Source organism: Acomys minous (genome assembly GCF_964271855.1).
Source record: "Acomys minous genome assembly, chromosome: 5".
Taxonomy (NCBI): Eukaryota; Metazoa; Chordata; class Mammalia; order Rodentia; family Muridae; genus Acomys; species Acomys minous.
In genome coordinates this window covers 36,881,641-36,986,891 of record NC_140494.1, presented here as the reverse complement: position 1 = coordinate 36,986,891, position 105,251 = coordinate 36,881,641, and the positions used below count along the sequence as shown (strand labels likewise).

Here is a 105,251-nt window from a genome sequence, read left to right as displayed (position 1 = left end):
CCCAGCGTGAATGTTGGGGACCAAACTCGAGTCCTCTGCAAGAGCAGGAAGCACTGTTGACCACTGAGCCATCTCTCAAGCCCCGTTACCTTTTATTGGATTTAGAGGCTGTGTTGAACCCAGGGTGATCTCATCTCAAGGTCCCTAACCAATTACATCTGTAAGGACTGTCTGGAATTGCGGTTTGGAGGATGTGAACTCTGAGAGGGTGCTCTCCAACCCACCACTGAACCCTAAACAAGGAAGCAGGATCTTTTGCTCTGGTTGTTAGAAGCCCCAAGATAACAGCCTAGTGGGGTGGTGACACAGTACCCCAGCATGCACAAGCTGACCTGTAAGCCTCAGACCTTTGCTGATGGCTGTCCCAACTCAGCCCTCATGTCCCCACTAGGGACATGAAGGGGAGGGAAAAGGCAGTGTCTACTGCATGTGACCTCTTTTGTCAGAAAAGCAATAATTTTAGGAGAAAACCTACATTTTTTTTCTTAAATTGTGTTGATGTACTGACCATAATTATAACCATTTTTCCAGGGCCCTAGATCACTTCCCCCAGCTCTCTCCAGGGCAGGAACTACCATCAGGGGCTCACTTCTGTCTCCATGAGAGGGAGACGCTGGTCCCTCTGTGTAAAAGCCCAGAGATTCTCAGTGGAGAAAGCGGAAGTGTGCCCTGAATGCAGAGGAGGGTGCTGGGGCAGAGGAAGGAAAGAAGAAGAAGGGTGCCCAGGCAGATGCCAGAGGATATATCCCAGACAGAGGCCTGGGGAGGGTGACGACCTCAGTGCTGGAGCCCCCATGTGCTGACAGGCATGGGGACTAGGTGTCATGATGTGGCCGTGCGGAGGCCCTTTTAAAGGCTTATTCTTTGGAGAAGCAGGGAGGGCCTCCCTTCTCTGAGAAGAAGGAGAGGGGAGAGTGGGAAGAAGTGGGCATGGGAGTGGGATTGGAAGGAGAGAAGGGACGGACTGGGATCAAGCTGTAAAGTGATTGCTTTTTATAAAGTGTGTTTAAAAAAGAAAGAAAGAAAGAAAGAAAGAAACCCTGAAACCCTGTCTCAAAAAAACAAAAAAAAAAAAAGAAAGAAAGAAAGAAAGAAAAGAAAAGAAACCAGAAAAAAATTACCAAAAAAAATGTGGAGACAGTCTGACTGTATTAAAAGAGCCTTACAGGCTGAGGTATGAAGCGAAGAACAGAAGCAAGGGGCACTGATGTGCCTGTCAGTAGAAGTAGAAAATAATAGGTGCCGTTTTTAGGGTCAGTAAAAAAAAAAAAGTCCTCAGTAAAAAAAAAAAGTCCACTGTAGGAAGTAATCTCAAGCTGGAATGGGATGTCATACTGAGAGCTTGTTTCTGACACAGCCCTGTGCGTGTGGGTCCAAAATGGGCGGTAGTGTAGGCAGGAAGACTCCACCAGCCATCCAGGCATTTGACTATTCAGAGGTCTGGGAGAAGGAGAAGGGACTTCAGCTCTGCCTTGTCATCCAGGGGCCTAGGGCGTGGGAAAGGGGGCTGTGCATCACTCTGATATATACGTGTGGGAAGAGGAGCTCAGCTGTACCTAGTCAGACAAGGATTTAGTTGCAAGGTGCAGGGCTCAGCTGAGACAGAAAGGCAGGCGCTCTCTGGGCACTGGGCAGAGGCTCAGCGTTGTTAAAGTACTCAGTGTTAACAGTGAGTCCTTTAAGTTTGTACTGTATGCATTCCTTCTAGTGTGCATTTTCTGTAAATAAGCAAAGACACTAGGCTAGGGCAACTTGACTCCATAATTAGATATTGAACTTTCTTGTTACCGAGCTGCCTTGAGCAAAAAGCCTGTCCCTTTAACAGGCAGCAGAATCACGCCCGTGCCGGCATCAGCCATTTTGGATATACCATGGACACCTTGAAACAACTACAGATGACTGCCCAGGCTCTTGGAGGCACAGACCCAACCAAGCTGTTTCCGTCTGTACCAGGCTTGTGATGACAAGCCTCCTTGAACCATTCTTACCTTGCAGAGAGGAAAAATGTGTCCTAGAAGACAGAAGACAAGATTTGTAGCAAGGCCGTGATTGGTCGAAAACACAAGCCCTAATAACCATGATTGGTCCAAAGCAAATGGCTGGTTATTGATCCAGACACTCCCTTTTCAGGCTCTGTAAGATGACAGCTTAGGCTCCCAGTGACTTGGCTGGTAGCAGGCGGTCCCCCTCATGGTGTTGTGACATCAGATCCAGCGAAGGCTAGCCTGGCCTGCTTTCAGTAGTTCTCACTGACTGAGCTGCTGGCAGGAAGAGTCAGCAGAGGGTGGCAGCTGTGGTGAGGACGGCGATGGGTGAGGGACCAAGGGTGCCGACTGACAGCTGGCCTTGCTGTGTCTGCAGTCGGCGGAGGTGGCTACCATCCAGCGGCCTGGGATTTCCCCACAGTCAGATTTCCCCCGAGCCTGAACCTACACAGTGGTATTAGCAGTGCTATGGAGGTCCACTGACCCACTGGATCCCCACCTCTTATAGGAAGAGATGATTGTGCTTGACCGATCGCACCTGCACCTGACACCCACCCATCTGGGTCCCATCTGGGTTTTCTATCTGGGTGCCTCAGCCCCTGAGAAGCGGCAGGTGCCCCAGCTACATCTTGGCTCTGGTCTGTTTTCTGCCAGAGACAACGAACGTTGAGTCCTGGCAGCAGCCACTGACAACCGAAGAAGGACCGAAGAGTTCAAGAGCAATCAGGAGGACAACAGGAAATAGAAAGACAATGACAGAGCAGGTTATAAATAGCTAGAGAAGAGAGCTTCCAGTCCTGGTCACCAGAAGACCTCCAGACAACTGCCAGATCTTCAACTCCATGCGGCTCAGACCCATGGCTGTGAACTCTAACCCTGCCAAGGCCCAAGGCCCAAGGGTCCCAGTACCTGAGGCTGGCATTGAAATGGGAATGTGGTACTTGCTTCCTGCCTGCTGCTGCTCCAACTGGGCACTGTCAAACACCGAAGGAAACAAATGCTGCTAGGAACATTTACTCTTTGAGGTTTAACCTTTCCCAGCCCTGTGTACTCAGCCAATAAAATGTCCCTTTTACTTTTTGGAAGTAACTAGGCTCTACAGTGCAGAGGACAGTGTAAAGGTAAAACAGAAACATCCATGTTTTTCCATATATCTTCCACATCTCTTTTCTTTCCCTCCTGGTTGTAGTCTGAGGGGACAAGAAGATCGCCGAGTGCTAAAGTTGCACTCAATGGGCTGCCTTGGACTCTTCGTGCACCTGAATCAGCCAAGTTGGCTGTATTTCCTGGCTGAGGTCACATCTCAGGGCAGTCCAGAGCCACACCTCACCACCTCAGGTGCCAGGAGTCAATAAGTAAAGGCTCTACACAGGAAGCCTAGGAGAATAAACCCAGCTTGCCCACCCCAGGAAAAATGTGCATTATAGGAAACCAGGCCATAACCAGGGCAAACAGCCCCTGGTGCTGCAGTGGAGAGCAGGGCCAGTGGGGCCAGTTTCCCAACTGCCATCCCTGTGCCTGGTAGCACAGCCTCGGGGAGCCTGATAGACCTCTGATGTCACACCCCACACCTTTGGGAAATGGTGAATGACTCTGGTCACTTACACTTAGGATTATATGAAAATTAAAGGGATTCACGTTGCGGCTGGCTCTCAAGAGTGACCACTCCCAGTCCCTCCCCACAGGCAACTCCTATTCCTCTGTTATTCCGTAAGAAGCTGGGATTTCCTCCAAGCTTTCCAGGCTTCTCTGGGCCTCTTGTGTTAAGTGAGACAGAAAGTCAACAGATAGGGCCTGTGTCCCGCCTCTCACTCTCAGGTCAGGCTAGCTCCCTCCCCCAGCTGCAAAGTGCAGCTCTCCCATTTCACAGTTCCACATTCTCTGCCCACCCTTTTGGCTGGCCTGGAATTTGCTATGTAGCCCACACCGGCCTCAAACTTGTGACAGCCTCCTGAGTGTGGCTACAGGTGGGAGCTGCCACACTCGGCTGAGCTATTAGCTCTTATCCAAGGGGAGGCGGGAGTATTAGGGAAGCCTCCAGAAGGAAGCCACCTTGAGCACCCATGTCACAGACCATGCTTGCTCACCCCTCAGTAACAGGTCAGGCCTGGAGAATTCTGAGTCAGAACTCCAGTACACTGTGTGAAAAGGAGCAGGCTGGTGGCCATGCCAGGCCCTAGGAAGACTGTGGAGTGTCTGTGGGGACATGTCGCACAGGCAGCATACATCTTGGAAGAGAGCCACCTGGTCTCGTGGAGGAGCTGGGCAGAGAGGACAGTTTCTGGGATGTGGGTTTAGCGATGGCTGGAGGCCCCGTTTTCCTGATTTGGGGTACATCAGGAAGTGAAGGGAATGGCCCCCACTTGGGAGGCACCCTGAGCTAGTTGACATGTCGGCTAGTATTGAGCACCACTGTCTGACCAGGCCTGGCTGGGAGCACACACAGGAAGACCCACAGTTAGTGAGTGGCACCGGGTGAGCTGTATGCTGAAGTGTGTGTAGACCAGGAGAACAATCAGAGTACCAAGTGGGCATGGGGTCTGTACCTTTGTCTTCACGAATTCGCTGTGTGGCATTTCAACCTCCTAAAGTTTCTGAGCTGTCCAAGGCATGTGTTAGAACTTTTCAAGATTCTATTCGGTAAAATATGTGGGTCCCACTACACTGGAGAACTGGCTTAGCCCCACTAAGGCCTAAATATAGCGAGTTTACAGACCTGCGGATTCTTTCCTCATGACAGCAAGGCCTGGCACGCATGCACTGGCTGCCCGGGAGGCACCCCCTCTCCCTCCAACACACACACCCCTGCCCGCCCTCCCAACTCCAGACACAGACAGACCAAGGCTGGGCTCAAAGCCTTGCCTGCCAGGGCATTCCAGGGGACGCTGCAATGCCACCAAAGCTTGGCCATGACTCACACTCTGACTAGATCATGCATGGGCTGCCTGGTGCCAGCAAGGCTCTTTCCTTTGTTTTTTGTTTGTTTGTTTGTTTTGTTTTGTTTTGTTTTTCTTCTGAATGTCACCTACTTTTCGAACTTTAGTCATCAAACTGATAGTGGCCAGAGCTCCACTCCCACACTATTTTGTGGATAAGGTGGCAGGTGAGAGAATACAAAACAGGCAGACTGAATATGTGTGGTGCCCCATCCCAAGGGATCCACGTTTTGAAAGATTTATTTATTTATTATGTATACAAGCACTCTATCTGCATGCCAGAAGAGGGCATCAGATCCCAGTATAGATGGCTGTGAGCCACCATGTAGGTGCTGGGAATTGAACTCAGGACCTTTGGAAGAAGAGCCAGTACTCTTAACCACTGAGCCATCTCACCAGCCCCAAGGGATCCAAGTTTTGAAGAGCAGCCAGTTTTGTTCATTTCAGGGCCTCCCTCATAGACACTTTGTTGGGAAAATGGCATTTTACCTCCAGCAGAGAAATGACATGAGATGGTGCTCGGGCAAACACCCATGAGAGAGCAGTGGCATCTGCTGCTGCCACTTCTATGCCATGAGTTGGCAGAGTTTGGTTCAGCTTTGAGAGGCATGAGCACCTTTAGGAGTGTGGCAACCCCACAGAGGAGCCCTGGGCCTCGCCTGGGTGTGGGATCTGCGCTGCAGCCGTGTTCTAAGATCTTGATTGCTCAGGCAGGTGGCCAGGATGACAAGTTCTGCAAAAAAGGACTGTAGTTCGTTGTGGCTACCAGGGGCCATGCACTCTGCACTGGAGGAGGACATGGGCTGGGGCATGGAGCAGCACCTGGTGCAGCAGGAGCTCCTTGCCTGTCTAGAGGGTGTTTGGCGTGTTTGAGGGAGCATACCTGGCTCAAGGCACACTTCAATATCCCTGTACTCTGTTGCTAAGGGTTTCTAAATGTGAATGCCTTCGTAAATTGACTTTTGCTCGTTTCTGCTATAAAGAGCAATCCCCAGGTCTTTGTGACTGACCAGAAAGCGTGACTTAGAATAGTGGCTTTTCTCTCTGGTTCTACTCCGCATCCTTCCATTCAGTCAGGAGGCTGGATTAGCAGCCTTCCTCAGTCTCATGGTAGTGACGGTCAAGAGAAGGCCCTGCAGATGCCACAGGGATGAGGTGGTGTCACCTCAAATCACGTCTCATGGGTGGCAGCAGCCTCAGGGAAGCACTGTGACCCCCACGATGGGGGCATGTAGGATGTGATCCTCCAGCAGAGACCAAAGAGGAGCATCAGGATCCTGCACAGGTGGTGTGTCCCTGTGGTGGGCTGTCTCTCCACTGACCCAACCCACAAATAGTGCTCCAAGTTTCTGCTTGCCTGACTCTTCTTGTCTCAATCTGGCTGACTTTAAAAACAGCCATTAACAAGTCTGTGGCTTTTTTTTTTTTTATCATAAACTAATGGATGTTCTGACCACATGTTGTCTGGAAACAAGAAAAACGGTCAAGAGTCAAGGTCTCACCTTGTCTTTGTGGGGTTATCTGATCTTACATAAATTCATCTTTCTGTGACTTACTCTTCAGGCAACAAATTCACATGGTGTTTCACCATACGGTGGGTATTGGTTATCTAGCAAGCAAGGGAAGCAACCCACCCTTGCAACACTTTATATCAGCAGGTCAAATGAGGACTCAAACCTGACACCACCAGTGCAGCCTGCATCTGCAAGCTCACGCAAGGCAAATCCAACAGACCGAGTGTTCAAGGCTGTGCCGAGTGCCCCTACTGCCTATAATGTGGGCAGCAAAGAGACCACGAGCCAACTCAGAGACACGGACACCAGGATCTTATCAAATTCTTTGTAGCAAGAGTTCCTAAAGATTGGAAGTTGAGAAATTCTCAGTTGACAAAGATGGTCATTTGCATCATGCAAGGGTCCTGTATCCTTTCAGGGTAGGTATGTGCTAGCACAGCCCCTTCCCCACTGTCCGTGGTCCAGCATCTGACTACAGCCCTTTCTAGAATCTCTTTGTTGAGGTCCTACCCCCTCCTCCTTTGTGGATCCCTCAACAGTGTCTGAGCATGCCATCATTTCTCTGGTACACACCATGCCCACCCTGAACCTCTTCAACCTATGGCTGGATCCTGCTTCCACACTGTAGGACGTGGGTATCGCCTTCCCTATCTGTGAGCTGCTTGTCTTCCTTGGTCCTGCTCAAACCTAATGTCTGGCTAGCTGTCCACTGGGAAGCCATCTTCCGGCCCGTGCCTAGTTATCTGTGAGTTTACTCACTTCCACTTCTACACTGGTCCCCTGTGCCTGGCGACAGAGCAGGAACACTGCCAACCCTGTTCCTGCATATTCCGACTCAATCAAGAGGCTGGAGGACACTAGCCAAGCATCCCTGTGGACTACAATCAGAAGTTCCCTGAGAAAGTGGCATCTTGAAAGAAATCCTAGAATCAATCCTGCAGACTGAGTGACAGAGTAGAACATCACGATTGTGCAAAGATGGAAGACTGCCGTCATCTTTAGTTCCCTTCACAGCCACTTCATGAGAACATCTCTCTGACCAGACATCTGAGGTCAGGGAAGATGTGGGAAAGATTAAGCTTTGTCACAAACATCTATGCATGTCAGGTAAAACTTGGGCATGCTTTACCCAGTCGTGCCCAAATCACCACCTTCCATCAACGCAGAATTGAAGAGTGAATGTCATCAGATAACATGTGAAAAACAGCGCAAAAAGTCTGTAGCCTTGTCTGCACCAGTGGGTGTGCTAGCTATGGTTTTCTCTTGCTCTATGACTACAGGTGTTCGTGTGACCCCCTCCCAAGAAAGAACATGCCATTTGGAGCGGCCAAAAGCCATCTTCCTAGGCTGTGGCTCAGAACGAGCAACCTCTGAGTCCTTGGGAGTGGGAGTTGTGTTTAGTGTCAACAACTGATTGAATGAAGTGGCATCTAAGATCCTCCATTCCTGGCTCTCGGGCTCCAGACCAGCCTTGTTAAGAGTGCTCACCCACTTTAGAGGCAGCCGATACTCAGGGCCACTTCAATGGGCAAGCCAAAGGAAGACCCCATTTTCTGGAAGCTTCCCTCATCTTTTATCTTCCCAAGTACAGCCCAATCCTTCTGGATGCAACTCCATCTGAGACACCTTTGTAAGGGCCTCCTGGCTACATGCCCCTAAAGAATGGCGACAGAGATCACTGGTCACCATGACGGTGGCTGACACCACTTGAAAATGAGTGCTACAACCCTAGTTGCTGCCTTGAATGATAGTAATTTATTCTCTTATTGCCCAAAAACAAATTATCTAACAACCGCAACACTCAATGTTTCACTTTCTTACAGAATACCTTACACGTGCACTACCAGGCTTTGTGATAGCAAGAACCTTGCCTCTGGGACACCGAGCACTTTCAGCAGCTCACTGCTGGGGCCTGAACTCAATTAACACACATTCCTTCGTTTTGGATTTGCCTGTGTACTTCTCTATGTATTTGTCATTCAGTGTCGTGGGGGCGGGGCGTCGTGGGGGTGGGGCGTCGTGGGGCGGGGTGTCCTCCTGAGATGGCAACAGCCATCCTCAGGACTTGTCTCAGAGCAGATAGTTCCCTAGATTCTAGAGAAAAACTAGGGGAAAGCCCTCAAGTAGAGCAAGAGAGGCAGCACTCATTTGAAAAGGCTGACGCTGTGGAGCAGGAGACCCTGCAAGCTATTGAATGCATGCTCACTGGAAGTACGGCCGGCAGGCTCAGAGCCAGCCCACCATGAGGTGGAGGCCAGCCTGCAAGAGGAGCAGGTGTTTACTCACTCATGAAATGATCATCCATTAGCGAGTGCACGTCAGTAAGTGGGACTGGGTTGCTTATGAGGAAAGACAAATGCATGGGTTTCAAGCTTTCAAGGAAACAGTAAGAGGATGCATTTAATTTGCACTGTCTCCAGCTCCGTCTGCAAGGCCATTTCAAATTCACTTCCGTGTTTTGCAGCAGGAGATGTATGTGCTTTTCCGTGCCAATGTGTTTGCTGGTTTTACCATCGAGTTACAGAGAGTTACCTTGCCTGAGCTTTTGGTTTTGTTTTGGGTTTCTCCCTATAAAAGCTATTTCTTTTCAGGAAGTGCTCTCAGCATATTTCAGAGATGTGGGTCCTGGCACATGTCTTCCAGATGGCACAGGCTGTTGCAGAGAGCAGAGAGCCATCCTCACCACCTACACCTAATTTCTAAAGAGGAGTCTGTGCGCTTGGACTGCTGGAGGAAACGTACACGCAAATGTTGTGACAAGCCGGTAGCTAATGAAGGCTTGACGAGTGACAGTCTAAACAATGAAGAAGTCTTGGGGTGGCTCTCAGATTATTTCAGAGAGAAAGCCCATCCCAAAAGCATCTCGTTTGCAAAGCTCCCAGGGGATGCAGCACGCTGCCCCAGGAGAGAGGCATCCGGAATGCAAGCTTTGAGAATATCTTCGAGTGATGGTTGCCAACACTAGCACATTATTTATTTCCCACTGGTTAATATTTTTAAACTCTAGACAGGATTAAATTTGAATCGTGACTGCTCTAAATTCCTCTGATGTCTAAAATCCAGTATAATTCTATGGGAGGAAAAAAATATGATCAACTTGAACCTATTTCTGGGGGAAGAGTCTTTTCACTTTGTATAGTTCTTTTGCCTTTTGCTTTGTGGTTTTCTTGGTTTTGCTAGAGAATTGAGGATAAATGTGCATATGGGTCTCGGCCTGTGGGTCTGAACTGTCAAGGTTTCATGGGTTAGAATCATGAGCCAAATGACATCAAAGCCACATGCTCCCAAGGCAAGTTGAGTGTATCGGTGAGGTCTACTGCAGTGTGACCTGTGTATTCAGAGGCTGAGTCAAGAGGAAGCCTTTGAGGGAAGAATGGAGATTATACAAGACACTTGGAGATAATCCTTGACTGCAAGGGGCAGTCGCAAAGGTCCAATGTGGAGCCTGAAGTTTGTTGACTGGCATCTTTGCCCAAGTGTTTTCTGGGTAAGGCTTAGGGACCTGTCTGCTAGGCTGTGCATCTGGCCTGGGCTGTTATGATAGTAAATGTCATGAAGATCCCCTTTCACAAGCTCCTAGTTTTATTTGTTTTCTGGTTGGTTCTACACAAGGTATCCATTTTGTTGCTGACAACTTTCATGTACTTTAAGAATGAGGACTAACCGAAGGGGACGGGGTTGGGGGTGGGGCAACCGTGGAACTACCTTTCCTGATTCTGAGTCATACTCAGCATCTCCTTTTTTTTTTTTTTTGTCTCATATTTAAAACTTGGATACATTTCATTTTTACCTGGACAGAAAACAAGTATTAAAAATCTTATTTTTCTTAATAACCAGCCCTTTGTCCTGACATTTCTCTTGTGATTGAGGCTATGATGTAATGAATCTGCCAAACATGGGAGTGAGTTGCTAAGGTTTCTGTCCTGCCCCGGTGACTTGCTTATTCACTTAATGACCAGAAAAATACATTTTAAATCAATATATTGGTATGTTTGGTAACTGGAAAAACCTCAGAGTTGAACATTACCTTTTAAAATTATACTTTCCAGCAGGTGTGTTAATCCAAGTAGAGCACATAATTTAATTTTATGATAATCAGTATTAAGTTGATCTACATTAATATTAATTCTACTTTATGTCACTATTGTTAATTATAAGTCCAGAAAGGAGACGGTTGTTTTGCTGGAGATGTTGGGAGAAACAGATACAAGAGTCTCGTTTTGTACGGTGGCAACCTTGGCTCTCTTGGGCAAGCTTGATGCTTGAATGTGGGAAAGGTAATGGAATTTGTTTTGTCCTGGCTGACCTGTGACGATAGATTCGGGTACAGATCAGGCTCTGGATCTCATGCTGGGCACATTATTGTTGCACAAGGTTCCTGGCCATGATAACTCGTCGGTTGCATCAAATGAACTCTGACTCACTTGGTTGGTGGCTTTGTGGACGCCTCAGGTGGGCTCAACAGAAGACGAAGTTACGAGATGTGTGCTATTTGTGGTGGCGCTTGGCCTCCCTGTGGGTAATCGGGAGGCTTCGTTGGACTGAAGGAGAAAAGCTGTGTGGTTTCGTGTCCAGATGAAGAGACAGTGGGTTTGGCACGGAGGCCAGGAGATGGATCCTTTTCACACCTTATTTGGCACTGCTGGATTGTCACCTCTCAGAGAAGAGCAGATTAAGCCTGTTGGTCCTCTGTTTTGCATGCCTGAAGAAGCACTTCAGAGGGTGAGTGTCCAGCCTGGGCCAGTGAGCTAGAGTCAGAGATGGCAAAGATGCTAAGTATGTAGTGTGCAGTCCAAACACTGCTGTACTTAAAGTGACTATTGTTAATATTTACCGTGTTAATGGTAAGTTACTTAATTAACACGGGTGGTTCTGCAGCTTTTAGTAGAATCACTGCCATGTTAGAAAGTTGTGAGCTTCGGAGCCTTTGATTGGTTACCAGACATGAGTCTGGAGTTCGTTACTTAAAATGACTGTTGTTAATATTTACCATGTTAATGGTAAGTTACTTAATTAACACGGATGGTTCCGAAGCTTTTAGTAGAATCACTGCCATGGTAGAAAGTTGTGAGCTTCGGAGCATTTGATTGGTTACCAGACACGAGTCTGGAGTTCGTCACCAGGTAGTTTTCGTGGGTCGATTCCCTTGTGCTGCTTTGCAGGTGGGTAATAAACCACTCTCCTGCTTTGTGACCTATAATGCCTGTCCTTTTTGTCTAAAATTCCCCAATCAGTGATGAGGCCACCAGTGATAACGGAGTGGACAGTCTCCCCTCTCGGCCTTGATGCACGCACTCCACCTCCGTTCATCGATGCATGTTTTATCCTGATTTCTAATAACCTATTTGATTATTAAGAAAGTGGCATTCTCAGCCCCGTTCTAAAAACACTTTTTAAATGTAGACATGAGTATCAAATATTTGTTGTGCCTATTGACATTTCCTGCATCATTTTATCATTGACCTATTTATTGACTCAAGAATTATAGAACAGGGCCAACAACATGGCTCAGTGGGTAAAGTCAGCTGTTGCTGTTTCTCACTGTAGAGCTGCGTAAGAGTGATCACTAACAACCACACACGACAGAGTCAAAATGAGGCTCCTTAAACCTTCTCTGCCAATGAAATTAGTCCAACACTCTTCAATTTAGTCTCAGCCAGATTTTTTTTTAAAAATATTTATTTATTTATTTATTTTGTGTACAGGGCACCAAATCTCATTATAATGGTTGTGAGCCACCATGTGGTTGCTGGGAAATGAACTCATGTCCTTTAGAAGAGCAGTCAGTGCTCTTAACCTCTGAGCCATCTCTCCAGCCCCCTCAGCCAGATTTTTAAGGGCAAAAAGCAGCCATGTTCTTTACCAAATTATCACACGGGTCTCTAGCCCAACTGCTAATATATTTCCTGTGGAATCTATTGAGCTGTGTCTCCCAGTAGTGCACCTTATTCTCAGCACTGTTGTCCTCCAGGCTCCTACTGGGATCACCCACTAAGACCCACTTGCAGCATCCAACCACTTTCCTGGTCCAAAGTCCCAAGGTCTTCTCCATTCCTCCAGAAATCAGCACGGTCGGGCCTGTCATGGCAATGGCCCGCTCCTGGGACCAACTTCGGTCTTAGTTACCTTTCTATTGCCATGACAAAACATCATGACCACAGCAACTTGTAACAGAAGATGTTCAGTTTGGTGCCCACAGTTGCAGAGGGGGTAGAGTCTGTGACCATCACGTTGGGGTGCATAGCGTCAGGCAGGCAGGCATGGTGCTAGACCACTAGCTGAGAGCTCACATCCTCATCCACAAATAGAAGGCAGAGAGAGCTAACTGGGAATGTCCTGGGCTCCTTTTGTTTTGGTGTAGTTTTCTTTTTGTTTGTTTTGTTGGTTTGGTTTTGTTTTTTGTTTCTTTTGAGGTAAGGTTTTTTTTGTTTGTTTGTTTTTGTTTTTTTCTCTGTAGCCTTGGTTTTCTTGGATTTGCTTTGTTTTCCAAGAAAGGGTTTCTCTGTGTAGCCTTGACTGTCCTGGACTGGCTTTGTAGACCAGGCTGGCCTCAAACTCACAGAGATCCAACCGCCTCTGCCTCCCAAGCACTGGGATTAAAGGCGTGTGCCCCACCCCACCCCCCACTGCCTGACTGATATGTTGGGTGTTTATTAAACCCTCAGATCACACCCCTAGTGAAATATCTTCTTCAACAAAGCCACACCTCCTAATCCTTCCCACATAGCTCCACCAACTGGGGCCCAAGCATTCAAATATATGAGCCTATTCAGGAGGGGGTGTTCTCACTCCGACCACCAGTATCTACATACCGACAGTAAAAAAGAAGGATGTGAAGTTTAAAATGTCTAACATACACACACACACACACACACACACACACACACACACACACACATACACACAAGTCTAACACTAAATGGGTCACACAGCAAAACTAAAGTCCTGAATCTGGAAAAGGGACTGATGGGTGGTGGGGGCATGATAGGGATGTGTGGGAGACAAGAATAACCAGAAAGCTTATATACATGCATACAATTGTCAGGGTATGGCTGAGTCAAGGCTCAGTGGTTGGAAATAAATACTGCTCTTAAAGAGGCCCAGAGTTTGGCTTGCAGCACCCAGCACCCCTGTCAGCTGGCTGATGGCTGTCTGTGGCTCCTGCTTCAGGGAGATGTGACTCCTCTGGTCTCCCTGGACACCTGCACCCACATTCACATACACATAACTAAAAATAAACCATAAAAAAAATGTGTGCAAGGTGCCCTACCCCCAAGAACGACAGGCAACTAAGGAATTCTGAGAGCGGGAGAAATAGTCTTCCCTAAGGAAGAGCAGCATCAATTGATTACCCAGTACCAGCCAGCCAGCCCTGAAAACGTACATACAAGTAACATTGTACAGACTGAGAAGGTTGCACTTATGTATGTAGGAGTGTATATGGGTATACATATATGCATATAACAACAGTTAGTGGAAAAAGAGGCCATGATTTGAAAGGGAGCAAGGAGGGAGGGGTGTGTTGGAGATTCTGGAGGGAGAAAGGGGAAAGGATTAATCTCAAAGAATAAATGAAAATTAAAGCTGAGTATCTGAATATCTTATCTGTTGTTGTTGCATAATACTCAGACAAAAGCAATTTAAAGGAGAAAATGCTGACGTCAGCTCCAAGTCCCAGGTTACAGCCAGGAAGCAGAACAGTAAAGGAATGCGTGCTGGTGCCACCCTTGTTCTCCTTTTAAAAATTCTAGGAGCCTAGCTGGGCACGGTGGCACACACCTGTAATCCCAGCACTCGGGAGGCAGAAGCAAGCAGATCATTTTGAGTTTGAGGACAGCCTGGTCTACAAAAGGAGTCCAGGACAGCCAAGGCTACATAGAGAAGAAACCCTGTCTGAAAACACTCTCCTAAAAAAAATCCAGGGCCCCCTTCGCAGGAATGCTACTCAGTGGGTAGGTGGCTCCCATGTAGACACGCCAGCCTCATCCAGACAGCTCCTCACTGATGGTTTTGGGGTGTTTCCAGTTGACAGTACCGGTCATGGCAGTGTGCATAATCTTTACACTGAACAGGGCAAACCAGGAGAGGCATGCCATCTTCATGGGTTAGGACACATTCTCCCCAACTGACTTGTGGCTTCAAGCCACTCCTAAGTAAGTCGACCATGGTCGTTCTTGCAGAAACTGACAAGCTGATTCTAACATGTACACAGAAATGCAAAGACATTAAGTTGATAGAATCTTAAACTGAGAACAAAGCTGGAAAGCTTTGGTCCCTCACATCGTCAGCCTTTTAGAGTCAGCTCTTTCGAGGTGTATACATTGTAGGTAGCACACATGGGTTTTGCATGCTATGGGTGTCATGTTTTAAAAACTGTGGTTGATTTTTTAAGCCCCTGTAGTTTGGATTTCTTCTGTGTTCTCTCTCTCTCTCTCTCTCTCTCTCTCTCTCTCTCTCTCTCTCTCTCTTTCTCTCTCTCTCCCATTTTTTGAGACAAGGTTTCTCTGTGTAGCTTTGGCTGGCCCAGACTCACTTTGTAGACCAGGCTGGCCTTAAACTCATAGAGATCAGCCTGCCTCTGCCTCCCTGAGCACTGGGATTACTGAGCATGTGCTACCATGCCTGGCTTTTTTTTTTCAGATTAAAAAAAAAGTATGCATATAGTGTTCTGCCTGTGTGTATATATGCATGCCAGAAGAAGACACCAGATCTCATAGATGGTATGAGCCACCATGTGGTTGCTGGGAATTGAACTCGGGACATCTGCAAGCGCAAGCAGTGTTCTTAACCCCTGAGCCATCTCTCCCGCATCAGAATTTCCTCTATGCTTTACTCCTCCTTTCCTCTATTTTTTCTTCTTGGTGCCCTATAGGAACATTATATAGTCTCTATCCTTTTGAAGTTAATGTCTTGGATTTTAATTCTAGAACTATTGTATTGGTATTTTAATTAATCACTTTATTTATTGAGTACATGCATGCAGTGCCTGGTGTGGCCAGAAGAGGGCAGAAGATCACCTGCCATGGATGTTGGCAATGGAACTCCAGTCCTCTGCCAGACCAGTACTTGCTCTCAGCAACAAACTGTCGCTACCGTCCCTACATTAATATTTTATTATGAGCTTAAGAGCTAGTCTTTTGAAGTGTGTTGCCTTCTTTTGATACCCACCAGTGGGCCATCTCACCCACCCTTGACAGTCTGGGCACACCCCCACTGATTTCAGTCCAGTTTCTCTCTGGTCACTAAACACCAACTTACTTTTACTGGATCTTAATCACAAGGCTGAGAATCAGGAATTTTTGTAAGTGACAGATCTTTTTTGAGAACAAATTAGTTCTTTGTGTGTCTGTATGTGATTTCAGTCTCTGCTTCCTCCCTCAGGGTGTCCAGCACGCAGGGCTGGGATAAAGCGAACCGATGAGTCCGCAAAAATCCCTGCCTGGATGGTAGTGTGGGGGTGGGGCGTGGGCCTGGGGAGGTGCTTCTCCGAGGTTTTCAGTTACAGCTCTTCTGGGTGATAGCAGCCTGGGGACTGCTTCTTCCCTTTGGAGCGTCCAGGCACCAGCATCGGGCAGGCTAGCCGAGCAGGCGGGTCCAAGGGTCCTAGTCCAATGGCGAATACCCAGAGAGAAAGAGAGACAGCCATCTCCCAAACAGCTCTTCAAGTGTTACAGCCGTTTAACTCGGAGCTCTCCCAGCGACACAGCAACTCTTAGACAACTCTTAGGTTGTAGGTCTTATTCGGAATGGACAAGGGTTATACGAAGCTGGGGTGGGAAGGGACTTTGAGGGTGGCTGAGATGGTGGCAATACTTTATTTACACGGAGAGGAATTCCAAGTGCCAGGCTATGTGGCCCCGGGGCATGAGGCACAGACCAGGAAGGGAGCGGTCGTTATTCCCGTCGGCCTCAAGATTAAGCTTCCTAGGGTTTGAACATGTCTCCAACCTCGCTCTAGCTCCCTGCCTATTTGCCTGGTGGCACGGTCCACGTGCCCCACATTTGTGAGTGTGAACATGTGGTCTGTGTACATGTGTGGGTGTGGGTGCATACGAGTGCACATTCACAGAGGCCGGAGAAAGCCACCAGTATTCGCCTCTACCACTCGGAGCTTTGTCCTTGAGACAAAGTCTCTCACTAAAGCCGGAACTAGGCTGACAGTCAACGAGCTCCCACACTCCTCCTGAAGAGCCAGGATCACAGATATGCACATAGCCATAGCTGGCCTTTTACACAGATGCTGGGGGTTTGAACTTGTGTCTTCATGCTTGCTCAGTGAGTAATTTCCCCCCTAACCCAGTCCTTTGCATTTTAACCATCTGCCGACTACTTTTGTCTGTGACCTTAAGCATTTTCAAGCACCAGCTTTTGATTTATGGCTCTGCTATTCAGAGACCGTCCCTATGCCATTCATGCCAGTGACTTAAAAAAAAAAAAAAAAGCTCTAGTCTTCACTATGCAACGACAAAAGTGGTGATGATCGTTTGGGCTGATTTGCTCTGTGAACGTTGAATAAATGTAAGACGCTGCTGTAGAACAAATGTGTATAACGACAGAGCAAGTAGCCAAAAAAAAAAAAAAAATGCTCAGACGGCTTTTGGAATAAAGTCACATATATGTAGAATCCATATGCAAAGAGGTGAGAAGGAAGGATGACCTTTATCAGGATGGAAATGGCAGACGAGGCCTCTGACAAGCATGAGGAAGAGCTCACTTGTACTGAAATGAGAGTGGGTGGCAGCTGCCAGCCCAGGAGTCCACCCTGCAGAAACAGCACGACGCTGACATCATAGAAGTGCGGCCACCTGGTGTGGCGCCACTTCTGTGAGATGAGTAAGTGTGAAGGTGTTGAGAACTGAAAGACATGACACATTCACCCACGCAGAGGAATTCCACAGACACCCTTTTAAAAGGAGGCCCGTTGTCGTTGTCATCGTTGTCACTAGCGATGGGGCTGTCAGCGGTTGATAGCTGCCGGGGATGATGGCTCTTTGGAGGTCTGGCCCCTGCTGGGTTGCCTAGGCCCCAGTGGATGACCTCACACCGTTTACATACAGGCAACACCAGCTGAACTCAATGGGTTGTTAAAAATAATAAAAGAAAGCATGGAGTTGGGAGGAGGAACTGTTGGGGGGCGGGGCCTGAGGGGAGTTAGAATGTCAGCTGAGAGGTGGGAATTATTAAGATACATTGTATAGATATACAATCTGTGCAAAAGTTTCAAAGAATAAATGAAAATGTTTTTTAAAGTGTTGCTATGCTAGGGATTGACTCCAGCAATTTCAAAATAGCATCAAACAACCAAGTTTGTGTGGTTCCATTTGGCCAGAAAAACAAATACACACATTGGCATAGTCACCCCCTATAAAGCAATTGCCATTTTAATTTCTTGTGGCAGGCACAAAAAGGTGCCACAAATGTACTGGTGTGACATCGTGTAAATTTGTCACCTGACAGTTCTGGAGGAGAAGTTCAAAATTGGTTTCATTGGCTCACATCTAGAAGTCCGTGGGGCTGTAGAGAGAACCATATTTCTTATTTCTCAGATTCTAGTGTGTGAACATTCCAAGCAAATGCCCTTGGCTTGTAGCCCCTCCTAGCTCCTCAGAAGGCATCCCCCTGTCGCCCCCATCATCTGCTGCCTCAGGTCAGCTTCTCAGATGCTGGCCTGGATTCCTCCATCTTAAAAGGATGTTTGTGATGTCATCGGGCCACCTGAGCACATCAGGGTAATATGCCCTGACGTGACCCTGACTCCTGTCTGCTAAGTCCCTTTGGCCACGGATCCATGTTTTCAGATTGTCGAACGAGAGTATTATCTAGTTGACCGCAGTTGGGAAAACACAGAAAGGAAAGGGGACAGGAAAAAAATAGTGCTGTGGCTGCAGGGGCAGAGCAGTCTCCTGGGTTTTCCCAGCCATAACACAGACGGCTCTTGTTGGCTTCTCAGGAGCCGGCAAATGAGGAAAAGCCAAATCCACTGAGTCTGTGGTGTGTGCAGCTGTGACATGTGAAACTGTGAGAAGGTATGTGCAGACAGGAATGTTTGTATGACTTTGTCAGCACAGGTGTGTGAATGTGTGTGTGTGTGTGTGTGTGTGTGTGTGTGTGTGTGTGTCCGTCCATCCATTGGAGTAGTATATGCAGAGAAGGAAATACTTTTCTTTAAGAAATATCTCAGTTTTTGAAACACTAAACCAGAAGTGATGAGGGAAATGTGACTCAATGCATGGTGTTAAACATAAGCAGCTTCCCCGCTGAGGCCCTGCTGGTCCATGCCCCACATCCTTCATGACTCTAGAAAGAGGCATCCCCATTCACAGACACCAACGGTGAGGATGGGGGTTAAGGACTCTTCCCACAATGCCAGCTTTGGACAGTCTGATCCCAAAGTCAGTCTCTTGCCCATAAGCAGCCCTGACCCCTTGTAGACTGCTCTTTCTTGGCTCTGGGACCAGCCTTGCCACTGTCACAAAAGCCCTCCCCAGGGCTGGCTAGAGAGCTGGCCAGTGTCTAAGAGAATTCTCATCTGAGGTGATGGGCATTTAAAATTTAACAGACACGTGCTGACTCTGTCTCTAATTGCAGGTATTAGATGTACAATCTATTTTAAAACAAATTCACATACAGTAATAATTCTTTCTAGCTTGGATTCTTTTGAACCTAGCTTGCTGAAATTCTCAGTAGCATCAGGAGTGCTGTTGCATTTGTTCTTTTAATTTTTTTATTTTTGTTTTCGAGATTATAGTATAATCATTTCCTCCCACCAAACTATCCCATATACCCCTCCTGTCCGCCTTCAAATTTATGGCCTCTTTTCCCCACTAATTGTTATTGCATGTGTGTGTGTGTGTGTGTGTGTGTGTGTGTGTGTATGTGTGTGTGTGTGTATGTGTGTGTGTGTGTGTACTCTATATGTGTATTCCTAAATATAACCTGTTCTGTTCATATAATGTTATTTGTATGTATGCTTTCAGGATAGCTTCCCTCAGTTGCCTATGGTTCTTTGTTCTTTGACCCAGCACCTGCAGAGGCCTGGTGCTGTCCATGGTGTTAAACCCTCCCTCGGGCTGCGGAGAGCCCTGCTTCTCTGAATGATTCTAGGCAACTAACTGCACGGAGCAATTTATAGCTTTTAATTCAGATTCTCCGAAAGGAGGAGGAGGAGACAGTGGCAGCCACTGTCCTAGAAGAAATATGACTCTGTGCTGGCATGAATGTTGGCTGACCTTGAGTCAGCTTTTGGGATGCCCAGAGCCTGGGGAGGGCTGCCGGCCCAGGACAGCCTGGGAAGGTGTGGACAGTTCTGGCCTTATGCAGAAATGTTTGTGTCTACATAGGGTGGTCCAGCTGCTGTTTGTCATGCTGTAGTCACTTTTTTCCTGCCCGCCCCTATCGCTTTGCACACTAAAGGTACTTAGTTATCTTTACAAGCACTCCAGAAGCACAGGAAAGCGAAGCGAGGGGAGACAGCTGGGGCTTCAGCTGGGTGATTTTGGTCAGTGCTCTTCCTGGGTCCTCCCTGTGTGGACTTAGTGTGGCATTGGTCTGTCTCCCAGCTGGCTGCCGTGTGTCAGGAGCCATCTGCAGAGCAGGCATGGGGGCTCATCTTCCTTGGGGGTGAGGAAGACAGAAATACACACACATACACACACACACACATACACTCACACACACACACATACACACACATACACACATACACACACACATACACACATACACACACACACACATACACACATACACACACACATACACACACGTACACACACACATACACACACACACACACACACACACACACACACACACACAGGAAACATGCTGTAGCGGCCATGCACTTCCACAGCTTGTTGTATCCCAGAGCCCACCTAAACCCTTGCAGCACCCACCTGGTAATTAAGCACTCACTTAACAGCATGAACAGCACCAGGTCCAGGGACAGAAGCTTGGGGTACATGGGACTCTAACCAGCACACTCAGATGTTGCCTCTGTTGTCCTGGGATGTCCCCAGTGTAGAGCATCCTCACAGACATAGATGAATGACACTCGGTGACTTTTCCTTTCCCTGGGAAACATCATCCCAGTGTGCTTCAAGCTGCTAAGCACCCAGGACATTATTCCGAGGGTGAGCCTGTGAGAGTCCACGGCATTCCCTTGTTCCACCCTCTGCCTGTTGCAGACCTGAAACACCTGTTGTGGGTGATGGTAGCGTTCTCCTCTCAGGCACGTGCTAAACTCTCAATGTGACTGTGACTGGAGGGAGGACCTCTTAGGGGTAATCAAGTGTGGTCCTGGTGTCAGCTGAGAGCTCACATGACAGGACAGATGTACTTTATAACAAGAGGAAAAGCAGTGGCCTCTGTTTGTCTCTGCGCACAGAGAGGTGTGTAAAAGCACAGAGAGAAGAAAGCTTTCTGCGAGGCAGGCAGAGCAACTGAAGACCCTCTTCCCATAACCATTCGCTGCAAACCACCCTGACTGAATTATTGCTTTTGCTGTCTTAGTTTAGATGGAATTAAAAAAATTCAAAGACAGCCACATGTCCCTTTCTGTTGTACCAGTGCACATACCAGCACTGGGAGCAATACACATTGTCTTCCAGTTGCTGGCTATGTGTACGCCAATTACTACTGCAAGGCATTGGGCGAGTCCACGGCCAGCGGGACCCACCGTGGGATGTAGGCCAATCCACATTTTCTGTTTCCACAGCACAAAACAGTAGCACTATTATTTCCAGAGAGTAGCCTCACTTCGAAGCCGCTGTCCAGTTCTCAGAAGGCTGAGCGTTACTCTTGACCCTCTCTATACATCTGTCCTGCAAAATGCATGCTGACCCTGCAGGGGAAAAGACTCACAGAGTGCCGTGTGTGACCACTTTGCAAGAGCCTTATCTGTGTAGCTTCTCAATGGCAGCGTTCTCTCTTGGGCTTTGTACTACACGGAGCATGTCTCCCTAGCTCATTCTCACACACTCAGATCCTGGCAGTGTTCCTGGCACAGAGGGGAACAGGGACACTTTCTCAATGAACAAACCAGGGCAAGTAGAAGAAAAGAAATGCATTAGTACTAAGCCTAGTTGAGACCAGCAATCTATTTGGCCTTAAGCAGTGTCCATTAACAAGTTTTGCTTTCTTCCTTGGTCTCCCCAGTGGGTGACAATGTGGTAGGACCAGCTGCCCAACTATTCGGAATCCCAAAGCTTTTGTGACCAATGCTTATCATTTTTTATTTGCTTGCTTATCTGCACCTTTAATAGCTACGGTCAGCTCCCATGAAAAGTCTAAAAAGCTTTGCAATGCACGAGTGTCCTCACACAGATACTGACTCTCTTCTCAGGGTTAGTGACCTCTGATCCTGCGGGCCAGCACGCTTGACATTTGATGCATTCACAGAAGCCAGTGGATCTCTGTGAGTTCAAGGCTGGCCTTGTCTACCTAGAGGGTTCCAGTCTAGTCAGCGGCATAGCAAGAACCCATCTCAAAATAAGATTGACATTTAAAACTTGTTTTTCTGGGCTCAGAGGGTAAACAGCCTTGTGACACAAACCTGATGATATGAGTTCAAGCCCCCAGTCTGTGGTGGAAGGAAGGAAATGACTTCCAAAAGCCAATGTCTGACTGTGACAAGAGATGTCCTGCGGCAATTACACATCACACTTACATGTGTATGTAGTAATACAATTTAAACTTGTTTTCTTGGCTGAGCGTGGTGTCACGTTCTTGTTATCCCAGCTGCTTTGGAGGCTGAGGTAGAAAAGTTGTGAATTCTAGACAGCCTGGACTACATAGCAAGACCCAAGACCCAGTCTCAAAAAAAAAAAAAAACAAAAACAACAACAACAACAAAAAACCCATACATATATGCATAAATAAATAAAAAAGCAAAACTTTTCTTTCTTCTTCCTTTCTCTCTTTCTCTTTTGGGCTGGGGTATGGGTAGACACTCATTTGCCACTGCATACGTATGATGTCAGAGGAACACATGCAGGAGTTTGTTCTTTCCTTCTGTGTGTGGGTCCTGGGGCTGGAATTCAGGGTGTCAGGCTCAGAGGCAAGGATCTTCACCCACTGAGCAGTCTCACGGGCCCTTGGAGCTGGTTTTCTCTAGATGTTTATGTATTAGTTTTTCTGTGAATCTAAGTTCTGAAGTCCTGTGGATAAGTAGGAGCTCAGGTCTTTCGGGTGGGTGTTTTGTCTATGTGTGACACTGTATATCATATGCATGCAGTACCGGCAGGGGCCAGAAGAGGGTGCCAGACCCTCTTGGAACTGGAGTTACAGATGGTTGTTTGCTGTCATGTAGAGGTACTAGTAACTGAATCCCAGGTCCTCTGCAAGAGCAGCAAGTTTTCTTAACCACTGAGTCATTTGCCAGCTCCTTGGTCAATTTTTTACTGTTTATTTAGTTTCTTTGGAAATTGCTATGTTGTCTTCCAAAGTGGTCATACCATTTTGACTTCCTAGGAAGATCTTTCAGCCCTGTGTTCTAATAGCATTTGGTTTGTTAGTATTGTGGGGCTTAGGCATTCGAAGAAAAAGTATCATGGGAGCCTGTTTTTCCAGTTTGCAGCCTCCCTGATGACGAACCACGTGGAGCTCTTTATATATGTGTTGCTCAATTGTGTATATTTCTCCCATTGAGCCTATTGGAGGTGTTTCTGATTCAAGTCGAAAAAGGAACACTTATAATTACAGGAGAAATATGTTTCTGGATGATTTGGGCCAGACAGACATTCCTCTAGCCCATCTTTCAAAGCTGATCAGAAGAGAGCCTCATGCCAAATGTTTCCTTTGTAGATGCTTTCAAATTAGGCAGCACAACCAGTGCTAAGAACAGTAAGGAGTAATCGAAGCTCTCACAGAGTAGCTGAGTGCAGCAGGGAGTCTCCAAGCCACGTGGAGCCTTTGACAATACAGTGTGTTTTGCACTGGGGCAGCAATCAGCCACACTAGGTCCGAAGAGAGACACTAATTAATTTAAGATTTTTTATCCAGTTCTTCCTCCCATGTGTATATTTTAGACTGGATTGGCTAGATTTTAAGAAAGCAAATAAAGCATTATCTCACTGATATACTGGGGTGTTTTTTTTTTCATACTGTTAAGCCAGAGAAGTATAGGAAACTGTGTATTCACAAAGGTGGAAGGAGTCGCATACATCTTAAGGTCCGCACCTTCAGGGAGAGTTGAAAAGAGCAAGCTCCAAGCTCACCTTTGTCTCCATGACAAGGCCAGGGTTGATGACTACAGTAGGCATGGCCCCAGACACAAACAGCATGCACAGGCCAAGAGCGGCAGTGTCCAGCTCGACCATGGCTCAAGCCGTGCGAGTCCCTAGATAGGCATGGCATTGCCTACTTAAAGGAGTATATGCAGAAGAAGGAAGCAATCCTAGAGAGCTGTGCAGGCAGAGTCTGGTGGGCAGGGGCCAGCGCAAAACTAGCCTTCATGTTTAAAGGATGCAAGTGTTTTCCTCCACTGATATACATACATACATATATATATGTAATTATTATGCATAATTTGGATAAAAAGTCTAGTATTTAAATTACACTTTAACTTTGTTTACTCTGGAGATAAAGATTTCATTTAACTCTTATCCAAAATGATACAAAAGACTAACCTCTAATAACAACATTCACGATGTTTATATCTGAAGTACTGGTGCTTCTTGAATAACGTGAATCTATAATGCCCTGCAATGCTTTTGGGTGGGACTAAGACATTAAACAATATTTGTGTTTTGCTTATTTTAAAAAAGGACAAAAGTATGGTGACTCTTTCCAGAGTCCCGTTTTAACCATTTAGATATCATGGAGTATATGACATCATGGATGTAAGGATAGTTCATGGAGTAGAAATGGCTGTAAATGCAGGGTGAGCGCACATAGAGACAATCTAGGCTTTTAAATGTAAAACTGGTTATTGAAAAATACATATTTTCTTCATCTGTTACTCTCACTCCATTAAGCCAAACTGTTCTTGATTATTTAAATTTAGGTCTAATAGTTCCTATTTATATCAGACACAGAGGAAAAAAGCAAAACAGTCAGATACTAGTCACAATGGCAAATGGCTTTATTAAGACTCAGTTTTTCTTCTTTCCATCCTTCTTCTTTCCTTTCTTCCATTTTGTTGAGACAGGGTCTCTCAGTGTGGTCCTGGCTGGCTGTCCTGTCCTCACTATGTAAAGCAGGCTGGCCTCAAACTCACAGAGATCCACCTGCCTCCACCTCCCGAGTTTCTTTTTTAATGGCCCCTACGTGCTATTCCTCTCTCCTGAAGACACCCAGCCAAGCACTCCACCTAATCTACATCAGATCATAAGAGCGAGCTTCCTGCATATAAAGGCCCTTATAATACTTAATAAATAATATATGACCTCTGCATGCACACAAATGTGAGGCTTGGCCAATATGGGAACCAAGCTGTGGGTGAGAGGTGGATTGACTGACTAAAACTACAATGATGCGCACAGTTGGAATGCTGCAGGTCCAGAGGCTTATCCTGGCTAGCTTTAGCCCCCAGAACAGCCAGCATTCCTTGCCCACCTCTGTGTCAGAACTAATATCCCATGGCTGATAGACAAAAATCTTTTGAAATCTATTAACTTAGCAGACCACTTGCGTCCACCAGTTCAAAAGCTTAATTAAAAATGTCAATAAAATAAAAAGAATGCCATCAGATTGCATCTTAGGTTATGGAGCAGGTTCCCCTGCCTTGCTCTTACCAACTCTCTGAGGTACCTTACACTTGCCCTTTTATGACTTTTTTTGTTCTGTAAAACCATACATTTTAATGAAACTACTTCCACATTGGAACATGGAAATTTGAGGTAACCCAAATCTATGCTCCTGAGCTACAGTCAACTCAAAATGGCTCCAGAATAAACTATGTCTTATTCCCTTTAAGATAAGAGCTGAGGGTTTTGTTGTTGTTGTTGTTGTTTGTTCCTTTGTTTTTGTGTCAACAGAATGAAAGGTGTGTGCTGTCCATGAGAGGCAGTGGCCAGTCATCAGAGGGCTTACCCAGGCTCAGCAATTGAAACTTTACTCATGGAGTAAACTTTACTCAGGAGACTCATGCCTTGCAGGCTGGCCAGGGCCCCAGGAGGTGCCTGCTGCAGATAGTGTCCCCAGATGAGGTGTCTATCCCCATTTCCAGTCCCTATGTCAGTTCTGTTCTGCTCTGTCATCCCAAAAGTGCCCTTCTATTGGAAAAGGGAAGTCCAGAGATGGAACTAGGGTGGCAGAGTGACCTTACCAGATGTGAAGTGTCTCCAGAACCAATGCCCTGTATTAAAAGTCCCCAGCTTGGAAACTTTCTGGCATGATTTTGGCTTCTTGGTCTCTTGCGTGTTACTTCATCCGATCAGGGTCTGTCTGTGGTCCACATGTGGCTGGTCTATGATGAGGCTCACTGTGGGATGTGCATGTGCATGCATGGTGAGTGCTCACACTGTATATGGAAGGTGAGTGCTCAAACAGTGTGGGTGAGCGCACATGCATAGTGAGTGAGTGCTCACTGTGGGACAAACAGATGCATGGTGGAGTGCTCACTCACTGTGGGACAGAAACATGCATGGTGAGTGCTCACTCACTGTGGGACAGACACATGCATGGTGACTGCTCACTCACTGTGGGACAGACACATGCATGGTGAGTGCTCACTCACTGTGGGACAGACACATGCATGGTGAGTGCTCACTCACTGTGGGACAAACAGATGCATGGTGAGTACTCACTCACTGTGGGACAGACACATGCATGGTGAGTGCTCACTCACTGTGGGACAAACAGATGCATGGTGAGTGCTCACTCACTGTGGGACAGACACATGCATGGTGAGTGCTCACTCACCGTGGAACAGACACATGCATGGTGAGTACTCACTCACCGTGGGACAGACAGATGCATGGTGAGTGCTCACTCACTGTGAGACAGACACATGCATGGTGAGTGCCCACTCACTGTGGGACAGACACATGCATGGTGAGTGCTCACACTGTATATGGAAGGTGAGTGCTCAAATAGTGTGGGTGAGCACACATGTATATTGAGTGCTCACTGTGGGACAAACAGACACATGCATGATGAGTGCACACTCACTGTGGGACAAACAGACACATGCATAGTGAGTGCTCACACTGTATATGGAAGGTGAGTGCTCAAGCACTTCGGGTGAGCACACACGCGTAGTGAGTGCTGTGGGACAGACAGACACGTGCATGGTGCCTGCTCATTCACTGTGGGACAAACAGACACATGCATGGTGAATGCACACTCATTGCAGATATATGTGCCACTAGCCATGGAGAGCCTTACTTTAAGGAGGCAGGTGCAGGCTGTAAAATGCCTCACTGGGTTTGGATGTTGACGAGGACACCTGATGCCCGTGTCTTCCTGCTGAGAGTGGTAGGTGCAGGGCTGCATGGCAGGGAGAGATGGGCAGCTCCCTGTGAGTTTGAGTTTTGCAGGGAAGGGGGCTGAGGTCTGTACTCAGGTGGTTTCAGTGAGCTGTGGGGAGGTAGCAGCTGAAGCCTCTGTCAGGAAGGTGGTCAGTCATGACCAGGTCAAGCCACAGGGGCTTAGCACTGGGCTCTGCTGTACCAGGCATGACAAGAAATGAAGATTTTCTAAAGAGACATTCTGGGTCTGTCTGTCCAACCATCCAACTATTGAAACACAGAGGATCACAAAGGACAATACATCCCTTCTCCCCTACCCCCAGCCCAGGAATCCCATTCTGGGAGAAGGGAAAGGTGTCAACCACAGGAAAGACTTGTCTCCCAATAAAGAATTTCCACAGGATTTTAAAAAATATATTTATTTATCATGCATGGGTATTTGTCTGTCTGTCTGTTCCACATACACGCAGTGCCAACAGAGGCCAGAAGAGGGTGCTGGAGCTCCTGAAACCGTGTTACAGTCCGTTGGCAGGTACAATAAGGGAGCTGAGAACTGAACTCAGGGCCTCTGAGAGCAACGTGGTGCTCTTACCTGCTGAGTCTTCTCCCCAGCTCCCCACACAGCTTATCAGATTGCCTTACAAGACGAGTGAAACCCAGATAACAGTGGGTCAGTGGAGAGCAGAGCCACACAGGAACAGCCTTAGTTAAACTTTGGTTTCACTTCAGGACCCCAAAGATGGACTTGGGGGAGAGGAGGCGCTTACTGGATCTCTGCCTCTCTTCCTGATGTGGCCATATTCCAAAGTGGTGAATTTTTTTTTCTGCTTTCCACTTCTAATTTGGTCTTTCTTGTCTTATGATGGATGGATGAATGGATGGACAGAGCCCAGCTGGGCCACCAGAAGCTCTTTACCTAGCTGAGAAAAGCAGCGAAGAGGCCAGTCTTGAACAAGGTGGAAGAAGGTAAAGACTGACTCCTGAAGCTGCCCTGACCTCCATATGTGCATCAAGGTATGTGCTTACCCACGGCCACACAAACAGGAGTGCTCAGAACTCAGAAAATATACAGAAAATAAACAATTTAAAGTCTCATTGAAATTTGGCGATTCTTTGCACAAAATCTTTATTAGGCAGCTCATTTGAAACATATGTCCACTGGCCACTGTGTTAAAGACAAGTGTTCCAGAGTCCATGTCCCACAGATGACCCATGGCTGATGCTCTATTCCTTGAAGCCACATGCAAAAAGTGACATTTCCTCTTGATCTCTAGTTACTTGGCCTCTAGAATCATCCTCTTTCTGAAGCACATGGTGACTTTGTGTCACAGATCATTTAAAAAAAAATGCAGGGCCAGGTGTGGTAGCTCATGCCTTTAATCCCAGCACTCAAGGGGCAGAGGCAGGTGGATCTTTGTGAGTTAGAGCTCAGCCTGGTCTATAAAATGAGTCTAGGACAGCCAGGGCTACACCGAAAAACCATGTCTCATAAGAAAAAAAAAAAACCCAACCAACTAAACAAACAAAAAAACCAAAACTAAAACCAACCAACCAGACAAACAAAAAAAAGCAAAGCACAGAAGTGATTTTGGGGGACCATCAACTCTCTCCCAGACTGTCCAGCATTGTGATGTAAAAGCCATTATGGAACACAGGCTCCCAAAAGCAACATGTTATTTTATTCCCAGACAGTGCCTTGTACTGTAGCCTAGGTTAGTATGGGGCCCACTACATAGCTCCACCTGGCCTTGAACTCAAAGAGATCCTTCCTCATCACACCAGTCTGAGGAGTTTTGCTTCTAGGATAGTAGCATAGTTGCTGCCCTTGACTTTCCCTTCAGAACAAGTCTGCAGCTGATTTCTGGGCTCTGTTTGTCAGAGACAGGGATGCACGTAACATGGTCTTCTATGTGTCAGCATCTAGGAAGGCCTCACTGGGCTGTACTCTACAGGACAGGACCTTCCCACGCCACAGAGCACACATATCTGGGTGGCTCCTCACCTACTGCCTCATCCTACAGGTGCTAAAGGATGATGCGCCCCCTTAAGCCCTTTTACAGAATTTGCCATGGGTAAGATGTGGTAATTTCATATGCTGAGCTTACCTCTGTGCCTACCCATTCTGGAAGGCACATCTAAAAACAAAACGCAAGTCTTAATACTTCCCCCCCCCAAAAAAAATAGTAAGAAAAAGAACCTGTAAAAATAATAAAAAGAGGGCTGGAGAGAAGGCTCAGCAGTTAAGAGGACAGTGGTTGGGTCTGCAGCAGCCACGTGGCAGCTCACAGCCATCTGTGACCCCAGTTCCAGGTCTCACCCCATTTCCTGGCCTCCTTGGGCACTGCTCACACGGGGCACACAGACATGCATCTGGACAAAATACATATACATAAAATACAAACAAATCTTTAAAAAATAATAAGAGAAAACATGATTTAAGGAAGATTTCAGTGTGGTGTATAGTAAAAAATTATGAACTAATTTATTATCGGCAAAATCCACTTATTTGGTAAAGATGACTAAAACGAGTAACCACCATTTAAAAGCTCAAAGGCAAAACAAAAACAAAAACAAACAAACAAACAAAAACCCCCAAAACTGATGAGGACCAGATATGTGTGTCTACCAAGAAAACACCATAGTAATATTCTTATCAGAGCAGATTTTAAGTCATCAAGTGGTCAACTGGAGGATGATATTTAAGTTGGTCAGAGGTACAGCCTCAAGGCAGGACACCGCCTCATAGGCGGTGAGACTCTCATTAGAAATACAAGGAGAATGAGATGTGGGAGATAAATCAACTTACAGAGAAATTAAAATATTTGAAGTAACAATCACAGAACCGCCAGGTGTAGTGGCGCACGCCTTTAATCCCAGCACTTGGGAGGCAGAGGCAGAGGCAGGTGGATGGCTGTGAGTTCGAGGCCAGCCTGGTCGCATTATTCTTGACTTACTGCTGTGAGGGTGGCATGCACATGCCACGGTGTGTGGGGGGAAGTGTGCCAAGGGACAACTTTGGAGCCGATGCTCCTTTCATCTCTATATGGTACTGAACTCAGGTGGCCCGGTCTGTGCAGCTAGCGCATTTACTCATTGAGCCATCTTGCTTTCCCAAGAAGCAAGTGATTTTCAAAAGGGGGAAAGAAAATGTCCCATGGGCTAAGGCAGAAAGGAAACCATCAATCACACAATGAAATAAAAGAAAACTCAAAAGCCATCTGTGCCCAAGGCACACGGGAATCTGGAGGCTCTTCAGTGGCTTTCCCCAGATTCTTGCTGACATAAGCAGAAATGACAACAGAGTAATGTGGCTTTAACATGGTGAAGCCACGGACACCCATAGGTTCATTTTATACCAGTTAAAGACTTGTTGGGACAGATTTTATTTGAATATCTAAAACAATCTTAATTAAAGCCATAAGAGGGTCTTATGACTTATGCAACCTCACCTAGGGTATTAAAGGGCCACCTGCCATTGGGAAAGAGGTGGGTGGGCTTCCGGGGTTGACTGCCCGTCCCAACCAGCCCCGAAGACAAACAATACAACTGGACTTAAAACTGTAGTTTTATTAATTTCCTTAATGATCATGGTTCACACAAGTAAGTTGGAGTTTTAGGGAACGAGAGTGTAATGTTAGGAGAGGATTCCTCTTAAGTTAATTTCTCACTTAGCATGCAGTGGCGAGCAAGCACCAAGCCTGTGAGCCGCTCAGTTCCTTATAAACAAAGAGGCATCACAGGGCTAATGTGTGCTGTGGCTCAGTGACAGGGCATCAGCCTAGCAACCCCGAGTCCTGGGTTCCCTTCCAGCCCCATGGCCTCCAACGGAGGGCAAGTTCACGGCAAGCTTCCTCAGGGTCTCAGCTGAGGACCTCTTTCCATGTACACCCCAGGCAGGCCGCAGTGGTTTTAAGAGGAGAGCTACATCTAGTGCTTTAGGTTTTCAAGTTAGCTGGTCAGAGAAGGGGAAAGGAAATGACTGACAGCAAATTTCCCCTTTAAACATTGCTTTTTGTTAAAATGAAACAGTCACACCGTACAGTTTTCTGTGTCCATTGTAGGCATTCTGCAAACCAGAGGCACAGAGAATAGTTTGTGTACGGGAGCAAAGGGCAGAGGAAGGCCTGCTGGGAAGGCCAGCTCAAAAGAGGGCAGGGAAGGGGAGTGGTGGGCACATGGGGGTGAGCTCAAGGAAGGCAGGTGGAGGGGGCAGTGACAGTCAGTGGTACGTGCAGAAAAGGCGGGTGGTGGGCACCGTGCATGTACCATGTGTGCGCAGAGGTCTCATGCGGCATCTTTAGTGAGAACAGAGAGCACACAGGCCTATCACTTCCATTCCTTCAGTCTGGCCCCTGAGGACGATGGGGACGTAGTTAAGTGCACTCGCTCACTGTCCCAGAGCCGAGCTGCTCTGTCCAATGGGGATGGCTCTTCACCAGTGGCCCTTGGACTGGACCGAGCCCCAGTGGGGTAGTGTTCTGGTTGAGAACTCTCTCCCAAGCTGATGCTTGGGTGGGCGGTGTCTTTTATGACTGTGGTCACTTCCTCGGAGTGTTAGCCAATTCCTATTTGCTTTTTATTTAGCTGTTTTCAAACAAGGTCTCCTTTAGGCCAGGCTAGCCCTGAGCTTTCCACATCATGAGCCATGGTTGGTCCTTGGGTACATTCACAGTAAGAAATTTGGTCTTGATATCTTGGTTTTCTTTCTATGACAGGCCTTGTGACCTCACAACCCTGTGAGTTCAGGGCCAGCCTGGTGTACACTGAAACCTTGTCTAAAAACAAAACAAAACAAAACAAAACAAAAACCCCGAACAAACAAACACAAAACTCTAAAGAGGTACATTTGAAGCCAGGGGCATCATTAGCCACAATGACCCAGGGCTCCCCATTTCTGACCCTGAAGGCAGCATAGCCCCTAACTGCACAGTTTAAGGCCAGCTTACTCCTTTATCAGGGGACAAAAGCCACTATAGCCCTTCCTGAGAACAATGGGACTGCACGGGGATTAAGGAGAGGAATCCATTCCTAAATCAGGAGGAAGCTCAGTGTGGAGGCAGTGCACTGACAACACGCTAAAGCACAAACGGGATTAGTATTTTTCTTGATTTGGGGTAATCTTCAAACTTCTCATGGTACCACCTAAAATGAGAGAGAAAAAAGGCTTAAAACCAATTCATTTGCCATTTAAGCATCTGAAAAGAAGTGATTACGCAAGAAATACCAACCATTTTTTTTTACATTTTAAAAGTGTGTGTATGTGTGTGTATGTGTGTGTGTATGTGTGTGTGTGTATGTGTGTGTGTATGTGTGTGTGTATGTGTCTGTGTGTGTATGTGTGTGTGTATGTGTGTGTGTGTGTATGTGTGTGTGTGTGTGTGTGTGTGTGTGTGTGTGTGTACGCACATACTATAACAAGTGTGAGGAGGTCAGAAGACAACTTTCTGAGAATTGGTTCTCTCTTTCCACCACGTAGGTACCAGGCATTGAACTGAGATCCACAGGCTTGCTGGTAAATGCCTTAGCCTATGGAGCCATCTTGTCAGCCCTAAGTTTTGTTTTGTTTTTAAACAATAGGGACCCTGTCATTTATGTACAATTTTCCCCGTATTTAAATAATTTCTAATATCTTAAGTGTGCCTCGGAAGTGGATAATTCACCTTTCCTTTTGGAAGGAAGTTGCTGGCGCGTACTTAAAACACAATTGGGAATGTCTGCAATTCAGCCCTTCAGTTGAAACAAATGATATTTTCAATTTGATACAGTTATATCAACACAGGCAGGCAGCCGGGGAAGCTGACAACTAAATAGGCAGGATAAGAGTGGAAACTGAGGGGCCTAGCTGTGCCGTAGGCCTGTAGCTGCAGCCACTGGAGAGGCTGGGTTGGAGGACGGCTTGAGCCCAGGGGCCCGAGGCCAGCCTGAGTGTCAGTGCATGAAACCCCATCTCCAAAAAGTCATTTTTTTTCCTTTAGGAGATTTAGAAATAGTCTGTAAAGAAGCTTCCATAGGTGCGAAAGAGGCTAAGCAGTTTAAAGATGACAAAGGAACTTAATTATTTGTTAGTGTAGCAGAAATATAAGACAGTGAATGAAAAGGGAAGCAATGCTGTGGTGCTCACCGTCTTTAGGGGAATCTAACTGTAGTCCACAAATACAGAAATGATAACAACATACGGGGCTGACTGCCAGAGTCACTGTCACATGCTGCCTATGCAAGAGGAAAACGACTAGAGCTGGCCAGGGCCTATGCATCCCCTGTCCCCAGAGGTTGAAAATGGTTAACCCTGCAAACACGGTACCCATTATACAATGGGACTGTGGTGAAGCACCACAGACCTCCTAAGGGCTCTGCCACTCAGCACAGCTCCTTCTTTAAGATGCCCTGGGGGTACAGCTCTTCTAGAAGCTGCTACAGAAGACAACAGTTGTCTCTGGAGGGCAAGGGCGGAGCACTCAGCGAAGTATAAGTCAGCCAAGATGAGAGTCCCGTGATGTGTCACACTGCTGGAGGATGATGAACACCTCGAGCCACTACGAGGTTGTTTGTCAAATTGTTTGAAAAGTCATTATACAGGCAAGAATGAGCAACATGCTGGTTAAACAATTAGAGTGAGCCCATCTAGTTAAACAACTGAAAGCACAAGTGTTAGTGCACAGGCGATTCTGCTGGCCTACCCTCAGGTACCTAGCAACTGCTTACATCATGACCAGATGAGAAAGGTGTGCCTGGACCAATAAAAGGACTGCCCACCACCCCAGCTCTCTTTCTGTTCGCAGTGTTCTCTCTCTCCTCTCTGTCCTCGGTGTCCCCCACCTTTCCCTCTGCCCTCATGGCTCTGCTCCTGTCTGTCAGCCTGTCTGCAAGTCCATCATCTGCTTCACTACTTCCCCAGGGCCCTTTCCCCATAAACCTCCTTACAGCAGATCTGTTGCATGGTGTAATTTCTCGGGGGCACACATTGACATGGGTACACCATGGTACCCCTCTCGCTCATAACACGTCCACCTCCAAAAGTCACATTTTAAGATTTATACGTTTCATATATGTATAGTTTTTTAAAGCTTTTATTGTTTTTTCTTGTTTCCCATCCCTAGAACTAAAGCTGTCGCCTGTGTGACCAAGGGCAGGCCAGACTCCTACTTTTCAGTAGTCTTATCATTGCTGATTGAACCCATGACTCAACACACCTCCGCAGGAGAGCTAACTGCCCACCCCATCGTGCATAGTTTATGCCAATCAGTCTTTAAATTGTTTTCCAGTCAGCTATCATTTTTTTATGACTTCAAACACACCCTATGCTCCCAGATCCTCTATAGCTGGTCCTCCTCAGGGGTTCATATTTATCTCCTGCAGGTTTAAGTAATGCTGGCCAGGACTCTACAGGCCATGTTTTCCAGCCTTGGGCTAGAGAGGCAATGGGAATAGCCAGCATTCCACAAACATATTCTTTTTTGTCTTCCTTTTTCCAAATCACTATTGCAAAAATTCGATCACTGTATCCTGAGGACACACCAAGGAGGTTTTTTAAAGGGATATCAAACAATAAACATGTAAATATTACAATAGTTTAATCTCTTTCTTAAATTTCAGTGTTTCTTCTGTGGCTGATTTTCAGGTGCAAGCATTTAGAAGCATATCTGCCCCTAGTCTACCACTTCATAGACAGCTGTGACCTGTCATGTGACTGACATGCACTCAATAATTTTGCTAAGTAAGTATGGCTACTCAGGCTCCTGGAGAAGGCAGCCTCCCCTTAAATTTCTTTAGGTTTTATTCTCAAAAGAGTACATCTAGTAGCAAGCTACAGCAGCGAACGGCCTAGGGCTTGACTGTCAATGCAAGCATTTATAAATTGAAATCCCAATGCTGTTACTAAAATCTCACTGTCAGGCAAAACTGTTCGCTATACTGCAATGAAAGAAAGCTAGGAATTTCTCTTTGACAGGTTTTCTTTTGAGTAATTTAACTGATGGTTTAGTTGTTGGGTTTATTGGGTTATTATATATAATATATTATTATAATATATTATAGTTAATTATTATAATAATATAGTAAACAATATTATATGTTATATAATATTACACACACACACACACACACACACACACACACACACACACGCACGCCAGCCCTATTATTACACGCCAATACTCTTAGCTACTTGAAAACTTGAAAGGCTGAGGCAGGGGGATTTCTAATTCCAGACCAGCCAAGGTAATATAACAAGATCCTACATCCCGCCCCCAAAGGGCTGCTATGAGATAATTATTTTGTCCTCAGCTTGTAAGGCCAGTATTTCTGAACACTACCACCACAAAACTGAATTACTATTCTTTAGGATTTAAAACCATCTTACACTGACATCAGTTTAAACAATCAACAACAAAGGCACTTTCCACTCAGAAATCCTTCTGGAAATGATGGGGATGTGATACAGGAAATGGCTAAGCAGTTTAGGGGTGGGGGCTCCAAAGGTGACCAGCTTCGTTTTTCCAGGCCAAAAGGGGATGTTCTGGTCCCTTAGCTCCCGACCCCGGCCTGGAAGCTGGATGTGAGGTGCAGTGGACTCTCCAGTTCAAGTGCTAATGATTTCACGGTGGGCATGGGTAACCCATGCTCCCCAACTTTAGCCCACTTCCTAAGTGATTTAGACTCGTTATTCTTATGGGTAAAATGTTTAGGAGAGCGTTAGAGGCCACTGAGGTAATCAGGACCCTGTCGAGGTCCAGTAGGAAAATGACTTGTTCCTAGTCAAAGGAACAGAACCTACCTGTGGCCTTGGGTGGGGCCTTACATTCTGATCTACTCCAATGAGTAGAACATTTTGTAGTACCGACTACTTCATGAAAAGTTAGTCACCTGGCCAAGGGACCCTCAGGGAAGTCACATTCACTTAAAGCCATGTTAAAGAGACAGGAGGAATAATTACCCCTTAAAGAGATATTACACTTTTCCCTCTGAGAAACCCAGCACCCAGTGAAGTTACAACCGTCACACAGTTCTGCTAAGTCTGGCCATTTTTCTGAGTTTAAAAATGGAACTTCCTTTTCCTTCTCTTTCATTTTGATTCTGGGCAGAGAAAACGAAGCCCTGTTTTCTTGGGCATCGTCTTAGGGTTTTATTGCTGTGAAGAGACACCATGACCCCTGGTAACTCTTATAAAGAAAAAGCATTTAATTGGGGTTAACTTACATTGAGAGCTTTAGTCATTATCATCGTGACCACCTCTCTTAATAGCCACTCCCCGTGGACCTGTGGAGGCCATTTTCATTCAAACCGCCACAGTCAGTATGGGGCCACTTGAGGATTACTCAGCTTGAGGAGCCTCTGGCCTCTCCCCCTTCTCCCAGTGAAGTCAGAGCCAAAGGCCTTCCCTTTCTGTGCTTTCCCTGGAAACATAGGGGAGACGCTTCCTCTTGGTCTACTGGCTACAGCTCACTGGGTGGGGTGTCTCCCCAGTTACAAAACATTTTGAGAGATGCCTCATAGTCCCTTGGGACCTACTTGATCTTGGAGGGTAATCAGGAAAGAGTCTTTCTTTATCTCTCAGACTGTATTGGCGTGACCTCCAAGTATGGTTACCTGACGCTCTGAAGGTCAATTTACCGGTCTGGTACTCCTAACTACTGTGGGATAGATATTTAAACAAAACTTGGACAAAAACCAAACACTTAAAGTTTGATTCTTTAAGTCGGTCCTTGTAATTGTTATGAAAAGTAGATCCATAATTCCACTGATTTCAGCAGAGGTTTGACCTCAGTCTATTGAACTTCAACCTTTTGCAAAACTTACTGTCTTAGGTCAGCGTTACTGTTGCTGTTATGAAACATCATGACGAAAGCAACATGGCAAGAAAAGGGCTTATTTGGCTTACACTTCCACATCGCTGTTTATCATCGAAGGAAATCAGACAGGGCAGGAACCTGGAGGCAGGAGCTGATGCAGAGGCCATGGCTTCCTCAGCCTGCTTTCTTATAGAACGCAGGACCACCTGCTCAAGGATAGCATCCCCACCCCCTTCCACATGGGCTGGCCCCGCCCCCTGGTTGATCACTAGTTAAGGAAATGCCTTGCAGGCCTGCCTATGGAGGCGGTTCCTCAATTGAGGTTCCCTCCTCTCAGATGAGTTTAGCTTGTGTCAAGTTAGTGTGAAACTTTTAGCACATTTATATAACTTGCTTTAGACCCTCGTAAGATGCTCAGGTTTTCCATCCAGTCATGTTGTAATACATAACAACATGACTATATGAACAATCAAACAGCCTGGCCACGATAACCTTTTGTAAGTTTTTCCATCTCACGTCATGGCAGCTGTTTGGCATAGGAGACGGTGCTGGGCAACACTGCTACACGGTAAGTTAACACTACCTATAGGCACAGTGTTACATGAGGCTTATAAGCTCCCCAGTAAACCATACAGAAAATACAAGGCAGTCTTAGTGATCTACACAACCAAGGTTTTGGTTTTGAATGAGTGTAAGTAGCAGATACACAAAGGGCGCATGCTCCTTGTAAAACTGAACCCAGCACTGACAGTGAGCAGGAGACTCCTATCGAGTCCCGTACAACTCCCTGGACCCGCAGTGCCTATCCTCTTTATAACAGGAATGGATTTGTCCAAGTGACTCTCATCATCTTTTGGGTCATTCACTCATTGGGAACAGGAATTGACAAGTCTTTGCAGTTAAGTAGCTTTGATCAAGGAGAAGCAAGTGGACTAATGGACCCACCTTTACCATTGTCTGACCCAAAATTCTGGTTAATTTGGTGTCACTAACTGCTTACAAGTCTGTAATATCTTCTGTTGTCTTTAGACTCCGCTAATGAGAAAGCAATGTGAATACAGGCAAATCCCACCAGCTCTTGCATTAAAAGCATTCCAGGGGACACTGGGGTTCCTTTTGTCTAACTTTAGCCAGTGTTTGAGAAGGCAGCCAAGTAGTAACTTGGGAGGATTCTTGGAGCTAGTTTGTCCATCTACAGTGAGATGGAGGAGGAGAGGGAGAGAAATCTTGGATCAGAGTTGCCTTTTGTCTGCTTGAGTTCCCTTGTCCACCAGGAAGGGGATGTCCAATCTGTCAGCTAAGAGCAACCAGTACAATCTAATCTGTCACTAGGCAAAGTTCTGGGCCTCCACACTTACCCATGGCTCAGTGCCCTGTCACCACCTCCTGCCCCCACCAGCTTCTTCCTTTAGGAAAAGCACACCAGCTCTGAGATGAGCCAGGAGCAGTATTTGCAGAGTCTGCTCGGCAGCTGCTCTCCTTCACCCAGGCTCCTGCACCATGTTCACAGAGCTAGACAGAACCAGCTTCAGGGAGGAGGCAGAGAGGCTCCTACTCCTTAGTCCAACAGGGCACTGGACGAGCCAAGGAACCAAGATTTCGTTCCATTTCAGCCCCAGGCTCCCTGTGCTCAGGACCATGGAATAGATGGTTTTGAGCCACCATGTGGTTGCTGGGAATTGAACTTAGAACCTTTGGAAGAGCAGACAGTGCTCTTAACCACTGAGCCATCTCTCCAGCCGCTCACACTGCTATTCTTTACATCTGCAATATCTGATAGGAAAACTAACCAGCATCTTGGCTCTAAGTAGACAAATGAGCATTCATACTTTTGAAAACTGGATCAGGGGAAGAATGTGGAGGTCAAGTCTGTTGTGAAGCAGTTTTCTCCAATAGAACAGGGACTGAGAAAGTCCCTCTCAACATTTCAATATGAGCCGTATAGGAATGGGAAATAAATAATTCCATTTTCCAAATGAAAGCCTTCCTAGTGAAATCCCAAGACATTCGTTGTGTTGCCAGGAAATTAGGGTCTCTCCTTATCAAAAAAATTTAAAATGGCATCAAGAGGAGGATGGAAGACAGCTTTATTGGCGTCTGCGAGATAACAAGGCAGGCAGGCAGGCTGTAAGCTGTAGTCTTGGCAGCTGACTAGGGGCTGGGGAGGATATGGAGGAGACAAAGAGAGACCAGCAAGCTTAGCAATGGAAGTCAGCCAGCCCCATCAGTACATGCTGAAAGGAGGGAGAGATAGTGACCAGTGACGCAGGGCAAGGTGCCGGTGGCGATTTGAAAGAAAATGACTCCCACAAGCTCACAGGGAGTGGCACTACTAGGAGGTGTGGCCTTGTCGGAGGAAGCGTCACAGTGGGGAATGGGTTTTGAGGTCTCCTGTGATCAAGCTACATAGTCTCCTCCTGCCACCTGCAGATCATCAAGATGTAGAACTCTCAGCTCCCTCTCCAGCACCATGTCTGCCTGCACGCTGCCATGCTTCCCGCCATGATGATAATGCACTAAGCCTCTGAATCTGTAAGCCAGCCCCAATGAAATGTTATCTTTTATATGAGTTGCTGCGGTCACAGCAATAAAACCCAATCTCAGACACTAAAAGATAAAAGTGATCGATGTTGGCCACCTGTCTAGTCCTAAACACCCAGCAGGAAAGAACAGCTCTGGGGTAGGATGGCTGGCACACTTTTCTAAGGGATTAAAGGGATCATACCTCTTGGATATTGGGCTCAGTTCAACACTGCAGCACTTACGTGAAGCCAAGAGACAGGTCCACGATTGTTTTAACCTAATAATCAAATGGTGATTAAATTTCTTCTCTCCAACAGGGCTTAGTGGCACATGCCTTTGGTCCCAGCACTCAGGGAGGAAGAGGACAGCCATGACTACACAGAGAAACCCTGTCTCAAAAAACAAGAGGGGGTGGGGAGGGAGAGATCCATGCTCTCTGGCTCTCACAATTAAAACCCAATCTCTCCCCCTGGGGGACCCCTGTTACTGTAATTCTAGCCACTCAATGGCTGCCAATATGCCTGGAAGCAGGTCCAGGGCTCACCACCCTCTGGGATGTGCTAACGTGGCCTCCAGCATTCTTCTTTCCTGTCCTTCTGCCTTTTGTTCCTACAGATAGTTCTGCAGAAAGAGCCCGAGATGCCCTGCCTTCCTGATTCTTACCGCAGTCACCCGGCCCAGCCCTAGGAGAGCATCTCGTAAGACTTCTTTCTCTTTAGACTCACATCCCCCATAGACTCTGCCCCTTCTCAGCATGAAACAGCTACAGCGGTCACCGCCCTATTCCCTGACAGAAACCAGTGTTGGTATCTGAGGTGGGGAAAGGAAGGGGAGCAAGAGGGGCCTAAGTAGACTAGGAAAGCAAAGGCATCCTTCCTGTGGTGGCTGCTGCTTGTTCCCAGTACACACTGTGAGGTCAGACAGCAGGAAGGCATAGAGGTGGGTACCTCACCGTCACGAGGAGGAAAAGGAAGCTCTATGAGATACGCAAGCCAGACTCCACGGAACAGACTCCACGCTTCTCCCATCGCAATGGGACAAAGCTGCTACCTTTACTCTCTCTGCAGCTGGGTTAACGGACACAGACAACAAGCAGCTCTCTCTTCTCACTGTGCTTCTGGCACATTACATTTGATAATGTCTGTCTGTCTGTCTGTCATTCTTTCCTTCCTTCCATTCTTTCTTTTCTTTTTTTTTTTTTTAAAGATCTATTTAATATATACCCAGTATTCTGCCCACATGTGTGCCTGCATGCCAGAAGAGGGCACTAGATCTCATTACAGATGGTTATGAGCCACCATGTGGCTTCTGGGAACTGAACTCTGGACTTTTAGAAGAACAGCCAGAGCTCTTAACCTCTGAGCCATCTCTCCAGCCCTTGCCCTGTTTTTTTTTATACCTTTCTCAGAAGGTTGTGGTGGTGTGAATAAGAATGACCCCACAGAGGCTCATATAGTTGAGTAGTCACCAGGAAGTAGGGCTATGAAAGGATTAGGAGATGTGGCCTTGTTACAAGCTTGGCTGGGCGCATACCAAGTCCAGTCGTGCCCACCCCCCACCCCAGATCAGGATGTAAGGATGTAGGTCTCCATTGCCCCAGCATCATGCCTGCCCGCTGTGCTCACCGCAATGAAGATGGTGGACTAAATCTCTGAAATGGTAAGCCAGTTCTCAGTTAAATGCCTTCTTTCACATGGGTTGCCTTGGTCACGGTGTCTCTTCTCAGCAATAGAATAGTGATGCAGGTACCTTCCCTGGCTCTCGGATGACTTCTGTCCTCCCTTCTTCATGTAAAGACACCCTGATACCGGTACACAGGGGATGCCCACGGGTGGGGGAAATCCCCAAAGCTGAGGGCCCTGCCCTTCGGCTCTCACCTTTTGTGCAGGTGGCATTAGCAATTCAAACTAATATCAGCATTCTGAAAGTCTAGCCTGGAAGTTGTTATGCTAAAGTCTGAGAACAAACTAAGAATGCAAAAATATTTTAAAACTTACTGATGATGCTGCTTCGCTCTGGTGAACAGCACGCAGAAGGTGAACAGGGCAAAGACTCCGCCCCGAAGGGACCAGGTGGCCAGCGCAAAACCACACCATTCCACCAACTCTCCAAAATAGTTGGCTGCAGATACATACTCAAATAAGCCTCCTAGATGAAGAGAGAAAAAAGGAGACAGGCCATTACAAACCTGGCAGGTGCTGGGAATTATCTGCAGAGCATAAATTCAATATTGGAAAAAAGCTCTTTGCAGAACGCTAACTGAAGGCTGATGAGGTGAAATGAGAAGCCAGGGACAAGGGACGTAAGATAGTGTAGGCCTTTATTTAGGGGCAGGGATCTGTAAAACTTTACCTTCGACACAAGGAATATTGGGAATATTGGAGGAGTGGTTGGTTTTCTGTACAACCTCCCTGGAGTCAGGTTCTGAGCGGTCTACTCTTTGGAGGGGCATGGCGGCTCCAGTGGTCAGCTGGCCAGGGAGGAAAGGAGTGGGAAGCAGAAAGAAGAAAGAAATGGGATGGCTTGGTGGAGAGACTGTCAGAAGAAAGGTGGGCAGTGGCCAAGGAGGCATCGGTCAGATAAGGATTGCATGATTTGATCATAGCAGGGAGTCGGGTTGAGAAGCAGGCTTTGCTGTGAAAGAAAGCCATTCTGAGTAGCTGTTGCCCTCTGCAAGCAGAGGTTGGAAACAGCTCTTTTCTGCAGCAGATTTTGGAAAGCAGCATACATTAGAAGAGGCTGTTCTTGAAAAAGGAGGTCAGGTCTTGGAGGCTGCCAAGAAGGTTTTTATGGAGGAGAACCTAAGAGGCAGAGAATGAACGAAAGAAAACTTCTGAAGTGAGGTGTTTTCAAATATGCAAGTTAAATGTACTCCCCTCTGAGCACCTCAGCCAGGCTGTGTGTCAGTAGAAAGATTGGAAGAGATGTGACAGAATGTGTCCAGGCACTTAGTGCTGGATGGGCAACCGCTGAGGGGACTCTGGAGAACCCTGGCGTGTTCCACTCTAGGCTACTGTGGGTAGAACTCATTTTAAAAACGTGTTCACCACCTCCCCCCCCAGGCCACAAAACCTCTGCAACCAAAGTGCAGGAGGGTCCTGGGGGAGCTGAAGGAATCCAGTTTTCAGAAAAGAAGGGACTGCTGTGACAGAGAACACAGGTCAGATGCTTCAGGCAGGAGCAGACTTGAGACCACCCCTCAGGATGAGCTATAGGAAGAGGCAATGCCTAGTGACCCCGGGGAGATGGGTAACCATCACCATGCCTGGAAAGTGGAAGAACACTAGAGCGACAGCTGCCCGGTATAGCACAGTGGAGGCCTGAAGGGCAAGCCTTCCAGGCCCCAAACACAGCGGGTTTATAAATCTCAGGGGTGGCGAGTACGTTCCATAGTGTCTGGCTTAGCCATGCCTGGCCTATGTGTCCAGAAGCAAGTATTGGGTACAAGGGCACACCACAGCAGGACCTGTTAACTCTTTGCCCAAGATATAGGGAGCCAAGGAAGTCCTGAGTGTGTGAAGTCTTGAGTGGATGTTTGTGTTGACATGGGCATGGTCAAGTCAAGGAACCTGGTCTCAGTCCTACAGGGATGAAAACGCCTTTCCTGAGTGGGGCTCAGAGGAATGGGAAAGCCTTTCTCTGGTCCATGTATGGTCATTAACAGGGTGTGCTGGAAGAATATGCTGCCCAGCTTTCTCCCCACAGATACAGCCTAAAGACCGCTCCCTGCAGAGAGGACGGACCTTCTATCAAGACCAGCTAAGCCTCCCTCCTTCAGCCAGTCGTACACCACACACCCCGCCTCTGAATCGGCTCTATACAGTAACCTCGGCTCTCAGCCCAACACAATATAATAAACACGATCAGCTTCCAGAGGCCTGCAGGGCCACCAGGTTTTCTGTGTGACTGCCATTTTTTTTTATTCCCTCACTGTCCCAGTCAGGTCCAAGTCCCTGGAGCTGTACAAGGACACAGCACTGAGGGAAAGGGAGATAGTTCAGACGGTCTGGGATCTAAGGCATGGTTAAAAATTATAGTTTCAAATTCTAGGGTTTTTAATGTGTGCTTATGTGTGTGCATGTATGCATGTGCACGCATGCACACACGTGCATGTGTGCACCTCAGGTTCTGGGCTTCTAAGAATTGCTGTCTACAAACATCTGTGGAGCGAGCCCAGGGGGTTGTAGAGGATGACTTGTTGCTTCAGACACTTTCTTGGGATGACACTGTCAGACTCACTCCCATAGAAAGAGAAGGAGACATGGTGACACATGACTGTTATCTCAGCACAGAATAGGTGAGGTCCTTCTTGAGAAACAAAGTATCTTAGTGGTATGAAAAGGGACTTAGTGTATACATAGGGCCTAGGAGAAAGGCTGAAACCTCAGGGTTGGGACTAGCATGCGAAGGAGGGCCAGCGTGTGGAAGTGTGGCCAAAGGTAGGTAAGGGTGCTTGCGGCCAACCTTGATGACCCAAGTTCAACTCACAGAACCCACAGGTTGACAGGGGAGAACTGATTCCTGTGAGCTCCTCTGACCTCTATACATGTGCTGTGGTTATGTGTGCGCCCTTGCATATACACATACACACGCCCACATGATGATGATGATGATGATGATGGTAACAATAATGAAAAATGAAAAAAAATTGCCTGAATCCTTTAAGTGGGTACCTCTCAAGCCTCCCTTCAAATGCCCCACCACCCCAACCTGGGGTGGAAGCTGCAACAGGACACTAAGTGACCTTTCTCTTTGGTATCCAGCATGGGCTGGTAAGCACACAGCTATTTAAGAATCCCATGCATAACTCTGCTAGGTGCTGTCCCTTTAATACAAGGCAGCGTAAGGATGCCACATAACAAGGCAGCACAGGACAAGTGTGTATAAGACATTACAAATGAATGCATTGCCTAATACCCTGCTCTAAGCTAACTTTATAATCTGTAAAGACAGATCAGATAGCACGTCACTTGCCTGTAAGCACAAGGGCTAGATTTTAATACCCACCACCCACATAAAAAGCCAAGCATGGGGATGTACTCTTGCAATCTCAGTTCTGAAGAGATGGAGGCACACGGAACCCTGGGGCCTGCTAACTAGCCAACCAAGCCTTTATCTTCTCTTTAAAATGTCTTAATTGAACAAAATAATGCAGTGGACTGTCACTGTCCCCAACAGCCCACAGTGCCTGTCCTTTATCCTGGTCAGGATTGCATGGCCGCTGCACCTGCATGTGCGGACAAGCTGGGATCCTATCTCCTTGTCAACTCCTGACTCTGCATCCACCAGCCAAACAGCCCCACTTGGCCTTGGCCGGTGGTGACACCAGTTTAACCATCAGCTCTGGTAAACAACTTTGCAGGGTGTGACTCAGTCACTGAGCACAGACACTGTGAGTGAGAAGCTGTGACCTTGCTTAGTGTCACATTTGAAGAGCCTCTTAAGATGCAGAACATGGGGGTAAGTCTCAGTTTAAGACTCAGAGCTGTCACACGTACCACCCTGTGCCTTGGATCTTCAAAACTGCTGACAGGATATTTTTGATGGATTCTAGGGCAAAAACCTGTGTTTCCCCCTTGGGAACACCGTCCAGGATCTGAGTAGCCACTAAGCAGATTCTCCAAGGGCAGCCGATGGCTTTCTGTCAGTTTCCCTCCATGTGTGCTGAGCTCCTCTGAAAGGCAGGCTTGAGGCTGCAGCTTCCCCAGCAAGGCTTTCTTGAATTGGTTTTCAGGGTGTGTTCTGTGTCCTGCAATAGGCACACCCAGGGCCCCACCCTGCTCTGCTTGCTGCAGCTACCATGGAAGCCAGTCTCCACGGCTTCACGTCCTTCTGTGAGCCCAGTTGGTTGTTCTGCTGGCGTTTTTGTTGTTCTTGGTGTGCCTCTTAACTCAAAAGATTATAAGTGAATGTTAGAAGAGAATTCCGCCCTAGCCCCACAGTTCCCGCCTTGCTTTTTCTGCATGCTGGTAGCATGTGTTGTCTGGGAGACACTAGCCTTTGCACCTCTGCTCAGCTTGTTCTAAGGGCCCTGGAGGCCCCTGGGAGATGTGCTACTGCAGATAAGGAGGTGGTTTTTTCTCACTGCAGGATTAAGGCCATTTTGCCTGTAGCAGGCAGGGAACCAGGCTTGGAGCGAGCAGAGCTCTGCTGCCATCCAGCCAATGGGTGCTGGTGCTGCAGCCGGCTTCATTTCTGTCCCCAAAGCCATCGGGATGTCAGCAGCAACTTGCTCTGCTCAGTGAGAGGCATTCCTGTTGAGGCAGGTTTCGAGGTTGTTTCCCCTGCGGTGTGTCCACAAAGCTGTCCTGACTTTCACCTTTCCTGTTCTTCAGGTTTCGTGATGTTGGCTTAGGATGTAAATATGCAACTGGCATCAAGAAATGCAAGAAGCTGGGTGTGGTGGCGCATGCCTTTGACACCAACCCTCGGGAAGCAGTGGCAGGGGGATCTCTGGGAGCTTGGGGCCAGCCTCACGTACATGGCAAGCTCTAAGCCAGCCATGAATACGCACTGAGAAGTTTGAATGAAAAGGAAAAAAATCTTTTTGAATAGAAAAGGGTACAAGTTTTTGTGGCATTTCTACTGCCATGTGCTGAGCTGGACAGGCTGCTGCACTCATCGGGCCTCTGAGCTTTTGTGTGGCCACTCTGGCTAGGCAGGACCCTCCCCTGGGGTCCTGCCATCTCTGCATTATATGAGTGTCAGTGACTGTGACATGTCCTCTGTAGACTCACCTTTGGGCCTCAGTTCCGGGCACCATTTTGGGAGCAGTTGAGGTGGATGGGCCTTCCGAGTTTTTCTAGGCCAGGCCTGATTTCAGCTCCATCTGTCTCCTTCTTGACGCCCAGTGTGCGCAGTTCCAGCCATGAAATTCTGCCATACCTCCCAAGCCCCTCCTATCTGCATCCAAAAACAAGTCCTTCCTCCTTAACAGGCTTCGGGGATGAAAGAGATGCTAGAACTTTTAGATGCGATGTTTCTTGAACCTGTCACTGCCATGGTGTGTGCACTTCATACATCCTTCTATTCTGTTCCCTGGATCTGATGCCTCGTCCCCCATATCTGGAATCAGGTGTTTATCATGCAGATGTGGATGTGAGGCCAGAGGCAGGTGCATGTACTCTCCAGGAGATGGATCCTTTGCAGAGTTACAGTTGGCTGCTGTCATGAATGCAGAACCTCAGCAGCACCTCTTCCATCCTTCAGAGCTCAGCCTGCATCACATCTGTGTGGTGTTATTTCCCTCAGAGCTCATCCTGCATCACATCTGTGTGGTGTTATTTCCCTCAGAGCTCACCCTGCATCACATCTGTATAGTGTTACTTCCCTCAGAGCTCAGCCTGCATCACATCTGTGTGGTGTTATTTCCCTCAGAGCTCATCCTGCATCACATCTGTATAGTGTTGTTTCCCTCAGAGATCACCCTGCATCACATCTGTATAGTGTTATTTCCCTCAGAGCTCAGCCTGCATCACATCTGTGTGGTGTTATTTCCCTCAGAGCTCATCCTGCATCACATCTGTATAGTGTTGTTTCCCTCAGAGCTCACCCTGCATCACATCTGTATAGTGTTGTTTCCCTCAGAGATCACCCTGTATCACATCTGTATAGTGTTACTTCCCTCAGAGCTCACCCTGCATCACATCTGTATAGTGTTATTTCCCTCAGAGCTCACCCTGCATCACATCTGTATAGTGTTATTTCCCTCAGAGCTCACCCTGCATCACATCTGTATGGTGTTACTTCCCTCAGAGCTCAGCCTGCATCACATCTGTATAGTGTTATTTCCCTCAGAGCTCACCCTGCATCACATCTGTGTGGTGTTGTTTCCCTCAGAGCTCACCCTGCATCACATCTGTGTGGTGTTGTTTCCCTCAGAGCTCACCCTGCATCACATCTATGTAGTACTGTTTCCCTCGGCGCTCTTCTTCCTTCACTAACCTGTCAAACTCTCTGTGGGCAAGTCAGGCAGGGAACTCCAGCAATGCAGGTTGTGTGACTCATTACCTGGGCTGTGGGAGCCTCAGCTGCCTCTGAGTCATTCATGCTCCCATATGCAACACTAACCAAACCACTAGGTCACTCCAGTAAACTGAGGTGGAACCTTTTCTCTGGTCTGCCATTGGTACCCTGCCTTGGGGGAACAGGTGCTTGCTCCTATCTCCTCGGAAGTCACACAACAGCCTATCAGAGGTCTGTAACTTCTGGGGGATGGCTCTACCGCTTTCTGACTCTCTCGGGAGTTGGGAGTAATTTGAAATTTGGTGTGGTTTAATTAATTAATTTGGACATCTTATTTTTGTTGTTAATCAACTTCAAGTGCTTTTTCCACCCACAATGGGTTCACCCACAATGCTGTCTTGCCTTTAAAAACTACTGTCTACTTTCCCAGTGCTTAGCTGTTGACCCCTTTACGCATCAGTATCATCTCCATGTTAAAATCTGCCCCTATGCAGTCCTCTAGGTTAGTGGAGGAGTTTCTATTCTCAGGTCCCTCATGGGGTGCACGACTTTTGAACATCCTTTCCTCTGGGCATGGTGCACCAGTGAGGGCTAAGCGGTTGTGGTTGAAAACAGATGCCTCTGGAGCTTTGCAGTCAGGTCAGCGGATGCACTGCACGAAAGACCACAGGGAACATAACCCATGCACAGCTTTAGGTTTCTCAGATGGACCAAGGGCCATGAAACTGGGCTATAAGTGAGCCAGAGGGGCACCAGTCACACACACAGTCACACAGTCTTCTTTGAGCTCCAGCACACACTCAGATTTTGTCTCCTGATGGCCGCTTTTCCTGGCAACAAACTAATGTATTTTTAAAAGGTTTTCTTAAAACAAACAAACAAACAAACAAACAAACAAACACTCCTATCCAATATTTTATATAGTTTCCAAGAGGGAGATTCTATGAAAAAAGCCATTCCATCGCAGTGCTGGACAGAGCATCCTGCAGCCTGTAAGTCATCCTCATCCCTTCTCCAAACACACACCCCCTCCACTGCTTTATCGTCTTCCCAGAAGCCAGACCTGGTCCTAAGTGAACTGTCCTAACTGTGGCCCATACTGAAAGCCTTCAGAGCGGAGAAACCGTAACAGGTTGGCAGCGTGCAGAGCGACTTTGCACCTACCCGTGGGTATTTTGTATCCAGTTTCCCCTGGTTTTCTCAGATTCCTCAGGATGTGGTCCGAATGGATGTTTATCACCATGCCCGCTAACCACAGGGCAGAACCTAAAGAATAAACGAGATTATTATAGTTAATAACTGGCAGACTTCAGAAAGCCACGCTCAACTGAACAGCACACCGCAATCCTTTGTACCAGTGTTAGCATGTGTATGAGCCGTAGCTGGCAGACAGCTACAGCAATAGGCTGCTTCCTTGAGCATGTTTGTAGATAGCTATTCTACCCAAAACACTCTGACCCAATTCATGGTCTCCATCTGTGTTTTTACCACGACAGGAACAGAGAACGGTACTTATGACCCAGGCAGAGGGGAACTATCCTGCAAGAATGTTTGCCTCCCCTTTTCCTCAGGAAAATTGCACAGGGAGTTGCTTATAGTCTCCTCCCCATAGAAGGAGAGGTAAATGTCTAACTGGCTCCACACTCTACCACTGGGGAGAAGGCACTGACCCTGGGACCCCATCTCTGGTCCTCTTCTCTCCTTCCCTTCCAGTTCTGTAGTGCACATCTCCGGCTTTCACCTTATTAACCTGCTCCCTGCTCCCCGGTCAGTTCCCCTCTGCCACTTGGCTCCTCCTCCCCTTCCATCCCCAAGGGTCTAGAAATGACACGGCTCTCGCTGGCACCTCCAGCACGTAAGAGGTGCCCCCACCCCAAGTGTTTCCTCAGGAGTGTTCTATTTCTTAAGAAGCAGAGTGTGAGGCTTTGGCTCAGAGGTCAGGAAAGAGGCTCTCACAGGAGGGCATCACAAGAAGCATCGGCATCACACCGGTTCTTTTCTTTTCAGCAAGAAAAGGCGACATGCCAAGACTTTGCTTTGTAACAAGAAAGGACTCTGATACAAAAAGGCAACTCTGATTTTTCTGAGATACTAAAAATGTGAAGGCCAAATGGTGTTACCACTGTTATCAGCACTACATGTACTCGGGGAACTGTGGAATTGGCCAGGCCGAGGGACAGCCTCTTGTAGTAAACAGATCCCTTGGAGCAAGCCTCTGGGCCTCCTTATCCTGACTGCCACTGCAAATGTCATTTCTTCCCAACATATCAAACGCCGTGATAAGGCTTACTGTACCCTCATGACTAGGGTGGACTCGCTAGTTCTTTGTATTTCTGGAGTGTGAATATTACAGCTATATAATTTGACTTTTAAATAAAGTTACAAAGAAAAGCAAATTGTCCAGACCCCATGTTTACCCCATTTCCCTTCTGAGAGACTATGCTGAGACTGGAAGCAAACTAGCACTTGTGTGCCTCCAAGATATACAGTGGGTTTGATTTGTGGGATTTTAAAAGCATATAAAGCCTTTAAAATTGTGTCTGTGATGGTTCAAGACTGACTGTCAACTTGACAGGGTCCAGAGACGTCAAAAAGACAAACATCTGGACATGTCTGCATGAGTTAACTGGAGCAAGAAGATCCGCTGTGAATGTGAGCAGCACCATTCCACGGCCTGGCCCAGGAGTAAATTAAAGGGGAGCCAGTGTGCTGAAGCTGCTCACCTCTCTCTGCGTCCTGATGGCTGACACAATGTTAATTTAACTCCTGCCTTCACCACCAAGCCTTCCCGGACACAATGGGCTGTCCTCTCAAATTGTGATTTTTGCTACAAAAGCAGAAAACCAACAGAAACTGGACACAATGGGCTGTCCTCTCAAATTGTGATTTTTGCTACAAAAGCAGAAAACCAACAGAAACTGGAAGTAGGGTTACAGCTACCGCTGTGGTCAGCCTGACCACTTGTCCCTCTAAGGTAGAAGTGGTCCACAGTAGGAGTGGGGAGTTGGAGCTTTGCGTTAGAAAACCCACAGAAGGATGCAAGCAGAGCTCAGTGGCCCATCCTGCTGGGAGTTCAGAAGTCAGAACTCAGAGAGAAACACCAGCAGTGGAGACCTGCTTCACATGGTCTTGGAGGGGAACACAGGTCCTCGCAGGAACTGGGCTAGGAGCCATTTGTGTCACATTCTGGCAAAGACTGGCAGCGTTCTGTCCATGTCCTGAGAACCAAAGTGAGGCTGTATTAAATAATGTTTGGAGGAAAAAGTGTAAGACAGGAAAGCATCTAGCTGTAGCATGGCCACTGTTCGCTGCTTAAAAGGGCGAGTGCCCAGCGTAAAATGGAGATGTAAAGCCTGCTGCTGGCTGGGAAAGGGAGCTTACGCAGACCTCTGGATGCGTCTGTGAGAGGGCTCCTGGGTAGATCCTAGGAGCCTAGCTCTGGTCCTCACCTCTCCTTCACCTCTAACTGAGGTGAGGAGATCCACCCTGGGCATGGGTGGCACCTTCCACGGACTAAGGTCCTGAGCGGAATAAAGAAGGGAAAGCGAGCTGAGCTCCAACACTCATCTCTCTCTGCTTCCTGACTGGATGCAGTGTGACCAGCCACCTCACTCTCCTGCTACCACACCTTCCCTGGCATGACGCATCGTGCCCTCAAACTGTGAGCCCCTATAATTCCTTCTTCATGTAGCTTTCAAAGCCTTGTATTTTGTCACAGCAAGGAGGCTAACAACTGATATGTTACCCGAGTTAAAAGGGATCCTGTTTTGCCAAACCCTAACTACAATACATAAGTAAACAGAGCCGGAGGAGAGGATGCACATGTACATGTAGAAATAATAGTGTGAGGGGTGGGGAGCATGCATGTATACATGTAGGATAGAGGGGGCATGCATGTATACATGTAGGATAGAGGGGGCATGCATGTATACATGTAGGATAGAGGGGGCATGCATGTATACATGTAGGATAATTGAGTGGACACATGCATGTATACATATAAGATAATAAAGTAGGCATATGCATGTATACATGTAGGATGACAGAGTGGACGCATGCATGTATCCATGCACAAACAATAGAGTGAAGGGGGGATGACATTCATGTATCCATGTAGGAACTACCACACAGGTTCTGCCAGAACCATAGCCTTACCCAGCACCTTCTAGAAGTTGTGTCTGTAAGAGGTATGCCTCAGAATAGTGAAGGCTGACTAGATTCCACCTTTGCTATCTTTGTAATCACTGCCACCCCCACCGCCTTCCCTTTGCCTCAGCCTCCTTGCGTATACCGGGAGTCTGCAAACAGGCTGTGCATTTCCGTGCTGCAGCTCTCCCCCCCCATCGCGCACACCACTGCTGTCTGAGACCCCTCCTCCGACTGTTACGTGAGGTGGCAAAGCTTTCAGACTAAGCACATTAGGGCTAGGACAAGTTTTCTGTTAGAACTTTGCTCCTGGCAGTAACTAGCTTAAGGACAACTACCTATCCATGCAGCTTCCTGCCTCCCACAAAGCACTGCACAGTATGAAAGCCACCTACAAATGGGGACTCTGCCTTGCTTCCCGCTGGCATGCCACTTCCACATCCTTCCATCCAATGGTGGAGAAGCCGAGAGGTCCGTAAACAGTTAACAGGCAGCTCAGGTAAAGCTGCCTCCCCGTGAAGTGATCTGTCCGATGACAATGACAAGGTTTAGATGTTGGCCACCCACAGGCGGAAAGGATGTTATCAGAGTGATCCCAAGAATTCACACAGAAATGATTCTTTTGGTTCACCTGAGACGCAGGCCTATCTGGAGTCAGGCAGCCTCCGCTCCAACCCATCCTGGCGAGCGTAGCGCCCTCCTCTGTCTCGTAAGCTTCTCTTTGTAGCAGACACCATTACAGAAATCTACACCTCTCACAACGCAGAGGGCAGCTGGCTGCGAGTGCCCAACTCGGACATAAACATCCGTAACACAAGCTCTACAGTTAAGGTTCGGGAAACATGAAGGAAGAGGGGGCGTAAGGCATGTAAGAGCCAGAGGACCAGGACATCTGCCGTGACAGCGTGTCCTCTGGACATGATGGGGAAGATGCACCCATGAAATCTCCAGAGAATGGGTGCCTAAACAAGACTCCAGTTGGCATGCCAGTGTGGTTGGGGAATTTTCAAAAGATGAAGGCTACGGTCAACCAAGGGCTGAGAAGGAGGGAGAATGTACTTCTCTAGGGATGAGCTCCATGGTGGGTCATCCAATCCCAAATGGCCAGACCTAAACACATACACAAACGAGCAACACCAAAAGGACTCAGTAGATTTTGTGTGTGTGTGTGTGTGTGTGTGTGTGTGTGTGTGTATGTGTGTGTGTGTGTGTGTGTGTGTGGCAATAATTAAAGAAAAGGGAATATGAGAGGAAGCTGGGGAGGCATGAGAGAGTTGGAGGAGGAGGGAGAGGGAGGGATGGAAAGGTTATAAACACAATATTCATGTATGAAATTCTGAAAACATAAATTAGCTGGGTGGTGGTGGCACACTCCTTTAATCCCAGCACTTGGGAGGCAGAGGCAGGAGGATCCTTGTGACTTCGAGGCCAGCCTGGTCTACAAAAGTGAGTCCAGGACAGTCAAGGCTATACAGAGAAACCCTGTTTTGAAAAAACCAAAATAAATAAGTAAATAAATAATAAAAAAAAAGTGTTTGAGAAACATCATTTACTAAAAATAAAGAAGACAGACAGACACATACAAGAGAGAGAGAGAGAGAGAGAGAGAGAGAGAGAGAGAGAGAGACAAGAGACAGAGAGAGAGAGAGAGAGAGACACACACACACATACACACACACACACACACACACAGAGAGAGAGAAAGAGAGAGAGAGAGAGAGACACATACACACACACACACACACACACAGAGAGAGAGAGAGAGAGACAAGAGACAGACAGAGAGAGAGAGAGAGAGACACACACACACATACACACACACACACACACACACAGAGAGAGAGAGAGAGAGAGAGAGAGAGAGACACATACACACACACACACACACACACAGAGAGAGAGAGAGAGAGACAAGAGACAGACAGAGAGAGAGAGAGAGAGAGAGAGAGAGAGACACATACACACACACACACACAGAGAGAGAGAGAGAGAGAGAGAGAGAGAGAGAGAGAGAGAGAGAGAGAGGCAATCCCTCCTCTTATTCTTGACTGCCAGCTTCTGACCCCACAAACAGGTGATGCGGAAGCAGCCAATGCATCACCAAGTGTCCTCTCCCAGCTGCAGCTTGCTGCTCCCTCCAAGTTCTCCCCATTTCAGCACATGCTTCAGGAGCAGCAGGAGCAAGGCACCTCTTAGGTCTCCCTCCTGCGCTGAGCAAGGGAAGCAGCCTCACCCTCCTTGCTTTAGCTCCCCTGCAGGGGTCGCAGGACAGACTTGTGATTCCCTCTGTAGTGCGGGCTTTCTGACAGAAGCTTCTGGGGCATGAATGGAAGGCATGACTTGTGTGCACTCACCCGTCAGGAAACAGGGATGGGCCACCCAGTCTTCAGCATACACGGCAAACTGGCTCAGGTATCTGCTCTGCAGGTAGCCGTTGAAGGTGCAGAACAGGAATGCCGAGACAAAGGTAAACAGCATGGTGGGTTTCCCTCCCTGGATTAGGAACGGGAATACCAGCGTCCTTAGGAAACACAAGCCAGAAACAAGCTTCAGAACTCGAGGGTCTGCTTCTGCATCACTCCTTACACGATTTGGGGTTTTCAGTTTGTTTTCTTGTATAGATGTCACCCTTGGTTCACATTCGTATTGATTTTCTCTATGCTAAAATCAGGGGGTTTTAGATAAAGGACTAGCTGTACATCATGGTTCATCAATTGCAGTATTCAGGATTCTAATCATACAGACTATGAAGTAGATACGTTGACTCAAAGAAAACTAGGCAAGTCCTCCTACCCTAAAACTATCCAATGCAAGCTGACGCTGTGGCCTCTGTGTGTACCAGCACTGGTGTGCACACTCTACACATACACACACACACACACACACACACACAGACACACACACACACACACACAGACACACACACATACAACCACACACAGAGTTATTTTTGGTTTCTGTTTTGGCTTTCCAAGACAGGGAGGGTTTCTCTGTGCAGCTCTAGCTGTCCAGGAACTTGCTCTGTAGACCAGGCTGGCCTCGAACTCAGAGATCCTGCCTACCTCTGTTTCCCAAGTGCTAGGATTAAAGGTGGTGTGCCACCACCAACCAGCCAGACACGTAGTTTAAAGTAATAAAAGTAAGCTAAAAAAATAAAAGTTAAAAAAAAAAACCATGCCTGTTAAAATCCAGTTTTCTGGTGGCAGACTGATATCTTGTCTTATGAACATAATTTGAGTTTAATCCCCAGGATTGAAAGTTCAAAAAGAGCAAAGAATATCAACAAGATTAAGACACACAGAACAGATGCAAAAATAAACAGTCTGACCAAAGTTTCTAGGCTAATGCGACAGAGTTCCAAGGGATGAATGACACGTTGGATAAGGCTCTGTGGGTAGCCACTTCTCTGGGATATTGGAATCACAGATGGCAAACTTTGATCGGTTTTCTCCAACTCGTCCTAAATTCAGTGCTACATTCTGAACTGGTCACAAATACTGCCTGGGTGTTTCTGAGCATGAAGTCCTGCTCTCTGTGTGTGTTCCTCCTCCTTGCTGCATCTGACAGTCCTTGTCCACCAGATGGGGAAGGGCATCGCCCATCGACAGATCTGGTACGCCATGGACCACACCATCACCTTCGCTTAGAGCATGAGGAACGGGCTGCACTGCTGCCATGCTCTGGCACGGCAATTTGGTGGCTACCCACGTTCTAAAGGAGGTGGGCTCTGCGGCGCTTCTGGAAGCAGCTTCTCTGCAGATTTCCTCGTGATTCGCCTGAAACTTCAGAGGCAGTGTTCTGCATCAACGTGCGAAACATACCACAGTTTAACGTCAAGGTTTTGGAACCTAAAGTCTTGTCAAATGCTTTATAGATTTCTTCCCCCAGGGTGTCCAAACATGAAATCTCTATTATCATGTAAATTTGCAATAGACATAATTTCTACACTCAGGCTGTGGCTTGGCCAGTGTTTTGTGAGTTGGAACCTTCATGTTTTAAAAATCTCTTTGGGTACTTGGAAGTTGCCATCTAATATTTGATGGGAAGAAATTCATCTGCAAGGTTCTAATAGTATGCAACGTGCATATCAAGGAATGGACCCAAAAGAATTACGACCTTCTCAACTGTACTACTGAAATTGCACACCACAGACTGGTGCCAGTAATTGCACCTTTTGTTTGTCTCAAGAGCCAGACTATTAACAAAGGCCCCAGTGTCAAGCATGGGAAGCCTCCCTTTGAGTCCAAGAGACTCCCAAAAGAATACAGGCTACTGCCATTGCGTGGCTACCTCCCGGGCACCACTGTGCCTCTACCCTCCCTCCTCCTGTCCTCAGCATCACAGAAGGTTCATATTCCCAGGGCCAGGGTCTGGCTTTCCTGTGGTGCAGTAGTCACACAGGAGCCAGGCCAGACTCTGTTAGCACCACTTCTGGGCTTTGGCCATTCAACCCTATTCTCCACTGCTCTGTCGTTAGCCTTGTATCACCAGCAACACCCTGTACCAGCAAGGGCGCGGGAGTTTGCCAGACTGGCTGCACTGGCTTCTTAGCAGCACTACATGTTGTTTCCAACCTGGTTTTCTTCCAGGACTTGCCAATGGAGCTCGAATGGCCGTTTAATAAGTAAGATGCTTGAGGAGAATGGAAACTGCTTATCTTTTCTACTGGGAAAATTAAATATTGTTGACCCATATGGGCTGTGTGTCTGGTGACATGCATCTCTCCCTCCACCCTCCCATCACACACACAAGTATTTTGCAGCAGTTTTAAAAACTATACCTGGCAAAATAAGTTCTTTTGGGACAGTTCTCTATCAGTCAGTCACAAAGAAACAGGGTTGTGGCTTTTGCAGGGAAGTGGACAGAACCCGAGATCCCTGTGTTAAGCAAAATAAGCAAGCTTCAGTGAGACAAATACTGCATATTCCTTCTCGTGGGCAGGTCCTAAGTTTTAGTATGTGTGTGTATGTGTGTGTGTGTGTGTGTGTGTGTGTGTGTCTGTCTGTCTGTCTGTCCGTCCGTCCAAACATATGTTCACACTGGTACAGGTCACAAAACTGGAATTGGGACCTCCTTGAGGAGGGGGGAAAGATTTTAACAGGGACATAGGGGCTGGAGATATGGCTCAGAGGTTAACAGCACTGGCTGTTCTTCTGAAGGTCCTGAGTTCAATTCCCAGCAACCACATGGTGTCTCACAAGGGGGGCAGAGAGGATGAAAAGACATCAGAAGAGATGAGACTTGAAAGCAGAAGGACAGAAATTGGGGAGAGGGAAGGGGCCAACAGGTGAGCGTGGAGGCACAGGCTAGGGAAGTGGAGAGGAGCGACCAACACAGAGCACTCACACAACCAGTTGCTTATTATTTTAAATGCTATTTTTAAAAAACCAATTAAAAATAAACAAATGAATGATCCACTGATATCAGGACACTAGTGCCACCAGTCCCCCAACCAGCAGCCCAAAGTCAGCACTAGGTGGTGTGCTCAAGGCTGGCCTTTCTCTAGAAGGCTCTGCCCGGCCTCTGCGACTGTAGAAGAGACTTGCATTTGCAGGGGTGCCTCCACTCTCTTACTTGCCTACAATTAATCATGGATTTTCAAACCCAAAGGCTTTGACCCAGAATGCTAAATAGAAGTTTAGGAAACCCTGTCTTTGTTTCTAACCTCATCTTTGCAGAAGTTCTTCGCTGGCGTAGAGCCTGCCAGGAATGTACACAGACAGGCCCATATGTACGCCGAGATGAAACAGTGACTCTCATAATCCATCATACCCTCAGATGTGCCACTGCTCTGTGAGCTGTTTGGATAGCAGACTATTTATCATGAATGCCAATCCTACATGCTGAGGCTCCAGGGAGAAACAGCTCATGATATTGCTGGGAAATCTAGTACCACATAGGAATTTACTCCCCAATAAATGATGGTGTTGGGCTAGCCTTGTGACAACAGGCCGACTCTTAGGGAATGCTCTTAGTTTGTCAGACTCTATTAAAACAAAACAAAACAGATAAAGTCAACTGGGGAGGTACACATTTTTAATCCAGGCACTCTGGAGGCAGAGGCAGAAGGATTTCTGTGAGTTCCAGGCCAGACATTGATCCTGTTGTACGTATCAAGCTCCAAGCCAGCCAGGGCCATGCAGTAAGACCCTGTCTCTAAAAATGCTCTTACTGCCAAATCAAATAACAGTGAAAGCACAGATAAATCAGTTTGGAAGGTAATGAGGGGAAGCGACCTGCTGCGCGGATACCTGTTAGTCTGTTCTTGCTAAAGGCTCCGCTGGCAGCAAGGCTTGCAAAACCAGCTACCTTACAAAACACCAAAATCTTTTTTTTATTATTATTAATTTATTCTTGTTACATCTCAATGGTTATCCCATCCCTTGTATCCTCCCATTCCTCCCTCCCTCCCATTTTCCCCTTACTCCCTACCCCTATGACTGTGCCTGAGGGGGACCTCCTCCCCCTTTATATACTCATAGAGCATCAAGTCTCTTCTTGGTAGCCTGCTATCCTTCCTCTGAGTGCCACCAGGTCTCCCCTTCCAGGGGATGTGGTCAAATATGAGGCACCAGAGTACATGTGAAAGTCATAACCCACTCTCCACTCAACTGTGGAGAATGTCCTGTCCATTGGCTAGATCTGGGTAGGGGCTTAAAGTTTATGGCCTGTATTGTCCTTGGCTGAAGACACAACTAGGCTGTGGTGGTTTCAATGACAAGATGTCTCCTATAGTACAGTATTTCGATGTTTAGTTCCCTGTTTGGGGAGGCTTAGGAGACGTGGCCTTGCTGGAGGAAGTGTCTCACTGGGGACTGTTTTGAGAGTGTAGAGACTGCCACTTTGAGTTCATTCTGTTTTCTGCTTTTGATTTGAGATGCAACCTCTCAGCTGTTTTGCCACCATGCCAAGGTGATAGACTCTTAGCCCTCCAGAGCCATAGCCCCAAACAACACTTCCTTCCTTCTCTAAGTTTCCTTGATCACGGTGTTTTATCAAAGCGACAGAAAAGTAACTCAACTCATACATGGTGCTTTGCCCTGGGCGGATACCGCCTTTATTACAGATCCTTTGATCTGTATTTTCTGTAATTTTCTCCTCAGTTATCTTTGCAAAGCCCATCTTACCTCAACTCTCTTGAGTGTGGAAAACCCGCAACGTGCTGGTGTTTCTCTAGCTGTCCTCTGCTCCTCCCAAAGCTCTGTGTCTAACCCTTGCTTGTTATTTATGTCCAAAAGTGGTAATAACCATATTAGTTTGTTTGGCTTCACTTCCCACTGCTTAGGATGGTGAAATAGGTGTGTCTTCGTATTCAACCACCTTCCTGTCTAGGTCAAACCCCTGCACTCAAAGCAACAATAAAAGATGCCTTTGTCTGGTATAAGCTTTGTCTGCCACAAGGGACACGGAAACCCAGGACTCTGCAAACACCACTTTAAGACGGCGCCCACCTGCACTGACTAGTTATTGGAAACTGAGAAATTCTGATATTAAAGTGCAAGGGCTTGTGGAGTACTCTTCTTACAGGCCTACCTAAAATGTAAACAACTAAGTGTTAATCCCTAAACTCACAAAGCATTGAAAGAAGGCAACATGGGAACAGGAAGAAAGGAAGGAACGGACAGATAGAGAAGCTGGGCAGGATGGGCAGACTTTTACCCCAGCACTCATGAGTCTGAGACAGGAGGATCAAAAGTGGAAGGCCATCCTGGGCTACACAGTGAGATCCTGTGCCAAAGAAACCAACCAACCACAAAGCAAAAAACACTGTTATGGGACCTGCTTTAACCCAAATGATTTGTTTTGGTTGATTACTACTTATTAAGGAAAATGAAAAACCCAAAGCTGAAACTTGTCCCATTTTGTCAGAAGTATAATTTGGATTCCATCCTTTTAATGATAGATGTGTTGGCAGTGTTGTTCTGATTCCTGACTAAATAAGAGCTCTCTGATTTCTTGATTTGTGTGTGTTACATGGGCACACCTGTTGTAAATTGTGGCGCAAGGCAAAATCCTTTACTCAGCTCATCTAAGACTGACTTAGAAACTACAGCTCAACTAAAGCCCACACTGTGAACAACAGTAAAGACGGGGCTGGAGAGATACCTCGGAAGCTAAGAGCACCCAAGTTTAGTCCCCAGTTCACAATCATCTGTCACTTGTTTCAAAGTATCTGACACTTTCTTCTGGCCTTCTTGGTCACTGTACCTATGTCACAGATATACATGTAAGCAAACCACCCAAACACATAGCATTTTAAAAAAAGTATTTAGCCCATGTGCTTTAAGCAAATGTGGTGAGTGAACTATTTGAGAGAGATGACGTCAGGACTGTCAGCATTCTCTTCCTGGTCGGCTGGCCAGGGGAAGCGACAGGCATCTCTGCTAGGGGCTTAAAGTCACAGGCATGAGCATGTCTTAAGAACAAACATGCAGCGGAGAGTGCAAGGTGCGGCTACACTCGTTTTTTTTTTTTTTTTAAGGAAATATTTCAAAAGCATTAATTTATAAAGCTTAAAAACAAACAATTGTTAGAATTGCAGGCCAAGTTTGCAGTGATGGTGCACGCCTTTAATCCCAGCACTTGGGAGACAGAGGCAGTTGGATCTCTCAGCTCAAAGCCAGCCTTGTCTACAGAGAGAATTCCAGGACAGCCAGGGCTACATAGAGAAACCCTGTCTCAGAGAGAAAGGGCGGGTGGGGAGGAAGGGAGGGAGGGAGGGAGGGAGGGAGGGAGGGAGGGAGGGAGGAAAGAGAGAGAGGGGTGGGGTGGGGTGGGGGAGACCCAGACCAGACGGCTCAAGTTAAGAGTAACTGCTGCCCTCGCTGTGTCCACCGTAGTTGATCCTGGGCTCCTCACTTGTGACACAGAAAAGCAGGCGTGTCCCCCAAGGCCTCCTGTTATGTCTGGATTCCAGGGAAATGGTATGTCACTCTCACTTCTCCAAGGAACTTTATAGACTTGAGGCTGCCAGGCTCTGGGCCATCAGGGAGCTAAGATGCACGCACCTCCACCTGTACACCAGCAACTCCTCAGCGAGATGCGTACCCTCTTCCCCTTGCCCACATTCTCAGAATCCCAGTTCCCTTCCCCTGCCACCAGGGAACCAGGGACAACCTGGCTGGAGGCTGAAGTTAGGTGACTGTAAATGGGATTGTGCTGGTTTGAAAAGGCATGGCCCCAAAGACTCCCTATGTGTTTGAATGCTTGCCCATAGGGAGTGGCACTATCAGGAGGTGTGGCCTTGTTGGAGGAAGTGTGTCACTGATGGGGGGGGGCTTTGATGTCTCCTATGCTGCCACCTATGTAGAACTCTCAGCTCCTTTTCCAGCACCATGTCTGCCTTTACTCTGCCATGTTTCCCACAATGACGATAATGGACTAAACCTCTGAAACTGTAAGCCAGCCCGATCAAATATTTTCATTTATATGAGCTGCCCTGGTCATGTTGTCTCTTCACAGCAACGAAATCCTAACTAAGGGAGGGATATTTATAAATGAACTTTCCAGCTGGGCAGTGGTGGTACACACCTATAGTCCCAGCACTCAAGAGGAAGAGGCAGGCAGATCTCTGAGTTCAAGGCCAGCCAGAGTGAGTTTCAGACAGCCAGGGCTACACAGAGAAACCCTGTCTCAAAAAACTAAAATAGATTAAATAAATAAACTTTCTATGTAAGTTGGAAAAAAATTGTTGTTGTTGTTGTTGTTGTTGTTGTTGTTGTTGTTTTCAGGGCCTCTGGCTTTGAACTGAGAGTTCTGGGATTAGAGTGTGCCATCACACACATATAAGCTGAGAATTTAAAGTTATGTTAAATTATATAATATTTGAATAAACTCTGAGTGGATTGACTTATTTTCTATCCCATTTTCATTTTCTCTCTTCTTTCTCCTGTGGATCAAATCCAATTCTTTTTTTTTTTTCCTTCGAGACAGAGTCTCTCTGTGTAGCCTTGGTTGTCCTGGGCTAGCTTTGTAGACCAGGCTGGCCTCGAACTCACAGCGATCCGCCTGCCTTTCGCCTCCCAAGTGGTGGGATTAAAGGCGTGTGCCACCATGCCCAGCCACTCCAATTCTTTATGTAGGTAAGGCACCGAGCATTTGAATAATTTCTAAGTTAAGTGAAAATTCATGAAATACCAATATGGGCGACTTTTGTCTCACATACAGGGCACAAGAAAAATCTAAGAGTTTTTTTTTGGGGGGGGGGAGCTAGGTAAACTAGATGAAAGCTGGGCTGGTGGCACAGGCCTGTAATCCCAGCACTCGGGAGGCAGAGGCAGGCAGAACTCTTTGAGTTCGAGGCCATCCTGGTCTACAAAGCGAGTCCAGGACAGCCAGGGCTACACAGAGGGAAATTCTGTCTCAAAGAAAAAAAGAAATAAAAACCAGACGAATGTAGATTCTTTTATTGAGTAGACTAATTTTGTCTACACTGGAGGGCTAAAAAAATAATGTTATTTACAAGATATAATGGCAAAGAAGAAAATATAAGCAAAGTGGAAAGGAACCAGCAAACAGAGGAGATAATCCTGGAGGAGCACAGGCACCAGGGTGTGCTTGGGCTAAGGAAAGTTAAACAGAGCAATGGGGTATTTTTGCATGAGAAAGAATTCTGTGTGGTAGAATGATTGCCCCAGAATAAGAAGAAATAGAGTAAAAATAAAGATGAAGCTGGTTGCAAAGGGGCTGAGCAAATGGCAAATTTGTGGAGGTTGAATGCTACCCACTCTAGTTCCCAAGTAATTGACCTATTAGATTTATTCAACAAGTTTTAGACACTATAACTGGGCAGATATTCACCTATTCTAACCCGTCTTCACTAGCCTGGCTACATCCCAGTCGTGTGCCCTTTTCCTGCTGTCTAGTCTCCCGCCCTGCTTCTGCTCTATTTCTCAACCTCAGGTTGAACTACTCCTTCTCCTCCCCATTACTGGGGCGGAAGTCCCGCCTCCTGGTCCCTTCTGCCCAGTTATTGGCTAATTGGTTTCTTTATTAACCAATCAGAGATAATTGGGGAGCATCCTTTATACAACATAGATACAGGAGATTTTCTGTAGAAGTCCTAAGGGCAACCAGATCACAGGGCACAGAAATCATCATCTGAATCCACAGTGCGCAAGACCATTCCCCAACAATAACCTGTTCTGGACACACGTGTTGAGCATTGGTCTGGTGCTATGTCTTCTAATATTAATTATTTTGCTCCCTGAAGTCTGTTTGCTGTCTTTTTTTTTTTTTGGTTTTTCGAGACAGGGTTTCTCTGTGTAGCCTTAGCTGTCCTGGACTCACTTTGTAGATCAGGCTGGCCTCGAACTAAGTGATCCACCTGCCTCTGCCTCCCGAGTGCTGGGACTAAAGGCATGCGCCACCACGCCCGGCTTGTTTGTTGTCTTCTATGAGCAGATACTCATGTACCCAAAATGATGTCTGAAACTCTGGCCTCCCCAAATTATCCCTGATTGGATGAAAATTGCTGACATTGAGCTGAGCAGGGTGAGGGAGGCAGAATGAGGGGTGTAGTTGGCAGATGGTGGGGGGATAGAGAGAGGGACCATGAGAGAGAAGTGCAAGAGAGGAGGAGAGTGGACGGATTCCAGAAAAGATAATAATGCAAGTACTGGGGGTCTTGGATGGGAGGAAGATAGTTTGGCAGTGAGACAATGGATTAGTTATTATGCTCAGCTCTGTGCTTAGCTTTGAATGAGTCACAGTCTCAGTGTGTGGTTATTTGGGAGAAATTATTGATTAAGGAGTAAATAAGGATTTACTAAATATATGACTGAACATTGATTATTGGTATTCATCAACACACACATATGTACGTGTATTTTTACTGCAAGACTATGTCAGCACATGCTACATGTTGCAGCTGCATGAATCTCGGGGGTGGGGGGGACTGAGACCCCATTCCATGAATTGAGAGGTCAGCTTTGATGGTTACAACAGGTCTCAGCTCATTGTCATCCGACTTATTCAATTGCTTATCTTTAAGGCTTGCTTGGCTCCAGGTCCATGCCTGTATTTGCCACTGCTCCTCATGTTGAACTCTGCACCTAGTGCACAACAGCATCTATAAATGCAGGCATTGTAACAAGATTGTGTAAGACTCAGCACAGTAACAAGAGCCTCACAGCAGGCTCCCGAGAATTGCTGTGCCTGAGATGAGGGTTCTTGTGAACCCTGATCTCCTGTTACCTATCCCTTGTCCACAGTACCGGATCAGACTCAAGCCCAGCACTTCAGAGGAAGTAATCCTCCAAAGGGAAGAAGGTGACAGCTGTTCAAATGAGACTCACTTTTGCCAAGTACTAATGACAGATAAAGAAGTTAAGAAGTACACAAAGAGGGGCTTGCACACATGTGTTCCTGACAAGACTTATCTATCACACAGGACTCTGCCAGCACTACAACCTTGGGCAATGGTCACCACAACCTTATACCAAAAATAACTTCTGCAAGGATGTCTGTTTAACCTTAGACTGTTGATCCCACCCCCACCCCAGTTATAACTCTTTAAGCCACGTGTTAGTTTCAAAACACTGTATGTAATCCTTAGGCTGCTCCTGGTAATCGTTTTGGCTGTATAGTCTAATATGGCACCGTGAGCTCTCATTCCAGCAGTCCGTATGCCTCTTTCCCCTTTTCCCACTGCTAGGGACTAAGAGCCACACAGAGCCTTCACTGCACATCTTAAGCCAACGCTCTGCTCCTGAGTTACATTCTCAGTTCACAGGGAATCTCGGGGATTTGTTACTTAGATTAACAACTCTAGCCAGTTGCCTCCCAGAACCGGCTTTTAGCCGATGGCGTTACACAGACACATTTCGGTGATCTTATGGAGGTTCTTCCATCAACATGAGCTCAGTGGATGGTCAAACAGAGGCAATGGCCTCCCTTCATAAAAATAGACCCAACCTTTGATTACAGCTTTGTTTGGTAGAGTATATTTTCTCCGTAGTTTTATTTGTGTGTGATGTGCTGCATGTGTGGGGGTGTGTATAGGTGCATGCAGGTGTGTATGTATATGTGTGTGTGTGTGTGTGTGTGGAGTGTGGGTGCATACATGGGAGTGTGGGGTATGTAGGTGCACAGCAGGTGGTATAGGAGTGTGGGTGCATGCAGGGGTGTGTGTGGGGGAGGGTGTGTGTGTGTACATGCATGTATGTGGGGGTGTGGGTTCATGGCAGATGGTATAGGGATGTGAGTGCATGTAGGTGTGTGGGAGGTGGTGAGTGCACGCAGGTGTGTGGGGGAGGGTCAGTGAATGCATGCAGGTGTGCATGTGGGTGTATGTGTACGTGGGAGTATACATGCCATAGAGCACGTGTGGAGGTCAGAAGACAGCACCAGCTACGGGCCGCTGCCTTCTTCCTTGTTGCACACTGCTCTGTACACCATTCTAGCTGGCCCCAGCCTCAGGGAGTCTCCGCTGCCCTCCACGCCCCTACAGGGGTACTGGTGTGGCGGAAGCTTGGATGGGATGCGAACTCAGATCCTTGGGCGTGCATGGCTACTCACCGAGCCATCTCCTCAACTTCTGGAATACTCTATCAACAGTTTGAGGCACACAGAATTTAGTCACTGGGTTGGTGAGAGGGTCTGGAATGCAAATCAACCCCTGTACTGTACTGGACACCAGGGACTTGTGGCCCCCGGATCTGAGAAGCCATTCCTTCTCCTCACGGGAATGTAAGAAAGAGGCTACTAACACAACATTGAGTTCTCCCAGCCTCTCTAGGAAACGCTTATTTTATGGTGCATCTACAAAATCAAAGGAGATGAAGACTCTCCCATGTCCCAAACATCACAGAATTCAACTTCGTTAGACAAAGAGGGACCTTTTTTACTGTGCAGTTTTCAGAATCTAGATTAGAACATTTGAATATTGATTTATAAATGTTGGGACAGTCAGGGACAAGAACTAGAGACAGTCTGGTCCAGTTTATTAGAAAACCCGAAAACTTAAGGCATTTTCCACATAACTTATCACGAGAAAGACTCATAAGCGATCTTGTTTGTGCCTCGGAAGCTAGTCCCTTTCACACAAAGAAGGCAACACATTTCTGAAATTGCTCAAGTCCTCATTCGGGGTCCACAGTGGTTCCGAGAGAGTAGGTTGTTAGTAAGCTAAAGCTGGGTCACTCGGCTATGAGAGATTCCCCCAGGGGGAAACAGTAGAAAGGCAGTAACATCGCCCGGCTAGGGTGATGTCGCTGATACTCCTTAGCCCAGAGAAGAAATCCGGACCAAGGCACCACTCAGCCAGACCAGACACGGGCTTTCATCACTTCGTGCGGTCCTTTCTACATCCCTTTCTAGACAATCTCACGTAACTTGGAATTAAACCTCCGAGCCACGGGGTCCTCGGAAAACACTTGTGTGGGGAGGAGCGAACATTACCTTTGCAAGTAGTGGATCAGAAACATGGCCAGCAGTACCCGGTTGGGAAGGCTGCCCATTTGCGCGGCTGCAGGACGGACGAACTCGTACAGCGGCCAGACCATCGAGGGCAGCTCCTGTAGGAACCAGGAGGGTCTAGCGGGAAGCCGGGGGCCGTGCCACTGCGATGAGTAGCGGCCGTAGGAAGAGCCCAACAACGTGAGCCCCACGTAGACCACGAAAGCCATGAAACCCTCCAGGTAGACCAGCGCGTCCAGCAGGCGCAACTCGTCCATAGCTGAGGTTGAGCACCGAGCCCCATACCCGGGAGTCTAAGTGGGGCCACATATAAGCCCAGGAGGAGGGCACAGAGCAGCCCATTAGGGCCAGCGCTCCAGCAGTGCGTACTTGCCCAGGGGAGGGGCCAGCCACCTGCTCGGGCGGGGGCAGGACATCAAGCCAGGCACCAGCAGAAGAGACGCTGTCGCCCGGGATCCACAGGAGAGCCCGATTGCGCGAAGCCCCGCCCACACACCGGAGCCCCCGCCACCTTTGGAGAGGGCGCCTTAACAGAGAGCCCCGCCCTATACAGATCTTGGAGCGCACATTGGCCCAGAGCTCCTTTGCCTCGCGAGGAATGCAGCCGGAGCTCCGCCCCCTCAGTACTACAGCAGAGTCCCAGCGCCTCCATACACCCACAAAGCCCAGCCTACACAGCCAAAACCCCACCTTTTCACTCCAAACAGAATCCTGCTCCGCCCAGCCATGCCCCTCCTTCTAAAGTCCGGCCTCCCTGACAGCGACAGGAGTGGCAGCACTCCATGTCTCTCTGCGCACGCGCCAAGACCAGGTCGTCCATGCAGGTGCCTGAGTCTCCGTGTAAGACGGAGTGATTCACGGCACACTCGGTGGCTTTTGTGGATCATGTGAGGAACCACGTTCGCTGTTAGGAGTGCTACCCTTTTCTGGAGCAGGGCAAGGGCGTGTTGTGTCTTCTCAGGCATATTTCTTGACTGCCCCTGCTAGGACCCAGCTGTGGGGTCCTCGGGATGCAGCCGGAAGTACAGCGTGCGTGCTCTGTGGTGGGTAGCTGTCTGCGTTCGGCGTGTGCATCCTCGTGGGCCATGGGGCGGCGGGCGCGGGTCCGGCGGTGCCAGCAGCCACCGCAGCCTGAGGGCACGGAAGACAGCACGGAGGGCCGCAGGAAGCGCAGCCAGGCGGTGAGAGGGGTGCCCCGTGGGCTCGGGCATGGGGGTCGGGGACCTTGCTCGTGGGCCGGGTTAGCGGGGGTCGGGGCTTGCTCACCTGTCGCTTTCCTGTCAGGGCTGGGAAGGTGGGTATCCCGAGATCATAAAGGAGAACAAGCTCTTTGAGCATTACTATCAGGAACTCAAAATCGTGCCTGAAGGAGAATGGGACCAATTCATGAACTCACTCCGGGAGCCCCTCCCAGCCACGTTGAGAATCACTGGTTACAAGTGGTAAGTCTGATGTGTCTTTTCTGACGTGTACTTGGAGGCTTTTGAGAGGGAGATGAGGTGCAGAGCAGTGTAGGTGGGAGTCAGAATATGAATGAAAACGCAACCTGAGAAAGACTTGGTTCCTGGGGCATGGATGGGTGACTTTGATGGGTCCCTCTGAACAACACGGAAATTTTGTGACATCTTAACTTGCCTCTCCCGTCCCTGCCCATCAGTGAACACCATCCCCAAGATTCGTTGCAGTATTACATTTACCTTATTGTTAAGGTCTATCCAACCTGTGGCCCAACACAACGCAGTTAAACTGGAGGGGTTTTGGTTTTAGTAAATTGATTGGTGTTGCTTTCCGAATTGAATTCTTAGATACGAGCAATGTCACAATGTTAAAAGGCTACACACCTCTGGGTGATTAACCAACCTCAGAGTTGGTTTTAGTTTTGTAGTATTAAAATTACTAGGTTTTATCAGCTTACCTTTTTAGACTGCTGTGAAACTTGTTTTTTCATAGCCATGCAAAAGAGATTCTCCATTGCTTGAAGAACAAGTATTTTAAGGAGTTGGAGGACCTGGAGGTAGATGGACAGAAAGTTGAAGTCCCTCAGCCTCTAAGCTGGTAGGTACAGAATGCTTTTTCATGTTGGTTGTTTCTCTGCTCTGCAATCACTGTTGGCATAAAGAGCCTGGATGTACTTTTCAAGCATATGTTTGTTTGTTTTTTGAGACAGGGTCTCCTGGCTGTCTTGGGACTTGATCTGTAGACCAGGCTGGCCTTGAACTCAGAGATCCACCTGTCTCTGCCTCCCAAGTGCTGGGATTAAAGCCGTGCGCCAGCACCACCTGGCTCTTTTCAAGCATCTTCGTGTTCTTTTCCCTAATGCTTTTTATTAACTTCAGACTAGTGTGTACATGTTCACAAACAATACGTAGTTCATGTGTCTCACACTGCGTTCAGTTCATTGGTGGTGGGCCCAGCCTCTTCTTTGTTGTTCCTTAGTGGCTTCTCACGTCTCTTTACAATCCAGTTTCCCAGGTCAGAATTTCAGAGGAGATGCTCTCCCTTTCAAGAGGGAGGACACACTCTGCTCAACACAGGCTGCTGTAGCTTAGGTCCGGGTGTTTCCCAGGGCAGCCTACAGGCAGCCAGGCATTCCTGCTTCCACCAGAGCCCTTTCACTACCTGTGATCGCTGTGCCTAAGTTGTAGAACACTGTGTTCAATACCTGGAGTGGTCCATAATGGCTCAGATGCGCTGTACCCTGAGTCAACTCCCAGATGTTTTAATTGTAGTTTCCTATTTTATGTTTAGGGATAGAATTTTTTTCATTCTTTCTTTTTTCTTTTCTTTTAAATTTTTTTTTTCTTTAGTTTGGTTGAGACAGGGTTTCTTTGTGTAGCCCTGGCTGTCGTAGAACTCACTGTGTAGACCAGGCTGGCCTTGAACTCAGAGATCCACCTGCCTCTGCCTTCTGAGCAGTGAGGTTAAAGGCATGCACCACCACCGCCTATCCCTTGAGATAGAATTTTCACAAAAGAAAAAATATTTTAAGTAGTTGCTGTATAAGGGTGAATTTGGTGTTTTCTGGTAACTTTGTAGGCTTTGACTTTTTATGCTTTTTATTTTAAGGCAGGGTTTTATTGTTTAGCTCTGGAAGTTGCTATGTAGGCCAGGCTGCCCTTGGACTTACAGAGCCCGAATGCCTCTGCCTCCCTTCTGTTGGGATTAAAGGCCTATGCCACCGTCTCTGGCATTTTGACTATTTACGAGAAAAAAGATATGTATCTTTTATTTTCAGGTAATACTTTGTGGTCATAACCCAGCAGTAGGGTTTTGTTAATCATGGAATATTGCTTGCCTTTTCTCATTGGCCATTTGGATTTGCAGTATTCTTAGCATAGGTAGACACAGCATGTACATTTAAATGAGTACTGGATGTCAGACACTAAAATCAGTGTGCAGCAGATTTATTTCCCAAATGCAACACTCCGAGCCAAAGCTGGGGTATCCCTATTACTGTCTCTAGGGGAGCAGAGTGGGCACTAACATTGTTTCTGTTGGCCTTCCTGCTCAGATGGAGAGGTACCCTGAGAGGAAGCCTCCTCAGCAGAGGTATTACCGCTCCCAGGGGAGGGAATCCCCAGCTGAGCTGAGGTCAGGAGCCTCAGCCCTGCTCCACTTTTTTGCTTCTTGGCTTAGGGGATCTAGGAATTAGTGGGTTTCTGTGGGAAGTCAGGGGTTGATGGGTTTTTGTTCAGACTTTTCACCTAAATTTAGCATAATCTGGGAAGGGTCCTATTGAGGGGCTGGAGATGACCTTTGTGACAGTTACTGAGGCTAGAAGTGCTATTATGAAAGCGCTAGACAGGTTAGAGAAATCTGGGGGCCTGGCACTGGAGCTCTTCAGGCAGGGACCTGGCCACTTTCCCACTTTGAGGATGTACAGAGTTTACAGAGGGAGTCTTCTTGAGTCTGAATGAATAGCTAACAGTGTTTTGTTTTTGTTTTTAAAATCCTGATAAATCAAACATGATTTCAAAATATTGTGAGTGAGGGATGCTGTGTGTATAATGTCCACAGTCCTAAATTTTCCTAATTTAGTAGTCACACATATCTTAAAACATGGCTGTTGAGACGGGTCTTAAAATGCTAAAAGTTGTTTCTCTGTGTCACTCCCAAGTCTCAGAATTGTCACTTATATTGTATCTGTTTTCCAGTCAGCTTCACTTCATTGTCCCATTTGCTACAATGGCTGTAAACTGATAGATAGAACCCTTTGACCTGCATTGTTAATGGGAGTTGATTGTCGTGCCGCAGGTGTCGCAGCAGGTGTCGCAGTTAGCAGTGACACAGATTGGTCACTTCCCGACCTGCTTAGTTTGATCTTGGATTACGTAGGTTTGGTGAGCACAGCGCTGTGGGTCACATCACAGCCCTTATTTCTGCTATTGCGGACAAGTGAGTAGTTAAGGTCAGGTGTGGATAACACGTGTCCCAATTACTGACCTCATAAAGAAAAAATGTCCTCACAGAGTGACACAAATGGCAAAGGAGGTGTCATTCTTCAGTCTGTAGGTAACATTGGACTCAGCTAGAGTGAGTTCACTGGTGCTTTTCAAGCATGGGGAGGCTCGTAGGGCTTTATGTGTAAGCACTTTTGTTGTGTTACAGAACTTTGGTTAGAAATAGATGAAGAAAAGCACGGTCAGATATTTGTCAAACATTTAACTTGTCTGCTCCATGTGCCTTACTGTATGAAAATGGTGACTCTCTTACTTTCATCTTACTTAGGTACCCTGAAGAACTTGCCTGGCATACAAATTTAAGTCGAAAAATCTTGAGAAAGTCTCCATTGTTGGCAAAGTTTCATCAGTTCCTGGTTAGCGAGACTGAGTCTGTAAGTGGGCCCTGTGGGTTGCTGGGGCCTGAAAGCGTCGGGTGCTTTTCTCTGTGCACTATTTTCCACCTGGAGAGTCAGGACATGTTAGTTTTAACTTCTTGTTATTGCTTGTTCTGTGGGCTTGTTTGGGTCATGGAATCACTAGTACAATAAGTTCATCTCTCTCCGTTGTCAATTTGCTAAAGCCTCTTGGACTGGCATGGCTGCAGAATTCGGATGAGTGTAGGACCAGGCTGTCATTCATGATACTTCTGTTTATTTTATTCCCTTTTCTTTTAAGATGTGTATTCATTTGCATATCATACGTATAAAGTACAAGATTTTAAGGTCACTTAGTGGACTATGGAAGTTATATAGTTTACTTGGCACTGCTAATTTCATACTTTATCCTAGTGTATCTTGCCATGGACTTTTCCTATGCTGAACCTTTAGCAATGAAAACAAATGCATGTAGCCACGTGTAGCTGTGGTTTCATGGATGCTATCCTTCTGGGTTGGTCTGGGCAGCTTCAGTCACTCTTGTTCACTTCTGCATACTTGGTGCAGGGGCTGATCACGGGCAACAAGGCCCAAGACAAAGAAGGATACCACCAGCACCAGCGCCTTCACCCAGACATTCTTGAGGAAGGCAGAGATTCTCCTGGCCATCTTGGTCTTGGGGGCGCCGTCTTTAGGAATCTTCACATTTTCCCTTCCTTTTTTTTGTCCACCTCTTTCCAGTCAAGTGAACCATTCTGTGCCGCTAGAAAAAGTGTGTCTCTTACTCACCAAGCTTTAGAAATATGTGCTTCTCTTATTCCTTCTTTCCTGACACCATTACCAATTTGAAAGTTATTCATTGAGCTTGGTCCCAATTTCTGGCTGTTTCCCACCACTATGCCTTTCTGTGCAAACAGGTAAAGGGCGTAAGTTTGCTTGGCTTTCCCTCCCTGGATAGTAAGGATGGAGAGCTGCCACATCCCTGCCTGTACTTGCTCTGCCCAGCCCCTCATCTAGATTGGCCTTTGAATAAAAGGTTAGCAAATCACTAGTGAGCATTGGGTTTGTGGTTTTTTTGGTTTTAGTTTTGGAAAGAGTTTAGAAACTCTTTCAAGACAGAGTTTCTCTGTGTATCCTTGACTGTCCTGGACTCACTTTGTAGACGAGGCTGGCCTCAAACTCACAGCAATCTGCCTGCTTCTGCCTCCTGAGTGCTGGGATTAAAGGCGTGTGCCACCATGCCCGGCACTGGGCTTGTGTTTTGAACAGAGGACAGGCTGAGTGGGGACCAGGATGGTAGAGAGCCAGGTAGATAATGGAGACCCAGGCTGTGGTAAGAGGAGGTAGCTGTTGGAAGGAAAGCTTTTCTGAGTGTTAGGTAGTGAGCTGTGCAACTGAGCACTACGGAGTTTTGGAACTGGTGTCACATGGGTAAACCGGAAGCTTAGAGTCAGTGTGCCTAGGCGAGTGAATCAAAGCTCAGGTAGGTGCACAGAATCACTGCTGACCTGAAACTCAAGATAGCATCTGGCAGGTGAAAATAGGAAGTGTGGATGTTGGTTCTGATGGTCATATGCCTGGACTTGTCATGTGTCAGATGCTTGGCCAGTGTTTCAGGTGCTGAAAACCAGATGGGCTGTGGGTACACCACACATTCCAGGCTGGTGGTAGGGTTGTGACTGAGGTAGTACTGGCCTGTGGCTCTCTGTCTGCATCTGAATGTGTCTTGTCTGCCAGCTCTTGTGCCCTGGCCCTTGTAAAAACAACAGAAGGTGGTGACTGGTTGCCCAAAGAATGTAGATAGGCTCAGTGGCTGATGTCTTGTTTTTGCAAGGAGCTGCTTAGATCTAGAAGGTGGACGTTTTGGGCTCCTGATACAGCAGACCCAGGAAAGAGAAGGGTGTGGGGAAGAAAGGTCATTGCCCTGGTCACTTTCTGTCCTGCACTGAATTTTGGCTCCTGGCTGCCTGCTACTCTGTAGATAGTGGACTGCCCAGAGGACACTCACCCAACCTCTGTGGGTAGAGGACCGGGACTGTGGTCCTAACCTCTGATGTCATACTTGACATTCTAACCTTAAATGCTACTGAGTTGTTAATTATCTTTAGAAAGCAAGCAACTGCCCATTAATACAAAGTTTTCCTGTTCCATGTAAGATCACATGACCTTTTCCTGTTGCAGTCCATAAATAACTGATTTGAAAATGCTGATTTTCTTATTGTTGCTTGTTTTTCTCCCCCAAGGGAAACATTAGCCGCCAGGAGGCTGTGAGCATGATTCCTCCACTGCTGCTCAACGTTGAGCCGCATCATAAGGTAATGTACCAGATAGAAGATGGGTGGGCAGGCATTGGCAGTGCTGTGTCCTCTGCTGAAACTGTGTAGTAGTGTTAGCCTTTCCGGTACTTGTGTTTGATAATGTTTTGTATTTTAAGGTTTTTGTTTTTGTAGTTTTGTCTTATGTCTTATAATACACATAATTACACAGAGCTTTCTTCACTCAGTGTTTATTTTAACAAATTAAGAATACAGATAACCTTCAGTGACTGTTGGTTATTTATCTAATTGCTTACCTTTTAATAAAAATGATGTTTGTTTCCTGGTTTCTCTCTTAACCTGGCTACCACAGAAAAACTGAGACTCTTTTATATTTGTTTAATAATAAGCTTCACAACATAACTGAGCAGTTATTACTCTATTATTAACCCTCTAAGCTAATCTGGTTTCCTCCCAGTGTACAACCCTAAGATACTTGCAGTTTGTAGCTTTCCCTGTTGTAGCTCTCTCTCCTGATGTCACCTGGACCTCTCGGATTGCTCCACCTCCTTCCTTCTCCTCTAGCAGGCTGGAAGTCCAGCCCTGTTGTGTCCTTTGCTCAGCAATTAGGTGTCAAGTCTCTTTATTGACATATCAGGGGACAATTGAGGAGCAGTGTTTATACAACATTGAGACAGGAGATTCTCAGAACAAGGATTGTAACCAGAAATCAGCATTTGAATTACACTGTAACCTTATGCCTACAAGTGATGTTTTTGTCTAGATCACATTGACTCCATGTGAAGCTCATTAATGACAAGTGCTGTTTGATAATCAATAAGAAAACTGATGGCTAGCCTTTGGCCACACAGCACTCTGGGAACAGATGCTACCACTGCAGTTTTAGATGAGGAAAAGGAAGAAGTGACCTGTGGACTTTGTCCTGCTGGGATGACTCCTGGCCTTCATTTCTGGTTCTGTGGCTCCAGCCCCATTCTGTTCTCACCCCCATGCAGACTATGCCTCTGTCGCTGTGTGAGTTCTCAGTTTTGGAGCAGAGGACATTCCCTCGTGTATAAGTGCAGTTTAGGTCTTAGAATGCAAGTCAGCGTGTTAGAGTGATTCATAAGATGGTTTGAGAGCAAATGTAGTATATTATAGCTTTTAAAAACATAAATTGTTTGTTTGTTTTTTATAGATCTTAGACATGTGTGCAGCCCCTGGATCAAAGACCACACAGTTAATTGAAATGTTGCATGCTGACATGAGTGTCCCGTTTCCAGGTAATCACTGTGGGGCAGGGGAATGACTTTGGTGGGTTGTGGGTGAGGAAGCACCCTCCCCTTTCCTGTTTCCTGGGCAGCGAAGTCTCCTGTGAGTGTGGACTAAAGGTAGCATACTGTGGTGATGAGCTGTCAAACCATCAGTCAGACTCCTGTGTGCTGTCTCTTATAGGAAGTGGGCCTGCGCATGGTGCATAGCCTCCTTTGAGCTTAGGTAGTACTACCTTGCTTTGTTCAGTTTCTCCCTTAGTGAGGAGCAGTGGCTAGCATGTTGTTCCTGGTTGTTGTGTTGACCCCTTCGTTCGGATCCCTCCGCCTTTTCACAGTAGGATGTGGTGTGCCGTGAATTGGGGAGGCTGCAGAGTGCTCATTGAGCTAGCAGCCATTTCTGCAGTCCTCCCAGTCTCGTCTGAGAGCTGGGAGCAGTATTTCTAGTGTTGGCCAGTTCAGTTCTGCTTTGTCCTGCCTGTTGGCTTTGAGCAGCTGCTCCAGCCCGTTTCTGTTTTATGATTACTTACAAACAATGTGGAGGGCTTTGCTTTGGTTGTCATTTTTTTAAAAGCCCTCATTTTATTGGTAGATAATAAGCAATAATCTTGCTTAACCCTCTCTCTTCCTGATGTCCTGTGGTCCTCACTGTTGTGAAGGATGGTCCAGATTGTAAATGTTTAGCGTATTTTGTCTTTTTTTTTTTTTTTTTTTTTTTTTTGCTGCAATGTGGGAAGAACCAGAAATGAGCAGGAGCACCACTTGGGAAACTTCCCGGGATGGTTCTGAGCGTGGGACATCATGTCCCAGAACCCGTTGATGGGCTCAGGTAACAGACCCTGCCCCGGGCCTGATTTTTATTCTAGAGCAGAGCCATGGCACATAGGCAGCCCTTTAACGCTGTCAGGTTTTGTGTGCCTTTCTCTTTATGCCTCCCTCATAATTGATAATAACCTTAGAAAAGTCATTAGCACAGCAGTTGGCACAGAGTACATAGCTGCTATCAAATGAATCTTGAGGCTTTGAGTTTTTTGGTGCCTATAAAATCCACACATTGACGGTTGGCTCCTTTTCTAGAAAGTTTTAGACTCGGATCTTACGTTTCACAGACCTTTCCTTCTCACCTGCCGACCCAGAGGTTATGGTTATGTGTTTCAGGGGAGGATTCTTCTGCTGCATCTCTCCTGACTACAATTTTATGTTCCTAGAGGGATTTGTTATCGCAAATGACGTGGACAACAAGCGCTGCTATCTGCTCGTCCATCAGGCCAAAAGGCTGAGCAGTCCCTGCATCATGGTGGTGAACCATGACGCATCCAGCATACCTAGGCTTACAGTAGATGTGGACGGAAGGAAAGAGGTTCTCTTCTATGACCGAATTTTATGTGATGTCCCTTGCAGGTATTTATATTATTAAGAGGCCAGAAAGCCACAAATCTACCAGGAAATCCAGTCACATGTAGATTAGATTAAATGATGTGACACATGAACACAGTAGTGCACATGGTTATTGTGGCTAGGGATAGGAAGCAGGATGTTAACTTGACCAGAGAGACAGACTGGGTAGTTGTGAAACAGTTCAGCATGGTGCTGGAAGTAGAACAGAATGAGACACAGCGCCAGAAGAGATGGAACATCCTTGAGGACTGTAACAGCTTCACGCATGCGCACATACACACACCCTGAGAAAAATAACAGGGTTTTCTGCTAAAGTTTGTTACTTAGTTCAGTGAAAGAAGTTTAAGAGTCGAAACCTTTGTGAAACTCATTTTTATCTGTGTATTGATACTCTAAATTTAATGGCCTAAATGTTAGACAAGACTTTATGTGTAGAAACAGTCTATGGAATGACTGAATAGCTGTCTTGTAAGGAAAGACCCTGTCCTGTTATAGGCATCAATCAGAGGTAGGTGAAAGCCAAGTGTTAATTTTGTGGAACCTGCCTGAGAGAACCTATCAGAATGCTTAGGAAAATTCTCTGGAAGGATGCTGTTTTGTTAAACACTCACAGCTCGTAGTAGAACTTAGTTTGTATTGTAGCTGGTGGCACTGAGTGTGGCTGAGTTAAAGTACATGAAACTGTTAGAAACTTTAGCATACTGGCAAAGTTAAGAGCATGGACCACATTAAATAGCTTGCAGCATGGTAAGTAAAACATTAGTATTCTCTGTGAAGCATCATAATTCATATTTCTCTTCTTTTAGTTACAGCATTATGATTAACTTTGAGGGTCCCCCTGTTTCTACCATGTATGTGGTCTTATAATTTCATATTCTGAAAATAAATTGACCATGCAAACTCTTGAAGTTTGTACGAAGAAATTCCTGAAGTTATGTTGCGGTTTCTACCCTTTGAGCCCTGGCATCCAGCCAGGTGTCATTGTAAAGTAGAGGTTGTGTGTCAGGATTTGCCTATCCCGCGGACCTGCTCCTGAAGCATGTGGAAATGAACCTTCGCAGAGTCATCATCTAGGGCAGGAGCAAACCCTGGAGAGCTGGCTAGATGAAACCGCACAGCAAAGGGCTATCCTGTAAAATGCATGTGGTAACTAAGGAGGAAGTAAGACATGTTTAGCTGGACAGAAAAAAAAAGTTGATAGGATGAAATCAGCTTGGTTGAATTGACTGCTGTGGTAAAACAATTCCAAGTATACTTCCGATTTTACAGTGTCATTTTTATTAACCAGGCTTCTGAGTAGCATTTATACAAGTGCCTGAGTCCTAGGTATAAAGATTAGTGTTGTTGGTACAGGCTGAACATCCCTAATTTGAAATTTAAAGTGCTCCAAAAATCAAAGCATCATGACTCCTTGACAGGTCTCCAAGTGAACAGTTCCATACCTGAACTCATGGCAAGTCACAACCAAAGAACTGTGCATCTGACATGGCACACAATTGTCTTCAGGCTGTCCATGTAGGGTGCATACAGAACAAGTGTACGGTGTGTTTAGAATTGGTTCTCGGCTCAAATACTTTGCAAAGACACCCAGAATGTGTTTTCACGAGAGCATTGTGAAGATGGGTGCATGCAGCCTACGCTGCTCCCGTGGAAGAGTCTCTTCAGAACTGAGTGGGGTTATCCTGTACTTCCTTTTGGGGTTGAATGTTGAGGTGTAGTGTTCTGAAAGCTGAAGCAGAACGTGCTCTGTGAGGGTGGGTGCTCTAGTCAGTTTTTATGCCTGCTTTGCAGTTCGGCTTAGATTTGACATGCCTGTTAGCCACCTACGTAGGCAGGGCTTCAGTTTCTTACATATCTTCTTTCCAGTGGTGATGGCACGATGAGAAAAAACATTGATGTTTGGAAGAAATGGACCACCTTAAACAGCTTGCAGCTCCACGGGTGAGTTGATTAGCCTTTGACATAGGCAGCTGCCAAGATGCCTTGCTTCCTGACTGACCATCTAGAGTGGGTCCTAGAGCCACATTTAGTAGTTTCCTCATGAGACTTGCTCACATACTAGAAGTGACATTAAAGCAGCAGTTCCCCATCTGTAGGGCAAGACCCCTTTAGGGGTCCGTATTAGATGGCCTGCACAGCAGATGTTTACATCATGATTCCTAACAGTAGCAGTGTAACAGTTATGAAGTAGCAACAATAATTTCATGCTGGAGGGTCACTACAACATGAGGAACTCTATTAAAGGGTCACAGTGTTAGGAAGGTTGAGGACCACTGCTCTAAGGCCTTTAAGAGTATTAAGTGGTACTTTAATGCTGTCAAGATGCATGTTTGTTTAAACTGTCTTTTGTGACAGTATCACATTTGAAGCATGCATTTCCTCTCTGTAACTAACCTTGGACTTCTCATGGTAGCACCGATTTGTGCTTATTCATTGCAGTGTTTGTGTATAGCATTCTTTCCTATTTTTTTATGTTTTGCCTCAATGTGAGTATGTGCACAGTGTGCATAACTGGTGCCAGTAGACATCAGAAGAAGGCATTAGATCCTGGGACTGGGCTTACAGATGGTCATGAGTGTGGATGCTGGGAGCCAAACTCAGGTCCTCCATAAGTGCTCTTAACTGCTGAGCCACCTTTCTAACAACCCTCCCCACCCCCAACCCCCTCCCACCCAGCATTTTCAATGGCTCTTTCTGTAAAGCTTGGTGTTCTTTTTTCTTTTAACATGAAAAGCACGTTTTCCTCAGTATACGGATGGTCTGATATACTGGTAAAAACTGACTACAATTAAATCAACAAGTATTTATTAAATACTACTGGTTTTATAAAATAAGGAAAGGGTTTATATTTTTCATAGAAAAAACACATATTTGGATAAATTTGGAGATTTTTAATAGAGGAAATTCTCTAGATATGTTTGGAAACATGTAACAACAGAAAGAATATAAAGAGAGAAGTTTTCTTCAAGAACAAACACAAACAGCTTATGTAAGATGACATTAGACCACTCACAACCTAAAGAATACGTGTTTGTGTGTGTGGCCAGGGTGAGTAGGTATGCAAAGCACTGCTGTACAGCTGTTTGGTTGCTAACCTGAGGTCTACACTTAGCCTACAGCTTCGGATTGCAACTCGAGGTGCTGAGCAGCTGGCAGAGGGAGGCAGGATGGTGTACTCCACGTGTTCCTTGAATCCTGTTGAGGACGAAGCAGTAATAGCAGCTCTACTGGAAAAGAGTGAAGGTGAGCATGTGTTCAGCCGCTCCTTAGTAATAGTGGGCAGTGAGCAGGCTGCAGGTGGGGGTGGGGAGGAGGGGCTTGACTAGTGGCATGTATGTTTAACCCGTTGCCTTTAGCTTAAAGTGAGCATCACGGTAAGAAATAGGCTTCTGTGCTGTGCTGTTTGTCATATTGTGAATTGCTTGGAATCAGGATGGAAGCTTGAGGACAAAGCTGTGCTCATTTTTCTCTCATTACAAAAATGGTTGTCATTACATGAGGTCCTTGCTACTTAAGTGTGAGGTGCTGTACGTTAGGTCCATTGCCACAACTGTGTGGCTGTTACCATGGCTGAGCTTGTCTCTGAATGTGGGGTGCAGTGTGTTAGGCATTTCTATGCGGCTGTTACCCCTGTCCATCTCAGCTCATCCTGCAAAACTGAACTTGAGATTGCTGTATGTGCCCCCTGCTGCTGCCAATCTCATTTTGTCCCGGGACTTGTGACTCCAGGGTCCTTGTGCAGGTGGGTCATACTGTGACTGTCTTCTCACGGCTACCTTGTTTGTCTCAGTTCAAGGTTCTGCCAGGGTTTCATTCCATGTGTAAGTCGAGTAGTACCCAGCTGTCCATATTATCCCACCTCATTTACAGATCATAAGTGGGGGAACACTTGGATTTCTACTTTGAACTGCTGGGAACTGGCATCTGTGAACATGGTGTGTTAGAATCTCTTAGACAGCCTGCTTTCCATGCTGTAGGGTGTGCACCTGGAATGGGAGTGCTGAGTCCTCTAGTGACTCTTCCTGTGTTGAGGCTTACAGGGCTGCTCTTTGACGTGAAAGCATAGCTGTAAATCCTGAACACAAGGGTTCCAGCTGAAGCATGTCCTTGACAGACCCATGCTTGTTTTTGCTAGTACACACCCCACCATTGTAAGGTCTTAGACACTGAATTATACTGAGACATCAGACAGGCAGCATTTTCAACAATGTTCCCAAACTGCATTTTCAAGGTGTTTTTTAAGTGCTTCACTTTTAGCATTTTATTGAAATGTTAACTTTCCTCTATTAACCTATCCTGGAGTCTTCTAAAAACAAACAATGGGCTTTTCCCTGTTTTCATATCACAGTCCAGCAATGTGCCATCCTCATGAACACAGAGGAAGTTGAACATAATATAGAAAGTGTGCTCATATTTTCTGAACTTTGGCCGGCACCACGCGCCGTCCCTGGCAGTAGGTGTGCCTCAGCTCTGACTGGTCTGGGCTGTACAGTCAGCCCTCAGCCAAATCCTATAGATTGAGACTTGATATACTGTATTTGCATTCTTACACTTTGGCCTGGGTAAATATAGGATTTTGGAATATGTGTTTTGGTAGTATTTAGCTCTTAAAAGTGCATGTGGAGAGCAAAACTATAGTGATGTCACTCTGGGTCAAGTGATAAGAATTGAACTTGCTCAGATTTATGTTTTTGTTAGCTGACTTTTAGGAAAGATAAGATTCTAGTAGCTACAACAACAGACTACAGCCTAGTCCCAGAGCTGTGAAAAACTAGTTTCTATCACTGCCCAGTCACTAGGCTAAACCAGGAAGAAGCTCTGTGCTCTCAACATGAGGGACAGGAAGGTAGAGGAACTGAATGAAGGCTCGGCTGAGCTGCACAGTGTCCTTTGTGAAAAGCCCAGGGTTGGGGATGGAGTGCAGTGACAGTCCTCGGCTGGGAAGGTAGTTGTAGGAATTGAGGGATTCACACTGTTCGGTAGTACGTTTTATTGATGTAAAAATGACTAATTTCTTGGTGAGCATTGTCCTTAACTAGAGTGGGTGCTACATGTAGCTAATCTTCACCCAAAGCACAGGCTGAATGGTGACAAAAGCCTTCTACTGTCATCAGGCATGGTAATGGGTCCTAATCACAAGCCAAATGGAGTAACAAAATGGAGTGCATAGAGGACTTAGGTGCGGGAAATCTGGAAATACCAGACACAGAGTTGACATGAGCTTTGGTTAAGCACTGGAAGAAGGTGTTCAGAGCTGTAGCTGGAATGAAGATGGAGACTGAAGATGTCTGAACTTTGTGTTTGCTTCGAAGGAGAGAGATTCTTAGAGCAGACTCCTCTGACAAGTGTCACCTTGGGGGCCCTTTGGTTTGTTTATACAGTTGCTAGGGTTTTTCTTTGCTTTTCCAAGGGGCTTTGTTGTTTTCCTCAAGTCTGTATTGTTAGCTAGTTAAGTGTTGACTGATTGCCCCACTGTACAGCTACTTAGAGTGTCAGTGTTGGAGACCACAGGACCAGAGTGTGCTCACAGCCGCCCTGCTATAAGGCTGCCCCAGTTGTGCCCAGCGGGCAATTTTAGAAAACTTCTTGGGATGCAAAACTTGATGATTGAACGCAGTTCTAGGGTGTTATTAGACAAAAGGCATGAAGACGCAGATCACCCTCTGAATTCTGGCTGTGGGGACCAACAGGGAGAGCTCAGTGCAGGCAGCCTTACAGCTTCAGGGGTAGTGCAGTGTTTGCTTTAGCAGCTTTCCTGGGTTCTGATTTACAGTTTAAGAGGACAGTTAGATGACGTTTACTTGTCTAAATGTACTCAGCTGAGTGTCACCACAGTCTGCTCTTTGCACCCCAAGAAGGTTCTTTGTGCCCATTAGCTTTCACTCCTTGCCCCATCCTAAGCTGCTTCCTGCAGTGCGTTTGCCTTCTCTGGGCATTCTTTGAGTGGAGCCACATGGTGTGTACTTTGTTGTGGTTTCTTTTGAGTGGGCTCAATGTGGGAGCCTCTGAGGTTTTTCTTGTATGTTCTTAGGTGCTCTCGAGCTTGCTGATGTCTCTGCTGAGTTGCCAGGACTGAAGTGGATGCCTGGAGTCTCACAGTGGAAGGTAATCCTTTGATGAGGGTTTATTTCAAAAGACCTGGGACACCTTGAAAGAGCCACAAACATTGGAGAACACTTGTGTTTGGGTATTGTGAAGCAGTGCATCACATGGCTTACAGTATAGATTCCACTAGCCGATTCTATTTAATGACAAATGCTATAATTGCATGTGTTCTTGTCTGCTTTTGTTCCTTATATGGAACTTGGCTTTGCTCTCATGCCTGTAAGTATAACCTTGGATCTTTTTTAATGTGTGTGGTTTGCAGTTCAACTTTGGTTTAATAAATAAAACCATTCCCCTTTGACCTTCTTGCCACAAACAGTCAAGATTTGTTTTTAAAACAAAAAAGAAACCTAGTCAGTATGCTTGATGAGGTTCATTCTGGACTTTGGGGTGAAAGTATTTATGTGGGGCAGTTAGGCCTTACCCTGTGTACCAATGTGTTCTTCATTGTGGTGGTGCTGCCGGTCTCTTTCTACAGGTCATGACTAGAGATGGGCAGTGGTTTGCAGGCTGGGATGAGGTTCCCCAGGGTAGGCATACGCAAATTCGACCTACCATGTTCCCACCAAAGGACCTAGAAAAACTTCAAGCAATGCATCTAGAGCGGTGGTAAGTCTGTGGGCACTGGGGGGCTTTGGAATGGGGAGATGGTCTGTAGAGTGGATGAGCTTGGTACCTGTTGTTGCTAGCACCAGTGTTTACAGTACTGGAATTGGTTAGAATCTCAGAGCTAATTCTTAGGAGCTGCTTGTATTTTTCATCCCTTATTCATTTGTGTATGGTAATTGTACAAAGCAATGGCTTCATTATGGCAGGTCCATAAATGTGTGTATTGTACCTTGGTCATCACACTCATTTCCCCCAGCCCTGTGTGGCTCCCTCTTGTCTATACCCTCCATAGACTTTCCAAGGATAGTATGTGGCTCTTGTGTGAGTGGGCTGAGCATCTGCATAAGGCCAGAGCAGATCATCTTGGCAGTCTAATAACAAAAGAACGGCTTTGGGTCATTGCATGACCTTTTCTGTATGTGCTCTTTTAGCCTTCGAATACTACCACATCATCAGAACACTGGAGGGTTCTTTGTGGCTGTATTGGTGAAGAAAGCATCAATGCCATGGAATAAACGTCAGCCAAAGGTAAGGGCTTTTAATCCAAATGATTTAATAGGATATTTGACCTTAACATATAAGATAAAACATATAAGAGTTAGCTCAGTTGAAATGCAACGTGGAAGTTTCGAGGGGCAAGGGTGTTAAGAGAGGCAGGGTTTCAGATTTTCTGAAAACTCAAGCCCTTCTCACAAAGAGAGTGCGGAAGGCTATGTTTGGGGAGCACGTTCTGTCTCTATCTTATCCCCAGCTATTTACCAGCAGTAGAAAGGATGTGAGATTGATGTGGACAGGACTGGGGGCTCTGAGTCTGCAGTGCTCTGACATTTACTGCCCTATACCGTGGGGTTTGTTTTGCCCACTGTAAGTGCTGGCCATGACTGAGACATTGCCTTTTACTACCTTGCCTTATCCTTGTTAGCCATGCCATTGCCTTCTGTGTTTATGAATGTGTCCAGGAATTGGTGTGCGAATGTCTGATTCTTAAGGTTATCTTGGATTAGGACTAAGGCTGCTTAACTTTGGAAAAACAGAAAGGAACTGTTTTCTCAAATGATTTCAGCCTTCTCTGGCCACAAGTGACCCATGATAACTGATGGTCCAGCTGCTAGCTGATATAGTTGAGACTATGATCCTAACTTTGGGGAGTCCCAGCCTCTTGGGAGTAAAGCTTAGAGCTCTATTCTTTCCTGATAGAGATAGGATGCCAGGCACATGGCAGGCTACATTTTCCAGGAATGTTCTAAAAAAGAAGTAAAGTTAACTTTATTAATACATTTTCTTTATGCATTTAATTCTAAGTAGTCAGTTGATATTTAGTATCAAGATGCCTGTGTTCTCTAAAGATGCATGTTAACAGTGTCAGACATATATAGTTAGTTATTAGGAGCTGGTGTTGAAACTGGAGCCCTTAGCTAAGCTAAGCACATGTTCTACCACTCAGCTCCGCCTCCAGCCCCAGGTCATGTGTGTGCTCTGGGAAGGATGCATCTTGTTTGTACTAGTGGTATGTCTGTGCTCTGTACCCACAGCTGTGGCTCTGAGCTGTTGAGAGCAGTGCAGAGGCTGTTGTGAGTGTGTTATAGGCTGACCTGCACCTGGGGTGCCTTCTGGTTTCATATTGGTCTCTCTTCCATTTTCCTATTGTGTCATTTGCTCTGTTCCATGTTAGCATGGGCTTTCTCACTGCTGGTCATCTGTCTCCTACTCAGTTTTGGCTGTCTGTCCTGTCCTGTGTGCACTGCTGGGGACACACTCCTCATGAGGTGGATTAAAGCCACAGACATAGCTGTGGTGTGTCTTTTCAAGGGAGGCTGACACTGTGGGCTGTTGGAGATGCCTCTTGAGATGGTTGCCATGACTTGGATTTGGCTCTGGATAGCACGGTGTCTTGGGGTGAACCTGAGAACTTGCCTGCACTGGAGCATCCTAAATTGTAATCTGACAGGGGAACTGAAAGATTGCTTCTCTCACTGCCTTCTGACACAGAAAGGACACAGCTTTGTAGATTGTTTACTGTCTCTTGTGCTTGAGCCCCAGGTTTGGGGCACAGTAGGCACACTGAAGCCATGGAATGTGTCCTTCCTAATTACTTGCACCCTGGAACAGTTCTCGCAGCCTTTTTAGTTATATGCCTGTGTCTAACCCTGCAGCACCCTTGGTTAACACAATCTCACATTCTCTTGAACTTGGTGTGCCTTGCCCAGAGCAGATGCAGGGTTACTGAATAAGATCAGACTGGCTCTATAGGCTTCTGTACCAAGGACAGTCTGTGGTGTTCTTTGTTGAGTCAGCTGTGAATGAACAATGCCTGCAGATCCCATTTACAAAAGCAAATTTTAAAAGTGATGTTTTCAAAAAATAGTATTTTGTTGTCTTCCATGCTGTCGAAAAATACAACGGGGTGATAAGAAGATGATAGTTTTAATTTTCTTGCAGTGGTGAGATGTATTGCTTTTGTGTGAACATGAACTTGTTCCCGTCCACAGGTTCAGAGTAAATATGCAGAGCCCAGAGAGACCGCAGCATCCAGCCCCAAGGCTGCTGCAAAGAGGAATCCCAAGGACCACTCTGAGCTACAAAGTCAGATGAGCACTGGAGCTAGTGACTCAGGAGTGCATGCCACTGAGAACACCGAGAGTAATGAGAAGAAAGATGGCGTGTGTGGGTGAGGAAACTACATCTGAGCATGGCTGTCTGCTGTCCTCGTAGACCCCTTGTTAAACTAAATGGGATCCCAGGGCCTTAGCCATGGTGGTTTTCAGGGGATTGAGGACCCAGCTGGGACCCGGCTGTACTGCACAGGGCTAGTCTTTGGGTGCACCAGGGTGCTGACTGGCTCTCTTCCTCCATGTCCCCTCAGCCCTCCTCCATCAAAGAGAATGAAGTTGTTTGGATTTAAAGAAGATCCATTTGTATTCATTCCTGAAGATGACCCTTTGTTCCCGCCTATTGAGTAAGGATCCTGCCATTTGAATGCCACGTTAGGAAGTTCGTTGTGGGAAACAAACTCATTACCAGTCACATAAGATGGGTATTTATCAGCTTGCTCCTGATTGTACATTGGAGCTGAGTAGTACTTGGGAGGTGTCCCAGCCTTCTTCATTAAGCAGAAAAAGAAAGGACCATCAGGAGGTGAAGATGACAGACAGGAAGTGCTGTCAACTGGGACCCAGTGTAGTTCGCTCACTCCATGGAGTACAGCAGGCAGTGGCCAAGGCTCCCGGTCTGCTCTTAGGAAATGAGGAGCGAATAGGTCTGAGTGGGAGTGGAATTACCCTGCGTATGGAACACAGAAAAGCCTGTGTTGTAAAAGTGCTAAGGTCTGGCCCTGCACAGGAGTCTGGGCTCCTCGTCATTGGGGTAGCAGTTGGCAGAAGAGCTGCTCCTTAACAGCCCTTGACTTGGCTTTCCACGGGCATATCCTGCTTGTGCTTTGAGGCAAGGCCAGGCATGACTTCGTCTGAAAGTTAGCTTCTGTCAGGGGCAGCGGGATGCCAGGGTGGGGAGAGGGGCGGATGCATCAGTGGTCTGCCTTGAGCTATATGTAAGTAGTGCTTTTGTTGACAGGAAGTTTTATGCCTTGGATCCTTCATTCCCGAGGATGAATTTGTTAACCCGAACTACAGAAGGAAAGAAGCGGCAGCTTTACATGGTCTCCAAGGAGCTGCGGAATGTACTGCTGAACAACAGCGAGAAGATGAAGGTGGGGGTTGGAGGGGGCCGTGCACTAGATGTGTATATGCGCTCTGTCTTCATGTACGTACACCTGCATGCTAGAGGAGGGCATCAGATCACATAGATGGGTATGAGCCACCATGTGGTTGTCGAGAATTGAACTCAGGATCTCTAGAAGAGCAGATAGTGCTCGTAACCTCTCAGCCATCTCTCCAGCCCTAATTGTTCAGCCCGAATTGTTTTAATTGTTGTCATGATACTATGGACATAGAAGTGGTTGGAACTGTGTGCTATTCTTAGAAACTAGTTCTAGTGAGAGCCATTTCTCTGCCAATGCCTTTCTAAAATAAAGCTGCTCATAGGCAGCCATGCTGCCTATAGTGGAAGGGACGGCAGGAGCCTTTGTTTTTGACTCCTGGTTCATCTCATTTTACCTCACAGGTCATCAATACCGGGATTAAAGTCTGGTGTCGAAATAACAGCGGCGAGGACTTTGACTGTGCGTTCCGTTTGGCACAGGAGGTAATTTGAAAGGGATTTCACAATCATAGTCATGGTTTCTGTGAACCAGCTAGAGAGGGACCTTCTGGCATGCCGCTTGGATTCAGTACCTCAAGGCTGGCTAGAACTGACCAGCTCACCTCAGAGGTTCCTGAGCCCCTCCAGGGCCTAGGTTTCTCTGGGGCCTTGACCCAGGGGAGGGACTTCAACAAGTCATAAACCACACAAGAAAGCCCCCCATAAAATCCACATGGATCACAGTGCTATTTCTGGACTCTTACAGGGGATATATACATTGTATCCATTCATTAATTCAAGAATCATCACTGTGTCCATGGAAGATGTGAAGACACTGTTGACCCAGGAGAACCCGTTCTTTAGAAAGCTGAGCAGTGAGGCCTACAGTCAAGTCAAGGACCTGGGTGAGTAAAGGGATCCAGAGGCTAACTGCGAGTAACAGCTGTCCATTTCTCAGTCACATGTATCAATACAGTCAGTCCTCTGTATGTTCCACATCCTCAGATTCCTCCAGTCATGGATTAAAAATATTTGAGAGGAAAAACAGTTATGTCTGGTTGGAGACATGTTCAGTTGGCACAGGGCTTCCCTTAGCATGCTCCAGGCCCTGAGTTTGATCTGTATAAATTGAGCATGCTGATAGTCCCAGCACTTAGGAAGATCAGAAGTTCAAGGTCATCCTTGGCTACACAGCAAGCAGTGTGGAATAACAACTGTTAGTAGAGCATTCGGTTCAGCACGGAGTCTGGGATAACAACAGATGATAGGATATTCACTCCAGAAGGGGTTTTAAGTCTCCTGGAGATAACGTTACAGAGCCTGTACGTGGGCTTTGTGCAAATGCTATGCCATTTTGTATAAATGACTTAAGCCCCTTTTGGGGGGTTCTTCACCCCTTGTCCCGGTACAACCCCTACTTCTACTTAGCAGTGCCCACTGAGTTTAGAAAGCACTTGAGCCTGACCCCTTAACCCCTGTTTGGCGGCAGGCACCTTGCTGACTGACATTGCCAGGGTTCTGGTCACGTGGCACCTCTGGACTGTTGTACGAGTGTTGTAGGACTTTGGAGTTCAGGTCTCCCCATATTAGACCCGGGAGCCCAGCAGACGTGGGTGCACTGTCCTCCTACTGTCCTCCTACTGCTCCTACATCAGGTCACTGGTGACATCTTCACCAAGCATCTGCTCTGCTTTTCCTTTGTTCGCATTTTCCTCACATGTGTCTGCTGCTATGTACAGCTCAGTCTGAGTCAGCCACGTGATCCTGGCCTTGTATGATCTCATCTCATCCTGGTGTGAGTCACAGGCCTGCAGAGTGCGGGCCACTCCTTTTCTGCAGTTCAAAGCAGAGACTATTGGGGGGGTGGGGAGAAGGAACTTTATATTTCTTTTTGAGTCTTACATGAAGGTTCATTTTATTTTCTGTCTTTTGTTGGGGATGGGCCATGTGTATGCCATAGTGTGCATGTAGAGGCTAGAAGATAACCCTCGGGAATCAGTTTCCTCGTGCTGTGAGTTCTGGGATTGAACTCCAGGCTCCAGGCTTGAGGCTTGGGCAGCAAGCACTTGGACCATCTGAGCCACCCCACTGGCCCTCACCCTATATCAAGATGATGAAGATAAGACTTGGTGATTCTCATGTCATTTTGTGCTGTGACTAGGAGTAGGGACTATTTAACCTTGAGTGTAGATTCCCAACCTCCTGATCCTTCCTCCAAGAGTTGTATTGAGTGTGCACGTGCACTCTATTTCTCTGGATGCTGCTCCAGCCTCTGCTTCTTGTTCTTTCTATGTCATTTCTGCTCTGCTGGTGACTGAGAACAATTTTCTTCCACCTGGAACCTCAAGACCAAGAGCCCACTGACCCCTCTTGAGCAGCACACTCATCTGCTCAGTAGTGAAAACCTTGGCATATGTCTCTTTCTTTTCTTCCAGCAAAGGGAAGCGTTGTGCTGAAATACGAACCGGACCCTGCGTAAGTGTGCATGCCTTACTGTTGGATGAGGAGCTGGGTGTGGCAGCTTATAGTATAACCACAGCATTTGAAGGCAAGGGCAGGAAGAGTCCCAGCCTACAGGATTTGTAGGGCCTTACCCTTTGGGGAGTACCAGGTAGCAGAGGTGGTAAGGATGGGAGCTACTGGGTGGCAGGAACAAAATTCTGCACATATGAGAGCAGGAACCAGGGCAGTGGGCACAGCATTGTTTTTGAGGGGTCGGATGTCAGTATCACTAGATACAGCTAACAGGATGTTTAATGCTTACATGGGACCTTTGTTGACAGGAATCCAGATGCCCTCCAGTGCCCCATCGTGCTGTGCGGGTGGCGGGGAAAGACCTCCATTCGAACTTTTGTGCCCAAGAATGAGCGGCTTCATTATCTCAGGATGATGGGCCTGGAGGTGCTGGGAGAAAAGAAGAAAGAGGGAGTCACTCTTGCCGATGAGAGTGTAGCCAGCCCAGAGCAGCCTGAAGAGGAGGATGGTGCTGAGCCCGAGGCACAAGAGGTCTGTGTCCCAGACACCATCCGTGGCTGTGACCCGGCTGCAGCTGAGCCATCTCGGTGAAGATATCTCCATACACTGAACTGGTACCATCCCTTGGTATTGGAGATCAAATCTAGAATGTCCTCAGCTGCAAAGTATGTTATTAAGACCTGAAAAATGGAGCCAGGCGTAGTGGCACACGCCTTTAATCCCAGCACTCGGGAAGGGGAGGCAGAGGCAGGCAGAACTCTATGAGTTCCAGGCCAGCCTGGTCTACAAAGTGAGCCCAAGACAGCCAGGGCTACACAGAGAAACCCTGTCTCAAAAAACAAAACAAAACAAAACAAAAAAAAACCAACAAAAACCTGGAAATGGGTGGGTGGCGGCAGTCTGGGGAGAGCTGTATTTTCTAGCATTTAGGAATTACTTTGGCAGAGTGGATCCATGTTTCTGCTATTAAAGGCTTAATGCAAAACAGCCTTTGCAGAAGTTCAGATTCCTTGGCAGGCCAATACTGGCTTCATCTCTAAACATTATTTATAGTAAAAATGTATGCCTCTTTGGGAAGGAGGGTTGTGCTTTTATTACTGTTTGGACCGCACTTTGGTGTGCCGTGCAGTGATGCTGAGACATCAGTATGCCAAGTGTGGTGATGCTGACACCTGAGGCCTCAGGTGATTTCTGTGCCTTTGTGATAAAGGGTGAAGTAAGCCATCCTAGAGTGAAGCTGGTGAATCATGACAACAGTTCTGGGGGACCGTTCTGTGCTTCTCCAGGAGGTGCTTTTAGTGGGCTATGAAATAAATAAAGAGCTATTATAATAACATGCCTTGGCATGTGGCTTGGATTTGTTCTTAGTTGGCTACTGGGAGAGAACACCAAAGCCCCTTTGTTTTGGAATAGGCATTGAGGCAGGGCTGCTGCAGAGTTGTCAGCCACTGTGAGCGGAGTGGCTTCCTTCTTCAGTGAGGCAGGCATCTGGAGTTGCTGGATCCTCAACCTGGTCTTAGCCCAGAACCGCGCTCATGCTGATTGAGCCATCGATGGTCTTAGCATTTAAGGATAGAGAGGTAGAGCAGGGTGGAACTGGCTGTCCCCTGCCTGGCTTCCAGGAGTGCTAGCCTAGTCACATCTGTCCTCCCCAGCAGCGCTCCATTTGTGCCCGTTTCCAGAGCTGAGGGGCCTTTGAGCAGCTTCCCCTGTCAGCCTTGGTATTGGACAGCCTCATGCTCAGATGTGCCCTCTGACTTCCCTTATCATTGCACACAGATGCAGCACAGATGTTGCACCTGCTGATGTCTCTGACTCCTTGGCCTCTTCAAACATTGTCCCTGTCCTCCATGCTTGTTCTTCCTCAGATTCTCCAGGCCGTTTTTGCAGAGCACGGCTGTTATCGCCTGAATGGGTACCGTCGTGTGGCTTCTGCTCTTACAGTGGCAGCAGCAGCTTCACTTGTTAGAAGACTCCTGCCTGCCATGTGCTTCACTCGGATAGTGTGTGTTTTAGAGGGAGCTCTTTCAAGACTATGTGTGCTCTTTTTTCTTATCAGACTCAACAGTGTTAGCATCTTTCTTGAGACATGGTCTTGTTGAGTAGTCCAGGCATTCCGAACTTGAGAACCTCCTGCTTCAGTCTCCTAAGGACTGAGCCTATAAGCATGAGTTGCGGTGCCCAGCTATGGATGCCATTTTGTAGGCATAAGGTTATTGTGTAATTCAAATACTGATTTCTGTACTCCCATATCTGGTTGCAATCCTTGTAAAAATCCCGTCTCGATGTTGTGTGAACACTGCTCAATCGACCCTTGATATTCCAGTAAAGCAGCTTGCAGCCAGTCTCTGAGCAAGGGAGAGAAAAGGGCTGGACTTCTGCCAGCCACGGGAGGAGGAGTTAGAAGAGGAAGTAGGGGATTCAACCAGGGAACTGGCACTGTAGATGTCTAGGAGAGACCAGGAGAGAGAGCTCAGCAAGGAAAGCTACAAAATGCAAGTCTCTCTGGCATGTATGCTGGGAGGGAGCCAAATTAGCTTGGAGGGTTAGGAAAAGAATAATACTGCTCAGGTCTAAGGCTCTGAAGCTTGTTTAATAAAAGTCTAAATTATTTGAGTGATAACTGGGTTAAGAGAGAAACAGAAACAAATGCAGTTTTGTAAAAAATAACTGTAGCACTATCTTTTAGAGAGAGCCTCTCAGCAGATGAAACTTGCCTTGTGACTCTTGCTCAGTACTTCACTGGGAGTGCAGGCCAGGTGTAATCCTGGGTGCAGCATAGATGTGGAGCCCCTGGGCTGCGTGCACTTCCCTTGGTCCCAGAACCTTTACAGAGTGAATGCCTATAGTAAAGAGTACTCTCTCCGTTTCAGTAAGGGTTGTCTGATTCCTACTACATGCCTTACGGATGTAAAGACATTTACCTGTAGGATTTCTTGGCCTTGTACAGAGCAGTTGTGTGAGCTTTTATTTCCTAAGCAGTCACTGAAGTGGCCTCACAGGGCAGGTGTGAAAGTACCAATTGCCTCTTTGTGTCGAGAGTAAAAAAACAAACAAACAAACAAGCAGATCGATGGACTTTTAACTAAACACTGGCTGGAGCAAGCACTAGCTTCTCTTGCACAGGACCTGAGTTCAGTTCTCAGCACCCATGTTGGTTGGCTCCAGCTCCAGGGAAGGTAACCCACCCTCTTCAGGTTTCTGCGTGTATTTGCACATACACAGAAATTAAGAACAAAGTGGGTGGGGGTGGAGGATGGGGCTTGTTTCCTTTGACCTTTGGAGTACAGGGAAAGGATGACTAGAGTATGGTGGGTAAGAATGAGTAAAATGACGCTTACCTCTGACACATCCCAGACCAGCAGGGGTGCTTGCAGAATCATTCCACACATAACAACAGAAGGTCCCATGTCAGCACATGACCTGGTGAGGAAAGCGGAAAGCTGCTGCTTGTATGGAAGTAAGCACATGGTGTGTGAGCACATGTCTACAGTGCACCAAACTGGAGGAATACAGAAAAAACAAGTACTGGTTGGCCTCTGCGGAAGGATCATCACTGGCTGAGACCAAGGTTGATACTTAAATAGTGAACTAGGGAGATTTGGGGCTACTCCAAATCCGAAATAAGTGAATATAGAGTAAAGGAGGCAGCTATACACATGACTCCAAAGGCTGGAACTCTTCTTTCTTTCTTTCTTTCTTTCTTTCTTTCTTTCTTTCTTTCTTTCTTTCAAGTAATTTATTCAGATTACATGTCAGTTGATATCCCCTCACTTGTATTTTCCCGTTTCCCTTCCCTCCCTCTTTCATCCTATTCCCCTCTCCTAGGTCTGTGACAGAAGGAGACCTCGTCCCCCCCCCGCCATAAGATCACAAGGCTGGAACTCTTAACTGCCGTCCATAACCTTTGGCATACTTACACGGCTACAGCAGTGGGGGAAGGACCCCACAGCACTTTGAGTGAATGGAGCTTTGCCTGTCAGCCCTCTTACAGGCGAAGGCTTAGCCACATAAGGTCAGTGGCTTCTGCTGATTCTGTGGCCATCACCATGCCTTGGCAGTGATGACTTTCAAATTGAGAGTCCATGCCCTTGTGGATTCTTTTTTTAAAAAATATTTTTGTATACAGTGCTCTGTCTACATGTATACCTGCAGGCCAGAAGAGGGCATCATACCCTGTTTTTTTAGTTGGCTATGAGCCACTATGGGGTTACTGGGAATTGAACTCAGGACCTCTGGAAGAGCAGTCAGTGCTCTTAACCTCTGAGCCATCTCTCCAGCCCTCCCTTGTGGATTCTTGCATCTTTCGTTTTGGGGTTACCGTGCATACTGATTTGTCTATAGTATGAGGGCAACTAAGTTGTAGAAGACTGATTTTCATCTTACTGACTATACTCTCTCTGTTGAATCTCCAAAGACTCTTGGGATTCAGCATAGTCATTCTCACAGCTTTTCTTTGTTACAGTGGAAAAGTCAGGGCAGGAACCTGGAGGCAGGAGCTGATGAAGAAGCAATGGAGGGGTGCTGCTTCTGGCTTGCTCATGGCTTGCTCAGCCTGCTTTGGTAAAGAATCTAGGACCACCAGTCCAGGGATGTCCCCACCCACAATGGGCTGGGCCCTCTTTCATCAATCACTAATTAAGTACAGGCTTGCATATAACCCTACTTTACAGAGGCATTTTCTCAATTGAGGTTCCCTAGTTCAGATGACTAGCTTATGTCAAATGGACATAAAACTAGCCAGGACAGGGCCCACCTAGATGTCTAGAAACATCTACAAGAAACTGCTTCTAAGCCATCTCCCAGAGCAATCAGCACAGAGCTGGTTTCATCCAGTCAAGCAGCCTGGTCTTCTGGGGAGGCTCAGCTAATCCCAAGTCTAGGTTTTTCTTGGGGTCACACAAGCATCTTCTGTCTGGAACGTCTCAAACTCTAGGCTCCCATAAGAGAAAGATGAGACCACTGGAATCCAACTGTCCAGAAGCCAGCTAAGGGCCAGCCTGTGCTCAACCTTACTTTCCTAAGGCGGAAGACGCAGGTACACACTTTGGGAGCTGAATTCTGGCAACAACCACAGAGTTTTCTGGGTTCTCTGAATCCTCTGAGGTGGGAGTAGTATTTCAGACCATTGAATTCTGTGCTTATGTAGTAAGAGCTTACTTCCTGACTGGCCCGGAACAGACCTCTGGTACTGTTTTGTCATCACTGAAGAGTTTCCATCCTACTGGCAGCTGTTGTGAGCTGGACGCTGACTTAAGGCTTTACTAATAATCCCTGGTTTCTTTTGTTTGTTTTTGTTTATTTGAGACAGGGTTTCTCTGTGCAGTCCTGGCTGTCCTGGACTCACTTTGTAGACTAGGCTGACCTCGAACTCACAGAGTTCCACCTGCCTCTGCCTCCCAAGTGCTGGGATTAAAGGTGAGCGCCACCACCACCCAGCCAAAAATCCACTTTTTTTTTTTTTTAACTATAAAAAAGCAATCATTCCGACACATGTCTTACAAATAACAAAAGAGGAGGTGGGTAAAAGTTTGTAGGACTTCAATTGTCATTACTAATATAATCTGCTATTGCTGTTCTGTGGAGTCTTTGGTACTTGGCCACTGATAATAGCCAAGCACTGGTGGTATGCTTCATGTTACTGCTCTGTAGCCAGCGTTTGCTACTTTGTGGGTTCCTTTCTCTCTTCTACCCTTTCACTTCTTTCCCTTAACACCAGAAAAAAGGATAGAGGGGAAAGGGGGCGTCATTATTGCTTGACTTCTTGGTTAGGAACATCAAGTTCCTTGGGGGAAGCTTGATCTTTGCTGTCAGGATATCTAATTTCTTCTTGTTTCTTCTTTGTGCGTGACAAACATGACAAACAGAAACCAACAGCATCCAACCACTAACCAGCCCCACCTATGGGGGTCTCTAGCATTTATATATTCTTTAAAAAAAAAAAACAGCTCCCAGAATTCCAAAGGTCATACACTTGCAGAGATTATCTGCAGCTGGCAAACCACACCTCTGCAAGAGCGTGAGACAAATCATAGCTGTTGCAAAGCAGCCTCACATCCCCACACATGGGATTAAAATGAAAGCGTAGTCCCATAACATTTCTGTGTTTTACAAAGAAACCAAAATTGCAAACTTCTTACTATGCTACTGTAATTTCTTTCTGAGTCAGAGAAGGGTATTTGAGGACAAGTCTGAGCTCATAGAAATTATATGATAGCCATTTGTTAGTTCTATACACCTAATTTATGCCACTCAGGCCCTTCATCCTTATAACTAAAAGTTTTGGAACCCATTGGCCCTGTATGGGAAGTAGTCAGGTACACAAGAACTGAGGCAGGTTCGTGTCCTCACTGAGTGATTTCTAAGACGTGTGTCAAAATGATTACTTTTTTATAGTGAAAAAAGATGGATTTTTGGCTGGGCTCCCAGCACTTGGGAGGCAGAGGCAGGTGGATCTCTGTGAATTTGAGGCCAGCCTGGTCTACAAAGCGAGTCCAGGACAGCCAGGACTGCACAGAGAAACCCTGTTTCAAAAAAAAAACAAAAACAAAAACAAAAAAGTGGATTTTGGTAATAACAGATACTTCCGAATAACAAGAGCCAGACCTGATTGATTATAGGAAGCAGGTGAAAAGTTCAGAGTGCTGGTGCACCACGCCCAGCACAGGTCGCCTTCCCACCACCACATACTGCTCTTTGGCTCTGTCAGTCTGTGTTTTATACCTTTTCTAGTTGTTCGCACTTTTTTTGTGGGGAGAGGTGCCAGGGAGCCATTGGCAGGGTGACCCGAGGGAAGATAGGGATTCAGTGAGGGAGGAGTGGGTCAGGTGCAGTGGCTGGGGGAATCTTGCAGCTCTGACTGACAAGCAATCAGGTTCCCTCTTTATTTATTTCACACAACAAAGCCAGAATCGTGGTTATCCAAGAAGTACAGATCATATCATTTTGTCTCTGGACATGTGCTTGATTTTTCATTACATGCCCAGGGTTACAAGTTCAGTCACAATTAGAAAGTACAAATAGGGCAGATTTTATTTCTACTATTAGCCTTATAACTCCAATTCAAAAAAAAAAAAATCTGAAGACTGTTTCCTCCAAAGCAAACACATTTAATATATGATAGCCCGCCAACAGCACTCGCACTCCAGACAAACAGAAAATCTCTGAACTGGTCTTATGAATAACAAATACTAATACCTAACTCCCTTTACTATATTGTTTCATCATCTATGCTCTAAAGTAGGGGGAGGTTATTTCAGTCTGTCATGGTTACTGAGTACTATTCCTCCAGGAGTGTACTTTGTACAACCCCTATCTTTACATTTTCGGGGAACTCTAAGCATGTTGTAAAGGCAGGCTTAGAGTCTGGTACTAATTCTCCTGGCCAGTCACAGTTTGTCAACTATCTCTGTTCACCCTGTACCAATTATACTGTTTGAGTTTGGTTAGGGGCAGATACCCCAAGATTTCTGGAGTCATGGCCTCATTTAGAAAGTCATAGCTTAGTACTTACTTACCACAATTTCCAGGACATAAGGAAGACTTACAAATAAAGCCAGGTAAGTTATTTTTATTCCCTAAAAGCAGAAAGAATAATAAGTTTAGGATTTTCCTTAAAAAAAAAAAAGAAAGACTCAGATATAATTTTTTCAGGAAAGGCATAAAATGAATCATAATGCAGATTTTCCAAGAATGCAACTCATGGAGACCAAAACCTGAAAGTAAGAGATAGAATGACAGTAATTGTAGCATTTGGCTCAGCTTTGCCGTCTTCCTTTGTAAGAGTTGCCACGGTTGTGGTGTCTCTTCACAGCAGTGAAACCTAACAAGACAGAAGCTGTTACCAGGACTGGCACATGGTTATGATAGGCCTGACCGTGATTTTGTTTGGAGTAAGGTGGATTTTGTGACTTTGGGTTAGGAAAGCATTAGAATGCTTTAAGTGGGGGATAATGGGCCATACAGTTAGAAGCCTGGAAGTCCATGGTGCTGAGGGTTATTTGAACTGTGGGGCCTGGCTCAAGATGTTTCAGAGGGGAAGAACTCAGTGTGTTGCCTAGAGATCATTCTTGTAATATTGTGGTGAAGAATGTGGCTGTTTTTGCCTTGTCAAAGAGTCTGAGGCTAAGGGGACAAGATTTAGATAAAGTGCTTAGACAAAGGAAATCTCAAAACAGCCTAGTATAGACTCTGTCCTGTGGTTCATTCTTATTGTTAAGGTCCAGAGAAAGCCTCAGAAACCACTCAAACACTGATATTGTCAGATATTGAGGGCTTATCGAACACCCCCCCCCCAAAACAGATCCTGATCAGGAGTGTAGCCAGAGTGGGAGCTGAACTGCAGCCCCCAACACTCTTTAGAGGCAGCTTATAAAGGTAAAAACTACAATTAGCTCACACATGGCGTGGGGGACAGTGGAACAGGGTAGTCCCCTCAGTCTCAAGTGTTGAGGCCTGCTCTTTGAAATAGCTACAGCCATTTTCATATTTAGTGTCCATCTTGTTTATAAGGTGAAATTAAGTTAAAAAAAAAACTTTAGCTTTTTAACTCTTCTTCCTTGAAGCAGATATTCATAGCTGACACTAACATTCCCTGCCAGAGGGTCAAGTTAACCTACACTGGATGATTCAATGGTGTCATAATTCATAATTTGTTGTTTATACACTTGGCTACCCTCTGCCTTCACTTTTGTTATCTTGTTATCAAAGTTATACTTTGGATGTACCCTAAGCACTATGTCACTCATCTCATTTAGGACCAATCAAACTAAAAGGTCAATTGTAACTGCTTGTTAACTACCCTGTTCTACCATTTCCTCTCCCTCCCATATGAGGTAATTGTGGTTTTTACCTATATAAACTGACTCTGAAAAACAGACTCAGACTTCTGAGTCCTTTCTGTGAACCTGATTGCAATCAGCCTAGTTTTGGGGGTGTTTGTTCCCTCAATAAACCATCCATAGCTGACTGAGACTTTAGTCTGAGTGGGTTGTGAGGCTATTTTTGAACCACAACAAAGTTATTTTTATTAACTAGACCAAGAAGTTCTAGCCGACCTTTAATTTAATTGGTCCTAAGTGGAGTTTATGGTTGGGGAATTTCCAGGAGTAGCAAGGTCTCAGAGTATGCTGGACATAAAAATTGTTTTTGGTCAACCTAACCTTGCACAGGGAGCTTTTCCTTTATCAAGCACCAAGCTGAGATGATGTGGCTGGTAGGCCTGAAATGGAAAATGGCTATAGTTATGGCAAAAGAAACATGCCTCAGCATTGGGAAGACCACTTTAATGAAATGGAGCAAGCTGAGCAAGGGAAAATACAAAATGTAAGGCTCAAGAACTAAAGGGCTCCAGGAAGTAGAATGGAGCGGAAAAAGTTTGTTCTAGGTTATAAACAGATTAAAGATATTATACGGAATTAAGGGAATAGTGGCCTGGGGCAAAAAATCACACCCCGCTCAACTACTTGGTGAAAAGGAAGTTTTAAAAAGCTTAGGTCCAGGTGTGGTGATACAACCTTTAATCCCTGTACTCCGGTGGCAGAAGCATACAGATCTCTGAGTTCAAGGGCAGCCTGGTCTACCAAGCTTAGGCAGTGAAGGAAACCATTGGAAACAGAATGCTGACGATGATGTAGTTGAACAAAGTGGGGGGTGGGGGGGTATGTTCCGGCCCCAGCAAGCAGCAGAACTTGGCAGCTTCAGCCACGTAGTTCTGGCTTCAGAGTAAAGGATAGAAGAAAAGGGTTATGGAATCTCCCTCCGTGACTGAAGAAAGTCACCGAAGCCAGGTGTGTGGCAGGCGTGTACTTACATGGAGGCCCAGAGAGACCTGTGTGTGAAGCTGTGCAGGTAAGCCTGGATTGCCTTGGAGACCCCCAAATGTTAGAGATGCCAGGGCTGTGGGGTTCCTGCCCAAGCAAGCTACTAACAGGGAGCGCAACCAGCCCAAGGAAAGAAGTGGGTCGCAGTCAACAGCGCGGGAAGGAGTTGGGGACCTGGGGGAACAAGCCGACATCGGACATGGAGATGGAGTTTGGAGTTCGTCCAGCTGGCTTTTGGTCTTGCTTTGGTTCAATACTTACTTACTGTGCTCCCTTTCCTACATTTTAGAACAGTAATGTATATCCTATGCAATTATGTGTTGCATGTGATTTTTCTTTTGATTTTTATTTTATGGGGGATTACAGTTAAGAGGTTATATGAATCTCACAAGAGACTTGTACTTTGTGTTACAGTCTGCTTAAGCTCTATAGCCCCTCTGTTGAGACCTACTTTAGTTCTCACCGTAACTATAGCTCCTCTGCCGACGCCTGCTTTCATCTTTAGCATAACAAGCCATTTTGATCATGAGGTGAAATTAAGTTCACGTTCTCAGCTCTGGCTGCCTGGGAGCTCGACTAGGCCTTTACTTACAATTCAGTACTTGTTGGATGTTCTGCTTGAATTAACATTATATGTTCTACTTAAACAAAACTGCAATACCTTGCTAAGTTCTTTTTTCCAGAATGGGCATGGTGGACTGGAAAGTCCCCAAGCCTATATCCTAGCCAGTCAACTTAAAATGCTTTGCCTATGGGGCTAGAGAGATGGCTCAGAGTTTACGAGCACTTTCTGCTTTTTCAAAGGTCCCAAGTTCAATTCCCAGCAACCACATGGTGGCTCACGACCATCTGTAATGTGATCCAGTGCCTTCCTGTGTCAGGCAGGCACACATGTGGGGAGAATACTGAATAAATAATAAATAAATCTTTTTTTTTTTTAGTCTAGCTACCTAGATAGAATGTACTTGGAACAAAATAGATTATGTTTATCTAGTCAAAATGATATAATGCTGCTCCCCCCTTGCTTCCCTCCTGGCTACCTGTTGTTACCTAGTTACGGTTTTAATAATAACAATAATGATAATAATGATGATGGTGATGATGATGATGATGATGATGATTTTTTAATAATAATAATGATAATGATGATGATATAACAACAACAACAACAACAACAACCTGCCTTAAAAATGAACCATCATCACAGCCTGGCTCCCCAGCCAGATTGTGACCCTGACCTGTCAGTTTTTCTTCATTGTTCAATAAACGTCTATCAGTTTGAATCTGGTGTTCAAACAGCATGGCTTTCCTGAACCCATAACATTTGGGAGGCTCATCCGGGATAGCCCTCCTGCCCTCGGCCACCACTCAGTGAGCACTGCAACGCCACCTGCACAGGGGAGGTGAGCTTGCTCTCATCCAGTTTTTCTTTTCTCAGTGGTCTGGACTATGGGGACAGACCAGACATGGCCACTTTAATCGCTGAGTCTGGAGAAATTGAGGGGACGCCTCATTTCTCCACTGGATGAAGGAAGTGGGATTCCATCCTGCCCCTTCCGGCTTGCACGAGACCCCATCCCGGGCACTCTGTTTATTGTTTTTTTTGTGTCCCATGTAGGTCATTTCATGTTTGTGAGTTCTGTTTGTTTATTTCGTTGGTGAAGTTTTCTCTTCTCTGTCCCTCCTTCTTGACTATGAGTCAAGCCCAGCCCACTCTGAAGTCCTCCCCTGAGACTAAGCAACCTTTGTGCCTCCAACGTTCACTATAAAGGAAGCTTCTCCGGTTTCCCAGAAACTCTTGAGGGTTTCTTCTTCTGTTTACAGAATAACCCAAAATTGTGCTGGGATCCTAACCTGTTCTTCCACAGACCCCCTCCCTCCCGCCCGGCAGTGACCACTTTTTATTCTTTCCCAACCTGAGAGGGGTGAGTTACCTCACTCCCCCAAACCCCTCCTCCCTTGCTTCTACCACAGCTTATCAGGCACTACCTCACTTCCAAGCACCCCCTTCGCCACTGAGGGGCAGGAGCATACCAATGTGGCTTTCCTTTGAACCAGCCCTAGCTGGGACGGGAGGGAGACACTTAGGAGTTATCCCAGAATCTTATGGGGAGTCACCAGGCAGCTGCCGAATGCCCCTCTCCCCGCCAAATATATCAAAAGGAACTCAGGTAGTTCAGTGTCCCACAGAATCCCCTACTGACATTTTAGAGACCCTCATAGAAAACAAAGAAAGCCAGAAGGACAGACAGATTAGGAAGCTGGTGAGAGTCCCGATCACAGCGCGAAAGCCCCTCAGAAACCACCAAACTCACCACCGCCTGAAACTTCAAAAGCGACAACGTGCATACTGCAAGCTGATGGCTAGCCCTGTTAAGGCCGAGTGCCCCAGAAACCCAAAATGTCACCAGGAACGCAGGGCTGAGGCTGTTGGAGCTCAAAGTCCCCTCCTGAGCCTAGAGTAACCCTAAAAATGCGGGAAATACAGCGTTCTGCTGGCACCAAACCATATGCGTGGGCAACTAAACAGTCAAGAGACTTAGGAGACTCATACTTACTTTTCCCCTGAGGGAAATCTCTCTATTCTGGAAAAAAGGCCAAACTTCGTCTGCTGGCCATAACTCATTTCAAGCCCTGTACATGTAGCTAGGAGTCTAGCAATTCGGGAGAAGCCCCCACCATCTGCCTGGACAAGCCTCTCTTAAAGGAGCCTCAGAAGCTTCTCATCTTCTCTGGTAAGGAAGCTGATGGCTGGTCCTGCTCCCATGAGAATTGGACTCAACAGATAGCAAGATGCTCCTCCCTTGAAATTACAGCTAGAGTAAATTTAAAAAAAAAAGCCTGTTTTAACTATATAAATATATATGGCCACTACATGTTTGTTTCTGGCTGGTCTTTAAATGTATAAATTTACTATGTTCTAGATATCTTAGTTATGGATTACTGGTTTACAAATTATTAGATATGGTTAAAAATCTAAAACAAAAAAGTTAACTTAAACTCATAACTTAGGGTTGAAGCCACTCTGAAAGACAGATGGCATGAGCCAACCAAAGAAACAGATCTCCAAAGCTACTTTTAAAATAGATAAGATTTTACATAATTCCTAATGATGCCTCTTTAATCAGGCATAATTTCAAATCCTGGTTTTTTTTTATAACATGGTTTGAGACCATGCTTGATTAATGAGGTATTAAACCTGCACCTCCATGTGTTCATATTCAAGTGGTTTTGTTTTGTTTTGTTTGCTGGCAGCCAAACTTTATAAAATCAAAATAATATACTTGATATTTATTTTAGAGACACCAAGTTGTTTACACTGTTAAAATTTGGTTTTGTCTTCTAGAAGTTATGGTTGTGTTTTGTGATTTCACTCTTTAAAAGATACTTTATTTTAATGTTGCAAAAACAGCTTTAAATATATAAAACAATAGGACATATAAAATGCATCATATATTCATAATGTCTCTATTATTATGTGATCTTGATACATAGGCAGATAAATAAAAATTACCACTAAAACATATGGGCTTATGTGCGTGATCTTCCTATACGTTACTTGGTTAACTGGGAAGAAAATTATATTCCTGGTTCGGTCAATGAATCCTAGGACTTGGGTGCCCTCATTGTTGATTATATTGTTCCCTAGGTTACATGACAAATTTGAGTATCGATGTTCAAGTCTTGCATGATAAAATTTCTGTCTCTAATTGGAATTCTAAACTATGGTCCATAGAAATGTCTCTAAATTTTTTGTTATTGACTACTGAAAAGCATAATAACCTTAATAATTTGCTACTCCTTATATGCTTTAAAAATTGACTTACATACCCCTCCCCCCCAAAAAAGTAAAACTGTAGGGAATCATAGAATTGGCCTGGTTTAGCTGCCTAGGAAAACCTATGTAAGAGGTTTGTAGTCCTGGGGCACTGCATGTCTTTCAACTCCTTTGAGAAGCCAAGGCACTTCCTACGACATTAAAATATTCTGGCTGCTTTATGTTCCTCTATGTTCCCTGGAAGTCAATGAAGCATGCAGAAGCTTGACAGGACACTTGGTGTCCTGGACATTAATTTTGTGTATCCTCTATACCTATATAGCAAACGTCACTAAATCCTGGCAACTACCCCCCCCCCCCACACACAGTGACAACATTAAAAATAAATAAAAATAAAAACCACTGGATCATATATTCAGACTAACAGAGACAGATTTAAAAATATATATGTTTAGCCTCCTTGTTTTTACTAACATTTTAGGAGAGCTATCTATCTATCTATCTATCTATCTATCTATCTATCTATCTATCTATCCATCCAATATATATATTGGGTCATACAAGAAACTTATGTTCTGTGATGATGTGTTATATGGGGATTAAGAAAGTTCCCAGTTTTGGGCTGGAGAAATGGCTCAGAGGTTAAGAGCACTGGCTGCTCTTCTAAAGGTCCCGAGTTCAATTCCCAGCAACCACATTGGTGGTTATAATGAGATCTGGTGTCCTCTTCTGGTGTGCAGGTGTACATGCAGACAAGATCACTGTATAAATACTAAATAAATCTTCAAAAAGAAAAAAAAGATGTCTATATTCAAAAAAAAAAAAAAAAAAGAAAGTTCCCAGTTTCTATATTTAAGGATCTTGATGCTGAAAGAGCTTCAATTCAACATTTGTCATTTTATTATAGACTGTTAAAGGTAATGGAGACATTCAAGTTGATTGCCAATTGCCTCATAAATGATTATATTCTTTGAAGTATTCATGACTATGCTTATGGTCATGATTGATTACTGGGATGGACTTTATTTAGCCTCCTATATTTGTTTTCAAAGTTAAACAGAAATAACTAACTAAATTATTACAGACTGTTAAAGATAATTAAAAAGTACAAGATAATGGTCAATCGCCTTGTGGATGATCAAATCCTTTAATATGTTCAGAAATACAGTTATAATAAAGTCACACTAAGAATTGGTACAGTTAAGTACAAGATTAAGCTTTATCTAGTCTCCTGTTTTATGTTTCCATGGTTAACCTTAAGATGGGTAACTGAATACAAACACAGTTTCTTTGGCTCAGCTGTATTTAATAGATGGATGGTCCTCGGACACTTCAGAGATCTGCTGAATATGACATTTAAATGTTTAATAAAAAATGCTTACTATATAACAGAGACCCCAGCTCCTGGCAATGACCCTAAGATCTCCAAGAAGATAGATGGAGCACCTACAACTCCACCTGGATTGTGGGATGCTAACCCCTGGGCAGGACTGCCCCAATGCCTTGCCACTGCTAGGACCCAGCCTGAACTGTGTACAAAAAGTACACCTGGAGAGTCCATTGCCCCACAGTGCCTAAGATAAGGCAAGGTTGATCTCTCCCATGTTCCTCTCCCACAAAAAGGCCTCTCTGTAAAAGTAACTTTTATTCTCCTGGCTCAGTTGTAACTGCTGCCTTCTAACCTAGGCCTTGTCCTGGAAGCTTCTAGCCTCCATCCAATCTAATTTAGGCCTAGAATGTTTTCAGCCTCTGAGACTTACTATTTAATGAGCTCACCCTTGCTCGTTCTTTCTGAGCTCTGGGCTGGCTGGTTCAGCTCAGCTGTTCTGGCTCAAACTCTTCTCCCAGCTGACTGATTTAATATGACTTCTTTTTCGGCCTGGAATTGCTCTGCTTGGCCTCAAACTAACTCAGCAATCTGCTCTTTTCTTCTGGCTTCTTATTCTCTGGCTCATTCAATCATCACCTGAGTTCTTTCTTTCTCTGTCCCTTTCTCTCTCTTTCTCCCCTCCCCCATTCTCTCTATTACTGTCCTGGTAAACACTGTTTCCTCTCTCTGAAAAACTGCCTCTTAAGTAGCTTCCCTTTACTCTCTCTTCTAGAGAGAGTTGGGCATATCCTATTCTGTCAGATCTTCTCTGATTCCTCACCTTGTCTGCCACTCAATTGGACATCACTTTCAAACGTGTGCTTCCTTCTACAAACTAACTTCACCTTCATTTGAGATTAAAAGCATGTATTATCGTGCCTGGGTCTAAGCTTTTCTTTACCTGATACTTGCTCTATACCAGGCTGACCTTGAACTCAGATCTGCTTACCTCTGTCTCCTGGATTAAAGGTGTGTTTGTAGTTTAGCCAGATCACACAGACCTAGATCTTTGGATGCGATCTCTTGCCATTATAGCCGTGTTCTGAATTAACATTCCTCTATACCTCTCAATTTTGCTGACCTTTGCAGCCAAAGGCTGACACTACACTGGAACCTGTTCCCTCAACAAAGTCATCAACATCACAGGAGCCTAATGGGATGGCCATCTGGGCAATGGGTAAGTCTCTGTCATTTTTATTGATACCTAGCCCATTTAGGATATTTCCTGCTATAGTTCATCCTTCTCAGGTCTTTGATGCATTTGAGAACTAGACTAATAAAAAATAACTTTTTATTTGCTATTCTTTTATCTAAAAGAAATTCATTTTAGTGTTCCTGGTAATTAGCCACCCATGTCTCATGGCAAATAATAAAATTTCTATAAAGTTTAAGACTATATATATAATATATATTTGAGGGTCTAAAATATTTTAATATTTTATAATACTATTTATATAATAATATCTTATTAATATATTTATAATTATAATATATTATAATGTATTTATAATGTTTAATTAATATAAAATATAATGATTAAAAGATGTCAAAGCTTCAATGATGACAAATGCTTTAAGGTACTATTGTATTAAAACTGTTCAGAATGTTAACATTATTCTGCTTGAATAAATGTTATTTGTTCTACTTAAGCAAAACCGCAATACCCTGCTATGTTCCTTTCTCCCTGTACAGTGGGGAACTGGAAAATCCCCAAGCCTATAGCCTAGCCAATCAGCTTAAAATGCTTTGTCTAGTCACCTGGATACATTGTGCTTGGAACAAAATCGGTTATGTTTAGCTAGTCAAAATGCTATGCTGCTTCCCCCCTGCTTCCTACCTGGTTACCTGGTTGTTACCTAGTTACGGTTCTTCTTATGAAACAGCAACAATAACAACAACAATGACAAAACCTGCCTTAGAAACAAAGGGTCATCACAGCCTGGCCCCTGAGCTCAGAATGTGTTCCTGACCT

The 105,251-nt window shown here is 46.3% G+C and overlaps 2 protein-coding genes and 1 long non-coding RNA gene across 3 annotated transcripts; 2 read left to right on the top strand and 1 right to left on the bottom strand.

Annotated features, from left to right (window-relative positions):
- The first annotated feature begins 9,038 nt into the window (after positions 1 to 9,038).
- Positions 9,039 to 36,091, top strand: LOC311598048. Its single transcript, XR_014779457.1, has 3 exons — positions 9,039 to 11,157; positions 27,733 to 27,860; positions 34,440 to 36,091. It is a non-coding gene; the product is annotated as an uncharacterized lncRNA (long non-coding RNA).
- SRD5A1 (steroid 5 alpha-reductase 1) lies at positions 30,394 to 66,431 on the bottom strand. Its single transcript, XM_084782838.1, has 5 exons — positions 65,669 to 66,431; positions 53,623 to 53,789; positions 48,287 to 48,388; positions 41,155 to 41,305; positions 30,394 to 31,988 (listed from the first exon to the last, which is right to left on the bottom strand). Exons 1-5 carry the CDS (start codon positions 65,941 to 65,943, stop codon positions 31,922 to 31,924), a joined length of 762 nt encoding a protein of 253 aa, XP_084638964.1. The 5' UTR covers positions 65,944 to 66,431; the 3' UTR covers positions 30,394 to 31,921.
- A 254-nt stretch (positions 66,432 to 66,685) lies between these two features.
- On the top strand, positions 66,686 to 89,645 carry NSUN2 (NOP2/Sun RNA methyltransferase 2). Its single transcript, XM_084782837.1, has 19 exons — positions 66,686 to 66,867; positions 66,971 to 67,128; positions 67,637 to 67,741; positions 70,415 to 70,520; positions 72,746 to 72,817; positions 73,956 to 74,040; positions 75,237 to 75,429; positions 77,293 to 77,367; positions 78,539 to 78,669; positions 81,458 to 81,531; positions 82,010 to 82,140; positions 82,572 to 82,668; positions 84,630 to 84,808; positions 85,004 to 85,096; positions 85,711 to 85,846; positions 86,260 to 86,340; positions 86,603 to 86,741; positions 88,272 to 88,311; positions 88,620 to 89,645. Exons 1-19 carry the CDS (start codon positions 66,697 to 66,699, stop codon positions 88,900 to 88,902), a joined length of 2,349 nt encoding a protein of 782 aa, XP_084638963.1. The 5' UTR covers positions 66,686 to 66,696; the 3' UTR covers positions 88,903 to 89,645.
- The last annotated feature ends 15,606 nt before the right edge of the window (positions 89,646 to 105,251 follow it).

Excerpts from the sequence above, each read along its gene's own strand:
- SRD5A1 (XM_084782838.1), bottom strand. The coding sequence starts at position 65,943 with ATGGACGAGTTGCGCCTGCTGGACGCGCTGGTCTACCTGGAGGGTTTC. Across the intron at positions 53,790-65,668 it reads CTGATCCACTACTTGCAAAG|GACGCTGGTATTCCCGTTCC; the intron begins GTAATGTTCGCT and ends GTGTTTCCTAAG. Across the intron at positions 41,306-48,286 it reads TGGATACAAAATACCCACGG|GAGGCTTATTTGAGTATGTA; the intron begins GTAGGTGCAAAG and ends CTCTTCATCTAG.
- NSUN2 (XM_084782837.1), top strand. The coding sequence starts at position 66,697 with ATGCAGCCGGAAGTACAGCGTGCGTGCTCTGTGGTGGGTAGCTGTCTG. Across the intron at positions 72,818-73,955 it reads ACGTTGAGCCGCATCATAAG|ATCTTAGACATGTGTGCAGC; the intron begins GTAATGTACCAG and ends TGTTTTTTATAG. Across the intron at positions 85,847-86,259 it reads ACAACAGCGAGAAGATGAAG|GTCATCAATACCGGGATTAA; the intron begins GTGGGGGTTGGA and ends TTTACCTCACAG.